We start from the raw sequence: 122,116 nt of genomic DNA, 5'->3' as shown, positions 1-122,116 counted from the left end.
AGTCACCGTTTCTTCCAGCATTGTATCAATAGGCCATACGACCCATGAAGATCCGGGGTAGATCCGGTAGGTCTTCAGCAACCCATGCTTGACTATGCTTGTCGTCGTAGGTCAGGCTCGCTGTCTAAGCTGATGCATGTCATCGTATCCCAATTGCGTGGATCGATGTTCATGATGTTAATCATTGAATTGTCTGGTCCAGACTCTATCATTTACAGGCCGCCGTCATATAGCTTGAATATTGCTGAGTGCGGCGTTAAGCAACAAACAAACAAAACAAACAAGAATACGCCAAACCATCACATAAAAGCGTCAACACCCTTTCCATAGTCACACGAACTTTCTGCTAAAAGCCGAGTCCATGGTACGATTCCGACTATATCATGAGCATGTGTTTATGAATCACTATCAAATAGTGATGATACCAGGTGTTCGCGAACAGATGAGCGTATCCTGCCCCACCAGTAGAAAGATCATGTACCTCAAAGGTTGTAAAATGTAGAATATTCCTCGACATACAGGGAAAGCTGACTATTGGAGAGTTAAAGTCATCCTTCTTGTCATTATGTCTTGTGGACAGATTTTGTCACTCTGAATCTTTATGTATAGATCTTAATATGAAATAGAGGCAGCTTCACGGGTCTGTGTTATTTTTCATGTCAACACCAGAGAATAACCAGTCTCTCTTATCCGCCCAAACAGATTCCATGGGGCGTGAAAGGCACAATAACGATGGAGGCTATGTACAGGTGTGTATCGACCATGATCCGACGGTCATTGATACGAATCCCAATCGTCCTGAGATAATACTCTGTCCGTACCATATAAGTGGTCGTGTTTACAGAAATAAATCAATTTTCAGAGCATGAAATGATTTTGTTTTCCAATCATGGACATTTACTAACAAAGTTATTCCTATCATATTTAGTGTCTGAAATATAGTTCAACTCCAAAGGAACAACACTGAAACAAGCTATAAGAATATGTAAGATGAGAGAAACAAGACACCATCTTTGACATTTATTTGAAATATTATTGAATAAACGAGAGAGTAATCCAAACGCAAACGTTATGTTTTGCAAAAACGAACAAATCATGTGTTGTTTCCACGGTTCAACGTATGTTGAGGCTACCTTGTCGCCACATGTATGTTCACACGTGTAGGTAGTTATGCAATAGGGAGGTTACACAATCACCCTTACAACAAATTATGATCTGTTTGGTTGTATTTGGGTTTTTACGTGTAAACGTTTTTTCATAGATACTTATTTGACCGGTGGTCTCAGCAAAAAGCTGTATACTACTAATCATGGTGATTCTTTCAGTTATACAAATTTATTACTATTTACAAGTAAATGTTTTTTCATATATGATTGTTTGGCTAAGGCCACCGGCCAAATAAGTAAAAAAGCTGTATGCTCCTCATCATGGTGTTTCTTTCAGTAATCAGAATGTTTTTCTATTTCCGACAGAACCTGTCAGCGCTTTTTCTCGAGTGAGTGAGTATGGTTTTACGCCGCTTTTAGCAATATTCCATCAATATCACGGCGGGGGACACCAGAAATGGGCTTCACACATTGTACCCATGTCTCCCATATTAAGCTGACATACTGTGATATAACTGAAGTTGTTTCGATGTTTCGATCCCTACTCACTCACTCACTCACTCACGACAACCAATCACGATAACCTATCGCTACATGCGACTCGTGATAGTAAACAAGAAACATAATTCAGTGCATAAATATAACATTTTATTTCAAACAATTCGAGCAGATCACCGTATAACATTTCCATCGTAGCAGTTTCACACGCTAACATTTAGTACAGCGACTCAAACAAACGAAGTCACAAAAGCGGATTTGATCATAATTTACAAAAAATTAAAAACATTACGTGAAAAAAGAATGCGAATGGCAAGTAAGGCTACATCATAACATCGATCCAGACTCTTCCGTCCCCTCCCCCGGGCCCCAGTAGGGCTGGATCCCGGGGGTAGATTCCGAGGGTCATAAATTCACATCAGCCATTCGCTTTACAAAAGCACTTTTGTATAAAAGCTTGAAAACAGACTAGAATTTACAAGTTATAAAAGGTTCTACTCGCGTCGTAATAGTCATGTACGCTAACATCATTTACAACCCAAGAAAGGTAATATCATAATATATGCATAGTACAGGGCCACATGGAGACAACAAAGTCATGGTTAATGCAAGGCATCGTGGACAGCAGGAAAATGTACACATTAGTATCTTAGACATAACCTATTTAACCATTAATAATAATCAACAATGGGCAAATGGAAGAACAATAGTTGTATAGGCATAGTTATTATAAGATACGCAGAGGAAATGGATTTAATATATTTTACAATAAATAATCGTCTCCGTTTGTGAAAGACTTGAATAGTCATATAGTCACTCATCAGATGTACCACGTTCCGCGTGCAATATCAATTGTCCGATATATTTTGCACGCGCGGTCCGATTATCGTCTTCGGTTCGGAAGACCCGTGGTCAGTTCCACATCAAATGTGGACTCCTATACAAGCATGGGTCTGAGAGCGCCACGCAGGTCATCATATACATATATATATATACTTGGAAGACTTATCACCTTGTTTCCACGCACTTGACAACATTGAGCACAGTATCTCTAGAGTTATCAGTCCTGCCTGTTGTCTGAGACTCTTCATCATCTCGTGTCACCATGACAACCACGACTTAAACACATTTGATTCACCATTTGGCGTCCATTTCACTTTTTTGAGAACATTGTTACATTTTTACCCAGTTCGTGGTTTATGATGCATTTGTTTGTCGCAGTAATCACCTTGGAGATTAGCACAGTTAGGGGTTATCACCTATTTAGCTTGTTGAATCTGGCTACCAGATCCTCAGCGGTCTCTCTCTTAGGACTGGCGTTGCTTGTGGATGTGACTCGTAGTGAGCCCCCAGCCCCGTTCATCATGTTGGAATCAGTGTTAACATCTGCGGAGTGCTGACGAAGGAGTTTGGTGTACCGCCTCACGAACGCCCGTCTCAGGGTATTGTTCTTATCTACCATTGTGGATCTGCTTCTTCTGGCGCGGTTCCTTCTCTTCTCCGTGGTGGTCTCGCCAGGCACGCCCTCATCAATATTAGGGGTTGATTCCTGCTGGAACGCGGGGTTGTCGAACATCCCCGGGAAAGGATTCTCCGGGGCGGAGGCGTTGGGGACGTCGCTATCCTCAAAAGGCCTTGGAGGAGCTGATGTTGGTCCGAATTCTCCACTGCTCGAGTAGAGGTTGTTGTAGTCGTAGTCTTGGTCGGTTAGATCTTCATCAATACCGCGCAGCCTCTGCAGCATGCGAGCGTATTCCACTGCTTCCCGGATATGCTTCTTGGGATCGTAGCGCTTTCTGCAGCAACGGAGATCTGTAGATGCCAGGATGTGGAGAAGCGTTCCGTAACGATGTCGCAACATAGCAGCGAACTGCAGAAGTAGGATGAAAGCGAAGACGATGAGGAACACAAGACCGAGAGGTTCGATAGGGAGGGGCGTGGTGCCAGGTCGAGGGATGGGGATACTGACTTTGTCCTTGACACTTTGCAACATGAAGATGATGATCATCCAGAAAGCGTTCATCATGAAGAAGGCAAAGGCGACATTGTTTCTCATGGACTTGAGGTCTTGGCTAACCTTTACCTCATGTGCACGATCCGTTTGTATCGGGTGAAGGTACTTGGCAATACATCTCTGCCAGAACTCAATCTCTCTCATGGGAAGGTACTGAACCTCCCCGTTTCTCAAACCCATGTCTTCCAACCATCTTGGGTTGATTAATTCGTCCCTTTCCTCTTCGAAGTATTGTTCTTCGTCTGATGAAGACGTCGTGGTAGCAGAGGCGTCACCGTGTTCGGCTTCCTCTTCAATGTCGTTGATGTTGTTCGATCTCTTTGATCTTCTTGATCGTGATGACGAGCGCCGCCGTTGATGCTGGAACCCTGTTCCGACATTACGCATACCTGCTTCGACCTTATCCAATTTTTCAATCACTTGCCTCAAAATTTCAGTGTTCAGGTCCTGGTGTCTGCCGCCACACACCCGCCTAAAGAATCGAACGAAACCACTGCAGCACGAATTATCGTCTTCATGTCTGGTAAAAAAGGACATCCAACTGGCTTGATTGTTTTTGGCGTTCGCTATCTCCGCCGGTTTTGGCCCCGGTACTCGAGTTGCCACTTCTCTTGTTCCCCAAGAAACGATGTGGAGGTTGCACATAGCATAGATCATCAGCAAGACGTAGCCGGAGGGGATGCACAGGAAGTACAGAGCCCCTGGTATTAGACAAATAAACTCCTGCGGATGGAAGCACGCCGATATGATGAAGATGGCCAGCAGCATCAGCAAGAAGACGGCGTTGGGACTGATAATGGTATCTTCTGCAATCTGAACCAGTGTTCCGACCACCACAGCCATCATGAGCAAGGAGTACACTGCACTCATGATGGCAGCTATGTTAAGCTGCATACTGCCTTTAGCTATGAAGCAGATGATGAGATACAGCACAGAGGGAGCCACGGCCAGGATGTACGACTGCCAGAGACTAGTCCGCATGACGGCGTTGAAGGCACCAGCCATCATAAGCAATACAGTTGCAGGTCCCAGGATGGTGGAGAGCATCAGTAGACCTTGGTATCCCATGTAGAGGTAGGAGATGTTGTCGTTGATGTTGATGGTTGTTCGGTAACTCTGTAGCAGGTCCATGATGTTGGCGAGAGTGGAAGGAATCCATCGACGGCGCTGGTTGAAGAACTCCTTGAATCGTTCCGGAGCGTGTGTCATGGCGTCCGAGGCGGCACAGTATTCCACCCTGTATCCTTGTTGAAGCATCAGTGTACACAGCCATCGGTCCTCACCTGCACATAGGAGAACATAAGTAAATTAAAACCTAAGTTTATGTGGCAGAAACAGTGATGGAATGACATTTCTAGACTCAGTGAGTGAGTTGAGTTTAACGCCGTTTGAACAGTATATTAAGTTACATCACAAAGTCAAAAAGTCTTTGAAGTTTAACACTTTGGGGAAATCCATGACAAACCAAGAGTAATAATCAAGGCCAATCTGAGATTCGAACCGACTAGCAAAGGATTCTGGCACAGTAAGGACCAAACTTGCGAATTGATGCTCTAAAGATGGATGGCCCAGAGGTGTTTCTACACAGATCATGTGGTCAATGATTACTTTACTTTTACACAAAGGAGATCATTGGGATAATTTCGAGGTGTACGTGTGACATATGTACATACCCTGATCGTACTGCAGGTAGTGTCTGGCCTCACTGGAGCGGGTAGCATAGGTCCTCATTACGTTGTCGTCCATCAGAGCAGATCCACGGAACAAACTGAAGCACCCAGGTGAACACAGAACGCACCCCAACATATGCTCAGCAGCCTTTTGAAGCCAATGACCAACAGCGTACTCGAAAATCTGGTACCAAACCATAGGGCCTGCGAAGAAACATATCATGTTATTCACACTGCCACAAGAAAATAACAGCATCTGTATACCTTATTAAATCCCTCAAGGAAGAGCTACTTTATTAAATCATTCAAGGAAGAGCTTCAGCCTATGGCGTGTGTAATCCAAACGTTTCGTGTAAGTTTTAGAGAAAGGTTGAGCTTGTTTCGAGCATCACAGGTAAGGGATGAGTGATAATAGGGTGGGTAGCACATACCTGATCCGATGGGGTGGATTCGTCCGCAGGCAGCTCCAACTTTCTTGCTCTTCCTCATCCTGTCCACAAGCAGCTGTACAGCACCGGGTTTGAAGTCCACATCTCCGTCAAGGGCCAGTATGAATGTATTCTCAGCCTGCCATCAGAAAAAAACAAACGTGTTAGCTTACAATGGTCACCCTCATCCATTTTAAGTTTGTTTGTTTGTTGTTTACCACCGCATTCAGCAATATTCCAGCTATACGACGGCGATCTGTACATAATCGAGTCTGGACCAGACAATCCGGTGATTGATATCATGAGCATCGATCCCCGCAATTGGGATGCGATGACATGCATCAACCAAATCAGCGAGCCTGACCACTTCGATCCAGTTAGTCGCCTCTTAAGACAAGCATGGGTTTCACGGGTCTCATTCATTTTAGGACGTTTTGTAATAATTTGTAAGATTTTGAACATGTTTTTGGAATATACAATATATCAATTTGTCATGCAGTGACATCCTGTTGAAATCGTGAAATCGTATAATGTTCAATCATTTTAATTAGTGATTCTTTTCAATGTATGTAGACCTTGCTAGAAGTGATCACCGGGAAAGCCAGTGTTCCGATTGAACAGAGTCCGTAATAACGGGGTTTTAGTTTTTGTCATGTGTCATGTGATAAGTGATAGTGCCCGAATATGACCACGCCCTCTTACCTGTACTAGGACTTTCTCGGGGATGTACTTGAACAGGTTTCCTTTGACAAAATGGCTGGCCGAGTTTCTCCATTTCTCTTCTCGTTCCAGAGTTGAGCTGCTTCCGTGGAGATCGTCTTGTTGTCCCAGGAGACGGTAACCAAGGAGATAGTACATGTACATGACCTGCAAGGATGGACACATACATTAGAACAAGACACACGGGTAGGTTTCACAACTTGTGGGAAGCAAAGTGTTATTAAAACATATAAAGTTTAAAGTGACCGTTTCTTATACAAGTTAATGTTCTTTGAATTTAGACAATTGGCAATTTTTATATGTGTTTTTGTTGGATACATTCTTTTCTTTGAGAGACATTTAGAAGTTGGAATACTAAGTAAGGATAAGATATATGGTTGAACAACTTCTTTATTGCAGTTAGGAGCGACGTTTCGGTGTTGGCTCTGACACCGTTATCATGCAAGTTTCTCATCCTCACTTCGTTACAATCGTGTTATCGGTGCCTGTATACTAATAAGTAACAGTTCATTTCAGACTAAATAGTCTCGCAGTTCAGCGTTATTTGCTGCGCACCTGTGACCATCTCTTCTTGTGCCTGATCTTCAGTCGGTCCTTGAAGTGGGCAATCAACAGGTTCCCTCCTGGGAGGGTCCACACGAGACGGCCGCCGTAGGGGGTTGGGATCTTCACAGGGGGCATCAACTTGATCTCAGATTCGTGAATTTGACTGAAACCAAGCATAGGTATGTTTAGTATAATATCTAATGTAATAATCTTCATGTATTGAAAATCGAATATATACATTTAACGGAATAAGCACCACTTTCATGCTGTGAGACTCAGTGGTACACCGTCTTTGCTTTAGTCTATGGGAACTCTTTTCAATCGACTCTGCTTATAGCAGTGGTTTCTTACGTACGATAAAAGCACATAAAGGTCCTATTACCTATTTCTATTACCGTAAATACTGCTCAGGGGGTAAAAGGTCCTATATTCTATTTCTATTACCGTAAATACTGCTCAGGGGGTATTAGGCACTATTACCTATTTCTATTACCGTAAATACTGCTCAGGGGGTAATAGGTCCTATTACCTATTTCTATTACCGTAAATACTGCTCAGGGGGTATTAGGCACTATTACCTATTTCTATTACCGTAAATACTGCTCAGGGGGTAATAGGTCCTATTACCTATTTCTATTACCGTAAATACTGCTCAGGGGGTAATAGGTCCTATTACCTATTTTTATTACCGCAAATACTGCTCAGGGGGTAATAGGCCCTATTACCTATTTCTATTACCGTAAATACTGCTCAGGGGGTAATAGGTCCTATTACTTATTTCTATTACCGCAAATACTGCTCAGGGGGTAATATGTCCTATTACCTATTTCTATTACCGTAAATACTGCTCAGGGGGTAATAGGTCCTATAACCTATTTCTATTACCGTAAATACTGCTCAGGGGGTAATAGGCCCTATTACCTATTTCTATAACCGTAAATACTGCTCAGGGTGTAATAGGTCCTATTACCTATTTCTATTACCGTAAATACTGCGCAGGGTGTAATAGGCCCTATAACCTATTTCTATTACCGTAAATACTGCTTACAGGGGGTAATATGACCATTTGACCTCTCCCATTTCACTTTTGACACAATATAGCTGTTCCCATATTTTATTCGAATCAGAGAATTGGGCATCACAAGTTTTTCTCTGTTTCTGTATATTTGTGTTCATGTGTTTATTTATCCCTATCTATGTCACCTACGATGTTAATGCTGGGCCTATTCGTGTGGCCATGTCTTGCGTCACATCACTGCCATATTACAGGACCCAATATCAGGCTGTTTGTCTTAAAATAGCTACCGAACGCCTGAACAAGTGAGTGAGTATGGTTTTACGCCGCTTTTAGCAATATTCCAACAATATCACGGCGGGGGACAACAAAAACGGGCTTCATACATTGTACCCATGTGGGGAATCAAACCCGGGTCTTCGGCGTGATGAACCAACGCTAGGCAACCGCCCTACTAAACGCGTTACGTTTTATCATGATTCTATATTGAGGGTCTGCCGTCTTCCTTTAATCCAGCAAAGTACGCATTTCGATGTCCCTTTCTCCTGTTTCCTTTTTCATAACCACAATATAGCCAGATACAGATTGTGTCCATCATTACGACGTAGCAGTCACTCTCGGTGTCAGCATGTTTGCATTATGCTAAACGTGTCTGTCAGTATTGGCATAACGTAATACCGACTTTGACAACACACTAATTGAATACTTCAAAAATCAAACTCCTTTCATACAAAGGTCGGGGGGTTAAAAACCTCATTCCTGGCCGTCTGAAACATTCTTCCAGGACAATTAACCATCGGACAAAGATTCATCCCGAATGATTCACAAGACGACAAATATGATCGGAGGTTTCACTCTAACCTCAAACAATGGCCCGTCGCGAAGCACAGGGGTGTGACGTCACATGAAAGAATTCTCCAGCACCTGGCTCGGCCAAGAGGTATTTTGAAAAAAATCTTTCGATCCAAGGCGTGAAAATTTGCAATCAAATGTTTTCTTTCCCTATCAAATATTTAGTCATAACAAACCAGATGGCGCTCCTTGCCTCCATGTTCGATCGGGGACATTCTTGTCCCTGGCTACTGTTGAAGCGTGTTTACTCGTCTCACACAAAACTGGGGTTAAAATGTCCACTTGCAAAAAATGGCAGCGAAACGATCAGGGGTCAAAAGAACGGTTAAGATAGTTGAAACATCGACAGATTTCTCCTGTACAAACACGGGTTAATCTACCTAGTGCGTATCACATAACTGTACATCTGACCGAGTCGACATCGGTGCTGAATTAATTTTATCTTTTTCCTATTCTACATCATCAAACACGAGGGCGTTACCCACAAGTCATTGGCATTCCATGTCGAGAGCATTTTAGTTAGTGCTTTATGTGAACTAAAATATAGTTTAATTAATTCAACGTGTTTACCGGAAACATCTGGCAGAATTGTGATCGCATGATATTATAGTAGGGCATTGTTTGATCAGATCGTCCTAGAGGCTGCAGCTTAAGTCCTGTTTTATTGACAATAAATTATTTTTATTATTATTATTATTATTTTTATTATTATTATTATTATTATTAGTAGTAGTAGTAGTAGTAGTATTAGTAGTAGGAGTAGTAGTAGTAGTAGCAGTAGTAGTAGTTAGTGCAGATCAAATAAATATGCAGCAAAGATCATAGTCAGGCGTTATTATTATTATTATTTCAAAGCTATAAAACATTGTCTTTGTTGCTTTTTACCGTTATCAAGCTAAATAAGGATGTCTTATTCATAGTTTGTCTCTCTTTGGATGTTTCAATTGCCTTAAAGCAGAAAAGTATTACCATCCTATTTATTCTAACAAATCCAGAGGCCAGCCCACAATGGCCTAGAATCCGAAGTACGAGAGGTCGTGTGAAGCATTGAAGTCAAAATATTCAAGATAAAACCCTTGTCGCATCACCAGGGTTGTGTTTGTTTGCTTTGATAAATCCTTTTCAGACCGCCACATGGTCATTGCCAAATATTTGTCAAGGAGAAACACCAAAAAAGAGATGCTCTATTGACTAGAGTCTGACTACTTACTTTGGTATACACTTCTCACACAACATAAAACTCGTCATTGTCATATTAGTCACCTTGGCTATAAATCTGACGACGACTCTCCGGAGAAAGTGTATTGATCCAACTTTTATCAGACTATCATTTTCAGTAAAGTGTGAACACGTCCACTATAATTAATTAATTAAATAAATTCAACTTAGATATTATATTTGAGATTTAATTAACAAATTACAGTCCCATTTTCGTTAAGCAAAACTTTGAGTGTCTGGTGTTGAAGGTAGGTGAATTTCATTCAGTGTGTCTGGTATCAATGTCAAAGTGACCCGGTGACGTAAATGTCATCATTTATATAAGTCTAGAAAACAGCTTTAGATATCTGAGATTATTTTACTTCAATTTCTCCTCTCATTATATCCTCTGCTGACGTTACATGAACACGTCTACAATGTCGAACGCAGATGATGTTTGCATATCCCTCTCAAGAACAGTTTACAGTTATCTACTTTAAACTAAACAAACGTAATACTGAACTTGAGTTAGTTTCTATACAAAACACCTACACTGGTTTCAAGTTGGAAAAATGAAGAAATTTGACAGTTAACAAATCGTGACTTCAATGTACACTTTCAAATTAATGTAAACTCTTCAAATCTAGTATCTCGTTTCTAAATATTGAATTGGTGTTCTGACTATCAAAGATATTCGGAAAATATAGAAATTTCAGTATCAAAAGAATTTTGCCTTGGCAGGTTGAGGCTTCCAATGCTTTATAACGCGTTCAAGGGCGTACTAGCTGCTTGCAAGACATAACGGCAATCAAAGACCCTAGTGCTAGCACTCATCTGCCCCTAAAATAAACGAAACTGACAAAGCCATCAGTTACTCGCAGCCTGCCGAACAAATAGCCTACAGTTTTGTTTGCCTGGGATTTATTTACATTACACATCATTCTCTTTGTAGCGTTATACACCGGTCCGCCTAGTTCGTAAACAGAACGATGAAGGCAGGACGATGGATGCGCCGTCGACTGAAGCTCGGAGTCTGAGGCTCCCCTTGTCTCTAGGTTACTGGGATCCTAGCGTGTGTGTCAAGACTTAACTATCTACACGCAGGCTGTATCGCTACACCTAGATGGCACAGATGTGCTTTGCTGTGAAAAACACATTTTTCTGTGATCTCTCAGTGTCATGAAATCTGGGATTCTCGATCGCCTTGAGGGCTTAAGTTGAACTTACCGTAAATCAGGACAGAAATGATTTCATTTTGTTTTAAAGGGTTTGAAAGTTTCTAAAATGACCATGATAAACTTTGCTACCGTCTTCCCGGCTACATCGACAAATGTAGTGTTGTGTTAGGTATTTGTGAGTGAGAGTATTATTTCCCCTGCCTAGGAAATTCATTCAACAACTTTTACAGTTCTTCTTTGATCATGGGAGAGGTGATGGCACATACGCGTATAAAATCTATTTAATAACAAAACTGGTTTGGTGTATTAAATATATAGTCCTTTAATTCAGCGTATCAATTGCATATCCGCAATGGTCAAAATTGCGTTTACGTAACCAAACATAGCGGAATGTAATAAAAGTTAAGAAACATTGTCTCTCTGTTAACATGTAATATAATAAATCGAAAGTAAAAGTAACGTAAGTGTTTGCTATAGGGTGTTACTTAATCACTGCCCCTTATTAATACGGACAACTGACATCCGGTTTAGCGAGGTTTCACTGCCAGCAGGTGAAACCTAATATAATGTACGTGTTATTTCTATGTAATACTGATGCTACTCTACCACGTGACCTACCTTGCTGCCCAATCAATGGAGTCGACGAGTTGTCTGGCGAACATGTTTGGCATCCACTCATCGTTGTCGTTGTAATCCATGGCGTCATCAACGAAGATATGCGCTGAAATATCAATGATGACATATTGTCAATAATCATGTGTGATACTGAGGAGTTGTCGTTATTTCTGTGTGATATTGCAATATTGTTTCTCAATCCCTGTGATACTGGGCACTGTCATTAACTCCGTGACATACGGAGACACTGTTATTATGTCATTATATTAACCCGATATTGGTAGGCATCATCAGGCCACAACCAGGACACCAGGTGTTATCACGGATTTACACGACCAATTCATATAATTTTCACCGTTATTCTGCATTTTACGCCCAATGGAATCTCTTTCGGTGGATAATCGAGACTGGTTATTCTCTGGCATTGGATTTTATATTTACCAAACGTGCAAAAGTATTTAACCATCTTTCCAATACATTGTGATAATAACAGGTTGGTGTGGGAAATCATATATTTACTGTATTCTTCAAAGTTCATAATTAAGGTTATATATGCCTCAAGAATACATCCCCCTTTAGAAACAATCTTACTTTACCCTTGCTTGTTGTGTTAATGCCTTACTGTGCGTGATCAATTAGGCTCATATTGACTTAACAAGTCGGGGCATGTGAGGCTATGGATGCGGAGATCTATGCTACAGAGTCTGGGAGTATGTCAGTTACCTCACAGAATTAGGCAATGCCAAATATTGCCACAGCCATACTCCATGGGTGTAATTCAACAGCTCGAAATAGACTGTTTCGATTCGAAAATTAGCACAACTTACAAAGCAAATTTAAAATGATTTTTTATATATTGTGAAATAACATGGCGTAACGTTATCCGCTTCGAACGTTATGATGTATGGATATGCAACGTCCACGAACACGACATAAGAAATATGGAATGTCAAATTGAAATTTCAAATTCTAGCTATAATGAAGGTAGAAAAATAGGAATTATTGTTTCAGTAAACTACAAATATCTGCCTGGAATACGAAAGCACACACTTAAAAATCGGCATTGACAAATTATTTTAGAAACTTAATCATAACGTGACAAGGCTGAAAACAGTCGCCGAAATACTGCAAACTTAAAGGTCCAAACCACAACTGTGATATTGTATCAAATACGAATAACCCTTTCTTGTTTGTTTCATTGTTTAACTGCTCTCAAGCATGGGTGTCTTCTTTCGTTTGCCCTGCAGTTTAAGTGTCGTTTACTGAAACGTTACTCTAGGTTCATATTAAGGAACATCTACATAATCTAGCTGTCAATCAACAACTGGGTAATACAATAGTAACATCTGGGATTTCCAGAGCAGAATAGGTAACCATGACCCGATTCCCATTGCTAGAGCAGATCCAATTGTAGGAAACGAGGTTACCTGGCAGATTGTGTGTCATCGTGCCCTGACGGCATGAATGCTGTTCATGCCATCACCCACTCGTTGGCATGACCCAGACTCAGTTTAAAAGAGTCACTGTCAAATATTTTGAATATTGATGGTTATTGCGTAACATAACCTGCCCTCATTCACGCATAAGAAAGTATACCAGTGAAACACGAACTGGGTTTGTGAATTGTACAAACCTTCAAATTCATAATAATCCGGATCTTGAACGTTGAAGTAGTCCTGAGCATTACGGCGAGCACTCTGGTCGATATCAAGTCTGAAACACGACCAACATACATGGTAATGATGACATTTGAAGAACTCATTAACACAAAGAAACGTCCGATGTAAAGTCTTATGCAATCTGAAGTGAAAACTGTGGTCTACTTAGAAGTTGTTGGTTACATAAATTAGCAAGTTATTATTTACGAGTACAGAGGGGACGACATTACATACACAACTGTATGAATTCATGATTTTGATCATAATAGTGATTCATGAACAAAGGCTTTTGTTATAGTCGGAATAGTACAAAGGACTTTGCACCAGAGTTTTATGATTAAAGTTTCTGTCGCCTGTATTTCATTGTGTCCCAAGTGTCCTCTGTAAACATTTCATATTCAGAAACAGAAACAAATAAGGCAGTACACAGAACTCGTATTAAACAGAGAGTGTAAAAACATTAAACAGGAGCGCGAGAATAAACAATTGATGTGCCTCCATTGTGTTCTTGTTAAGTATTTGCATACTGATGTCGGAGGAGAGATGTATCTGACAGTGTATAAAGTACAGATAATAAATAAATTATCTTTATACATACAAATATATTCAACACATAAACTACTCACAAGAAGTTAAGGACAACTCGATTATTTCTTATTACAAGAGTTATCTTGTCATCTAACAACAGATTCACTTTTGTAATACGAAGGAATCCGGTAGTCCTTAACGTATGTTGAGTGGTATAGTTATTGGCTCCAATATTTGAACCTGGTACTCTTGTTCAGGTTGGTTTCTGTGGGAAATGTTTGACTTGATACCAGGAATGCTGCTGCTTATAGTAGCTGCAAAATTGCCAATGAAGCATCAAGATAAAATGACTAGTTCACTCTGGAATTATGACCTTTGCAAACGGATTGGAGTCAGGGTACCTTTTTTGAACTCCCCAGCTTGTGGAAGTCTACACAAAACTCTGGGTTTCAGTGTAAGGGGCAATGTTATGTTTGTGTTGGCACCAAGAGTAATAAGTTTATTTGAAGAGGAGACACAGCGTTCTGACACTGTCATCATAATCTGGAGTGTTAAAGGGAATTCTTAGAAATACAAAGCAGAGACTCATGTGATCCGTCTCACGTGTCTCGGGTAAGTCAGGGATAAATAACGGTATCTCCTACACAGCGTCACATCTTACAACCCCATCAGTAGTGATGCAGCTAGGGATGATTCTGAAAGCGGCAGATAATCTGCCATTATTGGCATTGGTAATGTCAAACCAACGCTAAAAATAACATAACTGTGATGGTTTTATGTGTGCCAAAGTTTATAAGTTTTGAATCGGGTTGACATCCACTTTGGGATTAGTGGAAACAAGAATGATAAATTCAACAAGGAGATGACAAAATGTGATCGAATCCCCATGATTCAAGTTAAATTCAAATACTGGCCGTTTAGCGAATATCATGCCAACTCGTATTTTTTGTGTTTCAATAAACTGATTGACCTTTTTGGTTATTGAAGCTGAGAAGGTCCAGTACCTCTTGGGTAGGGTAGAGGACATGCTTACTTGGTTCGCGAACACCTGGCGTCATCACTGATTGTCAGTGATCCATTTATATGATTTTCACGGCTATTTTGCCTTTCGCGCGCAATGGATTTTTTTCGTGGGATAACCGAGACTGGTTATTGTTTGCCGTTGGCGTTTTATATGTTAAATCAACATGCTCAACATTCTTATATTTGTAATTTGGATCGTAATGTATACCTGAATAAGGATTTGAGGAGCTGTGTCATTTCGTTCTCAGTTTCGTGCCACATTGTAGCGCACACGTATATCTTGGGAACGATCTGTTCACGTTGTTTCCGCATGGCGTCAGTTGAGTTGCTGTCCATGGAGGCGTCGTCGTTGAACGCCATCTCCTTCAGGATACGTTCCTTGTCGTTCCGGCGCCGGTTCAGCAGCAGCGACTGCTCAATGAGGGCGCCACAGTACATAGGCAGGATGAACAATCTGCAGAAAACCATGTGGGGTTAGAGCAGCGAATATTTTTTTTATATCTTTAATATCATTACCTGATTTAAAAAATCAAACATATTTGTGAGTGTTATAGTATAAGCCCATATATATTGCTCATATTTCCACACCACTGTATAATAACCTAGGTCACTAAATCAGTGTGCACTCAAGATCATTCTCAGCTCCCTGTGGAGTATACAACCCAAGCTGCCTGTTAGGCGTTAGAAGGTTAACAACCACATTGCCATCTCACCCTACCGGGTACCCATTCACTGCTGGGTGAACAGAGGCACATTTCGAAAAAAGTCACTTGCTCAAAGAGATGGCCAGTGTTACCATTATTGTATATCGACACAAATACATGCAGGTAAAGAAATAGATGAATCTTTAATTGTTTGAATGATATTTCACATTTTGCAATTTTTATATGTGATTATGACTGATTACCTTTCCGTAAATGCCAGTCTCGGGGCTTTGGGAGTCCAGATGTATCTTGTGATCCACAGCTGCGAGGCCCACCAAAGACCAAAACCTAATCCAAGGTGCCATATCAACCATTTTCTCTCCGGACCATGCCCTGTACAGGCGAACGTCAAGAAGCCTTTGATCAGTTCAGTCTTCTCGGGTTTTAGGTAACACACAGTAATGATTGTAGCCACTGATACCGGGGTGGCAAGACTCAGTGGTATAGCGAACGAGAACCTCTGCATGCATAGCTTACACGCCAGTCGAGCAAAGTAGTAGCACAGCCCCGTTGAGACGATTTGTAAGAGAAGAGGCATGTATGTCCACCATTGACTCCAGGGGTCAACGTATATGTTATCGCAGACGGTTTCGTTGAGAGAACCCATGGATTTGTTTTGGAAAGAGCAGTTGGAGTGTTCCAGTAACATGAAGTGTTCTTGTTCATTTCCACCCTTGGAGAGTCCACCTGGTTGGTCGGTCAGAGAATTAGAAAAAGGTGGCTCTGTTGTAGCTTGTATCGGCATCATGGTGGTAGTGACGGTGCTGCCGTTGGACTTAATGACCTCGCCGTTCGTTTCAAACAGAGAGCCAAAGGCGATATGGACCATACTGAGATTGGGGATAAGGAGGAAAGCGAAACCAAAGGTGAGACCAACTTTCCAGAGACTTGCCACCAGGTAGGACTTGACCCGGACACGATGGAGTGTATCCTTGTAGTCCTTGACCGGGATCTCTAGACATCCGATCCGGACGTCCTTGTCCACGAAGTTCTCCCACCAGTTGGTAGAGAGGAGCAGAAGGGCCAGAGGGATCTCCCAGGACATGTCGGACAGAGCGTAGGTCGAGGACCAGGGTGAATCACCAGTCTGGGGCAAACTTTTTGGTGCTTCATATTTGGTTGTCGGTGTGTTCAGCTCCAGAGCATCATCTTCCACTTCTGTTTCCTTCACACATTCAGACTTCATTGAGGCGAGAACTATGACGAAGGCTGACAGCTGCATGAGCACGGCCAAGAAGTCCAGGATGATGGTGGTTACCTTCCGGCGGTTGTCCTCGGAACGCTTGGTGGCGAACAGTCTGAGGATGGCGGGCATTGTGCAGAGGGCGTTCATCAGAAGGAGACATCGGACTGTGTCCAGACAAGGCAACACTCGGAACAGCAGCAGGCTCAGCCCAAAGGAGTGGAGAGATTCCATGAACAAGATCTGAAGATGTTGAAACAAATGTAAAAAGCGGAACATTGTTTGCGATTGTCAGCTTCCGAGAAAGTATGGTTGAGATTGACTCATGTTTCAAATATGACATGTGTTCTTGTTAGGAAATTCTAAAGTATTGTTATTTCTAAAGGAATAATATCAATGTATTACGGGATATATGATCAGGCACAGTATAAAATCAGTCCATTTGTATAATACCACATTCAGTTGTACAACCACTAAGGAATTTGTATTTATCACCACTCTTATTTTAACCTCATTAAATTTTGGGAGGGGACGTTGATATTTTATCTCTTCATTTAGAATGATTATCGTCAATTCCTTTAACCAAGATTCACGAATTACAGGAAATTCTAACCTTTACAAGAATTATGAAATCATAAAGAAGAGATGCATTCAAAATGTTGAAGAACATTATATATAGTATTATTATTTTGTACTCTTCCTGTGTCATATATCGCTTTAACCGTTTTTAATCAAACCATTGCAGATTAGCTCTTAGTGTTGCGTGATTATACACGCTGACTAACGCAGTGACAAAACCGTTCTCCGTGCAGCTAATTGTGAAAGAATCAGAGCGATCTATCTCGTCTTCTTTATGTTTCATACCGGGCCACCCCGGATAAACTCACCCATGCTATATTTCCAATGGACGGTCTGGGAAGATTGCCGAACATAGACTTGAAGAGACATTCGAAGAAGGTTACTAGGTAGGGTACACTGACTACTGCTATCACCGTGTAGACCCATCGGTCGCGGTTCTCCCAGCCCTGGAACATAAACATAGGCATAGAGAATTCATGAAGTATGATATATAGTCTCTTACATAATGTAACATTGATATATATAGTCTCTTACATGAAGTAACATTGATATATAGTCTCTTATATAATGTAACATTGATATATAGTCCCTTACATGAAGTAACATTGATATATAGTCTCTTACATTGATATATAGTCACTTACATAATGTAACATTGATATACTGTCTCTTACATAATGTAACATTGATATGTAGTCACTTACATAAAGTAACATTGATATGTAGTCACTTACATAAAATAACATTGATATGTAGTCACTTACATAATGTAACATTGATATACTGTCTCTTACATAATGTAACATTAATATGTAGTTATATCGTCACTCACAATCGTGACATAAAGTATTTCGCATAATGTAATACAATTAATGGATATATAAGTCAAGGTGTGATGACTTTAGGGCTAACCTAGGCTTCCAGTTGCACCTACCTTGCTAGTGTTGCCTATAGCATGGGTCATCAACAGTAGACTACCCTTGCTCGCCAGAGCACTGGACAGGACACACAGGAATATGAACAGGTACGCAAATACTTTGAGAGTTTTGGCAGCGACTTCAAACCAATTTGTTGTGGTTTCATATATTGTCTCACTGCGTCTAGATACTGTCTTAAAGACATCCCACGGTTGAAAACTGAAAACACAAACAGAAATTGTTACATCTTTGAAATATCATCAAATTGTTTCATATTTCAACGTACACAATACAATACAATATCAGACAACTAGAATTAACTTGTAAAAATAATTCCATTTGAAACAATAATTATTTAAAGTAACAAATAATATTTAATGTATGTATATTATTGACATATTTAGTATTTTATTTTAAGGTAATATTAGAAACAACATGTTAGGGCACAGGGAATCAATGTTGAGTAATGTGTGAGTACATTATTGTTCGATGTTCTTCCACATAACAGGAAGGTTAATCAACATAAACACATATGAAACTATAAGGTATGGTATGTGGTGATGACATACACACTATGGAACTGTCAGACTAGTAGAGCTAAGAGAGAGAAAAATTGTCAAGCAGAGAAAGTTAGCGCCGGAGAATATATGTATTCCTATACAGAGAAAAGGCATAGCATAATAAGATAGTAGGAAAGACATAGAGATGGGTAGATAAGTTTGTGTCTTAATGAACGGGCGTTGTGTCTCCACACCTTATAAACATGTATCAAATAATAGACGTTTTGTGTGTTTTGATGGTTATGAGTTCCTTAAGATGATACTTATAATGATAGATAATAGTCAAGAATGAACAGTTACCTTATAATACTCGCTCTTGGAGCATTCATATCGCGTCCCTACCGTAAGGGATGCAGTTTCTCTTTGGCATAGATAGGAGAATGGGCTCATTTAGAAGTATTTAAAGACAACACAAGTCCTAAGCTAACTTGGCCTCTGTCTTATTCCTCAACAGGGGATTAAAAGATTTAATGATTGAAGCCTTAAGATCAGGAGAGGGCCAAACAAACAAGGAGGCGGTGGAGACAGAACTCAGTTGCCATAACAACAAGGGTAGGGCGTGTAGGACATTGTTAGGCATGGAATTAAGAAGACATTCTCAGCTAATTACATCACCGTTTCTCCGCAGTGCGGAACAAAAAGTAAAGAAGTGTGTGGGAAAACTGGCGACGTGAGAGATCCAATGGTGCAACGAAGGCGTGTGCTGACACCCACCAAAGAATTCTTCTTCTTCTTCTTATCATTATTCTTATACTTATTCGTATATATATGTATACACCGCAGGTATCCAGGCACTAGTATCTACTCAAATGCGGTTATATTTGTTTCCCGATCAGTGGATCCGTTTGCATTTCGGTTATCATTCTCAACTCCCTGGGAAGTATACAACCCAAGCTGCCTAGGGACGCAAGACGGTTTTTACATCCTCCTCACATATTACTGAGGTGAGAATTTAATGAGAAGGACAGTGTGGTGGAGGTATTTGAGAAATAGGAGTATCACTTTAAAGACGTTGTAACACTCAGTCGACACCGAATATACACAACGATCCATTTACTTAGAAGAATACGGTAATACGTATCATTTTTAACGGACTTCTATATATTCCATATACGAGACGACTGACGTAGTGACTGAGATCCGTGCTCGTGGGTTTCACCGAAGAGGTAAACGTCTGAGACCTGCATAACTTAGGGCTTTCCTCCCACATTAAGCTGACACGCCCTGATGTAACTGGAATAATGTTAAAGGAGGCGTTAAACCCAGCTCACTCACTCACTAGTGACTGAGATAGTATTCTCTGCCGTTTTGAATTTAAGAAAACGCATCGCCTTGCTACTGACTTGAGCTGATACTTCCGCTAAGATGACAAGTACTGGGAAAGGATGACTTTCCAATCAATATTCGTATGTAGTGCTGGGATTAAGAATCAGCTTTTACTCCAGGTTAGATAACTTAAAGGGTCAATTTAAAAAAAAAGGGTCCACTGATGACAAAATATGAATGACATGATGTCAGTGAGTGAGTGAGTATAGTTATGCGTCGCTTTTAGCATTATTCCAACAATACTAACGATGGTGGACAGAAATGGGTTCACACATTGTGCCTATGTAGGGAATCGAACCCGGGTTTTCGGCATGATGAGCGAATGCTTGAACCACAAGGCTACTCAATCGCCCCGATACGTCAAAGTGTATGTATGAGCAGAATATAGGGAAAGCTGTAGATACAAACTCAGAAGAAGATATATAAAGGCGACAGAATGGTAAGATATATATCTCATATAATATACTACGAATATATGTTATTGCTACTAGGGTGAGACTATGGTTCTATACGTGCTGACTTGTACCTCTCTTGTCTTAAGGAGGCTTTGATCGTGAAAGGCAAGTGGTGGGATCTGTGCACAAACACAAACAACTGAGTAAACAAAAACAGATAAACACACATAACATCAGTATATTGAGCAAACAGATATAAAATGCACCGATCAAACTAAATCATGTTTAAAATGTTTCGTTTCATTACTTGACGCATCGTGTTCTGGGGCGTCAAAATGGCTCATAGAGGTTGTGATTGATCTCGTCAAAAGCTCTCTGGCCCGTGAAGATCCGGGATAGAATAGGTCTTCAACAACCCATGCTTGCCGTAAAAGGCGACTATGCTTGTCGAAAGAGGCGACCAACGGGATCGGGTGGTCAGGCTCGCTGACTTGGTTGATGCATGTCATCGATCCCAATTGTTCGGATCGATGCTCATGTTGTCAATGACTTGACTGTCTGGTCCAGACTCAATTACTTACAGACCGCCGTCATATAGCTGGAATATTGCTGAGTGCGGCGTTAAACAACAAACAAACAAACAAATCAGTGAGGTTGATTCAATGTATCTCTGAAGACCCGGGTTCGAATCCCGACAAGGGTACAATGTGTGAAGCTCATTTCTGGTGTCCCCCGCCGTGATATTGCTGGAATATTCCTAAAAGCGGCGTAAAACCATACTCATTCACTCACTATTCCACTTTTAGCTTTATTCCAGATATATCACAGCAGGAGACACCAACAATGGGCTTCTCGTATTTCACTCCTGTTAGGAATCGAACCCAGGTCTTCAGTGTCACGAGGGAACACTTTAACCACTAGGCCCCCACTGCTCTCACATTTTGATGCAGACCGAGTACACAATGGAAGGTAAAAGTAAACATTACACACATCTAATCGCGATGGGGTAAAGTCTGATTCTGAAATGAACCTTCTCTTACAACTTGAGCAACTTGGAACAGTTTAGCCGCTCTTCTCTTTATAGACAGTTACAGTATTCGCATTCCTCCCTTGCATGGCAATTCACATTGAGTCAGGCTTCACAAATTGTTCTCTGAACTTTGCACGGAAAATAACACTGCATGTTCCGCTAAAATAAATACCACAGAAGAGGTGCAAATTTCAAACTATTATCACGATAACTAATCGCGGTGTTGCGGTAGCCGACGAGTCAACAAGGGCTGGTGGGGTTAAACACAGTACTGGCCACAGCATCTTAAAGCTTGGACACAGCAAATAGCCACCATCAGATACAAGTCGGACGGCCATCTTAGGAAATGAAAACGTTTTCACCGTAATCTCAAAACGTACTTTCAGTTCAAACAGAAGCACAAAGAATGTGCACAACAGATGGAATTAAAGAAACCATTTTGGTCCATTGCAGATTATGAATAAAATAGCTCTAACTCAATTTATATATTAAGTTGGATTTAAGAGAAGATACAAATATTCATTGCTGACTGTCTTTAAAGCAACATCATACTATATTTACATTTAGATTTTTCAACCACTATATGACAATAGCTATATTCTCCATCACAGTGGATAAGGCATGCATCTCCAGACTAAGGACTCTCAGGTCAATGTCCTGGTGGATGTAGTGTTCAATAGATGAAGTCAAATCTAGAAAAAGGTAAATGACTTGACAGATACTTTAGAATATCTGATGCAAATTTTCAGCATTGAAGCAACTGTTTTAAAAAAAAATGTTATAAGGCACAGTAGGATGCCTGACTGGGGAAATAAGAAATGGGCGTGGTCAAGCCTACGCATTTAACTAAAGAGAAGAGTCTTAAGACTGTGCTGTGTCATGTGTTTACCTAAGAATACGTTCAGACAGTAAAGTTCTTGAAATACAAAAAGTGTCTAGTGAGAGACTGTCTTCATTTTTCCTCTTCAGGCGTGTGATGCCCACACGTGTAATGTAGCAGCCACTACGCTGGCGGGTTTTAATCTGTGTGTTTACCAGTGTATCTATTGTGCAAAGGAGCTAATCTGTAGCGAGCTAGGACAGTCCGCCATTGCTACCACAGACATTCTTTCAAATCATCACTTGCACTGCTGTTTGCTTTCCCACACTCAAGTCTCGGTGTTGGTGGCCTATTGTACAATTCGCACATCTTAAAGCGCATATCTTTAAAAGAAAAAACTTTTCTAAAATTGGAGTAAAATGTTAGAAGTTGTCTTTTGAAGGGTTACTTTCAATTTAGGTATTGATTTCTCAGACATTCTTCGTTTCTTACAGTTATAAAGACCAAAAACACCTATTTAAACAACGTGTGGTGGCGTTATTGCGATATGTGTTCGTAGTTTGCAAGTACATACTGAATCTAGATAAATTAGATGTTACCAAATAATGAACTTGTTCACGCAAGACGTCTTAATACTTTGGGTTCATTATTGAGCTTGTTCAAACCCCTGATAGTTCTAACTACAAAATTGGACGTTGGAAGAAAGCGATTTTGGTAACCGTTTGGTCAAAGTTAACTTGACAAATATACATATTAAATATGTAATTATGTGTGAAATAGAAAAATAGCTACAACGTCCGACATATCTGACAATGGTAACATCTTTGAAGGTAGGCACATGAAATTGTTAAGAAATAGTTATCCTGAGAAATATCTGTTTCTTCACTGAAGTTCAGAATCGTTATTGGTACAAAATGGCGGACTGAAATATTGATTAATAGGTTACCTTTAGTTAAGGCAAAGTTAGCAAATTAATATTTACAAGTTCAATACATATTGTAAAGGATGGTACTACTAATGTAAGTGTGACACTTCATTAAACTTGAGAAGTCATCGAGACAACAGGTCCTGACTCCCGGCAGTAAAAGATTTTTCAAAATGGACGCCATGTACAGACGTGACACGGGATATGAAGAATCGCAAAAGTTATCTCCGCGCAAAATTTAAATTTATAAAACAAGATAAAACATTTCACTAACCTGTCAGACGCCATGGTATCATCATTTCAAATAACATACATAATCCAATAGAAGATGTAAGTATTTCCATAAATCCATGAAACAGTACGTTCTAGTTGACATCCTCCATTTTGTAATGGATATCGCAAAGGCTTCTGGGAATGGTGTAGGGGGGAAGCGTTAAGGGGGAGGGGGCAGCGGGATGCCTCTCTAGTGTGTAATGTCTCGATCGATTCCTTCCTGTTGGTACTCGGGGATTTGCGTATTTCCAAACACCAAGATGTTTGCCCTTATAGGCGAAATCCCATACTCGCCAACATACAATACCATCAAGATCAGAACAAAACTTTTCTCACGTTTTATATGTAAAAAAGGAAAGAAATTTTAAAACTTTTTTTATCATAAGGTAAGACTTTGAATTGTTTGAAGCTAGGAATGAAATGGGGGTTGGCAGTATGTTTAAGGTCACTGAGTAATCAATTGAACCAACACACGATGGGGACAGTCAGGTTGTTTCCCTGCAATCCGGTTCTACATCCTTTGCCTCCCCCTCTGGTTCTTCGCGCCATGACTAGTAGTCATGATGCTATAAATCGATAACTGATGTGGAATTTGGCAGATGTCACGAGCTTTACCTACAAAGGTGTACTTCATGAACAGTTGAAAAATTGCGCGCTCTTTCAGGATCTATCGCCCGCCCATTGAGTTAATTACAAAACGCCTGTTGGTGGCCGATCTGTCATGTAGGCGACAAGAAACGGAGTTGAAGTAACCAAAAGCCAAGGGTTTATCTCGTTAAGGAAAATCCCTGTCCAAACAAGCACAAGAAGGGGTTCCTACAATTGCAAACTACCCCATCCCCCACACCTGGTTGAATCGGATGATGCGTCATTAGCATCTCGATGGCCTTCAATCAACGTACATTTCTTCTGATGAAACTCTATTTCAGGATTTCATTAGAAAGAGCAACTGGCTATTTGTACTAATGATACAAAACATTTTTTGATGTCTTTTTATAAAATTCCCATATATTATGTGTAATGTACAACATGTATGACAAATATATAATGTGTTTCGTACAACATGTATGGCACATATTTGGATTAAATATTTATGATCGTTCAGTGATGATCTAACAGTTTGCAAACATGTCATATTCCCCATGATCCTTTGCTCAGTGATGTCATGAATACACAAATGACGTCAACCATACAAGCCGCAATGGCGACAATCAAAATGTCGGATACACTGGAATTTTAGAATGAAAAAAGCCTTCTCGAATAAACCTCTAAAAACGTTCTTGAAGGAAGAAGTAGTACCTCACATTAACCATACATAAAGTTCAAATTCAATTTATTAGGGGAAACTCATTAATTTGAAACTGTATCCCAAAATCAATCAGTGAAAAATAACTGCGGGCAGAGCAAAATTATTTCAAAGAAAAGAACAAGAGCTGTTTTCGAAAAACCCTGAATTATTACCTTCCCTTAAGTAAAACTTAATTTTACATCATTCAATTTTAAAGGAAGAACACATCAGTGACGAGATTCCAAACTGAAGATAGTGTAACTTTTATCAAATGTTTCAGTTTTCGGCTGACGGGAACTTCATGATCCTCCATATTACTAATATTTTGAACAAGTACTTACTTGCAGTCATCCACAATCGGATGACTAGAGAGATTAGTCGTCGCCGTACTTTCAGACGTTGTTGTTGAAGACTTTTGTGAATTATTCCTCTTTCTCCTCCGTCTCCTCCTTCTCGTGTCATCATCGGTGCCCTGGGAAAGGATCCCAACGTCCGAGGGACCGAACTTGTCTGGGGAACTCATCACTGGGAGGCGATCACCATGCTTCTCGCTATCTTTACTGGTGATGGGTGATAAAGGCTGATTGAGGTTCTTGATAATCTGTAGAAAATGGAATACGTTGCTTTAGTTCCACCACTTTAGTTCCTGCTACGAAATAATCCCACCCAGTGTGGTAAAATCCTCTGAGAAGTGTCACGGGAGAGGCAGAAGTGGCTGCGAGAACTGCTATTGTATGAGAGGGACCAGAGTTCCAGAGATGTACATCGTAAGGTTAAGGCCTGTTCCGATGTAATTCAATAGACTGGGTGTATTCCTATCTCTCTGCCCGATGGCCGCGTCGCATCATCACCACTGAACAACGAAAAGTGTTGCACATCCGAGTAAATATTACGTAAGCCCAAATCAGAAAAATACAATAATCCGCTTGCTGAGGACACTGGGGCCTTCTTTGTCTCACACAGTCTTGCGCATGCGCAAGGAATGTTCTAAGCACTGGAACATTTTTCCTAGTGTTTGAGCCCCAGTGAGTGTCTAGCATGAAGGTAGCCACGACCAATGGCTGCGCGATGCAAATGTTGTTTAGTGATTTTGTTGTTTGTCAACAAATATTGGTCCCGGGAGAGAGAGCTTTTTGTGAGAGAGATAATCCAAGTTCTGGGCCGACAGCGGAAGATAGAAACACTTGCAAATAGCTAGCCGTCGATCGCTGATAGACAACCCTGTACAGCTGACGACGTGCCCAATGTAGGCAGCTGCGCAGACAATGTCGTTGCCAGTCTTTGTAACCCGAGACTGAGTATTGTTACCACATTCTCACGAAAAAAACAGCCCCAAATGCCTGGAAATTCACTCTTAATCACTCCTCTCTGTATTCGTTGGGTTACATCGATACCTAATCCCAAAAGCCAAAAGGCACTTTATCTAAGTCTTAATTTGTTAGGAATGGGACAAGGGGCACTGCTGCCTCCTTTATTATCTTACTTAAACCGATATTTATTTAAATTGATGACGATTCTTGTCCTGTGAAAATTATACGAAAGATTGTGTCTCAAAGAGTCTCAAATAGGCATGGTCAAGCCTTTACAAATATTACCATTGCATGAATCTTCGACCTAAAAACTGAAGTGTCCTTGTCTTTTTCTTTAGTTTAAAAAAAATGTTTTTTTCTGGATTAACTAAGCAAAACGTAACGGCGAAAGCCTATTTTGAGCTGTACTTTCGTGGAAAACCCGAAAGAAAATATTTTTTGGAGCGATGAAGATCGGACTTCTTAATCTTTGTTTCACATATCTATTGATTATGTATCCTGTGGCCTCCAATACAACACAACGTTTTTCAACTATATCCTTCAGAGATTGCCAAGGTTGCTTCGACAACTCCACACCCTCAGAGCATGAGCCAAAACCACCAAGCCTCCCACCGAAAGGCATATTCGCTGTTCATGTTACTCACAAGTAAAGGTATATTGCAAACATTAAGAACCACATTGTCATGATGGCCGCGATGAGACAGTGGTGACATTCTGGCAGTAAAACCGTTAGGGTAGGTCTTAATGTCGCCATTTTCAGTTTGATCACGCAGCATTCCCACTCTCGACATTCCGCGCATGTCCGGTGCTCTGTGACATATATGGGACTAACGTCCAATGCATGTATGTGCATAGTCGGCAGAAGTCAGAGACGGAGGCAGAGATGTGCTACATTTCATGACAGCGTGAATCACTGCGTTTTGTCAACACCTGCATGCCTCTTCATATCTTTTTCAACAACATATAAAGTGAGAGACATAAAACAAATAGACATCTGATGCAGAGTCAGATGCATCAATACATAATGGCTTGTTTTATTAGATTATGGGATCAGGGAATATACTGATGCGTCGTGCTTGCATGGACCGGGTATTTGAACTTATGATCATACTGCGAACTTGAAATGAGGACAACATGACAAGAGACTTAGCAGTATGGCGGTGTTGAAACGTTTCTTGAATTATTACACCAAACATTTGTAAAACCAGATTTCATGCAACCATATTGTTTTCAGGACAATATGTTAGCAGGGGTTTGTTCTGAATTCACCATGACAGACTACTATGCTTTTATAGTTAATTGATATACAATCAATACCAGTATACTGGGTATATGTTGTCATAAATGATTGCGAGCTGATATCGAAAATAACACAAATAAGACGTACGTTATTTTATGAATATCCTTCAAATATTTGTGATTATAATGGCAATAAAAACAGAGATATCTATAGTAACATATACCTAGACATATACATATTAATAAAAATATGCAGAATTGTCCCACAGATGAATACTTCAAATTGCTTAAAAGCTGTATTTTATATACTCTACCTAACTTATGTATTATCACTTACAAAGAACATATTCACATCCATAATCAAACAGACGAGCAGAAAAGAGAGAAATAATACAAAAGAAAGTAACTTACATCAATATCATCATCGTTGATATTGTGGATTTTATGCTTGAGGTTTTCGTTGTTATTGTCCCTGTGTTTGAACTGAGTGGACTCGAAGTTGAAGTCGTCCATGATTGCCCTCTCTTTCCGGAGAGCCAACAATGTCTTGTGGAATTTTCTTGCCAGGAATCCTCGGACTTGGGTCTGGATGAGCACAACCTTGCTCTCTAGTTCCTGCAGAAGAGTGTTCAGGAGATCCTCGTCGCCGTGCTTGAGGAAGATCTGTAACGAGACAGCACTGTGCAGCTGATGGGGGTGGATTATCTAGACTGCAGAGGGAGGGGCAGATTTGGTGCTGCATCTGCCAAGAAGTCTGGGTGGGGTGGTTCAACTGATAAAAGAATAGGATGCTCAGAGGGAGAGCGATTTGTGTGTTGGTGTCCTTTCGGTATCGACCACTTTTGCAATTTACAAATAAACTTAGAAACAAAAAGTGTCATAATTAAAACAGTTTGCAGTTAGGTACTATGCTAATCAAATGAACGCACAGTCCTGCCACACAAACACATGGTTATCGCAGGACTTCCAACGTTGCCTCTTGCTGTCTTACAACAGTGAGTGATAGATGCACCAGTTTCCTCTAATTTATATTAATCACATAATCAAACACCGTACCACGTCGTATCTCCAAACATTTGATCCAGATGGACAAAGGGCTACCTAAAAAGTGACAGTCACGTTGGCACCAGATGAATTTGCAGCAATTATTAAAGGAGTTAAATCTTTAAGAAAAGAATACTTAACAAATTCCTTCCATTCTTTATCTGTTCAATTCAAAGACATTCAGTGTCCATTGTTGTTTTTTACAATCATTTAACAACACACAGTGTGACAGTCCACTAAGGTAACAAACTATTGAAATAGCCCCTCAATTACTTACAACACGAGTTATGCTAGCCAAGTGGTAAATCCATCCACCTGGTAAAGGAAGGACTATATTGTAATGATCCTGCCTGCAATGTATCCACGTATATACACACCACTTTTTACAATTTAAACCTTGGCGCTCTGTTGAAGATGTCAGTTTTTCACCAATTCAATGCCATATTTCCAGCAAGCAAACATGTTGTCCTCCCATTTTTACAGAGAATCCTGATCAATAGATGTTGCCTCGAATTACAATCCATATGCGCAGGAACACCTCGATCCCTGTTTATAATGATGGCAGGTCATAGGGATGGTTCTGTTTATACAAAGAGTGTGGCTTATATCTTCGATAGCAGTATCAATTAGCATCCCAAGTCCAAAAGTTGAAGGTTAAGTCTTGTACCACAGAGCCTGCCAGAAACTATCATCAAGGTTGTAGATGAGCTATCGGCCAGTAAGGGACTGCATCTCCATTAATGAATGTAACGTACACTTGTGGAGGCCCATAGGGAGGGGACAGGTATCTCTGATATTTCCAGAATTCTGGCAGGAGGAAAGGAGCTTGTCTTTATTTAAAGGCCAACTGAACCCCATTCCACAGACCTTCAAGGCAATCTTTGTAATTACCAACAACTGTGACCTTGAAAGCGATCACTCTTTGTAATTAACAAAGACTTTTTATGATGTCTGGAAAACGTCATCTACAACTCCAAGAAAGGAGACACTGGTGGCCTTGATTTATCGGAGATGAAATGAGTAATGACTTGTCTCCTGTCCAAGTGATTCTGATTGGTTATTTGAACGTAGGTAGCAAGAAGACGCTTCTTCTATAATCCACAACATATCCTGACAAGTCGTGTGGCATGTATTATCGCTCCTCGTCAAAACACATAACAAACTTCATAACGCTTACGCCATAACAATGATTGACAGCATAACTGACACCTTAAAATACGTTTGATCGAGCTTGTATTTTATGGGGGAGATAGTTTTTCTTTGGGTAATCTGAGTGCATACATGTTCTTTAATCCTATGGATGAGCATGTTAGCTAGAGTCACGTGACTCATGGCCACTGTCAAACTATGCTAATTAGTCTTATGCTAAAACTAATGGATTCGATCCAAGGCGCAACAAACGTGTTGACAAGTGCACCACATGTGCAGTCAGTAACCTTGACCCGCAATAAGCCCGTCAGTCTAACAACACACCATGTACTTTCATAATCCAACCCATCTCAAAAGACAGAAAGTATAAAGTGACAAACGATTTCAAAATGTTTTACTCATATTAAGTTCTAAACTGTTCTGAACATTAAGATATGAAATGTGTTCTGAAAGACATGTTTTCTTTTGAGTTAACGATTTTTTTAATTGACCTTGACTTCAAAGCATCAATGGCGTAGCCATGGTGGCACGTGATCCTTTTTGTAGATTAGCTGCAGAGAAGTGAATATCCCTAAGCCAATTAGAGAACTGTCTATACGTGCGTCTATCAATGGTCCTTTTTGCACTTAGCGCGGTTTCCATTGTTAAAATCTCAATTAGCCTTTTTGAAAAAGTCTCTTGATTAAGACGTTATTTTCCAAAGGACTCATTGTTGCATATCTGACAGTCTGTCTTTCATTGACTTTCAAAGTTTTTATGTCAGTTTTTTTAAGACACGTTTCGATTTTTTGCTTTAAAAAATAAATATGGTTATGTATCCGATGCTGTCGTTCAGGCCGTGTCAGGGTGTAGGTATTGCATGAATTGTTGATCAATGCATGGGAAGCATTGTCACTTTTTTGCAACATAGGGCACACATGTTGACTGTATGTAAACCATTATTTGTAGAACCATGAGATACTATATAGGGAAAACAGAGGCATGTCTATATTGACAAAAGAGGGAATAGAAAGAACATTGTGTTCTTGTCATGTCGACTTTTATTTCAGAGTGTATTTGAAGAGGATTTAGCGGTTACACCAGTGACAACAGGGTAAATGTAAGTGCTTCTTCAGGCATGTTACACCAGAAAAAGAAGTATAGATTTTTTTTTTAGACGAAGCGCTCAGAATGAAGTAATATTGAGGGATCGTTTCTGTTTATTGTGTGACTCAAAATAAGTGTTCCTAAGGAATTCAGACATGGTTTTAAATTAAAAGGAAGATAGGTTAACTCCCGAAATTGGGGATTAAACTAATTGTAATCTTGATTAGTCCTCTTTGAAGATATTTTAACATGAAATATTGCAAGAGAAGCACACTTTCTATTTATCCGCATTCATTAAATGATGTCAGGTTTTCATCGATTTTCACGAGACAAAGTCAAGTTCAGAAACGCCGCTAAACTATCTCTTTGTAGGACTCCTGTTTGTAGAGCGGTCTCAAATATGAGCATAATTTCTAGGTGAATTAACATGTGACTTTTTGGAGACAAGAATATCTTGTTAACTATTTGGAGATTGTGATCCGTTCAGGAGGCATCTGGATAAATAATGACGGGATTTATCACGTGACTCCTGAAATGAGTACTTTAAATTATTATTAGAAAACCAAGTAAAGTCGATAAATGATGTTAAGCAGGTTATTAAGAAAATGGGTTCTGTCATTATTACAGATTTCAATTTATAATATTTAAACGTGTAAATAATCATTCTATTCTATATGCATCTAGATGGTATATGTTAGTTAGATCGTTATTTCTGGACTATTTGTATGAATATATACAATATAAACTGCTGGGCAAAGAAGGTATACACTTGAAAATAAGACTTTATCAAAACATTACAATCATAATTTAATTTAACTATGGTCATTGGCCGGAAAGTATCGCAGTCAAAAATCATCCCCAGTGACAGGAGAAATATTTGCTACAATGCCAAATGAATATTCATAGTCTAAACGTGTAACCGACATGTGTGATATCCAGGCAAGCAATGATATTCGTAACTGAACGAACAAACCCATTAAAACATCTGCGGTAAAACACTGAAAGAAGGAAAGGGAGCATTAGACCCATACTGGAGTCGATACAGGTTCTTTCATGTCAACATCCTGTGGTCCATCTATATATCGAGTTATCAGTAGTTCGAGACATTGTAGTGTCGATGTAAGCCGTAGTATTGAAGAGGCTGTACTGGATTATTAAGTTGCATCGTCTTTACGAAGTAACGAGTTAACAGTTCTAGTTATAAACAAACTTTACTATATTGAACATCATAATCGGAATTAATGTTTTAGGTATTGAAAAGGTTATAAAAAATTTGATGAATAAACATTAAAGAAAGGTTTAGGTTTATAATATCAACTTGTTTCATAAAACAGGTCCTCATTTAGCCTTGCTTATTGCGACTTTACTCGGAGTGGAAGAGGCCGGAAACAAGATGAACCCACTCACCCTGACAATCATTAAAACACTGGCATGGAATTGATTACCTGCATTCCACAGTCTACTGCTAATACTAGAAATGTCCCAAGCTCTTAAACTATTTTAAAAGCTTCAAATTTGAAATAAACGTGGGATTGACACTGTACGAAGTCAGCTGAAAGTTAAAAAGGTAGGTATTTCAATCTTGTACAACGTGCATTGGCATACAATGTACACATTGGATACCCTGTTAACCAATTTGTGTGCAAATACGAAAAATAACAAGCACTGCCGATGGGATCAGAAATGTTTAGCAAGACAATAACATTTTGACAGTAAGTGTTGTATGTCATAATCAGACCCGAAAGTCAACCTTTTCAAAGGTAACAAGGTCTAAAATGTAAAAAATACCATTGTTCTTAGGATGCTAATTCGGACATTTTAGAGTTCCTTTTTTTGACTTTATATAAAAGAAGTGGAACACCAAAAGCTTTGCTCTTCGTTCCAGACGAAGCAGAACCTTCATCCCAAAGGTGTGAAATAGAGCTAAAGAATGTGCCAAATCAACTGGAATCGATTTGTTTAGAGACTTAAACTTTATAGACAAAACCCAGGAAATATCTGTCGTTCCCCACACTTGTTGATTACACTGACCGAGGTGTTAAGTCTGTCTTTGGCCACCGTCCCAAGTCCCCAAACTCTGACCAGGGGTATGTAAAGAAGGGGGACATTCGATTTATGTCCTGCCATTTGTTTTAACTTCTCAAGGTGACGGAAACCTACTTACTCGCACACGTAACGAGAAATGCCACCGAAACGTCTACAGAATCCATAGTATGTCACTGAAGCAGAGCTGATTATTTATTGTTAATTGTTTCGTCTGGTATCTGGAATACCTTCCCGGGAGAAATGTACAGTTGTCTTCAAGGACATACCTTCAAACACGTGAGAACTATGAGAAGATTGTCAGACATGTATCTAGACTACAGTGGCGGCAGAGTTCGTGGTGATTGGGTAGAAGATTCGGGAATGTGTCAAACAAACAGCTTATCCGTACCCTTCTAGGCTAATATGTACCATCACATCAATCAATGGCACATCGATGTGACAATCCAACACATTATACGTGTTTATAGTGTGTTGGATTAGGGACGAATAGGTGAAAATCTTAAAAATCAATTATAAACGAAATGTAAGAGTACATGTGTGTCATTTCTGTGTCGTGTTACAAATTTCAAAGAGCCGAAACAAATTACATTATAAAGTATAAGAAATTGGGATTCATGCATACCCGGTGACACATTAACCTTTAAAGAAAGCATAAAGTTGAACAATTACCTGGGATGGGATTGGAACAAGGCGATGGGTGTTTGAAGTATCCCGCGATTCGTGTCATACTCCCCCCCCCCCCCCCCCCTCCCCCCGCAAAACACACCCCACCCCCCACTTCCGACACACGATTCACAGCACCATGGGAACACGGAATTACGTCATTTTAGCCAGCATGTAACGTTTAGTTCACAGCCTTCTCACAGTCAACACTTCTAGAGCGGCAACAACACAGTTCGATGTTCAGCCAGACATGGTTAATTTGTATACATCATCATCATCATCATCATCATCATCATCGTCATGTGGCAGCCTCGGTGGCTGAGTGGGTTGATCGCTGACTTTGTGTCCTGGCAATTAAGTACCTCACTCTGGCAGTGTGCGTTAGAATCCCGGACAGAACTCAACCCCCCAAAAGTACTAGAATCTGTTCTTTACTAAGAAAGTGCAATCCCAAAAATATCATTGGAGAGAGTCACTTCGTGGGTTATAATCACTTTTTGGTAAACAAAACGACTGATTTGACGTTAAATATATACTCATCCATTCTACGGGACATAACGCACAATGCAGGAGAAAGGGAATTGGTTGTAGTCGTAGTTGCAGTTTCAGGTTGTAGGGGTATTGGTTGTACATGTACTGGCAGGTGGTATAGTAGGGTATTGGTTGTACATGTAGTAGTAGGTGGTATAGTGAGGTATTGGTTGTACATATACTGGCAGGTGGTATAGTGAGGTAATGGTTGTACATGTACTGGCAGGTGGTATAGTGAGGTAATGGTTGTACATGTACTGGCAGGTGGTATAGTAGGGTATTGGTTGTACATGTACTGGCAGGTGGTATAGAGAGGTATTGGTTGTACATGTTTTGGCAGGTGGTATAGTGAGGTAATGGTTGTACATGTTCTGGCAGGTGGTATAGTGAGGTAATGGTTGTACATGTACTGGCAGGTGGTATAGTGAGGTAATGGTTGTACATGTACTGGCAGGTGGTATAGTGAGGTAATGGTTGTACATGTACTGGCAGGTGGTATAGTGAGGTAATGGTTGTACATGTACTGGCTGGTGGTATAGTAGGGTATTGGTTGTACATGTACTGGCAGGTGGTATAGAGAGGTATTGGTTGTACATGTTTTGGCAGGTGGTATAGTGAGGTAATGGTTGTACATGTACTGGCAGGTGGTATAGTGAGGTAATGGTTGTACATGTACTGGCAGGTGGTATAGTGAGGTAATGGTTGTACATGTACTGGCAGGTGGTATAGTGAGGTAATGGTTGTACATGTACTGGCTGGTGGTATAGTGAGGTAATGGTTGTACATGTACTGGCTGGTGGTATAGTAGGGTATTGGTTGTACATGTACTGGCAGGTGGTATAGAGAGGTATTGGTTGTACATGTTTTGGCAGGTGGTATAGTGAGGTAATGGTTGTACATGTACTGGCAGGTGGTATAGTGAGGTAATGGTTGTACATGTACTGGCAGGTGGTATAGTGAGGTAATGGTTGTACATGTACTGGCAGGTGGTATAGTGAGGTAATGGTTGTACATGTACTGGCAGGTGGTATAGTGAGGTAATGGTTGTACATGTACTGGCAGGTGGTATAGTGAGGTAATGGTTGTACATGTACTGGCAGGTGGTATAGTGAGGTAATGGTTGTACATGTACTGGCAGGTGGTATAGTGAGGTATTGGTTGTACATGTACTGGCAGGTGGTATAGTGAGGTAATGGTTGTACATGTACTGGCAGGTGGTTTTGTGAGGTAATGGTTGTACATGTACTGGCAGATGGTATAGAAGGGTTTTGGTTGTACATGTAGTGTTGTGTGGTTTTGTGAGGTAATGGTTGTACATGTAGTGTTATGTGGTATAGTGAGGTATTGATTTACAATCATGTAATAGCAGGTGATATACATGGGTATTGGTTGTACAATCATGTAATAGCAGGTGATATACATGGGTATTGGTTGTAAAATTATGTAATAGCAGGTGATATACTGGGGTGTTGGTTGTACAATCATGTAATAGCAGGTCATATACTGGGGTATTGGTTTTAAAATCATGTAATAGCAGGTGATACACTGGGGTATTGGTTGTAAAATCATGTAATAGCAGGTGATATACTGGGTTATTGGTTGTATAATCATGTAATAGAAGGTGATATACTGGGGTATTGGTTGTACAATCATGTAATAGAAGGTGATATACTGGGGTATTGGTTGTACAATCATGTAATAGCAGGTGATATACTGGGGTATTGGTTGTATAATCATGTAATAGCAGGTGATATACTGGGGTATTGGTTGTATAATCATGTAATAGAAGGTGATATACTGGGGTATTGGTTGTAAAATCATGTAATAGAAAGTGATATACTGGGGTATTGGTTGTACAATCATGTAATAGAAGGTGATATACTGGGGTATTGATTGTATAATCATGTAATAGAAGGTGATATACTGGGGTATTGGTTGTACAATCATGTAATAGAAGGTGATATACTGGGGTATTGGTTGTACAATCATGTAATAGCAGGTGATATACTGGGGTATTGGTTGTATAATCATGTAATAGAAGGTCATATACTGGGGTGTTGGTTGTAATAGTCGCGGCAAGTAAAGCAAAGTTTTCACAGCAAAATGAGGCATCATAGAGAAAGCATCCTGGATGGAAACTTGCCAAAGTGTCCGAGGTATTTCCCCCTTCATAATTCCAATATAAACAGACGCTGGGGAAATCATGGGACTGTATATTCTCAGTTGTGAGAAGTGTATCAAGAGATATGATAATAGCCACACACACAAAAAGAATTAGAATTATTAAAAACAAAACGACATAGCGAGCTAAATATTGTATATATAGGAACAGTTCTCAGGTAACTGGTAATACGAATCACGTGTACACTAGATATGTATTCACTCAACAAGCACAGTGGGTAATTAACATAATTGCAGCTATTTCTATAGTAACACATTCCTGAGCAATCCGTTAGTCGGAATATAAGCTGGACATTGGCAAGAAGAGCAAGACACCTACCTTCGTATCACCAAGCTGATAGTCTTCTAACCCAGAGACTTTGGCTATGAGCCCGCAATTCTCCCTCGTCGCTTCAACATTGTCCGACGGAGTGAATGCGAGGAACTTGTACCTTAAACGCAATTGCAAGCACATCAATACTGACATCACACAATGCATATACCTTGCGTAGAAATGTCTCCAGTAAACTAGATTCATGTATAAAAACGTAAATAAATACAAAATATGTGTCAATAAAAATACATATAACATAGAAACCATGGACGTGTTGAATGCCAGTATGTCAAAGGTCACTATGTTATATCACATAAATAAAAGTACACAAAGATAAAGGTTTTAAAATTAAAATTTGAATGAACCATGCAAGTAGAAACACAATTCAATCAAAGAAGTAAACATAATGTATTTCAACACTTAGAAGCAAGTAAGTTATGTTCATCCACAGTGTATATAGAAGAGTAAATCTTTACCTGTAACGCTGGAACGAAAATGTCCTACAATTCACAAATCTAAATATGATGAACACTTAGAGAATAAGGCACACGCCAGTTTCTCATTACATTATAAGAAAACTGGAGAAAGGGAGACTGACTTATGTCACAGCCTGCATGAAGTATTCAAGATGAAGATTTTAACAGCAAGTGATGCACCTATATAAAGGTACTGTTTCTATAAGCTGACTTCCTGTGACGCCCAGAACTTGAGGTGACGTCACAGAGTCACATAGCACTTCAACATCGTGGTGGGGGAGGTTATGAGAACATACGCCAATACATTACAACTCAAACAACGATGCTTCTTTGCAATTCCTATCCCGCTTTTCCTGTGCTAAATCAGGACTCAACATGAAGGGGATATGCGGTCATTCCGCAGTGTGCATTTACCTATCCTTCTGTGAATTCAAGATGCCCTAACTTAAACAGAGGGAGGGCGCTTCCTATCCTACTTATGTCCGCACACATGGTCAAAATGCATGGCTGGAGTGTCGAGGGATTATATCTGTGCCCCAAAAACAACAAGCCTGCTAGAAGTCGCGACCCTTGCTGCACTCCGGTCAGATATGTCACACATGTCTTTATGACTTATAACTCTTTGTCAAGCTTGCAAGGACATTCAAGTTATCCTGAATGAAGGTATGGGTAAAGACAGGCAATCAAAGACGCCGTTGTCCTGTCGAAGTACGGAAACCCGTACGAGCCACCTGTGCTACATTCTCCAGCAGATATCTCACACCTCCCTGCAGTTTGGCAGCAGCGCCAGCACGTAGCTTCGGACAATGGCAGCATTATAGAGACAAGCGAGATTCGAACTCTGCATGGGGTTATCGCGGCTTGCGTTTGTCTGTTATCAAATGGCTGTTTGATTTTGTCAAATAGAATTTTAATTTCGGCATTTGGGATTAATTTTCTGTGTTTTGAGGGATTTATATAACTTCCTAATCGCATTATAGGTGGATGCATTGTAACAGTAATTCTAAATGCAGCACAATACGCTGTGATGAAATTGTTTGCCTTTCTTAACACAGATCATGATTAAGATCCGTGTTTACACTAAATGGAAGCCTGGAAATATTACTAGTTGTTTACAGAAGATTCCCGATGTCAGGTAACTTCCTGAAGACATTTTATGACACAAGCAGATAATACATCACTGGAGAGAGAAAACTAAAAAATCATTTGATTAACGTCTTTTCTGACTTCAAAGTGTATATCAATATTAATACCGACCCGTGTCCCACAACTAATTCGCACATCAACACAATTTACTTCAATAAATCTATGTAAACAAGTAGCAAGCTCCGACGTTCATACAGTTTGGCCCTCACTCTATGAAGGTTCATACTTCAATGAACTCACACAAAGTGAAAGTCAATTCTTAAGTAAACTTACTAATTTCCTTGATCTTAATGGCGTAGTTGGCTTCGTTTGATTTGTTTTCGTCAAAACCCTTTCCCGAATAACAAATAATGTTATCTCTCAAAGACTGGGTTGTTTCCTAAAACAGTCCAGGGATGACAATACAGTCGAGTATACACCCGGTGTATATAACCTGTGTATAGCGTCCACTCATGGATTAAGAGTTCATAGAAGACACGTATACGGGAATCTTTGAAATACTTACTTGTCAATGAATTCGTCGAATTCAAATCTGAGGGGATATCCCATTTGTCGAACACGTGATATCTCGAAAACGCCGTTTGAACGAAGTTGGCTGAATACTTGCTCGACTTGAAACTTGTCCGGGGATTTCTGATCGTTGGGTTTAATACATCTGAAAAACAGAAGATTACTACATATAATCTATCTCTATATTCTCTACCTATGTATATGGAGCCCATGTGAAGTATACGTTGGTACATACCAAAGTGTGTGAACTTGGGCAATGTTCTTAAGGATCTGAACAGTGAACTCGTAACTGATAGCCTTGGTTAAGGGACAACATTGAGTGTAAACAGTATACGCTGTCCTAGTAGGCCGGTTCTCACACGAGCATCTCCGGGACAATAGTACACGTAACTTCAATGCGAAACATGTTAAGAGGTAACATAACGTTTGAACTTGCCCTGATGGAATGAAATATAACACAAATGACTGTTATAAAAAGTATTGGTGCAGGTCAAGGAAGATTCTCACCAGTGAAGTCCTATTTTGAGTATTTAAATAAATTCCTCAATTGAAAATCAAGTTTAAAGAATGCACTCAATGACCTCCAGACGCTTTAGAAATCTGGAAGTGCTAAAATGAAGAAATCAATTTAAACAAATACGAGTCGGCATGCTTTAATCGAATTGTTAAATATAAACATTTAAATGTCTCCAGTGAGGATATGGGTAACTGTAATAAAACGTATATCTTATTTTCTCATCTAATTATCGATGATATAACGGATAATATCAACTTATCAAATAAACAACAATATAATTGAACAAAATTAACGTGACAAGTTGTTAAACGTAGTTAAACAAACGTACACCCTTGTCACTCTGTAATAATGGTTAAGATTTCAACAAGCCATTTCCGTAAAAAGAAACCACGTAAAATAAAAGCGACATAATTCGTATTAAAATCCAATATATTTCCAATGCATATAATTAATTAAAACTTAATTTAATTTAACACAGACTAAACAAAGTACAATTGTAAGAGAAGACTGAAATACCTGAATATGTAATGAGCTTAAAGGTAATATAAGCAAATGCATGTTCCTCGTTACCTTAAGAGATAGTTTGCGCCATCGCTGGCACTGGGGCAAGCGGATGAATATAACGACTTCTCAAACGTGTTTACACCTACGTCAGTCTCACTGTGACGTCATCGATATTGTTAGTCCTATGAGACGGCAAAGTGTGAATGAATCACACGAAATCAGGACGTTATGTTTAAACGAAGACACGCACCTTACAAAATGGGGCTGGGTTGAGTTCATCCGCGTCATTAGATCCACCAGCGAGTTCTGAGAAACAAACAAACAAATAAATCCTTGTGAATACTGTTCAGGCAGTAACAGCATGGGGCAGCATGACCACGGTAGCTCGACAGCGTTGTCGGTGGCCACGTCATTACCACAACAACGACAACACAACATAAGACATTTCTTTGTGGAAGAAGCTAATTAACAATGCCTTGTAACAGTATAAGAAGAATTAGTTATATATAGCCCTGAAAAATAAATCACATCAAATCTATTTAAGTATGTCTTTGTTTCCTAAACACAATGATAAACACTCCTACATCTTAAGTCAGTGTTTACTTGTGTTTTTCTTTACTTAATTGATTTCGTACAAAGACATACTGAACGGAATGTATAAGTGTACGCTTTGATGTCTTGATTTCAAATTCATATTAAACAATAACGATTAATTCTGAAAAAAATATTTGGAATTTCTTAGGTTATTGATAATATATACGAACTCTAGGTTTCATTTTGCATACAACGTACCCATGGTGGTCAGAGAGATATATCGTCCACCCCGCTCAGTAATCCCCGTGTGTGTGAGGAGGTGGTGCGGGACTACTTGCCTCAACATGTAGGCAGGCCGTGTAGGTTTACTTCACCCACACGAGGAACACGACTCGGCTAGACTGCACGTGTGTCGGTTTACACAGACTTTACACCATGACGTCACAAACCAAGCACCTAGCCCCTGGCGCGACTTCAGAGGTGAACCATTGACAACGGGTAATTAAACTAGTTCCAGCACGATCATTCAGTAGGGTAGTCTTGAAAAGAAGCACTCCCTTATAAAACAAACTTCAAGAACAACTGCAAGATTCTGAAGGATCTGTTAACGTACCCTGGTCCTTACGAAACATCTTAGAGAAGTTCGTTTCTACCCAAGTGTTGACTTACAAGTATCCTACCTGCAATTACTGCTAACTGCACCCTTCATGTCATCATAACATTGCCCACCCACAACTCCGCCCACCTTCTGCATCTATTTTGAAGTAACAATTTACTTAATATGTATGCAGATTGCGGGGGAATTTAAAGCTTCATCCACAGTGGAGTAAGTTTATTTTAATAATTATTTTACGTGTGTTTTCAAAATGAAACCCGTTTTTTATCTACCGCATGATATTCATTATGTTTTCATACCCTGTAATATGGCACCAGTCTATCGTGTGTAATTATATATGATACAACACAGCCTTTGCATTTGAATTGCCGCACTCCGCAATATTTGTCTGAAAATAATCGAGTCTGGACCAGACAATCCAGTGATTGACATCATGGGCATCGAACTACGCCATTGGGATACGATGACGTATCACCCAAGTCAGCATGCCACCACCCGATCCCGTTAGCCGCATCTTACGACAAACATGGGTTGCTGAAGACCTAATCTAACCCGAATCTTCACTGGTCTTATGGTATTTACATGGATATATGGACTATAACACATCGTCTTTTATCATAAATTTCCAAACAATATCATCTGAAACTTATTTAAAGTTGAATATTGACCATGCATTTTCTATAATTCACCATTATAGTAACAGATTAAGTCAAAATGACATCATCCTCTCTAACAAGTTTACAAACATGACATGTGCATAGTGACAGCTCTCTTCCTAACCATCTACTTCATTTACCGTTAGATAATTAAACACAGGGTAACACTTTGGCTTGAAGGGTTGCAAACGTCTCCGTCAATACATTCCAGACACCTTCTAATTAATAACACAGGTGGAATATAAAGGATATGCAAGTTTGCACAGGCGTACGCGTTAAGTTCTATTACACTCCAAACAGTGACATTAAACTTAGCTGTACATCTGGAAAAGGTCAGATGAACGCGGGTCGAGTAGATTTAATCTCAGTAAATCATTACCGGAGGGTAAATTTGCTGATCACTATGGAAACGTCGCCAAGGCATATTTGACCAAACATGCGAAACTTACCTCTGTACTTAAGGAGAAGAGAGGATGACAGAGATCATGACATTTCACGGTGACACAAACTGTTTGTAAAACAAAATGTGTCCAGGTGAAACAAAAAAATCGAAAATAAATTTTAAGTTTTACAAATACCTCATTATATAACATTCTACATGATATAATAAATGACATATTATATAACAGCGGAACCTATATTTTGATTTCTGAGGATACAGATTGTGAAATCACCTCCTTGTTGGTCATTTATACCGCGGGAAAAAGTTGCCTTAATGACGTCATGATCATTAGACGTAAACTCAATACCATATACTATTTAATAATATCGTCACGATATGGCTGAAATATTGCCGATGTGACGTAAAGCTTTAACTCACTCACTTTAATAATAGCATCGGTGTTGTCCAGACATGAAATCACACAAAGATAGATTGAATATCCGAATCTTAGCCGAACATGCGTTATTAATATTAGTTTACTTGATAAGAAATGCAGTTAGTTAAGAATAAAATAACAAACCTCTTCGTCGATTTTATAGATTTTGTATCGCTTTTTATGGTACTCCTGTGCCATGACAAATTCCTTACACTGCGGCTTCGACAATAACGATAGGAATTCTTTAAAGTCCTTCCATAAGATACATGTCGACGATTAGTATATGCCTTTAACGCCTTTGGACCATCCCTGGTTACGTGTTATAGTTCGTTCCCATTCTTCCCATCAATCCAATGAAACTTGTTTCCTAAAGAGTATTTTGTAGTTTTGTTTAACATTGATGTATTTGCAAAGAGGACAATTAAAGACTTCACCCACTTAAGAAATATTCGTCTTTGGAAAACCGGTCTACAACCCACAGATACTTTCTTTACTAAGAATGTCTCCGTTATACAGCGATTTCGCTTTTTCATAATTACGAATGAGATCGCCAAGTAGTTAAATATTGACGCAACTGCATGGCAACTAACAGTTTGAAAATGATGGCCGCCAATGTTTGTCAAGGGAGGTAACCAAATCACGTGAAGCTTTCATCACTATCAATGCAAGTTTTAGACACAGTGTATCAGATAGGAATATCCTGTTTAGCATATCCCATCGGTGATAAATTGACTCATATACTCCATGTTGTGGGATGGAAAGACATTCCTAGCTCTACTTTAAATATTATTTCGGGTGGAATATTTTGACATGTAAATAATATTCGTGAATGGAAATACATATTTCATGATCCCAGGCCTAGTGTCTTCTTCATATCCACATGTACACAATAGACAAAACACCAAGCAGATGCCGTCACAGGTTTATGTAAAACCAATCAATGTATATATTTTCAATTATCAACTTACGTATTCTGCATTATAGCATTTATTTCGTAAAAGAAAAGTACCAAAAAAAAAATAAATAGATGTGCATTCGATGATGTGTGCAAATATGAAGGACTTCTGGATTTCACTGTTTTTGTGTTCGAAAAAGCAGACAGACAGTTATAATCGTGTATGTTCCCTCTGTGAAATGACGATATGGTTGAAATATTGCCGATGTGACGTACAGCATTAACTCACTGACTATGAAATGCAATAACATAATTTAAATCGGTTAAATTGACGCAGCTATGACCTAACCGGTTATTTCCATTTCTGCCTTGAATAATTACAGAACAGGAAAACAACACTTTTCGTTGTATCCTTTCCCCAAAAATGTTGACAGTCCCTTCAAAACAATGACGAATCAGTTATCCTCTTCCCTGAAGGTTATATTTTCCTAGAAGGGTGTACTCTGTGACCCCATGGGCTGGACCTACACCAACCAAATCGTGTTGAGATTTAATTCAAGTGGTTGCAAGAATCCCCTCCCTCCCCCCGTGTAGCGTGTACGCGAGCGAGTACCAGGGGCTACCACGCAGTTAGTAGCCAGGTGATGACAGCTAACACCTGTGTTCTGCAAGGGTGTGTGCTGAAGCCATGTCGTCACGACTCACATCTCTCAGTGTGCCTTGTAAACATACTGTACCTATTTTCAAACCATTATACTATTAAGATACATAATACAGTAAACTTCGTTTATAACGAACACGCTTATAACGAACTGACGGATATATCAAACTTTTTTTTTTGTCCCGACATTTGCTGTTTATATGTTGTATACATGCTTATAACGTACTACAGATTTAACGAACTAAAATTAGTCCCTTGAGTTCGTTATAACCGTAGTTTACTGTATTATGTATATTAATAGGGATACATGTGGAACGTTTCACGATGATGCAATTTATTAGTTTAAAGTATATCTTTTAATAAATATTGTTTGAATTTGGTTGTGTCTGAAGACCTTTAGTTTGTATAACCATCCCCGGTCTACAATGTTAACTTAACGCTTATTTACGCACACATCGAGCTGTTACAATACGAAATACTTTTTAAAGTTGATTCACTTCTTGATTGCTGCAATGTGCATGGACTGTGATGTTGCAACACTTGAGGTAGGTAACATACAGGTGTGTCAGTTTGCTCAATACTGTAGGCGAGGCAGATAAACAGCAGTGATTCTGATGTGATGGGGGAGTGGGGTGAGGCTGCACGTCTGGATGAAGAAATAAATAAATCACTTTCCCACATGCAGGAACTTCTACAGAATTAAAAACGCAAAGTTTCTTTCCCCTGGTAGAAATGTCAAATTACGCTTGATATATACTTTTTGCCAATGATATATCTGTGCAATTTCGTTCGCAAAGGACAAGTTGTGTTGGTAATTAAAACACATCAATGGGCAGCCAGACAGAGAGTTTTTATACCCAGCTCAGCATACTAATTAGGAGACGACCTCTCAGGCACAAATATTTGCCTGCATTCCATCATGCATGTCACATGACTTAATTGGACGGATAGGCCTAATCACGTAGAACTGTTTTCCTAGAAAATGGATCTATTGACTAAAAAATATAGGCGTATACGCTTATTTGTATGATGTCAATTCTCAAGAGATACTGTGAATTAGACAATCTAACGTCGCCGTTGGTGTCAGAGGCAGGTTCTAACATCATGCGCCACATTATACCATTAGGATTTGCTAAGGATAATCTTATATTCCGTGAGCGACTGATTACTTGTTTGATTACAAATTGACACTTAACTTAAAGGATTCATATTTCATTATCCCTATCAAAACTTGAGTAGCATATATTCCAAATATTGATTTTGTTGGTGAGGTGTTAGTCGCTGAAGACAGAGACATACATGACTATATGACACCGTTGATTCATTATGGATAATTAGGCGAAAAACATAATGTGTTTTCAATTTAGAGCTTAGCCAACTGTAGATTTGAGGGCGTTGAATTTGGAAGCAAACGTGCAGCGAGAGGTTTCAATTGTTAAATTGCATTTATTTGCTTATTGTTTAACGGCGCCCTCAGCAATATTCCAGCTATATGACGGCGGTCTGTAAATAATCGAATCTGGACAAAACATCCAGTCATTGACATCATGAGTATCGATCCACGCATTTTGGATACGATGACATTCATCAACCAAGTAAGCGAGACTGACCACCCGATCCCGTTAGTCGCCTCTAACGACAAGCATAGCGCCTTTTACGGCAAGCATGGGTTGCTGAAGGCCTATTCTAACCCGGATCTTCACGGGTCCAGCTCGACACTGAAGACATGGCGTGTTTCGTCATCTCTACCATGCCAAAAGTAAGTAAGAACTCGTTAGTGTTAGAGAAGGTGATGGTAGAGTTCCATGTAGGGTTTTTAGTCCATGGAATTATAGAAATACCGATGACAGAGTACAAACAAAACACATGACCAACCATGAGATAAGGCACCTCATGGCTAACGAATTACATTTTGACTTCTTAATATATTTTATAACTACGGTGTATTTGGTCCATAAAATACAATTCATAAGCTTTAATTCATACTTATTACTGGGATACATGGCCTAAACATCTGGACTCATTTTCTTTATGTAATGGTTGCAGTTTGTAAATATAATATATACCTAATTGAAAGTAGACGTGTAAGCTGAAATGTTTTAAAATGGTTTTATTACATTACGAACTAACGAGAGAGAAATAGGATATGTTTGTACAGTTGACGTCATTAGTCTTTCTTTATGACGTCACAACACAATTGTATCCAAGCACCCATAACGTCCCTTTTCTCCTGGTGGGTCACATATGTCGCTGTATATATTGACACAATATGTTTACATTATACACTTTACTCGCATACACGAGAGGCATGGCAAATATTAAACAGAATCCCCTAAAGAAAGGGAGCTTTGCAAGATGCAGTTCTATTATGACGTCAACCACTACAATGACGACACTCATTATTCGTTCCTCAAATGACGGAGAATTTTGAAGTTGGAGAAATTGAGAAACAGTTCTACCCGGCACATTCGCAACTGTATTACGATCTTAATGCGTCTCGCATGTCTATTTTGAGAATAACTAGCCTAGATCTGCCGATACAAAGGCGTAAAGGGCAAAAAGCTGTCGAAATTATATGAATGGACCACTGAAAATCAGTGATGACACCAGGTGTTTGCGAAAAGGGTAGGCATGTCCTGCCCTAACGGTAGAACCCGCCTTTCACACAATTTGCATAAAAAAGTAAGTATTTATTGCCTGACGCAGCACAGCAGTACTCCTGCCATGCGATGTCAGCCTTTAAACAAACCAGACAATCAAGTGATTGATGAACCAGATACTAATAAAAACGGTATGGTAAGTTTGAATTAAGTACAAATGCGGGAGATTTTGCTGCTTATAAATAAAACAAACGTTAAGAAAATTATTTGTTTTGCAGCATAGTTGGGCGCAGTTTTAATGTATCGGACTAAACATTTTCTAGTTGACTTAAACTCTACCAAAACCCCACTTCCCTCCACCAGCCAGGGCATCAGACGTTTATGAAGTTAAGTAAGTTGAAGTTTGTACTTCGGGGTACCAATGGCAGGTTGTGTACTATTAACACATGCTAATTTACGTCTAGGGTGGACATAGGTCAACGCCAGTGAGTCAATAAAAAAAAGGTTCACCTACCTTGAAATACTGTGACACAGTTGTAGAATGTTTGTCTTTCAGTGAACGGTCATATCTGTGACAAAGAGACAAGACATCTAGTATCAATGGTATATCCTCTGTCACTGACACAGTGAAAATGTCACCAATGTTTGATAAGTATAGCAATGGACACTGCTCCCCGCTATCAGTTCTGCCTTCTGTGATTAATTCTCGGTTTATTATACTGTAAGATGGCCGTGTGTTCTCACAAGGATAATACTTCACATCCAGTGTTGTCTCTTCTCAAATGGCCAATGAAAATCTAAAGTCTAATGGTCAAGAGCTTGCACTGGCATCTACCGCAACAAAAAACGTGTTTGAATTCGTCGAAAAAACAAACACTGAATATAATCGCAAGTCACGATCCGTCAGAATCAAACACACAAAATGTCCTTAAAAAACGGAGAGTACATCTTCAAGAAAGTGATCTGGAGCCTTCAAAGAACAGGAGTTGTTTGCAAAGATCGCCATTTGTATGTTTCGGGTTCTGGTAGGTTCAATCCGGTAATGGCGCTTGTCTAATTAAGTCTCCACAACAATTGAAGCCATGAGCTGCATTAAACATCAAAATGTATGCAGAGCTTGCTTATTGGGTGGGATGGGTAGTCCTTTCTGTCTGACTTTACATGTAGGTAGAGAATAGCTATCAGTCAGCAGCTCCTGACCGTGGAATTCATACCTTGTGTTTGATGTAGCATCAGTGACCTAGTCAATTCATTTATTTCCACAAACTGAGACTCCTAACCGGGGTCAAGTCACAAATTTGTTTTCAGTATTTAACAATCAAAAACATGTCGTTCATACAAATAGTTATATATTATATAATGATAAAAACATCTAAAGTGAAATATCTGATTATAAATAATTCATGCATGATTTATCTTGTGTTAATTGTTAATTCTGATTCTGAAAATATTGACGGAATTCTTGTTTGAATTGGGAGCACCCATCTGGCCCCTCTTACCTATCATCCGGAAAAACATCATTACTGTTGTTTGCACGTTGGTGTTTTGTCCTCGGCCTGGTAGCGAATGAGCTGAAACAGAGGGTGTGACGTCATGATACACACCTGTTTCGTACAATGTTGAAATACCTTCATTCTAATTCATGGGTTGATGGCTCGTGTTTAAAGCCCGTTTGTTGTTGAGGACGACAGTACCCTGCCTTCGGAAGCTATGACGACCAAGTGACGTCACTTTGGAATTCAGAAAGTGACGTTAGACTACGTAACTTACATAAGAGGGACACTGGCGATGGTTGGATATTTACGGGGGACGGTGTTGGTATTTAAGAGGTAATGGACTTTAAACTTAGTCTGTAAAACAATAAATATAAAAAAGTGTCATTGTACTGTCATTTACATGGATTGTATTAAACGTAAACAGATCACGTAAACAACAATTGTATAGTACCAACTGCTTTCCTGTTTCTATTCGGAAGCTATTTTTGTTTCTAGAAGCATACATGAAACGTATAAAAATAACTATGTAATGAAAATGTCGGATTGAAAGCGGGACGTTATAACTCGTATCAATAACAAGTTTGGGATAACTAATTCTGATCTATCTTCCAGCATAACATTTTTGTTGCATTGAAACGATGAACATCAGTGAAAACAACCTCTATGAATTTGCATGTTTTCCTTTAGTTATAAAATATATCATTAAGTCAATATTTACTTACTTTTTATGCTCTTAATGTATACCACTCACAATACACAATCGAAACACTTTAGAAAGATTCATTCGAGCGAACAGAAACATCCGGATTGTCAGTGAAACGAATACTTGCTCCTCACTTACACCATCGAGAAGAAACTGGGGACTTCTTTTCAACATGGATATACCCAATCCTTATATTTATTGATAAACAGTTACATAAAGCCGTTAGTCATTGAGGCAAGGTTATGAGAAGATACACCTCATGTATTCTCCTCCCAAAACACTCATAATGCCGTCTTTACAACACAGAAGGAGTATGTGATCACGTCTTTATTTTCAAGCTGTGAATAGGCTGTATCTAGTTGTGTCATCTCGCTATATTTGTATACACCCTATAGAAATCCTAATCCTTTCAATATTCACCCGTCCTACATTTACTATGATAACGCACCCCATTCACCACCTACGTTGTTGCTGATGCTACGTCATGGGTACAAGTAAATACAAAATATCAGCGTCCATTAACTGCCGAAATATACTCCAGATGGGCGTAAAATGTAAAAATAAAGGTGAAAGGTACATGAATGAATCACTAAAAATCATCGGTGTCATATTTACGCATACCTGGGAGATTGAGGTATTGTAACCATTCTGTTAAATATGTAATGATTTTTAAAAAAAAACATTGGGTTGTACAAAGATTAACTTTGAAACTCATGATTATGCTACCATATACAATAGTCATGGCGATCTCTTGTAGAAGGGCGGTCGGGTAGCCTAGTGGTTAAAGCGTTCGCTCGTCGCGCCGAAGACCCTGGTTCGATTCCCGACATGGGTACAATGGATGAGTCCCTTTTCTGGTGTCCCCGGCGTGATATTGCTAGAATATATACTCGCTCACTCACTCTTATAGAAAGTTAACAGGTCGGTTCTTTAAGCATCTGAGTGAGTGAGTTTCGTTTTACACCGCTTTGAACAGTTTTAACTAGCTATATCACGGCGTGTCAGCTTCATGAGAGAGGAATTGTGATGCATGGCTCAGACATTAACACTTTGGTGGAACCCAAGAACACGGATATATGCTAATACACTACAAACATTATCTGACATGGGATTCGAACCCACACACATGGGTTTCTGGTTTGCCTGCGCCATAGACGACTGAGATCGACCGTGTACTCCGGTCCCTTATCTAATCGCTAAGGTTACCATGACACCTGGTACCATCACTGATTTTCGTTGATCCATTTATATTATTTTCACCACTTTTAACCTTGTACGCCCAATGGAGTCAGTTTCGCTGGATAATCGAGACTGGGCCCCGTTCAACAAACCGATCGTGGCGCTACGAGAGTCGTATGGGCCTTACGATCGTCCTAGCGCTACAGTCGCCTTGTGGAACGAGGCCCTGGTCTTTCTGAGGCGTTGCCGTGTTATGTTCAATATGGCTGCTTAGACAACGCTACAGATCTGTCACAGGGCACAGCCTCTATTGTTGAAGCATCCAGAATGGTGCATCATATTCAACATGGAGCATTCATGTCTTAATGAAACATTTTTTTGGCGATAATCTTGCAATAACAACTATCAAAATGACAGAACTGTTTCGTCAAGCCAGTGTCTGTTTAAACGAAAAAAATAAACTAAAATTAACTAATACTGAAATAGTTTGTATGTTCCAATTCTTTTAAAAAACAATCTATGCCCGTCTGCGATATATTTCAGCAGACAGCGGATATCACAAGCGGCTGCTAAACACGAATTCCAAAAACGAATACATCGGTTTTATCCCAAAAGACATATAAGTGATAAGTCTTTCAATCAAACGTTAAGTAAATGCCCAAAGACGTCCATGTAACGGTACTCTGTCGTTGGAACCTTTTTCTCGCCGTTTTACGATTTTGTGGAGGATTGCGAATGCAGGGTTACCCAACTTCTAGCGCCAGCGTACCACAGTTGAACCACATACGGAAACTGAGAGAAATACCACATGAACGTGGAACCCGCAAAGATCGCAGGGGTCGTCCAAATAGACAAGCATAGTTGACTCCTCTGCTTCTGGGTGGCAAGGCAGTATTCCAAGCCTGGGGACAGTGCGGTGGGGAATCTCACAAATGTGGTCTGTAACTGCCGGGGTAAATGGCAACACGGATTCTAGTTTGACTTGGTCATGAACACCCCGACTGACACAGTATTTACAACGTTACGTAGTCGCAAACATTACAAATTAGATTGGAGTTCTGCTTACAGACGAAATTAACGCCCAGCGAATTTGACATCCGGTACGGTGTTTTTCACACAAAATTTACTTTGAGTGTGGATCGTGTGTCATGCGGAGGTTGTATTGCGTCATTCTCTTCTGGATGTATCAATTTTTTAATAAGGAGATATTTTGATGGAGATTCTGTGTAAAGGGGAAGACTTCTGTTAGAAGTTTTCTGAAAATATATCAAACGTCAATGACAGAGAATAACCAATCCCGATGATCCGCCGAAACAAATTTCACTGGGCGTAACAGTCAAAAAGGGGTGAAAATAATATGAATGGATCACTGGAAATCAGGTTTTCGCGAAAAGAGTGAGCATGACCTAGCCTACAGGTAGCACCAGCCACTCACACAAATTGCATAAATAATTAAGTATTTGTTCGTATGAAGTATTTAGAAATATATCCCGCTGCAATATTTAGTGGATTACCATAAAACAACTCTGAATGCTGTTCTTTTATGCTGTAGTTTGTGTTGTGTTTTTATCTCCGTCGATTTAATTAAATTCTCTGGGATAAGATCTTTCACATCGGCCTACATGATAAAAATACTCTGGTGTTCCGCTTTGGATCAAATTGCTTCTCGACTGTCCAAATAAAGAGTTCACGCAAATAGCATCAGCCCTGTCGGATCCCCGTCTATCACCTGATTGTAGTAGGTCTAAATGGGCGTACATATTTGAGCACGTACAATCAGAAGTCACCGTGACCTCGGGTTAGACCTTCCGTTACAGTACACCGTGATACGTGTTTCTTCTGTTGGGGACAAGAAAAGGTGACGTTACATCGCCAGCTTTGTTTTCAACATGTAGACGATAAAGTAGACACGTGCCCTCGATAGTTAGCCATGACGTTTCCCCGTCAGGTGACGGACTTTCTACCTCATTCATAAAGCTGGCGTGTTCTTCAACTGGTGGCCATGTTTCTGGTTATGGAGAACGTGATAATTGTTCACGAACGCATATGCTTGTTGACACTAAAACCTATGTCACAGAGCTTAATAAAAAAAGACGTTTCTTTTTTACCTTACTTCAGTTGTATTATAACTGATCCTATAAAGATGAAATTGGTAAGCAGATGTTGCCTGAATTATTACAGAGATATGACACATACAAAATATTTGTTTTACTTGTCACATAAGATGTATATCTCATCAAATGACCTACAAAATTGATATTTTCATGAATACATCAGCCATGAGTGAAAATGTCAACTTTGGTTATTTGACAAGAAAAGACAAATGTTTTATAACGTATTTCCCAGCTTCATTTCCACGGTCTAACTCTGAAAGCATAAGTGTCACTGAGGTAGATTGAGTGTAGTTCCGGAATATAGTGTTCTTCACCCGATTGAAATATTGGATCAATATTTGATAAATGTAATATTTAATCACAAAATACATTATATATATGAAAACTAAATCAGTGGATATACAGGGGAAGGGATGTTGGTGAGTGTACGTGGGTTTGTACCTGGAAATGGTGCCAGTTCTGGAGAGTTTGGCCTTGAAGAGGTCACTGATGAGAGTGTTCTTGCTGCACTTCATGCAGTCGGCCAGACAGGCGGACAGATTGTCCCTGTTCTTCTCCAGGAACCCAGCAGCCTGATACTCCACCTGCAACAAAGAACACCAATTTCACGTCACACCAGGGCACCAGTCTGACGTCACATCCATACAGGGCTGTATAATGACGTCACATATACATGGCATCAATGTGACGCCACACAACGCCAGGGCATCGGTGTGACGTCGCATCCACACCCACAATGACGTCATAATTGTGAATTGGGGCATAATTGGGAAGTTCCACCCAGCCCACGTTACATCCACTCTCACACAGTTTAGTCAGATAAGATGATTTTATTCATATGTTACATGTGCTGTTTCACAACACATCATCATCATCATCATCATCATCATCATCGTATCTCTTAGAGCTATACTAATTTGAAATCAATCTCATTCAAATCGGATCATAGTTTTCGTTACCGTTGAACAAATAGAGCAGTAGCGAGCGCTAAGAACTGATTTGAATGAGATTGAAAAAATTACACCTTTGTCGACATCGTATATTTCTTTGATTTCAATTAAAGCAACTGGTGTTTTTTTTCAACAAGTCTCGGTGAGCAAGTTTCATTAAAATAAATTTGAAATACAACAACACGTGTACGTAAAGCATGGCGGCTTATGGTTTACAATTTCACTGGATTTAATTAAAACAACTGACAACAAGTTTTCGTCGAAGGACGATGCTAAAGCAACTGAAAATGTCTACACTATGAAATCGTTTAAGCACTCACGGTGCCTGCATAGTGGTGGATGCTGAAGGCGAGTTCTCCTGCCTTGGACTTGGTGAGCAGTTTGTGGTTCTGGCAGTTGGTAGTGATCTTCTCGACGAGGGTAGAGTCGGAGGCGCGGGGGAACTTGGACTCCTCATCCAGCAAAGCAAAGATGCTCAGGGGTTTCTGATAGTAAAATAACCAGTACCATTCATTAGTTGGGCTCTGATGGAAACATTTTAATATAAGAATTAAATATGGTATTATTTAGTGACAATATATGTACTGATAATGGGCGTACTGTGATGGGCGTTCTGTGTCATTCTCGCTTCATTGCCTAATTTATTCGCATCTAAGAGGTGCACTTGAGTGTCACCAAATGATACATATCCATGGCCTAGCCATTTTTGGCGTCCTCCCACACTGACATACTATTTAAGAAATAAATGGCGATAAAAACAAACTCTTTCTTGCGTTGCCATAAAAATGATGATTTAATAAAATTATAAAACAAATTCATGTAAACATTGAGTTTGTTTGTTGTTCAACGTCGCATTTGGCAATATTCAAAGCTATCTAACGGCGTCCTGTAAAAAAAATCACAAACCAGTGATTGATATTATGAGCAACGCCCCATGCCGTTGGGGTACGACCATACGCAATCAACCAAGCCACCAGATCCATTCAGTGACCTTTTACAAGTATACATTGCTGGAGATCTATTCTAACCGGAATCCCTACGGTAGAAGACAACATGTTTGCAGATGACATCACGTGTTGAGATACACGTTCGAATTGTTAACAAACATGATATCCTGGTACGACCCCACAACCATGCCAGGTAGTGACGCTTGTTGACGAGGACTTCCCGATTCCGTGACCATAGTTAACTATGTTGATACAGCATCTACATGCACACCCACCATGATGAGGAGGTCTAGGAGGTCCTGGTTGTTCCGGAAGTTGATATGCCGCCATTGTACGCCTTCACGCTCATACTCCCGCCTTTCCAGGACAAACACGTGGTCGTTGAAGAAGCTCTGCATTTGCTCATTGGCTACGTTGATACAGAGCTGTTCAAAGCTGTTAATTTTGAGGTTTTCAAATCCAGGCATATCCAGAATGCCTATGCTGGGACCGGGGGTGTAACTGAAACACGTACATCGGAGTGAGGAAGGGACTAGAAGCGTTCAATTTGTTCTTTTGTGTTTTTTGTTTGTTTGTTTAACGCTGCACTCAGCAATATCCAAGCTGTATTACGACGGTCTTTAAATAATCGAGTCTGGACCAGACAATCCAGCAATTGACATAAAGAACATCGATCCATGCAATTGGGATATGCATCAACCAAGTCAGTGGGCCTGACCACCCGATTCCCTTTAGTCGCCTTTTACGACAAGCATTGTCGCCTTTTACGGCAAGCATGGGTTGCTGAAGACCTATTCTAACCCGGATCTTCACGGGTCAGAAGGATTCAGTATTCAATCAAAACGAAGGGCTCAGTATTGAATATGTAATGAATTAAGGAGGATGTTTGATGTGTTGGTCATCTCTTGGTAAGGGAATGAGCAAGTTACAATGAATGTATGCATAACAGAGGCAGAATGAGGGGCATGAGTTCAGGTGTGTGTTGAGTGGGGGTGTTCAGAAGTTAATTGTAACCTTCAGTGTGCGTGTGAAGGAGGGGAGGGGATCACTAGACGACCAGAAATATAATATGAACGTGCGAACCCAATGACACAGGCTCCGAAACATAAACACATCCGTCCCCACCCGACATTTACATAGGACTTCATTGCAAGGGTTTCCATCAATTTGCGGTGGTGGCATGGGCCGATTTGAACCAATTATAATCAATATCCATCTTGGTATTCCCCTGATTTAGTATTAGTTCCCATGTCTTAGTATTTCCCCTGACTTATTATTATCCCCTGACTTATTATTAATTCCCTCGTTCCTGACTTAGTGGTTCCCTTGTCTTAGTATTTCCCCTGACTTAGTATTTTCCCTGACATAGTATAATTTCCCTTGTCTTAGTATTTCCCCTGACTTAGCAGTTCCCTTGTATTAGTATTTCCCCTGACTTAATATTATTTCCCTTGTCTTATTCTTTCCCCTGACTAAGTATTTCCGCTGACTTAGTAGTTCCCTTGTGTTAGTATTTCCCTTGTCTTAGTATATCCCCTGACTTAGTATAATTTCCCTTGTCTTAGTATTTCCCCTGACTTAGTATTTCTGCCTCACGCGGTTATATCTTAGTTGAACTAACGACGACATGCGCGCACGACAACGTTACCAGTTAAAGTCGCACCTGTATGCCTTGTCCGGCTTGAGTCTGGAGTTCACTTGTTTCACAAGCCAGCCAAACAGTCTGGCATAGAGGGCTTTAGCCAAGGCATCGCGGCCATCAGCGGCTTGTTCGGCCGTCTTGGGGATGACCACTGTCTCACCTGAAATGTATTACATCTTATACAGTGACCCTTGACAGTTCCGCCCCCAGTTTAATCTTGTAGGTAAACCCATTTACGGAATAGGGAACCATAGCTTCGAAATAAAGTCCATTTGCTTTTTGAGACGTTCCGGACACGATTGGAGTGATGTCCGGTTTAACGAGGTCTGGACTCAAGAGGTCCAATGCGCATGTCAACACACAGATGTGCACGAATGCAGCGAGTAGTCTCATAAAATGAGGATTATATTTTCGATTTAAGTTTGAGGAGCAACATTTCGGTGCAATTTATTGGTATCTAGCCTTCAGAACGGTACGGTTCTCTTAATATGTGCATTGAAATGAGTCGTTGGTCTATTGATAGCAGATCCTGGGTGTAAACCTTTCACAAATTTCCTTAAGCTGAATATACATACACTCTTAAAACTTTGTCTATTTGATATGAGGTCACTTAATTTGTATCCGGATCTATTTAACTGTTAAATATTTCGATTTGTTAGAATTGAAACGGAATTATTATAGCTGGGACGAATGAAGGACGTCTTTTGAAGAAATTAAATCTTAACTTTACTTCCGTCAGTGGAGTTATTTCGCTTTATAATGTATGTCAGCATGTGTTTAAATGACTCACAAATACAATAAAATGAACTTGTCGACTTTAATTAATATGAAAATAATTCCCTTATCCACTATCCATCTCTTGGTACTGATATATAACAATGTGGTTGTATTTGTCTTAGAGTACAAATATCTAAAAAGACAGTTTGTTAAAGCGCGAATTGTCCCTGTGAATCACACTTTAACAAATATACATTTGGCAGCCAATAGCCCGAGTCTGACGGCTTTGGGTTCAGGCCACACGCCATCCCTGTATTGTCGATTTTCCACAAAGGCGTTGGGCACAAACTATCTTACATTCCCGTATGAATCAATAAATGCTGTTTAAAAGTTCATCAATACCAACAGATGATTCCCCAAATCACCAAAAAAGATATGTTGTGTATTGATCAAAGTACTTCACTTTTCAACATAAAATAAACTGAAACACATTTATATCCAGATATTTTCATGTTTTTTTCCCAAACCACTTCCATGTAATATCATATTCTAATTTAATCATTTAGCCAGGTTATCTTCTAATATCCATATATCAAGTAAATGTTTGTAATTTTACTAATGAAGACAAATGTAACATTAATATTAATTGTATTATATTTCAGCCAATATTAATTTCAGTCCTCATCTCAATGCCCTTCTATGGCAATAATGCTAGTGCCTTTCTCTTTGTTTTTTATATCCATGTCGCGTAAGACGAACCTAATCAAGCACCACCACACAAACTTCAGGAGAAAAAGGAGGAAGTTTTATTTTTAAATCTTCTGGGAAAATCTCTTTTTTAGGAATGTTTAACAATTGTTTTAAATACCCCCCGTGTTTGTGATAGAGAACAGAATATCAACGAATTTCCTCCCATTTAACGCAGTTCATCCACAATGAAACACTATAACAGTGATCGGGATGTTTTATGTAGTGTCCAAACTGTTTTTTGTGCAAAGTCAAACAGGTTTTTAAGTTATCAAACGATCTTGCAGTTGACTGTCAAAGTGACTTTTTCAATGAAAAATCAGGGTTTTTTTGCTGTTTCTCCTTTACGCCAAAATGCATTCACGAAATTAAACATGGAAAGCCAGTCGGCTTGACATGGTTCTAAACGCCGACTGTAGTGCCAAGATTCATCTCTCTGACGTCGTTCACACTACATGACCATCCTAAACACAGTACCTGCAATACCCCTGCAAACATGCTGCATTGGCATGGATGTGTCAGAGATAGTTGCCTTGACACGGCCGTGAGTCGTCCCATACTGCCAGGATAGCATGCACCTGTGCCTGTTTATCTTAGTACTAAGTCATAATCCATTCATGGACTTTCCACATATCTGTCACCCGATGTCAGACACAGGGTAGAGCCGAAAGGTCAGACACCATTGTGTTATATTTAGGACGATACGGTCGGTGATATGTTTATATTCAAGTATAAAGATTATATAAAGTATTACGCGTGTGGCAAACTAATTCTGCTGATTAATGTTACAATCAAATGGGCCTGCTGTTCCTAGCTTATAAAGTTTCTATAGGGTTTCAAAATGATGACAACAAATACAAACTGAAACGGTGTGTTTCGAACATTTCTATTTTGACCATTAGTCTCGATATGCCGACTAAATTACAAACATCTCATCTACTTCTGATCCACTTCTGATCTACTCTCATCTACTTCTAATCTACTTCTCATCTACTCTCATCTACTTCTGATCCACTTCTGTTCTACTCTCATCTACTTCTGATCTACTCTCATCTACTTCTGATCCACTTCTGTTCTACTCTCATCTACTTCTCATCTACTCTCATCTACTTCTGATCCACTTCTGATCTACTCTCATCTACTTCTAATCTACTTCTCATCTACTCTCATCTACTTTTCATCTACTTCTCATCTAGTCTCACCTACTTCTTATCTATTCCTCATTTACTTCTGATCTTCTCATCTACTCTTATCTATTCTGATCTTATTCTGATTTACTCATCTACTCTCATCTACTTCTAATCTACTTCTGTTCTACTCTCATCTACTCTCATCTACTCTCATCTACTTCTAATCTACTTCTCATCTACTCTCGTCTACTTCTGATCCACTTCTGTTCTACTCTCATCTACTTCTCATCTACTGTTATCTTCTTCTGATCCACTTCTGTTCTACTCTCATCTACTTCTGATCTACTCTTATCTACTTCTGATCCACTTCTGTTCTACTCTCATCTACTTCTCATCTTCTCTTATCTACTTCTGATCCACGTCTGATCCACTTGTTCTACTCTCATCTACTTCTCATCTACTCTCATCTACTTCTAATCCACTTCTGATCTACTCTCATCTACTTCTAATCTACTTCTGTTCTACTCTCATCTACTTTTCATCTACTTCTCATCTAGTCTCACCTACTTCTTATCTATTCCTCATTTACTTCTGATCTTCTCATCTACTCTTATCTATTCTGATCTTATTCTGATTTACTCATCTACTCCTCATCTACACCTCATCTTCTGCTCTACCTCTGATCTACTCTTCATCTACTCATCTACGTTTCCTCTTTTCCCTGATCTACTTCAGATCTACTTCTGATCTACTGATCTACTCATCTATTCCTGATCTACTCCTAATGTACCTATCATGTACTCATGACGCTGATACTTATTCCAAATATGAAAGCAATACCTAAACTAAACAGACTAGCCTTGTTTATCGTGAATTAAAGTAGACCTCTCCTCCAGTGTTTGCACCATGCCTGGAGGTTGTTATTTTTACCCTGTGTGACATTGTCCCTGTTGGGAAAACGTTAACTGATATACATAATTTGACAAAGTAGATTAGGACTTAAACTAGCAAGGGCTGCCAATTTAAGACTAGCCTCCCTTTAACTGATGGATTCCAACACCAGTATCATTTAGTGAAATGTTCACTACAGGTGAGGCTCGCATGACATCTAAATGACCCCTTTAGGCACAGTTGAAACAAAATGTACTCTTATTATTCTGGTTAATCTATGCGTTGCAGGGTCAGCACGCATGTGTGTACCATCTGTGCCCGGAGTTCGGTGTAGACACAGGCTAGCCAACAGCATGATCTTTCACCTCCGCTAACACATCTCGACACCCCACTATACAAGTCTTCCAATTTGCAGAAAAGACGTGACAGACAAATCCCAGGATAAACATTTAACAGGTCGCCTGTAATAGGCTTTCCAAGCCCTTCACAATGTTATGTTTGTCCATGCAGCCCTCCACGCTGGCCTCAGTTGAACTCCGCTGACCTGGGCTCCCGAATGTAACCATACTGGCATTTGAAGCATGTTATCTCCCCTCACCCTCCATTGCTGTCCAGCAATACCCCCTCCCTCCAAGTCTTCATATAAACTTTGATGTAGTTTCATCCCAAATAACTGTTGGCCCTTCTTCTGTAACACTTCACCACCATCCATTCAATCTCCAATGTGCAATCTTGCATTTTGTGTTGAAGGTGTGATGTTCTCTGACAGGTCTTTGGCTCGTTTGGCCTCTGCTACAACCAATTCCCCCATAAAGGCAACCTCACCTTATTGTGTTCACGTTGCCCTTGCATTTACAAAGGTGAACAAATAGTATACTTTTACTAAATGTTCCTTGTGATTTTATCTATTTCAGCATATTTATCATGTCATCGTCGTCGTTCCAACGGGACATAACTCTAAATTATTGTTTTTGAAGTTCGAGAGGATTCGAATTTTACACAATATTTCTTCTTCTAACCAGTCTGCAATTAACACATGACTAGTTAGTCAAATAATTAGGTATGTTAGTCTGAGGTACATACATAAATGTTATTTCTGCTTGCTGTGTGATTAATGTAAACTGCTGGGGAAAAAAAAGTATGCACCCATGTTTGATGGTGGCTAAAAGTATAACAAACAAGCAATAATTATTCGATGGTAGTGTATTTGATGTGGGTATAATAGATGTGAAATGAACCTTAAGCTGGCAGTGTTTCGACGACTGCTTTCGGCCTAGTAACGTATGTACTTCTTTGGTCAAGTCCAAGTTTCAAGTGCATATTTTCTTTGACCTGGCTGTATATTAACTTGGATATCACTTCCCTCAGAATCCCTCCCCACCCCTCACCCAATTCCCCGGCTGAATCATCTACTCTACAGTAACTAACAGCTGGAAGACTGCCATGAAAACTAACACTCACTCACTCTACACATCCCTTCCCGATGTGGTACATGAAGCCGTATTAAGTACGCCATAGTTCGTGTTTTGGAAAGCGTTATAATATTTACATTAGTTCTATTCACTTTTCACGACTTTTTGTGACAAAACCATCACAATGCCAAACTCGAAAACCCAAAATCCAAATCCAATTTCTGAATCCTTTTCTCTCACATTATTCTCAACCAGTGCCACTATGGTCCAAACCAAGCATGCCTGTGGTTTAGTTCTTAAGAGTGTCCAGTAAGCAGATTTACACAGAGGTGTGAGGACTCCCTTGTTCCCTGTCCCCCCGGCCACCCCCGGGCCTTCCCCCGCGCTCCCAGCATACTCCATCCCTCATCTGTTTGCCCTTGTTGGGCCATGAGGCATTTCGGTGAAAACAGAAACTTGAAAGTGAAACTCTGACGTCAGTATGCAGAAATTTTGATATTGCCTTTGACCGATTAAGGTGCACATGGACCCAAGTAAAACATGGAGATATGGGAACTACATCACTTCACGCTGACACAGTGACATCCCGTTATTCCGAACGGTACACTTCCCAGATACATTGTCCGGATAAGAAGTAGTTCCGTATTTATGTGATACTATTCATGTTATCATCTTTAGACGTTCCCAATGGTAATCGTGTGGGAAGCTGGCTTGCCGAATTACGGGCTCAGTTTTCACTGTACAATAAACTACGGTTATAACGAACTCAAAGGGACCACAAATTTTAGTTCGTTATAACCGTAGTTCGTTATTAGTTATATATACAGCATATATACAGCAAATGACCGGGACTAAAAAATAAGTTCGTTATATCCGTCAGTTCGTTATAAACGTGTTCGCTAAAAACGTAGTTTACTGTATATCATATTTTGATATGTTATCCACATGCAAAAGAAACTATAACAACGCGTGGCTACGAAAGGCGAAATATTTTCAATTTTAAAAAATAAAAATGATTAGTACTGTATGGTTTAGCCGCATGTGATGCATTTTATAGCAATGGTGTGTGAAAGTTGTGTATTTTACAGCTGTGATAAAGAAAATACAGTAAACTACGGTTATAACGAACTTAAAGGGACCACTAATTTTAGTTTAGTTTAACCTAATAAATGCGCATATATATAGCATATATACCAAAAATGGACGGGACCAAAAAAACCCACTTCGTTTTATCCGTCAGTTCGTTATAAGCGTGTTCGTTAGAAACGTAATTTACTGTATATGTTTCAGCTATAGTGAGTGAAAGTATATGTTTCAGCTATAGTGAGTGAAAGTATATGTTTCAGCTATAGTGAGTGAAAGTATATGTTTCAGCTATAGTGAGTGAAAGTATATGTTTCAGCTATAGTGAGTGAAAGTATATGTGTATCAAAGTCATGTGTGTAACAGTTTCACTGCTTGAAAGTGAATAGATATATACCGGCTGTAGTGAGTGAAAGTGCTGTATGGTTTAGCTATTCTGTGAAAGCACTGTACGTTTTAGCTATTCTGTGAAAGTACTGTACGTTTTAGCTATTCTGTGAAAGTACTGTACATTTTAGCTATTCTGTGAAAGTACTGTACATTTTAGCTATTCTGTGAAAGTACTGTACATTTTAGCTATTCTGTGAAAGTACTGTACATTTTAGCTATTAGCAATTCTGCGTTTTAGTTGCAATGTTTCATGGTTCTCACCTCTGGCCACGCTGACAGACGAGATGAGCGTCTCCGACAGAGTATCCTTGTTCACTTGCAGCAAGGTGCTCACTGAAACACACATGTGAAACAACGCGTCAAAACACAACACATAACACAGACAAGGTACAAGAGAAGGGTATGTCGTTAACCTGACAAACCTGGTTTACAGGTTCCTGTTACCAACAGTTATAGTACTCTTCTAACACCATATCGAAGTTAATATTAAATATTCCGTTCTTTTGCAGGCACATGGCAGACACATGGCAGACACATGACAGACACATGACACATTGTTATTTAGGTATGGACTACCATATGTCGCTTCTTTGTGATAGAAATATAACTCGGCATTATATACTTTCAGAATGTTCACTCTATATGTTCAGATATAATATCAGTACTTAGCATCAAGTTTTAAAATTGTTTCGACTGTATCACGTTCGGTTCAGATACAGCTCACATGAGTCTGTCGCTGAAGCAATTCGACATGCAATTGAGAAAAAAATATATATCTCCTTTCCAACTGAATGTTGACATGTCAAAACAATTCTCAATAAAACCATTTGTCTTGCTCCACGTTATTTATTATTTCTCCTTATTCAGGACACATGCGGTAGTGGATCATCCTTTATGCCATAAACATGTGGAAATATATGCAATTGTGAACTTCATTTACATTTCTGTGTCTAAGTCAAATGAACATCTTGGCGACAAATGTCATATTATTGTACCAAAGGGATATGACCTCTTCAGTACTATGAATAACGACTGCAAGAGAGGCTGATATGAAACTTGCTCCAGGTGATAGGGATAACATATCAGTCATAACAGGCTCTGTTGCACACGTAATCAACACGTTTGCAAGTGTATTTTTAATTTTTGTAAAACTGGTCTCTTTCTAATATAAAGGTCATAAAAGCTCGTTTGTGACACTTGAAATGTTTTTTTGCGAACATCTGGTATCATTACTATTTGATAGTGATTCATAAACACATGCTTATGACATAGTCGGGACCGTACAATAGACTGTGCTTTTAGCAGAAATTTTTAATGGATATGGAATGGGTTTTGTCGCTTTATTATAAATTTTGCGAACACCTAGTGTCATCACTGATTTTTAGTAATCCATTCGTATAATTTTCACCGCTGTTGTGCCGTTTGCGCCAATTGGAATATCTTTCGGAAGATTTTGTCTTTTTGATTTATAATTTATACATCCGTCCCTCCAAGTATGGAAAGCCTTGGGTGCAAAGATAGTCTTCTTACGACCTTCTCATCTCCCTAATGCGTAACCTGTCATCTTCCCAATGTGTGGAAAGGGGTCTGTCGCTTTAATTTGCTCAGAGATATTGTAAAACATTCGGCCAAATGAAAAAGTGTTATTAATACTGTACTCTTCAGAAAGTTCTACATTACTAATTCAGTATTGCTAATACGTATTGTTTCAATTCGTTTCAACGAGTAACTTTGCAATAGCTGCCTCATCCATAACATCATGACAGGAGCATCCAATATACACATGGAATCCTGGATGATACATTCCTCTCATAGACAACATGGACATCAGCGCAGATTGTTGGTTTTCATCTTATTTACACAAGGTTGCCAAAGGGATCTCAGCTGCATTGCTTCAGTTAACCCAGTTGTTGAGAAACCATGAAGCTTGTCACCCCTGCGCTAAGTCATCAACAGTACACTGTGCACTGAACAAAATCAACAATACACGAATATGCTGTTTCGACAAAACTCGCATTGCTCTCCAGGGTTTTTTCATGTCTCGTATTGCTGAAGTCAGTTGATATGCTCAACGTGTAAATTTGATCTCTGCATTTAAATCGACTTGCGCTCATTGCTACTGTTTGCCTCTTCCCTTCAGCCAGTGGTGAGAAGGAACGCGGCACAGACGGCACAGCAACGTGAGACAACTGGCTGCACGTCTACAAAAACAGAACCATCTTCCTTGGCTTATTTTTTGTGTTGAAGACTGAGTGCAAAATTGGAGACATTTAAAGCTTGGCATGTTCTTCCGGAAATGGTTGCTACAATCGTTTTATGTCCATCTATTTGGCTTACAATATGTTGGTTATAACGTGCTGTCATGAGCTTGCATTACCCCCTCCAGAATATCCAGAAAGCCTTTTTCACGTTCTTTTAAAATTAGATATTTCAATAATGGAATGACCTGTTAAAGTTTATATGGTCACGAGTATCGCAGCCACTTTGTTAGGTCACGAGATGAGAAAATAAGATTTTACGAGAATGACAATTTTTTCCCTACAAAAGATCGTACTGATGTTACACGATCCTTTTCTGAAAACCACAGTCACTGAAGCTGTTTGTTCCGTGTTATTGTACTCACGATAACCACATAGGGAACCTCATGCTGGTGTCAAATGCATCAACACGAGTTGATAAAAGTTAAAGATGAGTTCTAAACTTTTACAAAGAGTGTTGACATATCTATTATCAAAAGTCACACGGGTAACATTCTATGTATCATCCAAAATCATCAATAACCAGTGCGGAGCGTGTTAAAAGTTCAGCTAAACAGGTTTAGTGCCAGAGATTAAGTGATGTTATTTGAACGTGACATCATTGTAACAATGACGTCACATGCAAAGCATTGTAAGAGACAGAGCCCAAGCGCTATCTCCTGTGGAAGCTAGTTTTGGATGACAAAGTATCTAACTACTCAATAAATAATAAAAATAATTAGAGTTAAAGGAAAAAAGGTGTTGATATATTTTAGTTCCGTAAGTACTTCCTGAAAATACCCATCGATAGTGTAACAGTGTCATACAGCGATGAATGCCGTTCCCACTGCTTTTCAACTACGTTTCAATCTATTCAGATAAGCCTTCACAAAGCCAACGCCATTTATAGCTGGATCGAGCGGTTTTTGTGAAGTATTCACACCCATTTAATCTCAGCTATACGTGGCAATTATATCAATGTAAGATGTTCTCGATTGTCGTACCAATGGATAAACTGGATTTGTCAGCAAACTTCGCTTTCTCTGTACAGTCATCTCGCACGAACGAGATGTTAGTCACGTGCAATATGGCGGAAAGGAGAGTGAAAATCATCGTGATTTCCTGAAACGAAACCAAAATACAGGATTAAAACATAGACATACATATTTGTCTGTATAACCATAGTGAGTCATTGGTTAATTTTAATAACTTTTCATTTCATCGTTTTTGTGTTGGAATAATCATGGCAACTGCGTAAACAAATTAAACCAGAATTACACCAGAACGATGAGTATTGATGTATGAAACATTCATTTATTCCAATTATTTCAAAACATTTTGCCCCCAAACCTGAAAATAAAATTTCCTTCTTATTCAATATAATCGCAAGTGACTGAGTAAGTTTCAAACATTAAAAAAATAAGTAAAACATTCGAGGATAAATGTATTTTGTTTGTAACGTTTTTCAGTATTTATTGTTTACCCATTCTGTGAAGCCAACGAGTCTCATGACATTGAGTTGCTTGTGGAACATGAGCCTGTTCTGTTCTAGGTCACGTGTGCTCCGGAATACAGGATGGTTCCTGTTGTCGTTCTTCAATATCCTGAAACAGCGCCGGAACTACTTGTTATGTATGATAGACACCGAAAAGGGCAACCTGCCCGTGTTTACTGCAATTGAATGGGGAGTAAATACTTGAAACGCTATAATTAACTTTTATAGGAAGAGAGTGGGCAATGTTTTGTGGTAAGGATGTTGGATAGGAGGTGGACATAAGGAAGGACGGTTCGAAAGGTAATCTGACACTTGTCTTGCACCCAGACAATAGATAGCATGTAAAAACAAAGAACAACAGCCTTCTTTGTGCTTTTTATCTACTTTGTTGGGGTGATGATTATTAACACCAGGTGTTCTCAATGATTTCAGGTAAGATTTGAAATTGCTTCATGTGTTATACGACGATCACGTCATCCATAGGTAGAATTGGGTGAACTTTATTTCATATTGAGCTATCAAATGGTCATGGATGTCATAGTGATTATGACATTACAAGGCTAAGCAGATTGGAGTTGGTGATGCTGTAGGCTCTGCTTCATAGGTCTAACAATCATATGGTCTGATATACCTCACAAAAGAGGTATCAGCTTTATATCTCTTCCATATGTTCTAGGTACAGTTCCGCAACATGTGTTTTGTTGTTTAACGCAGTACTCAGCAATAATCTAACTTTATAACGGCTGTCTGTAAAATCCAGACAATCCAGTGATTGGCATCATGAGCATCGATCCGGGCAACTGGAATACGATGACATGAAATGAAACAATTCACCGAGTCTGGTCACCAGATCAATTTTGCAACAAGCAGAGGTTACTTGGGGATCTGTGTTCTTTCCCGAATCCCCACGGGTCTACCGCAATAGGCTGATACTACCATGCACACTAAAGCATGGCGATCTCTTGTATCAATCATAAAATGAACTCTTAAGCATATTAGTGGGTAGAATTTGTTTAAGACTCATGAATATCTCGACGACACGAACGGTTGTACCAGAACTCATCAGACTCTTCCTCTTATTGTTCGAGTTTTGCTTTTAACTTGTTTACGTTACTAATATTGATGGAACAATATCTATTTATGGAAATGCTTTTTGGTGATAATGCTATTTTGATGACCCAGCAAAACACAAGTATCTGCATGTGAGGAGTCATGACACATTCCATCTGCGCAAAAACACACTTAATGAGCCTAATTAAAGATGATTTAGCAGGTCCACAGCCAGATGTAAACAGCCTAATCTTAGCATTGTGTCTCAGTTGGCGGGAAAATAAACAAGATTGTGTCACCAGCTGCTGCTTGTTCGCACCAACTTGTTAAAGAGAGGGGTAATTACCACAGTTCGGTTGACATCGATTGTGTTTAAGTCAGGTCAGCTAATATAAACAACAGACCGAATGTACACGCCACCTGCAGACTAGGTAACATGGAAGAAGAAAGACAAAGTGGAGGTATAGTTTACTCCTATCTGGAGAACCGTTACTGTGAGTATAGTCCTATTTTGCTGATGGATGGGCGCAGAATCAAGTGTAGTGCACATTCTGTCGGACATGTTGACACTACACTGATTTTAGGACATTCAAAATAGATTTGTACTGAAGAATTCAATTTCATTATGAAAAACGGCCTTTAAAAGAGAAAGTAATTGTTGCCATTGGTATGTCTTCAAGAATGGCAGATATTCGAGACCAATTATTCTCTTGCGTTGAAGTTTTCAGTTAAATTAATACGTGAGACCAATGATATCATTAAAGGTAGAATACGTTGAAACACATGGATGTATGCATCCAAGCATAACAACAGTCTGGTTTTAATCAATGGACGTTTATTTCGTTTCATTTGACATTTGGAAAACGTTTTATAAGGAGTAGAATTAAATGCCAGTATATCAAATTCATATTATGAAAGTAAGCAAAATGAACTTCCAGGTATTCAAAATGATTACGTCTTGTTTCAGTTTAAATCGGTTACCTTTGTGTAACAAGTAAATGTAGGTGCGGTGTTTCTTAACCAACATGGATCATACGCCTGGGAAAACAGGGATCAATTTGTGCAGGGATTGAAACAGAGTTCACGCCCATGCATCCTACATTATGGCAGCAGTAGTATGCTCATTGGTAGGCGTTGCACGTATGTGTTATATGAAGGACTATATCAATCATGAAAAGACAAATCAAAGTTAAAGCCATGTGTTCATCGTGTTAGATTTACCACAGAATGTACCTGTGAATATACCACAGCTTTACTCGGTTAACCTCTTTCCAAGAGGACAGACAGAAAATGTATTTGAGTCTCACCTCACACATACATGTAAAAGAACATAAGAATGTAACAGTAACATACATGAGCCACTTTGTAAGAGTTATGGGAGACTAGTAAAGGAAAAAGCTGGACATGGAAGGTCCCTGGCTTCGAAGGAACCTTATTTTACTACTTTCGCGGTTTCCTAAAAGAAATTACGAGCTGTGAACAGTACCACTGTTTTAAGTAGTTGATAATTCCATTTGAGGTCATAGAAAACCCATCATTGTCTTTCAGAAGTCATGAAATAGTCAACGGCTAAGGATATATCGACAAAGAAAGCAATTTCTTTAATATCGGGTAAGTTACTTGAACTTTAAGTACGAAAACGTGTAGGGTTATTGATTGTCCTCTTCCTGATCTTGTCTCACTGATCCCATTCTTTACATAGAATCCGTCTGGTAGTTCCTTATAAACCAAGTATTCCAATTTATTTAGTGTGATAAAGTCAAATACTGCAAAGCCAGTCTGTTCGATTGGTCCAATATAACTTCACTGGGCGCTGACCGCCATAACCACGCGTGCGCACTCGTGACCTCGGCCATCGAGAGGCACAAAGTCCGTCTAGTGTTTAACAATTGGCCAGTACCTGTCCATGTGACAGTGAACAAAAATAGAAAAGGCCGGTATAATGTGATTGTACAGTGATGCCTGAACTAGACTTCATAAAGGCCAGTTTTATATGAAGCATAACAGTTCCCTCTTTCTATTTATAACAAATTGAACGTGTTGTCGTGACTTCTGTTGTTCACCAATACCTTAGTTGGCTACCTTCTTCTAGCTAGATCCTTACTGAACGCCTTCCTCTTCTGCATTGTATTAACGGATCATTCATTGTAATTATTAAGGATACAATTAGTTTCCTGCCGTAGAGTTATGGATCATATCTACACCAAGCACAATAAAAGGGAAGTTGTTTAGATCTATGCATAAGGATTCAGAGTGGTAAAGTTTTTTTAACAAGGCTATGGCAAGAGGGATGACTTCACCTTTCCAATAGTCAATTTTCCCTTTATGTCGAGGAATATTCCAGCAGCTCCATTTCTACATTTCTTTTTAGGTACAACCGCGCATGCTTTTTGTACGAAGATTTCAAAGAGCGTCATACGATGCAATTCCCTATTTTAACTTTTACCATATGTTTCCGTGTTTTTCCAGGTAACAACTGACTTACTTTTGTATGTGTTTGTGACGGGTGCCACCGGTAGTGCTTGATACGCTCACCTTCCCGCAAACACCTGGTATCATCACTATTTGATAGTGATTCAATAACACTGTCGGAATTATACAGTGGACTTTGAGAGATATTTCTTATCAATGAGGAAAGGGATTTCTCGCATTAATTCCATGAATATTTCAACTGTATAGTTAGTGTTTTGGAGCAGCTTTTTTCTGATGTTTTACCTGAAGTCTTCCGGAGCTGAGAGACTGTATCCACGAAGTTCATCCCTGGTCATGCCAGCGAAGAGATAGTAGAAGATGTGGAAGTTCCTCTCGCCAGGGCCCTGCTGCACGACGCGGGTCTTCTCCAGCAGGTAGTCCAGCAGCACAGCTGGGGCAGGAAATACAGCTTAACATCACTTACATAACACCGTGTCAGTCAGTGTATAGAACAATAGACATCACTTACATAACACCGTGTCAGTCAGTGTATAGAACAATATACATCACTTACATAACACCGTGTCAGTCAGTGTATAGAACAATAGACTTCACTTACATAACACCGTGTCAGTCAGTGTATAGAACAATAGACATCACTTACATAACACCGTGTCAGTCAGTGTATAGAACAATAGACATCACTTACATAACACCGTGTCAGTCAGTGTATAGAACAATAGACATCACTTACATAACACCGTGTCAGTCAGTGTATAGAACAATACACATCACTTACATAACACCGTGTCAGTCAGTGTATAGAACAATACACATCACTTACATAACACCGTGTCAGTCAGTGTATAGAACAATAGACATCACTTACATAACACCGTGTCAGTCAGTGTATAGAACAATACACATCACTTACATAACACCGTGTCAGTCAGTGTATAGAACAATAGACATCACTTACATAACACCGTGTCAGTCAGTCTATAGAACAAAAGACATCACTTACATAACACCGTGTCAGTCAATGTATAGAACAATAGACATCACTTACATAACACCGTGTCAGTCAGTGTATAGAACAATACACATCACTTACATAACACTGTGTCAGTCAATGTATAGAACAATAGACACCACTTACATAACATTGTCTCAGTCAGTGTATACAACATTTCTCATTAAAAATCTTAATGTTTTCCCTGCCGTGTAGATTGACACTGTGACTCCTCCCCCTTCTCCCCCATGGGGTGAAAAACATTAGAGAGTATAAGATTTCTGTCTTAGAAATTGTAATATATTGGTACACATATATTTACTCATATAAGATTGTAACAATCTGGAACCACATGAGGGTAAAGGTCTCTTTATCATGCAATGGCATTCTCAACTTTAACAAAGGTAAAAACGTATTTTTCTTCTGAAGAAATTTGTTTCATTATCCCCCATTAGCAGATCAAATGATAAAACTACATACAAATGTTCTTTCATGTGTTTTGTTGTAGTTTCTGCCAACCTTTTGGACAAAAGATACATTTGAAGTGTGTGAAATGATTGTATAATATCTTTAATACACCTTTTTTCTGCTCTATCTCTTCAGGTCTGTCCAACTGGCAATAGTAGTAGTATTAATAATAATAATAGTAGTATTTCTACTGAGTGTGTGATTCCTATCACACAGAGAAGGTGCTGCACACAGATTGATGATGTCAAAGGTGGAGTTTAGAAGATGGGAGTTGTTTTCCTGATTATAAAACCTTGAAAAGTATTATAACTCTTCCTAAAAACAATATCCTTATAATGTTTACATGTCAGCTTAGCATCGCTGACTTGTTTCAGATGCCGTATATCTTTAATTATTTTCTTTTTTAAATTGATTTCTACTGGTTTCCATCAAATGTAATGTATTGTTCTATTTTTACCGATGTTGCTGCGGAAGAGGGGATGATGCGGACACTATACTTTCAAAATGTCCCTGAGATATCCGCTTGACAAGATACTTTCTGACAAACGACTACCGTTCACAATACTTTCTCAGAACGTTTCCTACCCAAATCTAAACTAACAATCGCCTTGGATCACACGCACTTGAACTGATATCCATTGAATAAATCCAGATAATTTAATTCTTAAAACCTCTAAATGTTGGGAATTGATAGAGGATTGTCTTGTGGCGGAAATAGCATGTCCCCGTGGTATTCCAGGTAGCCGCGGGGACTTGGGCCACCACACACGTGAACCAACACACTGTTATGAGATATGAATCTCCGTGTTTATTCTTGTAATAGTCTGACATCCCGGCATTAACCTACCTCCAGCCATATTGCCATCGGCCGTAAATTTCAACTCCAAATATTTGCCGAAGCGACTAGAGTTATCGTTCATGGCAGTCTGCGCATTTCCAAAAGCTTCCAGTAACGGGTTCACCTGCAACAAACACATTGATTGGCTGAGATCGGGAACTATTTTTAGAGATACCAAAATATCTCATGTTGCTCGCCCTCATGGGCACGTGAGGGATCCAAATTGAGTACTAAGCCATCGGGTGACCTTTACCGGAAGAGATTAAAAATTGCAACAATAGAGATGGGATTTAGGAATTTAAAATCGATACGACAGAATGGTGAGAAACCTGAGATTGATAATTTTATGTTTGTTTACTGTGGTTCGGCAGACTCAGTGGCCGTCATTTATTGATCAGAGTATAAAATAACTCCTCATTTGACTTTCCGTACTCGACGATAATAGGCTTGTTGCATTCCACAGATTGTAGCCGAGATATTTCGTAATCTTAAGAACAGATAAACAAATCTAAAATATGCTTTTGTTTGATCATAAACAGACGTCATTATTGTGACAACGGAATACTTTCATCTCTACCAATAGTTGCTATGATGTCTGCTCATACAGGAGACACTCATGTTAGATATAACGTAATACTCTACACCACCGAGAACGAACAGGGCCGAGTATGTATAAGCCTCATTTTAAGGGACATTATACCAAATGGAACTGAAATTTTACAGAACTTCCCACGAGTTTTGTATGTAAACAAAGCAAAAAAAAGCATTTGAACGAAGGAAACAGGAACATTTCATACAGATATGTATTGACCTGATATACTCAAACATGACTTATGAAGGTTGAAGACAATCTAATGGTGAGTGTGTATGGTTATGTTCAGAAATAGGCTTCACACAATGTACCCATGTGGGGAATCGAACTCTTGCCTTTGGTGTGACGAACGAGCGCATTAACCACTAGGCTAGCCTAATAATTATATTATTATATTATAATTATTACTTGCGATACTAGCTGTGTATAATATGGATACTTGCTTTCATAGTGATAGTTTAATTTGCACTCTCCAGTGAGTTGGGTTTAACACCGCTTTGGACAGTTTTTCAGTTACATCACGGTGTGTCAGCTTAATGTGGGAGGAAAGCCTGGAGTTAAGCAGGTCTTGGGCGTTTACCACTTTGATGAAACCAACAAGCAGAGGCATGGTGCTGACAAACCTAGAAACATAATTAAGGCGAATCTGGGATTCGAACCCACGATTATAGGTTTCTAACAGGCCTGAGGAATGTAACTCTGCACACCTAATTGCGGCGTCACTGACGACTTGGCCACCCGTGCCTTCCCCAGTAAATACAGCATCTACCTCATTTATCTTGACATCCAGGGACGGATGGATGCTGCTGCTCTTATGCGTGATATGGCTGATTGTGTGCTTCACGCTTTCTGTCTTCCCGGAACCGGATTCTCCGCTGACCACAATGCATTGCGGCCTGCGCGTGCGGAGCATACGCTTATGCGCATCATCAGCAATCCAGAACATATGAGGTTTAAGCAACCCCCTGACTTGTACATCGCTGTACTTCTGGTGGTGCTGGAACAAAGACGTCACGTAAATACATGCATTGTACCATCTGGACAAGCTGACTATCACAACAAAATATACTTCAACATAACTATGGCGTGATTGTAGGTTAAAAGTAGAAACTAACATCAATACATACATATTTCTCTTGCAGATACTAGCACCAATACATACACATTTCTCTAGCAGAAGCTACCACCAATACATATACATTAATCTTTCAGAAACCATCACCAATATATACACATTTCCCTTGCAGGAACTAGCACCAATACATTCACATTTCTCTAGCAGAAACTAAGACTAATACATTCACATTTCTCTAGCAGAAACTATCACCAATATATGCGCATTTCTCTTGCAGGAACTAGCACTAATACATTCACATTTCTCTTGCAGAAACTATCATCAATATATACACATTTCTCTTGCAGGAAATAGCACTAATACATTCACATTTCTCTTGCAGAAACTATCATCAATATATACACATTTCTCTTGCAGGAAATAGCACCGATACATTCACATTTCTCTTGCAGGAACTGGCACCGATACATTCACATTTCTCTTGCAGGAACTAGCACAAATGGATATACATTTCTCTTGTATGAACTAACACAGATACATTCACATTTCTCTTGCAGAAACTATCATCAATATATACACATTTCTCTTGCAGGAAATAGCACCGATACATTCACATTTCTCTTGCAGGAACTAGCACCGATACATTCACATTTCTCTTGCAGGAACTAGCACAAATGGATATACATTTCTCTTGTATGAACTAACACAGATACATTCACATTTCTCTTGCAGAAACTATCATCAATATATACACATTTCTCTTGCAGGAAATAGCACCGATACATTCACATTTCTCTTGCAGGAACTAGCACCGATACATTCACATTTCTCTTGCAGGAACTAACACAAATGGATACACATTTCTCTTGTATGAACTAGCACAGATACATTCACATTTCTCTTGCAGGAACTAGCATCGCAACATACACATTACTCTTGCAGGAACTAGCACCAATACATACACATTTCTCTAACAGAATCTATCACCCATAGACCTACATGTCTCTTGCAGAAACTGGCACCAATCAATACACATTTCTCTAGCAGAACAAACATTTCAGAACAAACCAAAGCAGAGTTTTGACCACGTATAGTACGTTATCAATGTTTGATTCACCTGTTATGACATCACTAATGTCTTGAAAACATTTATCATGGCATTATATGCACCCCAGCTAGATGACATGTCATAGAATGCTATTTGCATTTATGATTCATTTGATACTGATACTAAAACTATCACAAAATAATGATAAGATAGTTTCACATTTGGTCATTGAAGTTATGTTAATCGTCTCACCGAGTCTCAAACAAATAATTTCGATCCCAGTACTTCCAAATCTACAGGACTAAAGACAAGAAATACACATATAATGCCTATTCAGGGTAAAGTCTTCTGTTCTCAGGTCCAGCTGCAATACCTACCGCGTGTGTGTAGATGTCAACGGGCTTGAATGGGTTGAGGAACACAAGGATGTCACCAATGTACGTCTGAAAATAAAATAGCAATACCTGATTAATGCTACACTGTATTAGGGGTGAGCGTTTGAGGTTAGTGTTTATTAGTGCTGCACTGATTGAGGGGGTAGAAGTGATGCGTTGAAATAATTTTATAAATATGTGCACAATTCAAAATCAAGACCAAAGTGACAATACCATAGTAGGATTAACGGAGTTTGTGTAACTGCACTATGAAGAATAATTAAGAATCGACTTTCACGTTGTGTGAGTTCATTGCCATCATAGAGTGAGGGCCAAACTGAATGTTCATACTCCAATGAACTCACACAAAGTAAAGGTCAATTCTTATATTTTTTTATTACAATTTCATATCACAAAGGATGTAGGCCATGATCAATACACAATTATACTTAGTACGTGTGACTTCATGTTCACACTGACAGCCATACAACAACCAGCTATATGGCGGAATAAAATAGTTCCTCGAAACGAGATGTGACATGTATTCACAACTTACTCTTCAGAAGCATCTTATAACAGATGCATTTAAATAATAGCACCATTAGATGAGAAAGGTCTGTTAAGTAAGTCAGTCTCCATGACAGCGCGTCGTAATACATTTACATAAAGTACAAGACGTCAAAATGGCCGACACGATAAACGTGACTGGAGAGATTTCGGGAGCTGTTAATGAACCTATGGCGACTACATGGTTTAGTCATCATTGATCAATTGTTCGATCAGCGAAAGGTGATTAAAAATGCGTCAAATAGACTCTATGGTAAACTCATAGATTGCTGTAGATAGTCACTGTCAGCCTAGACACGGATCGAGTTGATACTACTATATTTTGGATGTGCATTTCTTCGTTTTGTTCACTAGGATCACTAACGATCGTGCAGTCAAACTCTCTGACGTTTCTCAATGTATACTAAAACGCTGAGTTCAAGATTAAAGGGTCTAAATGATCTGAAAGAACGCTTCTGTACGTATTCCTGCGAGGGAAATCCCATGGGTTTCCCCAGGAATGTGGAAGTAGTCCGTCAGTGTTTACGTCATTTCAAGAACACGATCTCGTGAAAAATGTATGAACGTCAAAAAGTGTCGTTCATACAATTATGCACGTCAATTTCGCGGTCAGGTGACCGACGTCTTGTCCAATTGAAAAGCCGTATATGTGTAAACTTCAAATTAAAAAAATATCACAATTTACCCTACCCGTATCATCTTCGCTAGATCAAACCCGCTTGTCGATATCTCCCGAAATTAACACATTTCTTTAAAAACTCAATTCTGTATAACAAAAAACTGAGTCGTTCAATGATACGTACAAGATGTTTCTGTAAGCTTTTTCAACTACTGTTAACATGTTTACTTTGCACAAGGTACCAGATGTAATGAAAACGTACAAACACCAACTGTACTGTGATTTCATGTATGTTCTGATAATGTAAGGATAGTAGACGCAAATTCAATACATCAGCAAGGTACCAACGGAAGAGGCAAGAATGCTTTTTATTCTACACCTTTCGTCATTTTGGTTTCCTTCCATGGTACCGGTTTTCTAAGTCTTTTGAGACGCCTATTTAAGCCGCCTCGCCGCCAAACTAATAGGGGTTTGCCTCTATCACCCCCCTCCCCCTACACACACAGACACACGCACGCACGCACGCACGCACGCACACACACACCAGCTTGAATTACATTCTTTCTTAAGGAAAGTAACTTTTAGTTAACCAAATTAATGAAAAATACTACGTGTTTTTTGATGGCCCAGATGGTTAGCACTGATGAGGTTGTCGGACGCCATTATGGAACCTTTATTTTCGATGTTTATGCATTTCTCTGATATTTAACTTCGAGGTTAAGCATCAAACAAAAATTGCGGATAAGTGCTCGGTCTGAGGCATTGTCTGTGTCACGGCGTGGATAACGACATGACGTCCACCACAGCATGTCCCGGCCTGGATAACGACATGACATCCACCACAGCATGTCACGGTGTCATGTCTTTCATGTGTTTCTCATCTGCGTTCCTGTTATTTTTAGTTGTCTAATATTGACAACACTAGTGGTGTGAACATATTCTGTTGACATAGCTTGTCTCGTTACATAAGCCCAATGCACTTTTCAGATGCTTCAAAAGAAGCAACTCTCAGCAAGGTCTCGTTTACATCCGCGGACCATCAATACAAATAATATGTACGCATGTCCACAAAGGGTACATTCTGTGTCGTGTTTTACTGTGGCCTACACACACTGTGTCTTCAGGCAGCTGGTATTTAACCACGTTATGTTGAAGGGTAGGAGTAGACATTAAAGGCTTACTTTGGTGCAAACAAATAACAATTTCCACAACCCAGGACATTTGAATGGAAACTTGACACGTACATATTTACCACTGCTGATGGTATAATACAGAGAACTGTCTTTGACATTATATCGACCAAAGCAGACTAGATTGACAATTGTTAAATGAAGAATTGTTCGTTCAATGCTAAATGTCGTTGACATCTGAAGTAAATATTACTGAACTAAGGCATTTATATAAAATTTAGTAACTCGTCTTCTGGCTTATTTTTTATCTGCTTGAGTAAGTATTTCCAAACGACATTAAAGGAGAGGGAGTCAAATAACTTGGCAAATATAAAACGTAACGACTATGATAGAGAATTTATACTCTTTAGAAGAGAGAGCTTTGTGTAAGAAGCCCTTCGTCGTATAAAAGAGCATCATACTGAAGTCAAAAGATTTGGTCCCCTATTGCACACCATGAAGCATTAAGCAGTCAATACCACACGTGTCAATTCATTGCTGCGGAAAACACAAAATAACACATAATCCACAGTCATATACTAGTGAACCAGTACATAAAATGATTCTATAAATATGAAATAGCTACTAGCGAACGATCATTTACCACTATACTCCCCCAAATGCTGTGAAACAACCACTCTACACTATTATATCAAATATACCTGTTATATAAATAAATAAATAACAGTAAACAATCGTAATAAACAGTAAGTTCAATAAAGAATTTCGAGTAAAGTTTCACATTAATCTGTTGTGTAAATAATCCACACTAGTAAATAACATTAGATATTTATATGAATAAACAGTTACTGCTAAACCTTCATAACACTTTGTAAATATATGAATACAGAAATTCTAGTAAACCCCTTTACTATGCTGACATATGAATAAACAAGTACCAGGAAGCTTCATATTAAACATTTCTTTGACACACACAAAAAAGTAAAATGTGATATTCTACACACAACTCAATAGAAGTAATTACATAGTAATACTTCTGAACCATTACCTTTCAACCATTATATTCTACTGTCATATAAACAAACAAATACCAGTAAAACATCGTATTACACTGCCTTTTTAAAAACAAAACACAAGAAAAAGTCATATCCCACTAGTAGAGTGTAAAATAATGTTAAAAGATCTTCAAAGTAATCGTAAATAATTACTCAACATTACACTACTTTCGATTAAACATTCCTATTCCATTGACATGCAAACAGACAAATAATGCTTTGCACTCATTTTTCACTTGGATTGGAGTGTTTTGAAATTCCCCAAAATTCATCTTTTGTAGTATTGGTGTTTTCATTAACTTCTTCATAAAACCGTTGTCCTTCATTACACAGTTGTGTAAACATTCCAACCAGGAACAAAAGGTATCTAAAATAAATATCATCAAACGAAGCAAGGATAAAAATCAACAAATATAAAACAAAATGTCAGTGTGCCCCAAGATGAGCGGTAAAGTATTTTAATCCCAGGTACGGCTCAGCCTGGAGGTGCGGTCTGGCGACCTGACAAATATCATGGTGGTACCCGCTACAATTAGTTCCCACTCTACCCCCGGTGCATCACCTATGAAGCTGAGTGCTTCCAAACGCCCGACTGAAAACACTAGAGCATTCATAGACAGTGTTTTGTCGAACAAAACCTTGACTAAACTCTTAATCGATGCATTTTGAGCCAGTTGGACGACCTGGGTGTTAGGAACGTTTGAACTGGCTAAAGAAGTTTTGAAGTTTTATATTCTTCCTATATTCAGTCGTCTCCTTGGCTTAAATTTCCGAAACATGCGCTTGTCTGATCTTGACTTTTGATTTTCTAACAATGGTGTTTTAAGAATTTTGTTTCAAATATGTTTTTATCGATACTTTGCAGCCGGGATGTGTAACCTGTTAGAGCTGACGACAGATTTTGCATACAAAGAGCGATACTGTTCGAAGGAAGACGGGTAGAACATGTGTCCCACATATGTCAATATACAGTCCCGTTCAATTCGTTCAGAATTTATGTTATTTTTCAAACTTTAACAACTAAATTATAATTCACGTGGAGTACCACGTCACGTGTTTACCTCTCACCAAAGAGTCCACTATTGTCTTCAGTGAAGGTATACCACAGCAGCTATTTCCTTTTTATAAAAAAGAACATTTCATAGGAAATCATTTTGAGTTTCTTTTTAGATTTGAATTGACAACAGGCAACGTCCTTACACATGACTCTATTGATAACTGTTATAACATATTTCTCTAACGGAGTAGTTGGAAGCACTCGTCATTGTATCTTCAATCTGCATCATTGGGGCAACGAAAGAAAGGGGAAGTATCACATCACCTTGTCTCACCACACCGACATTTTGTTGACCATGATTAATCGTGTTTCGACTGAATTGAACCTATGTTTAAAATGGTTATACAACTCATAATTCGTATCCTGAATTACATAGAAGAATCATTATATGCAGGAATTATTTAACAATGTTATATTTATTTCCACCCAGTAAAGATTAAACTGCTCAAGGAAAAGGTTACAATATATATATGAACAAACCATCTAGATTAATATTTAATCACGCAAATTATTGTAAATGTGACATTAAGCACGATGGTATGTTCGAGGCAATATGTCTAATCTTCTAAATTATGGGTCTTGTTTAGTAATCTTCGAACATGCTTTTATTCTATCAGCATCCGGGTACAAAACCTCTTTGTTAATATATCACGTAAATGACAGACAATCAGACGCAACCATGTTCCCCTCTTGTAATTAGTTGTGCGTGAGGTGACAACGCTTTCTACATGGGTTTCTGCAGTTCTGTGACACAAGCTTCTTAACACCGGATTACAGCAATAAAATCCACTTTTCCCTGCGTACCCCTGTAATCCATATGCAGATTGCTAACATTGGTGTTTGCCTGCGTGTTTTTTTACCCCGTCCCCAAGCTTACAACAGCGCATGTTTCCCAGATGCCGCCACGTCAAATGTAAGCTGATGGAGGGTCCATTCAAACATAACGCCACCTCGGTAATCAGAGGACGAATTTCAGAGATTTCCAAGATTTGTAAAGAACAATGGTTTACTGAACACATCTCTGTCCTGCCCCATGTTGGTCTGGTGTCTTTAAACAATTACGATTTGCAAATATTTAGCAGTTCTTGAAGTCGGCAGTCCCTGTTCTCCGTTATGCAGACGTTCGCTTAATACGCCGGTGAATTATTATGTAATACGAGAAATATTTCTCAGATTTGGCAAGCAATTGCTAAAAGAGATTACGCAAATCAATATTCTAAATCCAAAGGCCGGGTAATTCTCAGGAATTCGTTTTCTGACCCGATTTTACGGTTTTGCAACAATCACTGCAAATATAAGTCGCGGCTGTTATTTGCACTGTCGCAAATCATCATTTACAAATTTCTCGTGCAAATGCTTAAACGGAAATAAAATGTCTCAAAATAGATCATTTTCATCAGAACATACATGTCAGGACAGAAGGATGGTGTGACCCAGGTCGACATGGCCCTAACATTGAATTACAAATATGTGCGTTATGAAAAATACCTGTTAGAAACAATACGAATATTTCCTTTATACATTTGGAAATGTCTGTTGTTTTAAACGTTATTTTGTTCTCGCCACTATGTTTTCTCCTCAATAAACAATAAAAGTAAATAATGTCAGCTCGTTTTATGCCAGTCGACACGTCAACGTTGTAATGCTCTCAACACATCATGATGTGATGCAGTAACTCGACTTGACGAGACAACCAGAGAAAGTCATCATTCTCAGTTTTGTACCAGTAACATAAAAATACAGAGATGGATAGATGACCCCATACGTTGTTTTAGTTCATGGTTGATATTGGATTTGATTGTAGATAGAAATACAAGTTACGTCAGTTTATGTACAATATGTAAATCATTTCATAGTATAAACTGCAAATGCTTTAACGTAACATTATTAATCGACTGTCCGTATGATGCTAAAATCGGCCCGGATCATAGCACCAGAGGGCGAATACTGTTTCAGCGGGCCAATACGGGATTTGAGCTGGCCAAATACGGGATTCGAACTGGCCAATACGGGATCTGAGCTGGCCAAATACGGGATTCGAACTGGCAAATACGGAATTTGAGCTGGCCAAATACGGGATTCGAACTGGCAAATACGGGATTTGAGGTGGCCAAATACGGGATTCGAGCTGGCCAAATACGGGATTCAAACTGGACAATATGGGATTTGAACGGGCCAATACGAGATTCGAACTGGCCAATATGGGGTTCGAACTGGACAATACAGGATTTTAACAGGCCAATACGGGATTTGAACGAGCCAATACGTCTTTGTCGGACCAGTACGGCTTTTGCTCATGATTGCATTCTTTACCAATGCAATCACAACAAGGCCATAGCCTGCTGTCACCACACTTCGATAGTGCGTGGATGCTGTTTTCTGGCTGTTAAGGTGTAGGAAATTAAACCTGTATATTTAAAATTTTGTAAATATGTTCTAAATGTACACCAACAGTCATGTACTGCTCCAGTTTATGATGAACTTGGTTGATTTCCGTTGTTCATTTCCAGATATGTCAGAGAAGTACGCTACTGGTTGAAACTTTTAAATACATCGAGCTGTTTACTAACATTCTTTATATGATACCTCCCTCCTTTATTGTGATAAAGGTGTTAAAAACTGGGCTTATGTGAAACCAATGTTATTTGAGAAAGGATTTGGCTACGTGTGGATTGATCCGCTGTGTACGTTTACACGTTACACGTTACACGTTTTGTAATGTTTTCAAACAACGTTTAATATATATATTTGTCCAAAACTGGCGTAGGGATGTCTCATTCATTAATATATTAAGGGTGTATGAAAAAACTCAAGCACACTTTTTGAATATTATTTAAACATAATGCATTATAAAGACAGAATGTAAATCCCCATGATCAAGTAATAAGTGACGTATTGAAACAGGTCGTTATGAAATTGTGAAAAGATCGTTAAGATCTTGTAATTATTGTAAAAGCGAAGATATCTTCGATGTTGAGGACAAATACCATTTCTTTCTCGTACGTCCTTGGTACAAAACGTTTAGAGCTAAATTCATTAGTAAATACTTTGGATAAGCCAAGGTTTTACAAACTTACGGTACTTTTAAAAAGCATATATACATTGACTGCAATTAATCTGTCCAAATATATTTAATATTCCACCATCAATGTACCATAATCAGATTATTTTGTTCGGATTCGAGTTGTACTGTCATCATAATATGTTGTATTAAGATGAGAGGCTGACTATCCAAATCTTTTTGAAGAAATCCCATCTGTCTGTCTGTGACATGGAGCTGACTACATCTTGCATAAATATCCAATCCCCAAACTTCTAGCATTTCACATATTGTTTTCTCGGTGTACTTCAGAAGACATTTGCTTTCATTTTGACAAATTGTCATGAACCTGTGGAGAATGAGATAACTGTCTCTATGGTTTCTCACGTTTAGGGACAATTTTGCCACTGATCAAGAAATGAAGTTTGCCCTTCTATTTGTCGTGTGGGATATTGGTGTACAGAGCTGAAAGTCAAGTGCTTTGAAATAATTACACTTGGTTCTTGTCTAAGATTGCAAAATTTCAAGCACATCCTTTGAGGGTTTTTTGTGAATCTACATGGAATTAACTCCACTTGTCTCAACTACTTTCTGTGAATATAAAGAAAGTCCTTCCTTGGTGGCATTTAAGGATTGTGGTTAGTCTTTGAGACAGGGATTTGGTGGTACATTTGACAGAAACCATCAATATATCTGCCTTTGTACAGACGTTTATGGGGCTTAGGATTCCATTACAAAAGGGTAATGGACATGTCTTAAGGTTTAAGAGTCAAGTCAAAAGATGCATGGTTTGGGCAGAATTCTTCCACAATTCAACATACTGGCCTTATACGTGGCACTATTTGATGTCACTTATGCCAAGATCTTTGATCAAACAATTAACGAAGTGATGCGGACATATACTGGTCATGTTATTTGAAGCCTAGTCAGTGGGAAGAACTACAAACTTTTCATGCAGGGCAGCCTGACTTTGGGTGACTGCCGGCTGTCTGTATTTCAATTTGGTTTCCTTGTTTTCAGTCTGTACATTTTATCAATGACCCATTCTGTAGGACATTCAAAAGGTTTATGTTCTCTTTTGGCCTAACGTCCACATAACATTGTCTATGTTCATCTAAATATTTGGAAACATCCACTTAACATTGTTCTATCAGTAGCTGAATACTAGTACACCACAACATCACATTGTTCTTAAAGTAGCTGAATACGAGTACACCACCACATTACATTGTTCTATCAGGACCTAAATACTTGTACACCACCACATTACATTGTTCTATCAGTAGCTGAATATTAGTACACCACCACATTACATTGTTCTACCAGTAGCTGAATACTAGAACACCACAACATTACATTGTTCTATCAGCAACTGAATACCAGTACACCATAACATTACATTGTTCTATCAGTAGCTGGATACTAGTACACCACCACATTACATTGTTTTATCAGTAGCTGAATACCAGTACACCATCACATTACAGTGTTCTATCAGTACCTGAATACTAGTACACCACCACATTACATTGTTCTATCAGTAGCTGAATACTAGTACCCCACCACATTACATTGTTCTATCAGTAGCTGAATACTAATACACCACCACATTACATTGTTCTATCAGTAGCTGAATACTAGAACACCACCACATTACATTGTTCTATCAGTAGCTGAATACTTGTACACCACAACATTACATTGTTCTATGAGTAGCTGAATACTAGTTCACCACCACATTACACTGTTCTATCAGTACCTGAATACTAGTACACCACCACATTACATTGTTCTATCAGTAACTGAATACTAGTACACAACCACATTACATTGTTCTATCAGGACCTGAATACTAGTACACAACCACATTACATTGTTCTATCAGTAACTGAATACTAGAACACCACAACATTACATTGTTCTATCAGTACCTGAATACTAGTACACCACCACATTACATTGTTCTATCAGTAGCTGAATACCAGTACACCACCACATTACATTGTCCTATCAGGACCTGAATACTAGTACACCACCACATTACATGGTTCTATCAGTAACTGAATACTAGAACACCACAACATTACATTGTTCTATCAGTAGCTGAATACTAGTACACCACCCCATTACATTGTTCTATCAGTAGCTGAATACCAGTACACCACCACATTATATTGTTCTATCAGGACCTGAATACTAGTACACCACCACATTACATTGTTCTATCAGTAACTGAATACCAGAACACCACAACATTACATTGTTCTATCAGTAGCTGAATTCTAGTACACCACCACATTACATTGTTCTATCAGTAGCTGAATACTAGTACACCACCACATTACATTGTTCTATCAGTAGCTGAATACTAGTACACCACCACATTACATTGTTCTATCAGTAGCTGAATACAAGAACACCACAACATTACATTGTTCTATTAGTAGTACACCACCACATTACATTGTTCTATCAGGACCTGAATACTAGTACACCATCACATTACATTGTTCTATCAGTAGCTGAATACCAGTAAACCACCACATTACATTGTTCTATCAGTAGCTGAATACTAGAACACCACCACATTACATTGTTCTATCAGTAGCTGAATACCAGTACACCACCACATTACATTGTTCTATCAGTAGCTGAATATTAGTACACCACCACATTACATTGTTCTATCAGTAACTGAATACTAGTACACCGCCACATTATATTGTTCTATCAGTACCTGATACTAGTCATTCAATGTAATGAATACTACACCACCTACCACACCCTCTCATAACATTGTCCATAAATAACTAAATATCAATATTACAAATTCTATGTATAACTAGAACACCACATTGAATTTGTATTTATAGTTTTCCTTATTTGTGCGTGTATCCAGATGCACGTAGATCGCTGGTATTACTAAAATATTCAAGATGTGAAAATTAATTGTCTGTGCAATTGAGTATATTCTCATATTTGTGTTGATGAAACTATATTAACGTCAACACAACGAAATACCGAAGGACCACGTGATCAAGACACAGTGACACGTGAACTGCTACTGAAGGCAGTGAAACTGACAACCGGCACGAATATTGGCAGATTACCAAACATCATGGAGACCAACCGAGGATAAAGGGAGGTAACTCTATTTACAGTAGAGCTGTCCACGGTCATAAATGAATGAAGCGCTCTTACTATACAGTCGCGTGAATTAGAATTAAACCGCGCTTATTTGGTAAATGTAATGAGAAAAGCTTTATATGTTCACATCTCTGGTGTTGTCAGTATTAGACAGAACTTAAAATAACAGGAACGCAGATGAGAAACACATGAAAGACATGACACCGTAACATGCTGTGGTGGACGTCATGTCGTTATCCACACCGTGACATGCTGTGGTGGACGTCATGTCGTTATCCACGCCGTGACATGCTGTGGTGGACGTCATGTCGTTATCCACGCCGTGACACAGACAATGCCTCAGACCGAGCACTTATCCGCCACGTTTGTTTGATGCTAAACCTCGAAGTTAAATATCAGAGAAATGCATAAACATCGAAAATAGAAGTTCCATAATGGCGTCCGACAACCTCATCAGTGACAATCACCGGTGCCATTTCAGCAAAATGGTTAACTAAAAATTACGTTTTACTTCCATAAACATTTAATTCAAGTCATTGTGTGTGTGTGTGTGTGTCTGTGTGTGTGTCTGTGTGTGTGTCTGTCTGTCTGTGTCTGTGTCTGTGTCTGTGTCTGTGTCTGTATTATTCTATGGCAGTGTAATGAATTGTTAAACAATGATCATAACTGTATTACATTGCTACTGTTGAGACTCAGTAGAAGTTCATTGCATTGTATTTGGACAATGATTAGTTGTCAGGGATGTAGTACTATTTAATAGAAGCAGTGGTGAGGAAGTTAGAAAGTTATTTTATTTAAATGGTCGAATTATCTGTAAACTTCCAGAATAGCGTAGATGGATGTCAAGCGTTATAGAAACATGTGAAATATTGTGAGATTTTCTGGTGATACTGGACTGCTCAAGCAGTATATTGTCAAGAGCATAATCCCCATATATTGAGAAAACCCTACTGAAGCCTAAAGGCTAAAAGGCTAAAGGACTTAAACACAAACTTTACATGTCGTCCCTGCAATACTGAAATGATCGAAGATAAGGCAGAAGTGACACCTTTCAAATCATATTTCTTCTGGATCGACGAGCCCCCAGCGTACAGCTGACGTAGATATAGAGAGCACAAACCCATACATGACAGTCAGGCGATATTCAGCTGTTTTAAGTCAATGTGAGAGAAAGGAGGACGAGTGTCCCAGTGTCACTGTGGTGGTATTTCTGGACGTGACTTTAATATTTTACAGACGCCTTATTCAGTTTGCTAAACCTCAGTGACTTACGTGGTAGTCTCCCTTTGCATGTCTTGCTTTCAGGTGATCAATTATGACTCGCTCATCAAGGTATGGAAGGGCAGACAGGTCATCGCCTGACGGACTGCGACCCTTTGGCGCTGAAAATCTGGAGCAGAAAACAACATTTGCATGTTTAAATAATGAAAGTATGTTCCCCTTATAATATGCGAGAAACTTTAACGTCTTGGGTGTATAACATCTTTAAGTGGAATTTAGAAGTATGATAAACAAGGGAGACAGTTCTATCGATGTCCTTCTTTATAACAGGGTTCGATCCCCGACCGCGTCATACCAAAAGACGTTAAAATATGGTACTTGTTGTTACCCTGTCTGGCGCTCGGCATTAAGGGGCTAAAACAAGGACTGATCGGCTCGGAGTCAGTATACTGTGTCTGAGTGGGGTATTCATGTTAAACTGCGGCATGGTATCTCAGTGAGCTAGCACTATAAATCGGCATCAGTCCGGACTAGTACAAGCAGCCACACAAACACACACACGTACATGCACGTCGCTATATAAGTGCAATAATCCTGGACGCGACGTTAAACCCCATTTCACCTCACCTCACCTTCTTTATAACAATGAATGTGACGTTTAGATGTAGTCATTAACACCGTTAACACTTGCTTGATAGCGATGTTTTTATCAACACCGAACGTCGCATCCATTGTTAAAATGAAGTTGTATAAGCATAAAACTATGCTGTGACTAATGTATGCCAGGAAATATAAAAACGTATAAACAGGAACCTGGTGTATATTCGACTCTACCGGAACACTGGGGGGCAAGTTAGTATGTCAGGGAGTGAGTGAGGGATCGGTGTTTGACGGAACACTGGGGGAAAGTTAGTATGTCAGGGAGTGAGTGAGGGATCGGTGTTCGACGCAATCGTTTGTGGCTAGTTTGTTAGTAATCTAGTCGCAACGTGTCAGGATATCTAGTCGCAACGTGTCCCCATATCTAGTCGGCTCTTGCGACAAGTTAAGGTCCTGAGGACATATTCCAATCAGGAATACTGTAAATGATTTTGAGATGAGACTATTGATTGAAGTGAGCTTTGAATATTTCTATTATGCCATTGATTTGAGGGCGTGGCAACATATTGTTGGAGAATAACCCAAACCAGATTGTAGACGCTCACCCTTTAGTGAAGTTCTCAGTCCGGATCAGGATCTTATTCAAACCTACGACAAGCGGATTCCGACAGCAAAGGGACACAACTCGAAACAAACTTTGGGCACAAATCTCACGTTGACATCCATCATGCGTAATGCATACTGAATGTGATATAGACAAATTATATGATCAAATAAGTGTAGGAGAAAGTGAAATAACGTGTTTTCTCAGGGAAATACATGTGTTTTATCCTCGACAAGAATATGGACACCAAGTTTCAAAAAGGAAAGTGAATATCGTTATCATGACAATAACCTATGTTTCTTAGATAATGTGCATAGAAATAAAAACGAACGAAGATCAATTACATTGGGGAAGTCGGGGGTTTATTAGCAAGAAGGCTGAACTGAATAACGATAAATGCCACAGAAAAATATGTTCTTACAACAAAATTGATATATACATTTCTGGTATTGTGTATTTACGTCCATATGTGTTGACATTGAACCATCAATCATATACACACGATATAAAACATGATTCATAAAACACAAAATACGATTATAAACACAAATGGAGACATTATTTAGCAATAATGGAATAACCGAAATTTATATTTTATCAAAAGGAAATAACTTACTTCTTCCATGTCGATAACTTTAGAAACATCCTGCTTAAAAAAATCGGAACTACACGCTGAAAACATATATACAAGTATCCTCCTTTTGAGCCCAACACCTTTTGATAACCTATTCATGAGAGTCCTGCTGAAACATAGATTTAAAAACACCCAACCCATATTTGACGAAAGAGCCTTCAGTGCAGCATTTATTAGAAACTCTGGCACCCAACCCACCTTGAGTTGACTAAGATAACAGAGTCCCCGCAGTTTATGTATAAAGCCCTACATATGGCTAATAACACCCAGTTCAAACATACTCTTCATGATATGTCCTCAATATTTGAAAGGAAGAATGTATCCATAGCGTTTTGTGTATGTATATGAATCTGTTGAGCGTGCTTGTTCATATCCATTAAGCAGTTGTCAATAGAATTGATCGGTGGCCACGGGGTTGTATGTAGAGCTGTGTAGAGAGATGTATAAAAAGCTCCGCCCAGGCGGGTACGATTGTCGTGACACCAACGCATGCACTTGCCAGGAAATGAAGATAAAGGGTGTTTGTGATAACACCTATAAGACCCCATCCTTGGAAAACAAGACAGATTGCATTGGTAAATAGTGCATGAAATATGCATGATTCGTGTACTTGCAGGTGACATTGAATACCGATGGATGTATTTGATACAGCGAAATGGGAGTTTGACAGGCAAAATACCCGAACACACAGAGCATAGTATTTGTGTTGTTTACCAGACATGTCAATAAAACTATCAGTGGTCGAAACATAAGTGGTCATCAATTTACAATAGTGTTTCCTTAAGGAGATAACGCAAAAACATTTTGTCATTTGAAATAAAATATATTGCATAGAGTGTGTCTTTGACAAGCTAGTTAAAGTTGCTACATGTATATTAATTCCTGACTTTTGTTATTATAGCCGACGGGATGAAAATAAAAGGTTCATAAAAAGACAGTTAACTGCAATCCACATTTGCAGGTCAGTTGTAAATCGTAGTCCTCACATATGAACACCAGGGCATGTAAAAATCAAAACAAGAACTTATTTAAATCAGTGAAATCATCAAAATAGAACTATACCACTTATTGACCTTTTCCCTGTGTCAGCTGTTTATGGCGCTATTGGTCCAAATAAACGTATGGTGAATCATAGTTTCAGGATGTCGTTTGTTGACGGTCTAACGTTTCGGCTATACGTTATGAATGCTTCACGGTTTGTAATTAAAGTCATCATCTGTAAATACGTACGTGTAAGTACACTGAAACCCCAATTATCAGGAGTGTGGATTAACGAGGTTCCTGATTGTTGAGTCCTCATAAATAAGGAATGCCTTTGTTTACAGTGAGTGAGTGAGTATGGTTTTACGCCGCTTTTAGCAATATTCCTGCAATATCAGTGCGGGGGACACCAGAAATGGGCTTCACACATTGTACCTATGTCGGGAATCGAACCCAGGTCTTCGGCGTGCCGAGCGAACCATTAGACTACCCGACCGACCCCCTTGGTTTGCAAGAATATTTCCTTAATAGTAATCGGGGGTACGGGTTGCCCAGTCGTCTAAGTTGCAGAGTTGCTTCCTTGGGCACGCCAGAAACCTATGATTGTGGGTTCGAATCCCGGTTCGCCCCGATGCAGTTATGTCAGCACCATACCCGTGCTCGTGGGTTTCACCGAAGTGGTAAACGTTTTCAGACCTGCAACGCTTCGGGCTTTCCTACCACAGAGAGCTGACACACGCCGTGATATAACTGGAATAATGTTAAAAGCGGCGTTAAACCCAACTTACTTACTCACTCATCTTAATTGTAATCATCCGGAAAACAGGGTGTCTAGACTAACGGGGTTGCACTGTTGTGATCTGACTGATGTGTAAGCATAGCATAGTTATTTCCACCCCCTATCTATGGCCGGAATATACTGACTACGAATTGTAAAAACCTGGTTTAGGCTGTGAACGTTCAAGAAATTCGTTGCAACAAATATGGCCTGGATTAAAACTTAATCTACCATAGCTGTACATACAGGTTGTCAATTAACACAAACTTCACTGTTCAGTTAACAATAATTGTACTTTTAAATACTTCCTACTTGACCTAAATACTTCCTACTTGACCTGAACAAAAGTACTAAAAATATGTTTGCATTTTAAGACACGTAATTGGAGTTTGTGTGATGTGTGTAAATATCCATATTTGTAAACAGTGATGTGAAAAAGTGACATATTTGCGGGTTTGTTTTCTATTGTTGTCCGTGCGCGGCTATCTTCATCCGCGTTATGATGGCCAGGATGACAGATGCGTCAACACATCATCTACAGCAGCAGCAGCAGCACGCATGTCAGAGGACAACTAAATATGTTTGTCTTCATAGTGGAGACTACAACTCACGAACAAGCACACAAAGTTCATGGATGTTCTTTCTTGTTGGTGGCAATGGTCAGGGGGTCTCCTCGGTGACATTTATCTTAAGATACTCATCTATCTATTTAGCATCAGTATATTTTCGCACAGACGGTGAAAATATTATTTTTCAAAAGCGGCGTACAACCTCACTCACTACACTCACTACAACCTCATGTGTGCCAGACATCTATCATCGTGGGTTCGAATCCTGATTCAACCTGATTATGTTTCTAACGTTACTCGTTGATTTCCCACATCACTCACTCACTCACTCACTCACTCACTCACTCTCTCACCAGTAGAATAGTTTTCTTGTCTCACTCAATGGGTCATCACATATTACTTTCCGCTGTTGCGCATCCTGTTATAATTATTAAGTTCATAATTGCCTGGCCTATTTCAACATTACTGGTTTATCGGTGGCGTTATAACGGGGAAGAAGGTTTGAATGTCTTCATATACGGTGTGAGTAGTTTAGCAAAATTCCTGCCACATCACAGCGCGGAACACTAAATGGAGGCCTCAAATATTGTACCAATCTGGGAATCGAGCACGTGTCTTCAGCTTGACGAGCGAACACTTCAATCACTGGGCTACCGCACTTCCACTTATAATGAATTTGACATTCATCGGGCGGAGGCAATATATCAAATGATAAGTTATGATATGGTGTTTCACTGTCGTCACCTTTCCATTAAGAATGGTGTTTGAAATATGTATTCTGTATTCAATCCAAACTTATACCGTAGACGTTTCTTTTATAATCCAATTACCAACAGCTTTAACGTGAACGAGGGGAACCATTTCGCTATGTATTCACGTGCACAGGAAGCACGTGCTTCTTCTGAATACCTCTCCAACGCTGCTTGTAATATTGTGTTTGTTTGTTTGTTTGTTTGTTTGTTGTTTAACGCCGCCCTCAGCAATATTCCAGCTATATGACGGCAGTCTGTAAATAATCGAGTCTTGACCAGACAATCCAGTGATTGATATCATGAGCTTCGATCCACGCTACTGGGATCGACGACATGCATCAACCAAGTCAGCGAGCCTGACCACCCGGTCCCGTTAGTCGCCTCTTACGACAAGCATAGTCGCCTTTCACAGCAAGCATGGATTGCTGAAGCCCCAATATACCCCGGATCTTCGTAAGGTAAGGTGAGGTGAAATGGGGTTTAGCGTCGCGTCCAAGATTATTGCACTGATATAGCGACTTGCATGCACGTATGTGGGGGGCTGCTTGTATTAGTCCGGGAAAATGCCGATTTTATAGTGCTAGCCCATTGAGATACCATTCCGCAGTTTAACATAGATACCCTACTCAGACACAGTATACTGACTCCGAGGCAACCAGTCCTTGTTTTAGCCCCTTAATGCCGAGCGCCAGGTAGACGTTACCATCTGTTAACTTCTTTTGGTATGACGCGACTGGGGATCGAACCCCGGATCTTTCGCTCTCCGGGCGGACGCTCTATCACAATACAACGGAGGCGGTCGCTTGTAATATAGAAATTGCAGCTCACACTGGACATATTAATATATATGTTAATCTCGTGATGATCCAGAGGGTTAGCTACAAATACCACGTATTGACAGTGACTTGGATAAACACAGGCAGACTAACACAATACACTCATTTAGGACACACGCCTTTAATGGTCTCATATTGATACAATGAAACTTGGAAAGAACAAATACGTTTTGTGCTAAGTGCTGTACAGAATTGGACGGTTAATGTGCGTGTCGGTGAAGAATATGAATCTTGATATTGAGGTCAGTCGGTACCGGAGGTCAACATTTAGTGTGATTAACATAATGATCTATCTGACAAACGTCTTCGGGAGTAGTGTCAATATTTAGGCATCGTTTGGACAGGTCAAATGAACCTTTCGCAGACTGTCCAACACTGGGTTTCAGGTATTGACGAAGAGCCTAAGAAAGCCGGCTGACCAACACGTGTATCCTATCGGCAATATTAATGACTGATTCAACAGACGCTTCTCCTAAATGTGTTAAATCATATTAATCATTTCAAAGACGAAGAGTCATTTCTGCATACCAGGATAAGGCTATCATAGGTCTTTGAGGATAGACCCCAAATCTTTAAAGAACTTTATCAACTATCGGCAATATTAATGACTGATTCAACAGACGCTTCTCCTAAATGTGTTAAATCATATTAATCATTTCAAAGACGAAGAGTCATTTCTGCATACCAGGATAAGGCTATCATAGGTCTTTGAGGATAGACCCCAAATCTTTAAAGAACTTTATCAACTATCGGCAATATTAATGACTGATTCAACAGACGCTTCTCCTAAATGTGTTAAATCATATTAATCATTTCAAAGATGAAGAGTCATTTCTGCATACCAGGATAAGGCTATCATAGGTCTTTGAGGATAGACCCCAAATCTTTAAAGAACTTTATCAACTATCGGCAATATTAATGACTGATTCAACAGACGCTTCTCCTAAATGTGTTAAATCATATTAATCATTTCAAAGATGAAGAGTCATTTCTGCATACCAGGATAAGGCTATCATAGGTCTTTGAGGATAGACCCCAAATCTTTAAAGAACTTTATCAACAAACGTTTACGAAGGGCAAATCCTGCACAAATCATAGCAGATATTAAATGATTGATGTGGAACAAAAGCGTGCAAAAAGTGTCCAGTAGGCCCCCCTTTATATTTGACCCCTCCCTTTTAAAGAAAATGCTGGATCCGCCCATGGAAACGCAGTACATGTTGTAAGGGTGCAGTCGGACACGTGGAGATTCGAACCCGGGCCTTCTGAGTGAAGGGTCAACGTTTAAACCATCAGGCTATCCCACTGGCACGAACCTTACATTGAATTCTATCAGACGGTTTAAAGATATGTAAATATTAACGTCAACGCTAGAGAATAACCAGTCTCGATTATCTGCTAAAATAGATTCCATTGAGCGTAGAAGGCAAAATTGTGGTGACAAATATATGAAGGGATCCCTAAAAATCAGTGATGACACCAGGCGAAAAGTCGCACATTTTCATTTTCACAAAAAGTTAACAGCTTTTATGTTCGGCAGAATTTCTGCAACCATTACCTTCAAGAGGGAAATATATATTTGTAAGGAATAAATACGTTTTTTCACATGTTCAAGTATTGCTTACTAATTAGAGTATCCATATTAATAATATCGTCCTGTGGTATCAAACAAATACAGTCACGTCCCTCTAAATAGCACTGATTTAATCGGTTCCCATCATTAGTGTCGGATAGAGCCGATTGTCGGGTTAACGAGTGTCGGATTAACGAGACTTGACTGTAGTCACATGCTAATATTCGAGGATACTATAAAATGTCAACCTAACAGAGATATTCAGAGTGATGATGATGAAAGCTTGTCTGTTGTATCATTCGGAGGAGCATATTGGGATTGAAACATACGTTGGAAACAAGCCTTGACTGGATGGGAGAACGATGCAACCTCAAGGTTACCCCTCCAACCTTCAAGTGCTTTGATATACATTTTTCATGTTTAAACAAAGTTTGTGATCCCGTGTTTTTTATCTGGTGAACAATTGCTTGCCTTTGCAAGTATTTGTGACGGGTGCCACCAGTGGTGCAGGACATGCGATGGTGATTTATATACACATGCTCATGATCGGACTTGTACGATGGACTCTGCTAAGATTTCCTAAGATCATGTAAATTGATTTTTACCCTTTTAATTATTTTATATTAGTATTCCAGCTATATCATAAATACTAGTATTCACAAGTCAGAATTGAATTTCCGAATTTTTACTTCTCCCGATGTTTCACCCTTAAGTGTACCTTGCACACTGACATTTATGAGACAATACCATGTTTTAAATCATTATGAACAAATACACAAGATCGAATAAACTACGACAGTCATTCCCATGATGTTAATCGTGACACCAATACTGTTTGCTAGAAGTGGGAAGTATATTAAGACCATATTATTTTATCAAAGTCGGAAGGAACGTTTGAACAAATAATTGGTATATTCCATACCAATACATGCGATTCTCTACCAACAAATGTGAAAACACTACCACTGAACAAAGATGAATCCACGCACCTATTCCAAATTTGTCTGTACAAAGTTAGGGTTTATACATCATATGTATCAAAGTGGAACCCTGATAGTCAGATCGCCGTTAATCCAGAAAATAAAAACTGTCACTGTAAGAGAATAACCAGCCTAGCATTTCTCCCGAAACAGATTCCACTTTGCGTAAAGAAACAACGTTTTCCGGATGACATTTGTTGGCCACCATTTATACACCGAACATTGCTCCGCGATAATAACTCGTTAATCCGGAAATTTGTTATTCTGATGATTAACGAGGAAACATATGATCCGGATGAACGAGGTTCCAACATAATAGAAAACAATGTACTATTTACTATGATAAACATAATAATATAATTACACGCCCTGAACCCACAAAAATAGATTAAATTAATAACATGCAAAAATACTTGCTCTTTCATGCTTCCGCCGCCTTATTCTTCTCGTTTGTAATAAACAACGTTACTGCAACGAGGAAAACACATACTTCCCAAATTAAGGGTAAAAAACATCAAATCTTCACACCTTGAAAACAAACTATCGTACACGTTGGAAATGTTGATCTACTCCTTATGTCAAAGTCGGGAGCTGAACGATCAATGCCGGCATTGTTCTTTTCCTATAAACCACATTCTTTACAACTTTGGGGCAATGTATTCGGCATACATTCGCTCGGCCCAGCGCCAATGTTTATTTGTAGAATCTTAATGAAATGTGATGGAAAACAAGCAGGAGTGTCCACAGCAGGGCTAGCATTGACACTGGCAAAGAAACGACCACGCCGCTTCATTAATATTTGTTATCATGGTTTTATATGCAAGGTGCTTGCTACATTTATACTGGGCACTGCTTGGAATTTTAAGTCTTTAGGAACACATGATCCGATTCTGGAGCGAGGGTGCATGTGAGATAGGCCGGCGATTTCCTATTCCAAAGTTTATTTGTAATAACTTTGCAAAACTGATATTTATAACTATCAAAATGTCATGATGTCTCGTCGGGACAGAATTATACAGTTTAACACTGATGTTACAGTGTACGATAGACAGTCATTAAATAGTTACTTACTTATACAAATTGCATGGCGGGTGGTACCGGTAGGGAGTGAGTGAGTGAGTGAGTTGGGTTTAACGCCGCTTTTAACAGTATTCCAGTTATATCACGGCGTGTCAGCTTAATGTGGGAGGAAAGCCCGAAGTGATCAAGGTCTCAGACGTTTACCACTTCGGTGAAACCCACGAGCACGGGTATGGTGCTGACAAACCTAGAAACATAATCGGGTCGAACCGGGATTCGAACCCACAATCATAGGTTTCTGGCGTGCTCAAGGAACGCAACTCTGCACAGCGAATCGCGGCGCCTTAGACGACTGGGCCACTCGTGCCTCCCTACCGGAGGGGAAGGACATGCTTACCCTTTTCGAGAACACCTGGTCTTATCACTGATTTTCAGTGGTCCATTGATATAATTTCTTTGGGCTCTTGAATTTCAGAACAACAAATGTAAGTACATGTACAGAAAAAAATGTACTTTTCTTCGTAAGAGGTGGATATGCCCATTTGTATTTATGTAAATAAAGCGACAAAACCCTTTCCATATCCAATAGAAATATCTGCTTACAACAGAGTCGATTGTACAATTCCGACTATATCATGAGCATGTGTTCAAGTATCAGTATCAAAAAGGGATGACACCAGGTGTTCGCAAAAGGTGAGCGTACCCTGCGCCACCGGTGGCACCCGTCACAAACACATGCAAAGGCAAGTAACTTTTCACCTAAAAAAACACGTCTACGTCCACATGTCTTCCATAAATCTTTTTTAAATCAATTTGACTGTATAACTCCAATATCTATGTTATTATACGATAATCGTCTGACATATTTAACGTTGGTCATCACGGCTATCACAATGCCATCTTATTTCAAGTTGTTATATTTGTTTTAAGGTCGATGAGAAAGAACCAAGATAGTTAATCAGCCGCTGGGTGATATGGCTGTTACACATGGAAGAAGAGTGTTCCTGACTATGAATGCCCTAGCGAATAACAATGGTTTACCAGAAGAGGAAAGAAATAATTACGCTCGTTCGGAAGGGCGCCACAATACATAGCGAATATCACATCACAGTTAATCATATGTACATCATAAGTGGATATTAACTATATATATCATCCATACTTGATTCAGCAGAATACATTATATTGCTATATGTATGTCTTCAGTGATGGCGGTGTTACCTTGGGGTCATGTGTAAATACGCTGTTTGGTTATTGGAAAAATGCTTACATAGACATAACAAGGCTCATTCCCCAACTCTTTGTGCTCTGTGTGATCAATATTTGTTTGTTTGTTTGTAGTTTAACGCCGCACTCGGCAAAATTCCAGCTATATGACGGCGGTCTGTAAATAATCGAGTCTGGTCCAGACAATCCTGTGATTGACATCATGAGCATCGATCCACGCAATTGGGATACGATGACCAAGTCATTGAGCCTGACCACCCAATCCCGTTAGTCGCCTTTTACGACAAGCATAGTCGCCTTTTACAGCAAGCATGGGTTGCTGAAGATCTATTCTAACCCGGAATAACCAATAAACTGAATACTTTTAGTAAGAAGAATAAGCCTAATGTAAGGCTCTCGTGTTTCATCTAAAAGCATTATGATTCCTTACAACTGTGAAACGCTCTGTTCTGCTATCCCATCTACACCATATACGCGACCCCCTCACCCCCACGCCCAACCCTAACCCTCACCCTAACCCTAACTGAGACACCATCCTGCATATATGTGTGTCCAAGACGTTGTGTGTCCTTGTAGACTGAGCTCCCGACGATGAGCCCACACTTCCTGACACTGATTACATACACGGTAATCTTTCTGTAAAGTTTACCAAGCGGAATCATTATCGCACGAGACTCAAAATAGTGATAATGACATTTTAACTTGGAATGGGAAAGCTTCAGGTGTGTGGCATTCGGTAGTCTCACACGACGGACCATCCTATCAAACACTGGTTGATTAAAATCACCCCCTGTTCATTACAGCAAATGTGACAGTGATTTCCCCAGTACGTGGTAAATCTCCATTCCCCCGTCTGGCAACATCGTGCTAGCTGACTCTCCTGTCGATACACAATGCGACCGAGCTTCTCTATACGTTTCACTAGTTTGCAACAAGTATCACTTTTTCTACACTTGTGGATTTTCCTGCGATTTGTTTGTCCAGCAGGCGAGGCTGTTGTATGAGCTGGCGTCCCCTGTGAGCGGCCCCGTACCTTCAGCTTATGGGGGGGACGCATGGAGCCGAATGTCGACGTCCGCATGATAATCCACAATTTGCGAAACCCAGGCGAAATCTCCGCTGATCCGCTCTTCCTCTTCGCGGCCCCTGGCTTATAGCAGCACACAAGAAACACTGCTGCGTTCGTGTGCGAAGATCACACTGTCCATGAAAAGTTTAATTTTTCGGATAAAGCTATATTGTAGATTGTTAAAAGCTATCTCTGAAACATTCCAGTTTTTGTTGATTTATTTAATTGTGAAAATTGATAGAAATTATGACACCTCGGTGATATATGCTTATTTGACAAACTAGTGAATGCTGTTTACTTTTGTTGTTTCATTATTTAGTACATCACACTTTAAAGATTACTACACGAGTGTCTGTCTGATACTATTTATCTCATTAGTTGTTTCAAAACGTATTTAAAGAGCGAAAGCGCGTTAATTACATTTTGAAACAACGAATAGTAAGATTAACCTTTAGTGCAGTAATCCGTTTCTTACGCATCCATAAATCGCATCACTTTAGTATGGAATCGATCGATATTTTGTCTATTCGCATGATCGCAGTGGCGCATCAATACATAACACGGTGATAAGTGTCATCAACCGGCGTACTGTTTAATACTCATTCCTAGTGTCACCCTCCGCAAATCGTGTCCGCCATATCTGTGGATTATCAAGGCGATGATGGTTATGCAAACTGGATAAGATCAATGAACATCGACTGAAGCACGAGTAACTTATCAATGAATTATAGTCAGGAAATTAGTCCGTCATAATCTGACCTTAGGTCATCACCATGGAGTAACCAATCACCGACCTGGAATTCGATATCACACATATGTTTGGTAGCAGTAATCTCAAACGAGTTTCTCAGTAGGTATAAAAGAACTGTGAATCTCTCGTTTCGTTAACAGGAGCGCACCTGAACCAAAGTGGTTCTCCTTATAGGCTCTGGATAATGGACCAACAGATGTCGCAGTTAGCAGACATAACAGTTATTTATCCAAAGATTAAACTGCACACGGATGTAACCTTCAATGAAAGCTTTCATAAATTCACCTGCGCATTGAAGCACACCATTCACTTGAGTGAGTGAGTGAGTGAGTGAGTGAGTGAGCGAGCGAGCGTCTGATGTGGGAAATCAACGAGTAAGGTTAGAAACATAATCAAGTTGAATCAGGATTCGAACTCACGATGATAGATGTCTTGCACACCTATCAAGGAACTTAAGTCTGCACAGTGAATTTCGACGCCTTAGACCAATCGCCTCCCTTTTTAAACATAAGCCTACTTGCGATGCGGCTGAACTTTGATCTGACACTATATCTCACATCTCATGCCATACTTGGCTATGGGCACGGGTGGGCCAGCCGTCTCAGGTGCCACAATTGTAGTTTGTATCTCAAATTCTCCGAGATGTTTTTGTCAGCACCAATTCTGGTTGGTTTCACGTGATATTACTGAAACACTGTCCACAGTGGCTTTAAACCCAACTCACTCACTCACTTTGGGTGACAGGCCAGAACCACACAGAGTTCACATTGAAAGACGGGCGCACTACCAGTATACTGTGGGGACGGTGATCTCGCGTTATTTACACTTGGACTTACAAGATGGAGAGAGAGAGAGAGAGAGAGAGAGAGAGAGAGAGAGAGAGAGAGAGAGAGAGAGAGAGAGAGAGAGAGAGAGAGAGAGAGAGAGAGAGAGAGAGAGAGCAATGTTGGAAGTTTATAGTTGGATTATAAAGTTCTCCCGATCATGAATGGTGCGAGGATCAAGCTGGCCCTAAAATTGGGGTGTCAAAAGTGTGATCCCAGCAAGTCCCAGATTTAGGGTGAAATACGTATGATCCAGCTAGTCCTAGATTTAGGGTGACATACGTATGATCCAGCTGGTCCTAGATTTAGGGTGACATGCTTGTGATTCAGCTGGTCCTAGATTTAGGGTGGCATACGTATGAGCCAGCTAGTTCTAGATTTAGGGTGGAATACCAAGTATATTTCAAGACAGTAAAAGATTTAGGGTGTCAAAAGTGTGATCCTAGATGGCCCTAGATTTAGGTTGTCATGGTATGGTCCAAAATAGTTCTAGATTTAAGGTGTCAAAAGAGTAATCATATACATTTTGGAATGTGGAAGGCTTAAGTATTTCCTGATAATTCCTAATTATTTTACTAGAAATGTCCAAGAGTGTACAATGTATATAACACGTTCATTTTTCGCGAGACGGTGTCATATGTGAACATGCACTGACATGCATTGCGGTGTACTTGACACTGAAATAAATAGGACGACTGTGGTTTCTCAAGTGATTTTGTTGATGAACTGTGGGTTGAGTTTTTTACAAAATGTAGAACACCGCCTGACCTCAGGAAATCCAGTTTGTGGAATTCGTCACTTTTCCGAAAACTCTTAAACACGTTAAAACACGCAATTTGTTCCCCTTTCCCGGCCATGGAAGTGGTGGGTTACACCTGTTTTCTATCCTGTTGTGACATGCACAAAACCTGCTTTAGCACCTGTGTGGTATCCAGGTATTTCCATGCTCGGCCTCCTTCAGATGTTTGTACCCTTGTCTGGACGGTGCCCCCTGGCCCTGCAGCCCTATATAGCGCCTAAAGGGGGCTGTCACAACACGTTTCCTCAACACAAAACCAATGAGGTTAAAGGGTTCACCAAAAACTAGCAATTAACCTGTAGTGGATTATTAACGTTACACGGCCCGCTTTTCGTTCCTGGTGATTCAACAGGTGTTTTCTTCGTAAGAATGCCAACAGTTATTCGTATTTATTTCTTCTTTATTGTCAAATACGTGGAATATCAAACACGTGTATTAATATTTGTCACTGGAATACCTTATCGTTGGCTGATTAAACCCTGGTGTTTATAATACGTGTTCTATATAGAGAGAAGAACATCATAATAGGACACCCGGTGTCAATACTGATATTAAGATAGACATGCTATCTGTTCGCTCCATCTCTGATTTGCATCTGCAATTCACAATGTATCTCTCCCTAAATTTGAGATCAAGTGTTTTATTAGAATAGCCTTTTCCGAATCAATAGTTTCCTAATCATATAATACATGCCCAATAATATATAAAATTAATTACAAAGTCACGTACATCTATTATATAATCAGTATTTGTTAATTTATTTCATACACTCAGATGTAATGTAACGCTACCCGTTGTCCCAATACTGGTGGTGCATTGTAACTATTACAGTGTAATGTAATTCTACCCGTTGTCCCAATACTGGTGGTGCATTGTAACTATTACAGTGTAAAGTAATTCTACCCGTTGTCACAATACTGGTGGTGCATTGTAACTATTACAGTGTAATGTAATGCTACCCGTTGTCACAATACTGGTGGTGCATTGTAACTATTACAGTGTAATTTAATTCTACCCGTTGTCACAATACTGGTGGTGCATTGTAACTATTACAGTGTAATGTAATGCTACCCGTTGTCACAATACTGGTGGTGCATTGTAACTATTACAGTGTAATGTAATTCTACCATTGTCCCAATACAGGTGGCGCATTGCAACCATTACAGTGTAATGTGATGCTTCCCATTGTCCCAGTACTTGTGTGATGCATTACAGTGTAATTACATTCCACCCCGTGTACTTGGAACTTGCTTTCTGAATATTCCTAAAACAGTGCAAAACCATATCCGCTTAATCAGCAGTTGTCTTACATAAAATATAGCAAATAAGAGGATATTGTAAAATGAAGATCGGTAAATGCTGATCGTACTATAAGCTGACTTTGTAGTGTATTTGAGTAGAAAGTAAAGCTGTAACTAAAGATAAAAAGCCCGTTCCATAATTATAAGAAATCTCTGCGAGAAGCAGAGTCCATTGTACGATTCAAAATGTATCATTAGCATGTGTTTATAAAACACGTGATAGCGATTATACCAGAGATCCTGCCCAACCCGTGGTACCCGTCAAAGACACATGCAAAGGCAAGTCAAATGTTCACCTGAAAATAAATAGGAACTAATTGTAAGCACGGGTAACGAGGGATACTGATCTTCTGTGAGGTGTTTTCATAATGGAATAGATGGTGAAAGGTAAAATGTTTAAAGGCGTAAAAGTGAAAAAGACAGCCTGACTGACTGCCAACACAGCGGGTCTTTTTAATCAAGACTCCAGTGATCCTGTTCTTGGAGATCTTTGCTTTCTGTTCCAAATAGTTCTTTATCTGTTAAGACTGACAAGACCTTTTCGAGCTCTCGGGGAATTACCACTAATATGAAGTCATGGACGTCGTGACAAGGGAAGGTTATTCCAGTCCAAATCCTACTGATCTGAACATGAGAAAGAGGAGGTTTGGAGCCAATTACCTACAGCCAACATCAAACGAGGACGATTGGATACTGTAGTCAAGTCTCACACATAGCCATCCGGAAATGCAGCTAGAATAATAAAACGCCAGGACTTGTTGTGTGTGCACTTTCAAAGGAGTGGATGAAGGAACAATTACGAAGTGCTTACAAACACAAAGTCATTAAAGGGTTAGAGCTAGCGCTGTTGTTGTACGTGTCTGAGTGGGAAACAAGTAAGAGAAAGTTCCTCGAGTTTAGTAACAAAGTTGTGTGCTACGTGCTCAGGGAGTTGGCTCGGATTGCGGTCTGTCTCCACACAACCAGGTCGGTTTGGGTGAGGTCGGGCCTAGGGGTGCACAGTGCTTCATTCACTGGGAGACTTTATCATTGACTTTATCAAGTTATCATTGCAGAACGATCTAAGTTGTTTTTGTTATTGTGTCAAGATGTTTTTACACAAGGCTTTTACAAAAACAACATATGACAGACTCACATTTCACATTTTGATTTGAGTAAGTGTGTGAGTATGGTTTTACGTTGAATTCAGCAACAGTGCAGCAATATCACAGCGAACCAACTAAATCGAACCCGGAATTTCGGTGTAACGACCGAACGCTCTAACCAGTAGACTACCCCAATATTGTATTTGTTTTGAAAGTGTACAGGTGTTGTATTGATATAAGAAATATAGTAATAAGGGAAACCGACTTAACCCTTGCTGATATACTGACATCTGATTGCTAAGTGATGTCTTCAGTCTCCATGATGGTACATGTAGGGAGGGGTAGAATTCACGAACACCTACCATCACTTTCAGAGGTGTCATTACTTTTCCAGTTTCAGGAGCTTGTTTTAATTCCCTGTCTGTTTTTTTAAAGGAATGGTTTATATCTTTATATGAATTAGTGTTGAGAAGCATTCTTGACCAACTGGACACCATACACACACTCGATATGACGGCAGTCTGTAAATGATCGAGTCGGGGCCAGACAATCCAATGATTGACATCATGGGCATCGATCGATTGGGATATGATGACATGCATCAACCAAGTCAGCGAGCCTGACCTATTCCACCTTGTAACTTCACGGGTCACGTACGTACACACACTTACACACACAATGACATTACAACAAGTTCACACAGGGATGGGACCCGCAGTAAAACATGCATAACACAATACAGTTATTGTTAAGCAAGAAGCGACATACACTCTGATATTGTTGAACCACCGACTTCCTAATTTAAACAATATGTTACTATTTTACCCTTATAAAATCTAATAAATATCTTAGACAAATCCATACCAGCTCACACTTTATTGATAATAAATGCATTTTCTTCAAAGACACTGTCAATATTTGCAAATATGGATTTTGATTTTGAACCCTATTATTCCATCAATTTCATATATCTTTTAACACAATGTATCTCTATGGCCACGATAGAAGCCTTATCAATAACACTCCGCTTCTCTCGAACAACGGTTAATTCATCATGTTGGCCCCTGTGGCTACGGATTATAACAGTTTAACTTCATATGTCATCGTTTGAATATACGTCCCATTGATGGAATAAATATCAGCCCATGATTGGGGAATTTATAACATTACACCGTCAGTGGGAAAGACTGCTAGGTTTGACAAATGTGATCCAGTAATACCTACTAATACCAAATCGTTTAAAACAAAATAAATACACAATATTTACGTCCATGCTTGTTGTGGATTCACAATGGTCAACTTCCCGTTTGGGGGTGCGGTCATGGAGTTCACGTGCCCTTAGTCACGCCGTATTGACGGAGCATTAAAGTCAAGAAAGTTAACAGTTTAAGCAAGTATTCAGCATTTTGTAACACTCTGTAGTATTTAGTTGCCCCCCGAGACAATTCTTCCGGAAATCGAAGTTCACGACAGGGGACTTTCACATCCTTCTTTGAACTGCTTTTTAAAATAGATCAGTTAAAAACTGTCGGGCAAGAGAAGGTATACACCAATGTTTGATGGTGTTCAAAATTGAAAAAAAACAAACATCATTTTTTTTGGCATATTTTATACGGATCTCGAAGTTGTGTTGTGGGCTTGAAGTTTGCAGTGTTTCTGAAACTGTCTTCCGCCTAGTAACATTATGATAAGGTTTGAAGTTTTGGGGTCAAATTCAATTTTCAAATGTATACTTTCTTTTGCCCGGCAGTTAACATCAATATAGTATTGAGAATAGCGAAAAATATGTATGCTGCAAATTTTAAAAAAACAACATTCTGTTAGGTTATATACTTTGACACATAGAATAAAACCGTACCCAACATCTGAACGTGATTATTGGGAAAGCGTTGAGTCGACGGTAAGAACCCAGTGAGCTCAAGTCTATATTGCATACACGCAGATGATGACTACAGATAGACTTTGTTCTGACTCTTGTGTAACTGTGGTAGTTCTGGTGGTATACGAGAATACGTTTAGGTGCTTACATCACGGTACGTTGTGGTTCCAGCTGTGTGGGGATACGGCATTTACCATGAGGAGGAAGTGAACATTGCGGGGAAGGATGTACCCATCATGTCTTTAGAATATGCCAGTGGTTTTTTTTTGATAATGGACATGTGTTGTGGCACGTGTTTTTTTACAATATCCTGATTACTTACTGTAAAGTGTATAATTGAGACAAATAACTGCAATATGGTTTTAGTAAGTTGGTCTAAACGTTCTTCATCTACGATTCCGAATTTTTTTTTAAAGCTGCTCAAGAACGTAGAGTTTACCTAAATATATTTTTTATCATTATAATGATACCATAAACAAAACATTAACTTTGTCCATTGCCATTTCCATTCTGTTACCTATCAGTGCTAATTATCCCCGCCCGGCCTCCCGTTGGCCCATTGTCTATCGCCTATACCAATCAGTGTTAAGAGCTGGCTTCCTTTTGTCCATTGCTAATCTCCTATCGGCTCCCATTGTTAAGTTTCCACCTTTGTTATCCTTATTACTTTTGTTGTTCTTAAAGGTGAATATATATGTTCTCAGCCTCATAGCATTTATTCACCCGATGAAGGAGTACCCCGAAACTTGTGTTTCTCATAATAAAGAAGTTGACGTCCATAAGTTCTTTTCCTTCAGTGTATCACTTCTAAATGCATTTCAACGACTTAAAACATTAACAGGCAATACTGTTTTACCCTTGACAATATTTTGAACAACTAAGTGGCATTTAACATGCCTTACGTAATAAGTGGAACTAGCGTCTTACCTTGTCATTGTGGAAGTAAATAATCCTCTCAGACCAGAGCAGTACTTCCCATGTCGTGTAACCAATACATCCAAACACCAGTCATGTAATGCTTCTCTCTCACTCTATATCTCACTTGTAGTTTCTGGGATTTGTTTAACCATTCACAATTGGCCGAGACGTCCCGAGGCAGCGAGCGGCTGGGTCACAAAACAAACTGACGACCAGCACACGATCAACATGGCCCCCTCCCTAAACTAGTCAACTTCAAAGTCAGGACAGTCGCTGCTCCCTTTCGTCAGAACACCATTGTCTACTTCTTGATTATGGCTTTGAGGTTAAACGTGTGGATGGCATTTCTTAGCTGAATCAAGTTTAATGACTTGATGGCGTGTAGCCATGGAAACACAATATACATCACTGTATGCCGATTGTAAATGTGGCGAGTAAATATTGAAATAGGCTTGTATCATTGTATACTGAGAAAAAGATACAATTATTGTATTCATATTTCACACCTGATTAATAATATGTATAACCGTGAGAATTAAGAATTTGGCAATGGTTGTGAGTTAATGTAAAGGGACATTTATTACTTCAAATATCGTTGGTATATTTGTCCAGGGCAGGGAAAGACATTTTCCTGATCACATTGAGCGCAGATACAGAGCTGTAACACTGTCAATATCGGGGTGTATACTGTTCGTGTGGCGACGTCAGAACCAAGTATGAAATACGTGGTCGACGAGACGGTTATAGCAATTACGACATGATTTGGGTGAATTCAGTCGAGGGTGTTAACACGCAAATGTATGCTTTTGCTGCAGGTGTTTTTATGCTTAAAAGTGGGTGGAGTTGTGTCAGAATTCACAGAATCTTACTTGTACGATTTTAAAAGTGCGATTTCTGCATTGCATTAAGGAGAACATTGGTATAGGGTGATTTACAATGTCATACATTCGAGTTCGAGGTACTCGCTTATCTCGATTATACCTCTTTAGGGTTTTGCCCCTTTACTTAACGAGATTCGGTGGGCAACGATTTGGTCATTACCTCTTATGAATATTTTTTAACTGAATATGATTTGACATGTTTTATTACATGATTATTAATACACTGAATGGAGATGAGAGAAGCAATGTTCAGTTGTTATGATATGTTTCCTTGTCAACACTATTACGTGCTTTGCTGTCAGGAGGATGACGTTGTAGTGAACATTTTAACAACAGTTTAGTCAACTTGACCTCCTCACAACAAAGGAGATAGTTTAAGTGATGGGTCCCACCCACGTGAAGCCAACAGAGGAAGATGAAGCAATGATGAGGACATGCTGGTCTGTAACTGTCTCCTATATTGACGCCTTATTTGCCGTCATTGATTGGGCGAACTACAGTAGCGAACGGTGTGTATTCGGTGGACCATCAACAAATACACGGACAATTGACACGCATCACTTGATCCCAGCCTTGGACACTCGGCGAGGGACACGTCACGTTTTCTTTGACGGTCATTTGTGGTCAAATATTTGGCATCACGAGTCGAGGGCCGTGTTGCAATTACTCTGATGGAGAGAAAGGCGTTTTGGTTGTGGTGATGGATGTAAGGTATGGATTCCCTGTGATGGTCCTAATCACATGAGTGTCTGAAGCTTGTTCCTCACACAGCCCCTGAGATGCGACTTGTGGGATGCTGCAATGAGGAGGTGTTGTCATAGCAACAAGGAAACTGATACAACCCATGGACAGGAAGAACAAGCATTACACGGTGTTGCCAGAGTTAGATGCTTAGGGGCAAAATGAACCGTCATAAGATGTTCTTATCGTCCAGACTTTCTCGGAATGGTTAGAACGTTTGAACAAACTGGATGTTGGTCCGCTTTTCAAATATTTCATAAACATTATCAACTTAAAGAACGATCATATTTCGTGCCACGAAACAATATGAAGGTAACTGATAGATATAAAAGAGTCGGAAATTCTGTCATTACAGTTTTGTCTCCGTAATAACTTCTATGTTCGGAAATAGTTTAAAATGAATTCTTATTCTCATTTCTACCGGAAACACGCAAATAAAGTAGCAACAGTGAGACAATATATTCCTGTATAGTCAGTCACGTGGACGGATCGTTGGACGGAATTATTGATGAATAACCAGATAGTAAGATGTTTGGACAGCTCCACAGATACGTAACTGGATAGTCAGACGGTTATATTGTTATAGAGATGTATAACTCTCGGGTCAGACGAATAGATGCATAGATAGATAGATGGTTAACTGACTAAGATCGATAGATGGATAGATGGATAATCTGACAGATAGATGTACCTATAGTTAAATAGATAGATGGTTAACTGACTGAGATCGATAGATGGATAGATGGATAATCTGACAGATAGATGCATCCGTACATGAATAGACAGATGATTAACTGACACAGATCGGTAGATGGACTGATGGATAATCTGACAGATAGATGTATCTGTAGATGAATAGACAGATGATTAACTGACACAGACCGGTAGATGGATAGATGGAAAATCTGACAGATAGATGTACCTATAGTTAAATAGATAGATGGTTACCTGACACAGATCGGTAGATGGATAGATGGGAAATCTGACAGATAGATGTACCTATAGTTAAATAGATAGATGGTTACCTGACACAGATCGGTAGATAGATAGATGGATAATCTGACAGATAGATGTACCTATAGTTAAATAGATAGATGGTTACCTGACACAAATCGGTAGATGGATAGATGGATAATCTGACAGATAGATGTACCTATAGTTAAATAGATAGATGGTTACCTGACACAAATCGGTAGATGGATAGATGGATAATCTGACAGATAGATGTACCTATAGTTAAATAGATAGATGGCTACCTGACACAAATCGGTAGATGGATAGATGGATAATCTGACAGATAGATGCATCTGTAGATGAATAGATAGATGGTTGACTGAACAGATGGATAGTGTGACATATAGACACATCTATAGATGTACAGATAGACTATTAACTGAATAGAATCGATAGAAAAATAATCTGACAGACAGACACATCTGTAAATGAATAGATACATGGTTAGCTAAATGGATCGATAGATCGATAGATGAATAACTGGATAGTCAGGCGGTTAGTTGTTGAAATGATGATAGTTAACTAGTTAACCAACAAGATCAGTAGATGTATCACAGGCCAGACATCGATAAATAGGCATTTAGGATAGAGTGAGTGAGTGGGTTGGGTTTAACGCCACTTTAAATATTCCAGTCATATCACGGCGTGTCAGCTTAATGTCAATCTCATTGAAATCAGATCTAAGTTCTCGCTGCCGCTAAACAAGTGATGCAGGTCTCAGACGTTTACCACTTCGGTGAAACCCACGAGCACGGGTATGGTGCTGACAAACCTAGAAACATAATCGGGGCGAACCGGGATTCGAACCCACAACCATAGGTTTCTGGCGTGCCCAAGGGACGCAACTCTGCACAGCGAATCGCGGCGCCTTAGACGACTGGGCCACCCGTGCCCCCCATTTAGGATAGATACCAAACATATCGTCGTATAGATATATAGTGGATAAAAAGATACAGCTCTTCACCTGCATAGATAAATATATATGCTGTATGTGTCCGGGCTCCAATGTACGATTGTTTTCTGTCAACTTGCAACAATAAATCAACTTTATTGTCTTCAGTGAAGGGTCTTCACTATCGACTTAAGGATTGTTGATTTAAAGATGTGTAAATACAACACAACGTTTGATCATAAAACTGAACTGAAGACGTGGAATTATCCGAATTATCTTTCATTTCTTGATATTACATTCTTGAAATCGAGAAGGGTCTCCACGTCATATTCCTGTTTAAATGAAACTGTTATGAGACATAGACAATCCTCAGTAAACACAACTTGACATTGTATCAAACAATAAAGACACTTCGCCTTACGCTCGGTACTCGAAAGAATTTCTGCTACTAGAAGTCAGCCAAGGATAAACCCAGTGGTGGGTCCCCGGCAGACATATACAACTCCCAGCTGCCCACGACGCACGTACTGCCTTCTATAACGCCAATACAAACATGGAGGAATCTAGGCTTCCGGACAGACTAGTGTAGCTAGGCAGAGGAAAGATTTCAGAGAACATTTCTTTCAAGAAGTAGTGTTTAGTTGTTTATTGAAAATGTCAATAAGTATGGCCATGCAAATCACCGCGTCAGGCAAAACCTGTTTATGGGGTATCGCGGTTTTAAGTTTTTAAACACACGGCTTCATCCTTTTAGTTATATATTTTCTCGTGTAGTGTAAGTGCTAAAACAGAGAAATAATGTCGAATTTATACAAGGGTCCCTAAGCTGTGGAATATTGGTTTTATGCAACCGTGCCTCAACTATTCAGTATTGGTTTCATATAATTAAATAAGGTGAGGTGAAATGGGGTTTAACGTCGCGTCCAAGATTATTGCACTTATATAGCGACGTGCATGTACGTGTGTGTGTTTGTGTGGCTGCTTGTACTAGTCCGGACTGATGCCGATTTATAGTGCTAGCTCACTGAGATACCATGCCGCAGTTTAACATGAAGACCCCACTCAGGACACAGTATACTGACTCCGAGCCGACCAGTCCTTGTTTTAGCCCCTTAATGCCGAGCGCCAGACAGGGTAACAACAGGTACCATCTTTTAACGTCTTTTGGTATGACGCGACCGGGGATTTAACCCCGGACCTTCCGCTCTCCTGGCGGACGCTTATAATTAAATAATGCCACGTATAAGGCCAGTATGCTAACTGAGGAAGAACTCTGCCAAGTTTGTGCATCTTTATTATGAACGCTTGACTTGACTCTTAAACCTGTATTTTATTCCAAAGCCCCATAAAAATTCGTTCAGGATACATTGCAAGGTTCAGCAAATGTACACCAATATCTGTCTCAAAGATACCCCTTACTACAATCAGGACATTCTTTATATTCACAGAAAGTTTTTCAGACAAGTGGAATTAATACAATGTGGATTAAAAAGAAAACCTCAAAGGGTGTGCTTGAAAGTTTGCAATCTCAGAAAAGAAACATTCTGTCACAACATTTTATTTTTCAACTTTGTACACCAGTTTTCCACACGACAAACTTCATTTCTTGATCCATTGGGCATTTGATACTAAACGTGGTGACCCAAGATATAGTTACATCACTTTCTTAAGGTTCGGGACAATTTGTCAAAAATGAAAGCACATGTCATCTAAAGTTTACCGAGAAACAATATGTGAAATGATGAAATTCCTCATTGATAACGTCTATGTGACCTGTGGTGATGGCATTTTCAGACCTACCAGAGAGAACCAACAGAAGGCTCCCAATCCATGGAATTTGTACACACTTTAAAGAGAAATAGCCACACAGATGACAAACACAATCCCCATTAAGTTTACATCGTAATGATAAGAACCCCCCACATTTCAATGGAACCTGACACGTTAAATCAGGCAGTGTGTAAGCATTTGTTGTGGGTTTCTTGATTCATTGTGACGGGTTCCAAGAGTCGTATGACGCGCTTTGAACTCTTCGTAGAAATAACATGCTGGATTGGACCTAAACAAACGTGACGTGTAGACACCGGAGGCTGGAACTGGTAGAATACTGCCCGACATAGAGGGAACGTTTACTGTTGGAAAATTGAAGTCATCCCTTTTGTCATACAGTCTTCAGGAGAGTGTTTTGTCACTGTGAATCGTTATGCACAGATCTAAATTTGGAACAGATGAGGCTGTCTCGCTTGTTTCCTATATTTCTAGTTCGGATGGGTATATCAGTGCATCGATATACCTGAAGCTTAAGTTGAACGTCTTGGTCCTTGCTTTTACTTTGCCAATCCCAGCAGGAATTCCGATTCATATGCATGAGGAAACAGAGGAGCAGGAATGGGAGCACAGTTGGTGCCTACTGGGATGCCTACTGCTTGCCTAAATGGCTTCCCCAAATTTTTATAAAGATGTTATCAATGAGGAAATTCAACATTTCACAGATTATGCTCTCAGTGAACTTTAGATGGCATTTGCTTTTAGTTTGTTAGATATGTAACTGGACAAACACGTTAGTTTCTGATGTGGGATAGTGGTGTACTAAAATGAAATATCTGATGTTTCGACAGAATTGAACTTGATTCTTACGTGAGATTGCAGAGAGAAGCAGTTTTGAGAATCCACATGGTATTAATACAAGAAAGCCCTTCCTTGATTGTAATATGCATTTAGTTCATTTTTGAGACAGGAATTTAGTGGTACATTTGGTGGACCATGTAGTCAGATTTCTACCTCAGTTTACATACTGGCCTTATATGTAGACTTATTTGATATACCACTTACACCACGCTCTTTGAGCAAACAGTTACTGCAGTGATATTAACTATTATTTGCTTATAATAGTTATATTATACATGATATTTGAGGCCTTGTTAGTGGGAACATCTACAAACTTTTAATGTAGGGCAGCCAGACTTTGGGTGACAGCTGGCTGGGACAGTATGGGTTTATTCCAATTCTGTTTCCTATTTTTCAGTTTGTGCATTCTACCAATTACAACATCACGTTCTGACTCAACCCACCGTAGCAGTATTGTGAGTCTTGGCAGTCACAATCAGCGGAATTTTCATCATGAGCTGCCACTCTCTGCAACAAGTTCTTCTAATTAAATAATGTTCGCATAGGAAAATGAAACTGTTTCAATTTGAAGCATGAGTTCTATATAGCCGTCCCTCAACTGTGAAGTACGAGTTATATACAACAGTACCCCAACTGTGTTGCATCACCCGTGTTATTTTCAGGTGAACAATTGACTTGCCTTTGCATGTGTTTGTGATGGGTGCCACCGTTGGGGCAGGAGACGCTCACCTTTTCGCCAACACCTGGTATCATCACTATTTGATAGTGATTCATAAACACATGCTCATGATATAGTCGGAATCGTACAATCGACTCAGCTTTATGCAGATATTTCTACTGGATATGGAAAGGGTTTTGTCGCTTTATTATCATTTCGCGAACACCTAGTGTCATCACTGATTTTCTGTAATCCATTCGTATAATTTTCACCGCTCTTATGCCGTTTGCGCCAATTGGAATTTCTTTCGGCAGATTTTTCCTTTTTGATTTATATTTTATACATCCGTCCCTCCAATATTGGAAAGCCTTAAGTGCAAAGTCCTCTTACGATCTTCTCATCTCCCTAATGTATAACCTGTCATCTTCCCAATGTGTGACCTGTCTTCTACCTTGACATTCAAAAACGAACAGGGAGAAAATTAGTTTTGTATTAAGTAATTATAACTGGAGTTGAGAAATCACTTTTTCCCTTTACCTGTCTCAACCATAATATGCCCAGCCTCCAAAGAGTAAGTCTGTGTGGATTTTCATTTTGGGTTCTCACAGTTTCTATAAACCTTTATCCTTTGCACGACTGAATAGCGTTAAGATGACAAATGACGCCCTTTACTGTCGCTATTCAATGTTACATCTACACAGGGTAAGAAGAGTGTAGGTTGACGCAAAACCCTTGCTCGCAGAGTGGCACCCTCACTTTATACAGGCCACCTAGTAGTTGACACAGCGGTGTTTCATCAAACACAAGAGTTGTTCATAAAACGCAATTTTACGGATAACCAAACATACTCCCGAAACCTTAATGAAATTCACGGAGGCTTTTGAAGTCAGTATCAATATAGACACGACCCCTGGTAATACAAACATACTTTCGTCAAGGTCTGTCTTCACACCTATACGCGTGTGGTAGCGTGTAATAGCTACTGACGATCCCACAAAAACGATCTGTGTTGTTACTTATTATTTCGAACGGTAAAACACATAGCTTTTTTACCATGCAACGCCATGTTCCTTCACATTATGCAATTCAAGTTATGCAATCGGTTTCACCTTTATCTCTGTAGTACGGACATCTTTCAGTGAGGAACCCTATGATACGGAAACACAGATTATTTGATTAACGAGATTTATTATATTAATGATTTCTCCAAATTTTCCTAACTTTTTCTGTTATGTAAATGCAAACATGCCACCTTATATGGTAACCAATCAGGCTTCACCAGTTTGTATAACTCCTACCAATACAAGGAGTTGATCCCCAGCATACCTGTTTTAAACTAAAGAATACTGAGTAAGTCCTTTCAATTCCTATGTTTGTGCACATTCCAACGTTTAAACTTGACCGCGAAGTTCAACGTCAGTTTCATAAGTCTGAAAGTAAAGGTCAAACAATTTTCGTAGAAATAGAAAAATGTTGCGTTAGGGATATAAGTACCACACAGCCCTTGTTTTTACAGTCTTTGACGACTTGAGATGAACAGCCGGGTCAATGTCAGTACCAATAATTGTTCTGGCAATAAGTAAATATTACAAAAACGTCTTGAAGTTATTTTTGTCAGTGCAGTGTTCTTCTAGAGGTGACATGTTAAGTTCTGGACATAATGTTACCATATATTACTTTAAGGCATCATAGACCCGAAGAAGCAAAAGTAAGTCTGGTTCATGGTCTAACATTCATATTTCAAGGTCATCACGAACGTCATGTAGAGTTTGGATAATCTTAAATGTTCAAAGGCGGTTTAGCGGCTACGCGACATATATTCCGGTGTTGGAAGAATTGTCCACTCCAAACCCACTTTGGCCACTTGACCGGAAAGGTCAGCGTGTTCAGTGTGAACAAGGACTCAGTTCCAACAGCTGAGGTGTTAACTGGTTTACTGTAGATTATCGCAAGCCAGGTAATGATCATCTCCCAGGCAAAGGACCTGGACACAAGATGTATTGCTGGCTGCCAAAGTAAATTGTTTTCTTATGCTGTTGTCATTGTCTACGGTTTACAAACTCTGGGTGATCAGCTAGACATTGTTTTCATGGGCAAAAGAACTCTTCCCATTGGCATCCGTGACAGATGCTTATGTAGGGCAACCAAAGCACTTGAACTTGACGTTGCAATCGTCTTATGCAAATATTCGTAGGTGCAGGTTATTACATTTGCATATCTTTGAGAATATACATGGTCGCGAACACCTGGTATCATCACTATGTGATAGTGATTTATAAACACATGATCATGATATAATCGGAATCGTACAATCGACTCTGCTTTATGTAGAGATTTGTATTGGACATGGAAAGAGTTTTGTCGCTTTATTTAATTATTTGTTATAGGTCTTAAACGTGATAGATGGTTTATCAGGCTTGACGACGTTTTGCAAAAGGGTCATGTTTGAAACACAACCTTAGTGTTGAGCCCATTGAATGTTCCTCATGGTTCGTAGCAGATAAGATCAAGGGTCCCGTTCTACTAAACGATTATAGCGATACGACTGTCGTAAGTTTATGTTAAAGGATGTGACTTACGACCGTCTTAGTGTTACGATCGCCTTGAGGAACGGGGCCCTGATGTATTAGCCTCAAGTGGCTTTGGGGAAGATAGTGCCAAGTAGCATCCCTTCATCTTATCTCGTGAGATGATGCGAGATCCTATTTGGCCCATAATCCACCCCTGACTTTCCATCGCAGGCATTAAGTCAGACACTGTTATTAAGTACTTGTTATCGCTCTGTGGCCTTCACCTTTAATGACGAGGGCAGAGTCGTGATTGCTTCCTGCTTAGACGAGATTACACAACGGTTGCACAAGAATCAAGACCTTGGGAGTAAGTTTAGCATCGACACACTCAGTACCTTGGGAACCAGTGAATGAGCCTTCGTTTGTTTCTGTGTGAGACAGCTGCCTTGTGTCGGAGACAAACATGTCCAGGGAAAAGCTACAAGTATATTTCGTATGTAAATCGTAAGTGCAGAGTATACCAGAGACCATTTCTGAGTATAAATCGTAAGCGCAGAGCATACCAGAGACCATTTCTGAGTGTAAATCGTAAGTTCAGAGCATACCAGAGGCCATTTCTGAGTGTAAGTCGTAAGTTTAGAGCATACCAGAGACCATTTCTGAGTGTAAATCGTAAGTTCAAGGCATACCAGAGACCATTTCTGAGTGTAAACTGTAAGTGCAGAGCATAACAGAGGCCAGAGTGCAGAGTCTATATGCATACTATATCAGAGTCCATATGCAGAATATATCAGACACCACTGAGGACGAAATGACATGCATATACATATGTTTGTATATAACATATCATTCAGGTGAAATTTGAGGTAGTCCATTTGTATATTAGATACCTCTTCTTTTACTTTGGAACCGAAACATTTAGCATAGTTTTTCGAGAGAAAAAGATGATGAAAAAACTTCCATAGATATTTTGACATTTTGTGAGGGTGACACGTTATAGTGATTGTGACAAAAAACGCTGGACTAACTTTTTTCTCAAATAACTTTTTTTTTTATAAGTGATTTTAAAGCTGTACTTGTGTACATGTTGATTTGAAATGATTCGATCACAGTGACAGAATTATATGTTCAAAATGGCTATCTCTCCACTCCGAACGTCGGCATGGGTGAACTTGACACACTTCCGTCACTATTTCCTGTCAACGGCTGCCAAGATTGTTGCTCACAGCAATCTCAGAGGACCACCAGATCTGTAATTACGTTCACTATTCATTGAAGTGATGATTTACTTGTGTAAATGAGCCTGCTGGCACAACCCAATTGTCAACGGAAGCTCCATAACGTAGCCCTGAATAACGCCGTGTTTAGCTGAAGTTGAGTCGGCATTGCACGACAAGAGATAGTTTGAGACGATGCTCTTTTTGTGACTGATGATGGGGCGACCCTAACACAGTTGTTACTGTGTGCGTTATTTAATTGTAGATCGGTTTTATAATGAGGACAGGATATTTCTCCAGCCTCAGCAGCAGAAACTTTTAAAAAAACAAAAAAACTATGAACCTAATTAATTTTTTTGAACATCTTGCAACTCTGTATTTTTTGTGACAGACAATCTTTTTCAACAGCCTGCACCATATTCTTTTTCAAGCATTTACTTGGAGGATTTATTTTTTCTATTGACTATTGATTAAATAGTGTCTTCCTGCCCAAAAGGGTCTGACTCTATATACATATATACTGAAAGCGATAACATACGCAACATCGTCTTTCTCTGCATCCATCAGCGTTAATTTGTTAGATGGAATGGTTAAAGTTGTATATCACTACGTTCATGATGACATGTATAGCATGACGTCAATACGCCACAACTATGTCGCAGTTGATGACGCAAATAAGTATTGAATGCAAAATGAGACACTTTATACATTTCGTACAAACATATGAAAACCTATGAAGATTATGTTTTCTTGTAAAAGGTTTAGGACTTATTAAGAGCAATTATTCATCACTTTATTACGAGTGTGTGTCTTTCTCCAGTTTAGTAGTAACATTGAGACGAATATATACACACACAAGACCTTGACATACGAGTATGGGTATCCTCAATGTGAACATACCTGTACACAATGACAATGTGCACAGTTTGAAAGGTGAGGTGAGGTGATATGGAGTTAAACGTCGCGTCCAAGATTATTGCACTTACATAGCGACGTGCATGAACGAGTGTGTGTGATGCTGCTTGTACAAATCCGGACTAATGGCATGGTGCTTGCCCAGTGAGCTACCATGCCACAGTTCAGCGTGAATATCCAAATCAGGCTCCGAGCCGACCAGTCCTTGTTTTAGCCCCTTAATGCCGAGCGTCAGGGAGGTAACACCAAATACCATCTTATAACGTCTTTTGAAATGACGCAGTAATAATAATAATTTCGCAAAAAGATGATTATTTGTCTGGTCCACGTACATCAACAACATTATTAACAGTGTATTTATTGACGGAAAATCTAAGTTACGGATGCTATGAATATTTTTACCATTATTCGGACTGTTCTACCTGGAATATATCCTATTGTCAGCGAATAACTACCAGAACAATGCGGACTAAATCTCTCCTACATACCACTGTGTTTCCAACAACAAACGATTTTTTTAAATAGCGATGTTTTCAAAGGTAGATAAACCTGGCTTCAAGGATTGACTGAGACTTCTTGTGTAAGAGCCGTGTGGTGTTTGAGCAGGGCTTATTCTGGGGGACAGGGGTGTGTGGGCTAGACTTAAATATCTACAGGAAGTAAAAATGAAGCCGTTTTGTTGTTTTTAGATATTGAGAGGCGTTTATTTGAAAAGTTGTAAACCTTGTTTAGTTTATACAGTGTTCTCTGTGGGGCAAGGGGGTACAAGCATGGCGGTGTCCTTGAAATAACGATGGACAGTGTCACTGGGATTTGCACGTTTTTGCTACTGTTGTTTCAAAAGGCAAAAGCATGCAAATGTATATATGTCTCGTAGTGCGAGTGCTTGAGTGAATGAGTGGTTGAGTGAGTGGTTGAGTGAATGAATAGTTAAGTGTGTGGTTGAGTGAATGGTTAAGTGAGTGAGTGGTTGAGTGAGTGAGTGGTTGGGTGAGTGAGTTGTTGAGTGAGTTGTTGAGTGAGTGGTTGAGTGAGTGGTTGAGTAAGTGGTTGAGTGGTTGAGTGGTTGAGTGAGTGATTGAATGAGTGAGTGGTTGAGTGAGTGGTTGAGTGAGTGGTTGAGTGGTTGAGTGGTTGAGTGAGTGGTTGAGTGGTTGAGTGAGTGAGTGAGTGAGTGAGTGAGTGAGTGAGTGAGTGAGTGAGTGGTTGAGTGAGTGGTTGAGTGAGTGAGTGAGTGAGTGGTTGAGTGAGTGAGTGAGTGGTTGAGTAAGTGGTTGAGCAATATGTTTCTTGTCATTTTCACCAATGCCCGCATCATTTCCGGCTTTTCTCCCACATCAAGCTGTATATATGTTGCAATATTCCAGCTATACGACGGCGGCATGTAAATAAAACATTTTGAACCTTACAACCAAGTAATTGATATTGTGAGCACGGTACGACAACACTCCATCAACAAAGTCACCGAACCCGACCACCCAATCCATTTGATCGCCTCTTATGGCCAGCATGTGTTACCGAAGTCTATAACACAGGCTACTGCTAACTCACTAACAAGCTAACTCACTCACGAGCTAACTCACTAACAAGCTAACTCACTCACGTGCTAACTCAACAACACGCTAACTCCGCGACGTACACTATTCCACATCATACCGTGGTAATATGCTCAATGTAGCTGTAAATCCTTCATTTGCTTGTTGTTACTGCCATCAGGGAGAGTGACCAGTGCGAGTTGTGACTGACCAGTGGAGGCGTTGCACTGCGCGGTCATTTGAGGAAGTAGTGTCAATGTCCGGCGGAATTAGCACGCTATGTGGACAAATCTTCTGGAGTGGTCATTGTGTTAAGGTTAAAGAGTACAGCGCAAGTTCACTTGGTGATACTGGTCAGAAAATGATCCGGTGAGTGAGTGTTCATGCAACATTTCTTCCACTGTCATAGGGTATGATCCAGTTCTTTCATAAAACGTGTTAATTGTAATACATATTAATAATTGTGAAATATAAAACAATATGAAACATACATAAATGTATTTCTCCCATCTGTAAAATCTTTGCTCCATTTAAGGCATGTCGTTGGTCTTATATTATTTGATTTTTGAAACCTGGATATACCAGTTTGAATCTACTATCCCTCAACTGAGCGAGTGAGTAGTTGAGTGTTTAAGTGAATGCGTGGGTGAGTGCGTGGGTGAGTGCGTGGGTGTCTGTTTAATATTGGAGGAGAACCTCATCAATTTGAGGACACCAATACGGACCACGGAGTCTGGGTTTCGAACCAACAACCGACTGTCCCACTGTGCCCCACAGCTTGAATCATAAGTATTTTGTAATACATAGATATAGTGAGTGAGTGAGTGAGTTGGGTTTAACGCCGCTTTTAACAGTATTCCAGTTATTTCACGTCGTGTCAGCTTAATGTGGGAGGAAAGCCCGAAGTGATGCATGTCTCAGACGTTTACCACTTCGGTGAAACCCACGAGCACGGGTATGATGCTGACAAACCTGGAAACAAAATCGGGGCGTACCGGGATTCGAACCCACAATCATAGGATTCTGGCGTAGCCACGGGACGCAACTCTGCACAGCAAATCGCGGCGCCTTAGACGACTGGGCCACCCGTGCCCCCAATACATACATATACCCTTCACAGATGTTTACTATATCCAGAATTGACTATTCCTGTGAAACAACAGCCTCTATTCCTCACAATAAATATGGGGCGGTCGGGTAGCCTAGTGGTTAAAGCGTTCGCTCGTCACGCCGAAGATCCGGGTTCGAATCCCGACATGGGTACAATGTGTGAAGCCCATTTCTGGTGTCCCCCGCCGTGATATTGCTGGAATATTGCTAAAAGCGGCGTAAAACCAAATTCACTCAATCACCACAATAAATATACAGGTAAACGTTCCAGATTTGTCAGGCAGATCCCGCGATCGTCACTAGGTTTTACCTTTCATCAGCATCTCCCGCCTCGTGACGCTTCAGTGTAGGAATGTCTTCCTATTGATTCGCGACCGTTGTCCAGTCGAGTGGTTATACGACATGTGTATCTGGCCTCGCTCGTGTGGACATCATCAATAAATGACCATGATTTCTGTGTGTAAATACAAACAGGCATCGACCAATCCACATACCAGACCAAGAAGTTAACGCTAAAAGTTATCTTAAAACGATACATCATTCAGAGCTGAGTGAGTTAGATTTAACATCGTATTTCGACCACATTCCAGCAGTATTACCACGTGGTCATCCTGAATGGGCTCATTCAGCATAGAAAGGCCGGGGTGACTTGGACGAAGGTCAGATCTTCGTTAAGCGGGTTTCATAAATTGTTCAAACATTCATGGAACTTTGAATATCGTCTGCTGAAGCCAAGAAACTGTGCGACGGATCTGTTATTTTAGAACTTGGTTTCATCGATTAATTGAGGACGTGAGATGGGTGATTTTGAAATAACTTTTTTACACGTTAAAGATACATGCTTATTTCAGTGGAATAATGGTAACAATTTTGAAATAGTCGCCATGAAAACATGTTACTCTGTTAACCTCAACATACTACGCACATAATCTTGAGTGGAAAGGTTCTGATCTGTTAGCCAAGGCGGTACAACAGATGAAAGATTTAACACACGAAAATCATCCATACATGGCATTTCTTCAGCGAATGACTTGAGTTCCCGATGGCATGTTGCCGGTGGTATGAGCGGGAGAACGCAGGGTCCGGCTTATCCCCCGGGGAATAACGCTTGACTGACAGGGTCCTCGTCAAGCTGCACCCTCCTTCTATCAACATCGGCCCCCTCTGATAACTCCTAGTGCCACACTGCTACTCCCATGACAGTTGTTTTTTCTCATTGTGGCTTCCAACATCACCAGCATGACCCAAGTGTTGTTCCTGTCGCCGACGAGAAATCAGAGCTATGTTTATTTGCCTCCCATCACTTTTATGGTGAACGTTACATTTTCCAATAGTTTGCACTGCTGAAAAAACGTCCTTTGAATTTCAATTGCTGAACGAAGATATTTTGGGAGACAAATGTAATTCACTTGTTGTCGTGGTATTAACTGCCATGCAAACAATTTATTTCTTTTACTAATTTTAAATATTCAAGGAATTCTGGCAACCCAACTTATGTTTGTATATATGTATACAAAAGCTATGGCATTATTCTCATGGGCACCGTTGATACAACTTTCTTCACACATTAAAACGTTAAGCACTATTAATATATATGAAAAAGGGTAACAAAGCTTGTAGCAAGCATAAAGTTAAACATTAATTTCCCCAAAATGAACGTATTCCTTTAACGAAGCGCAAGGATGCTTTAAAGACGTATAATTGGGCAGCAAATATACAATGGATTAAAGAAAGGCTCGTGAATGGTCTAGGTCAACCCGCCCAGGTCAACGATGGTCAAAACTGTTTATTTTGTGGGTCGTCACTGGCAATATGGTTTGCTTCCTTGACCACGAAGGTCATCAATTGTGGCTTGACCAGAAGCCAGCACGGTAATAGTTTAACTGGAATGGTAGGTACCATGTTCTACTACATACATTTCCTGGTAATTCGATCCATTTCCTGCATTATATTCTATTCTCCGAACATGACCGAAGAAATGTAGCCATGACGGGATTATACACAGAGTGACACAGCATTATCTCTGTTAGACCATGGTGGATAGTTGATCACAATGTCGATATAACGCCATAGTTTCGATATAATACCATAGAGCCGATATAAGACCATAGTGTGGACCACGATGTCGATTTTAGACCAGGGTGTCGATATAATACCATAGAGCCAATATAAGACCATAGTGTCGATATAACACCATATAGCCGATATTAGACCATAGTGTCGATATAACACCATAGAGCCGATATTAGACTATAGTGTCGATATAACACCACATAGCCGATATTAGACCATAGTGTCGATATAACACCACAGAGCCGATATTAGACCATAGTGTCGATATAACACCATAGAGCCGATATTAGACCAGGGTGTCGACATAACACCACAGAGCCGATATTAGACCATAGTGTCGTTATTCGATCACAGTATTCATATAAGACTACAGTCGATATT

At 39.6% G+C, this 122,116-nt stretch overlaps 1 protein-coding gene and 1 long non-coding RNA gene across 5 annotated transcripts; both read right to left on the bottom strand.

The window, feature by feature from the left end:
* Nucleotides 1-1,742: 1,742 nt before the first annotated feature.
* On the bottom strand, nt 1,743-69,566 carry LOC124147076 (chitin synthase chs-2-like). 4 transcript variants are annotated; one of them, XM_048402913.1, is made up of 26 exons: nt 69,442-69,566; nt 65,665-65,785; nt 65,186-65,303; nt 62,206-62,277; nt 55,596-55,734; nt 54,208-54,433; nt 53,306-53,470; nt 52,477-52,619; nt 48,043-48,114; nt 47,058-47,112; nt 40,014-40,069; nt 38,738-38,887; nt 36,617-36,728; nt 28,009-28,260; nt 25,390-25,649; nt 18,449-18,650; nt 17,823-17,960; nt 15,956-17,178; nt 15,257-15,502; nt 13,473-13,552; nt 11,843-11,945; nt 6,992-7,145; nt 6,419-6,583; nt 5,720-5,855; nt 5,292-5,492; nt 1,743-4,901 (listed from the first exon to the last, which is right to left on the bottom strand). In XM_048402913.1, exons 1-26 carry the CDS (start codon nt 69,492-69,494, stop codon nt 2,860-2,862), a joined length of 6,684 nt encoding a protein of 2,227 aa, XP_048258870.1. In that variant the 5' UTR covers nt 69,495-69,566; the 3' UTR covers nt 1,743-2,859. The 4 variants fall into 4 exon arrangements, with proteins under 4 accessions (XP_048258870.1, XP_046373640.2, XP_048258874.1 ...); XM_046517684.2 differs by lacking the exons at nt 48,043-48,114; nt 52,477-52,619; nt 53,306-53,470; ... (4 more) ...; nt 65,665-65,785; nt 69,442-69,566 and adding an exon at nt 20,844-20,891 and having other exon boundaries at nt 47,058-47,426; XM_048402917.1 differs by lacking the exons at nt 47,058-47,112; nt 48,043-48,114; nt 52,477-52,619; ... (5 more) ...; nt 65,665-65,785; nt 69,442-69,566 and adding exons at nt 20,844-20,891; nt 42,532-42,643.
* A 4,982-nt stretch (nt 69,567-74,548) lies between these two features.
* LOC125384256 lies at nt 74,549-105,654 on the bottom strand. The gene is made up of 3 exons (XR_007223096.1): nt 105,571-105,654; nt 86,433-86,550; nt 74,549-74,614 (listed from the first exon to the last, which is right to left on the bottom strand). It is a non-coding gene; the product is annotated as an uncharacterized LOC125384256 (long non-coding RNA).
* Nucleotides 105,655-122,116: the final 16,462 nt, after the last annotated feature.

Source organism: Haliotis rufescens, unplaced genomic scaffold, assembly GCF_023055435.1.
Source record: "Haliotis rufescens isolate VD_foot unplaced genomic scaffold, xgHalRufe1.0.p SCAF_1, whole genome shotgun sequence".
Lineage (NCBI taxonomy): Eukaryota > Metazoa > Mollusca > Gastropoda > Lepetellida > Haliotidae > Haliotis > Haliotis rufescens.
The sequence above is the reverse complement of the archived record's forward strand: the minus strand, read 5'-3'. Positions and strand labels throughout refer to the sequence as shown.

Bases quoted from the DNA above. Each gene is read 5' to 3' on its own strand.
- LOC124147076 (XM_048402913.1), bottom strand. From the start codon at position 69,494: ATGACCAGGGATGAACTTCGTGGATACAGTCTCTCAGCTCCGGAAGAC. The intron at 36,729-38,737 runs GTAAGTATTTCA...ATTGCGTTTAAG, and splicing joins TTCGACGAATTCATTGACAA to GTACAAGTTCCTCGCATTCA. The intron at 5,856-6,418 runs GTAAGAGGGCGT...TTCTGATGGCAG, and splicing joins CCGAGAAAGTCCTAGTACAG to GCTGAGAATACATTCATACT.